This window comes from Dasypus novemcinctus, chromosome 30 (genome assembly GCF_030445035.2).
Source record: "Dasypus novemcinctus isolate mDasNov1 chromosome 30, mDasNov1.1.hap2, whole genome shotgun sequence".
NCBI classification, from domain to species: domain Eukaryota; kingdom Metazoa; phylum Chordata; class Mammalia; order Cingulata; family Dasypodidae; genus Dasypus; species Dasypus novemcinctus.
Genome location: NC_080702.1, coordinates 14,834,501 through 14,978,679, shown reverse-complemented (window position 1 = coordinate 14,978,679; position 144,179 = coordinate 14,834,501). Strand labels below are relative to the sequence as shown.

General features: G+C 42.2%; 1 protein-coding gene, 1 long non-coding RNA gene and 1 other non-coding gene across 3 annotated transcripts; 1 reads left to right on the top strand and 2 right to left on the bottom strand.

The window, feature by feature from the left end:
- Positions 1-61: 61 nt before the first annotated feature.
- On the bottom strand, positions 62-967 carry LOC131276677 (vomeronasal type-1 receptor 4-like). Its single transcript, XM_058290193.1, has one exon. The coding sequence runs from the start codon at positions 962-964 to the stop codon at positions 62-64; it is 903 nt and encodes a 300-aa protein (XP_058146176.1). The 5' UTR covers positions 965-967.
- Positions 968-26,263: 25,296 nt separating this feature from the next.
- On the bottom strand, positions 26,264-94,191 carry LOC131276635 (uncharacterized). The gene is made up of 2 exons (XR_009184089.1): positions 94,112-94,191; positions 26,264-26,907 (listed from the first exon to the last, which is right to left on the bottom strand). It is a non-coding gene; the product is annotated as an uncharacterized lncRNA (long non-coding RNA).
- On the top strand, positions 38,825-38,886 carry LOC131276969 (U7 small nuclear RNA). Its single transcript, XR_009184183.1, has one exon. It is a non-coding gene; the product is annotated as a U7 small nuclear RNA (small nuclear RNA).
- Positions 94,192-144,179: the final 49,988 nt, after the last annotated feature.

Genomic DNA, 144,179 nt, shown 5'->3' with positions numbered 1-144,179 from the left:
TGAACATCTTGCAGAAACGTACATTTACATATTTCTGAAAAGATGGGGAATTCTGTACGCCTTACTTGGCAGAGTGGAACCTGAAAACACTGGGGTCATGACACATGAGAACAAAGGGGCTGAGAGATGGGAAACAGGAATTAAGAAGTGCAGCGGTGTCTACCAGCCACCAACTAGGATTATTTAAAAGAGGAAGACAAATCTGAAATATGGAGGAAAAGGTATAAAAAGTTACAAAAGTGCTCACCAGTAAAAGGATGTTTTGGGCAGCTCTGGACTCAGGGGAGGATCTGGGGGAGACATTGTTCCTATGAATATATTGGACCCTCTGCTTGTGCCTGTACAAGATGCAAACCATGGAGCCACTGGCCCAGAGCATGAGCCCCAGACATAAAGCATCAGGGACTGATAACAACACTGCATAGAGTGAGTCTGAGATTTTGTCATGACGTACAGAAGCACAGTATCCAAAACTTTTAAGGTTTGTGATGTTTTTGGTGTTCTGTCTGCCGGACATATGCACTGGAAAAATAATATTTACTGCAATGTAGATGATCCAGCACAGGAAAAGGGAAAAACCAGTGTACTTTGGGGCTTTAAATTTCAACTCTGTCCACCGGGCATTCCTGGGACTGATCATGATGGCCTGGAAAATACTCAAGAGACAGGTGGTTCCAATGGACACCCCCCTTCCCACTCTGTGAAGATACAAAACAACTTTGCATACAAAATCATTGAACACATCTTTCAAATCAAATGCTGCCGTTGTTTGTGGTATTCCTTTACAGAGAAGGACCAAGGAATTGGCTACTAACAGGTGCTTGACAATCAAATCTGTGGACCTTAATCTGCACCCGGTGAAGGAAAGGAAGATATAATGGCAAAAAAGTGAGAAATTCCCCAGCATTCCAAATACGGTTTGTAATAAGAAGATCATTCCTATTGCCAAATCCTTGGAGGCCATTTTGTCAGTTATCTGTGACTGATTATCTCAAAACCAGAAAATACTGCATTGGGAACATAAATCATGAGCTACATTTATCATCTCAATCAAAATACAAAATTCTCCACTTACTGTTAGATTGTACTTAAAGACATATTAGTTTTTCTTTAATTAAGAGATTTCTAAGCATTGAATATATAAAGAGAAATTACTATGTATGAACTTCTGCTATCAAGTCTGTACATATACTAATTTCTATTTTCTTTGCAAATCCATGATGCACACACTGAAACTTTAATCATAAAGTTGAGGTTAATTTAGGCACAAAGAAGTTAAATGATTTGCAAAATTTACACCCTAGGTAGCTTTAACCACACATGCTATACTAAGGAAGATACCTACCTGTATTATTCAAATAATCTCTCTATATTTGTTCTTACAACCTATCAATTTATTTTAGATTGATGGCATTTTATTTAAAGCTTTCCAAGTAAGTATTGAAGTTATTACATAGCTCAATATCAGTTATGAATAAGGATTTAACGATTACAGTAAAATATGGATGTCCTCTTTGTAGCATATTACTACATAAACCTATGCTATGACAAAATGGATTTAGTAAATGCCTGATAAATTCTGATTTAAGATGGCAAGAGAAAGATTCCTTTGTTTTAATGTCAGGAAAAAAAAGTATAATGACATCTCTCACTGAACTTATTTAACAACATTAGGTCATGCTCTAATATAAGGGACTTGAAACGCTAAAGCATGATAAAATATCATGGAGTTGAAACTATATCCTTACTAATTGTGGATCATATATTTATCTATTACTATCTAAATTGAGTTACCAATAAGATAAATCTGTGAAAGATATCAAAATATAAGATGTATGAAAAATAGCATCTGTAAAGCGTGAAATCTTCTGCACTGTATAAATAAAAATAATAAGATTATGTTTGATAATCTGTTTTTAAAACAGAAAATATTGAAAGATATATTTGAGCCTAACAGACACTGTCTGAAAGACTTGTTAATAAAGTTACATTATCCTTAAATATTCCTTCCCTAACATCAAGGAGCAAAACAGTCTCACCATAATCAAGAGACCACAGATATTTCCAGTAAAGGCACATTTACTGTCTTCATGAAGCAATTCATAACCCCTGACTTAAAGAAAGCATTTCCTTTTTGTCAACTGTGGTTCAGATACACAATTTCTGCACAGGATTGGATGATTCCTGTTGATACGTCCTGTTCATTATTACAAACATGGATGTATTACATGCACACCTATATTAATTCTGAGAATTTTCTATATGATTCCTATTAGGTAGACTGACTAAACAGCAGATTCTTTACAGAATTGCAATCCTTAATCATTCTAAAAATCAGAGATTTCTTGATCACTTGGACTAAACATTAACATTTACCGTCAGTGAGGAATTAACCAAATTACATTAGGAAACACCAGGGAATGGTATTGGATCTAGGACCCACACTTTTCTTTACTAGCTTAGCTCATGCTGCAGGAATTTTTCTTCTCATCTGTGCATTTTTTATTCTGGAGCAGTTTCACACCCTGAAGAATTCCTTTTTAGAATAGTATCACTTATCCTGACACTTGATAGGCCTCCTTCTCTTATGATTCTGCCTTTCCCATTGATTTAGAAAATACTTACCCAAATTCTTCTCACTCTCAATCCTCTGGTCTCAGTGAGGTGGTCATGATTGCAAATATGTGTGTGGTAGAGGGGAAATAAGATCCTGAAATAGGGTTTTGTGATTTTGTGACCTCACCTCCCCATGCAACAATTATAATTTCACTTGTATCATGAGAGTGCAGTCATGGGTTCCTGAGAATATTTCTGAAAAACATTTTTGCAGTCGCTAATTACCAAAAACAATTACAAGTTTCTAATCAGGGTCTCAAAAGAGACCATTGGAGTGTTTGCATGAGGCTCTTTCTTTTCCATAATCCCTGGAGGCAAACAGGGACACATATGAAGAGAAGCAGGAAACGTTCATGTCTGAGCACGCAGTAAGTCACTTTATTCTCTGCTTCCCTTATAAGCTTTTATACCACAAAGTGAGTTCTTTCCTAATCTTCATACTATTTAGGTAAACATCATTTAATTTTTTAAAACTTTTCTTTATTTTTTAAATTTTTTCAAGTATATAATCACACATAAATGCACATAAACAATAAGTGTATAGTAATGTTGTGAACTTACAAAACAAGCATATATAACACCATACAGGACTCTAATATCTCACCCTGCCACATGAGCAGATAGGGAATCAGACAAAATAACTGAGGATTTTCAAAGAGCTATAAGAAAAAGAAAACATGCTTCTAATAACTTATATTAGAAATCACCAGATTGATTTACACAAGTGAATGTCTATCAATATGGAATTTTTTAGGAAAATACATTTTTCTAGTACTGTCCCACACTAGAAATAAATAATTAGAACAATGATAGAAAAAAGAGAAAAGTTTATAAAAGGATTCCTCAGAAATAAAACATCCAGGATCAGGTTTTTAAAAGACAGATCTACCCATTCTTTTAACAGATAAGTCAATGCTACTTACTCAATTGCCATTGTTTTTTGCAAAATTTTGAATTATAAGAATTCATTGATTTTTGTTATTAATGAAGAAGCCTAAAATATAAGTGTACCAACCAATCATTTGTTTTCACCAAAAAACAATTTGATCCTGTCCACTATTCAATCCATCTGCCCGATTTTACATGTCAGGAATTGTAAATTTATAGACTACCCATACTTTACAAACATGCACAAACACAAATTTGCTCTTTTCACACAGATGCAGACACACACGTGCATGATCACTCATAATCCCAAATCACATCTATTCACATAAACATCTTCATATCCACATTCCCACAATCTCAGTCTCACACACTTGCACTCATGCATACACTTACCATGTAAAAACACCCTCTCAATTATGCACGCTCACATAAACTCACACAGTCAAACCCACTCTCATAAATTCACACCCTCACCGTCACCACGTGGATGTGTAATGAAGTAAATTGCTCATGTATGGAAGAGTAGTGATACCTTCAGACCTCTGGAGGCCTAGGTGGTGCTTATTACATATTTGTGATCTTCCCAAGACTCCAATCACCTACAAAAGCCTCATTTTCCATGTTCAGCATTTACAAATGAGTTGTTTTTTAACATTCTATTTTTAAATTTTTATTAAATTGTCTTTTTAAAAAGGATACATAGATCACAAAAAATGTTACATTAAAAAATATGAGGATCCCACATACCCCACCCCCATTCCCCACTCCTCCCACATCAACCTCGTTCATTACTGTGGCACGTTCATTGCATTTGGTGAAGACATCTTGGAACACTGCTGCACTGCATGGATTATAGTTTACATTGTAGTTTACACTCTCCCCCAGTACATTCAGAGGATTATGGCAGGATATATAATGTCCAGCATCTGTCCCTGCAATATCATTTAGGACAACTCCAAGTTCCAAAAATGTCCCCACATCTCATCTCTTTCTCCCTCTTCCTACCCTCAGCAACTACCGTGGCCAAGATCAAGGTTTCATGTTGGGAAAGCTGGAGCGTTTAGGGGAGTGAATTTTCCTATGTGTGTGATAGAGCAGGGTAATAAAAAGTGCACTGGGAAAAGGAACATAGGAATAATACATGGGTGCAGATTCAGGGGCACAGGAGGGTAAAGAATGCAGGGAAAATAGAAAATAAAGAAGGATAAAAGGCATAGAAAAAGGCAGGTATGAATAAGAGGCACAAGAGATTTAATAGCTTTGAGGAGTTAAAGAACATCATTGGGAGAAGAGGAATAACTATTGAGGTATGAAGACCAGGATACTTAGTTTCTCAAGGGAAGGATAGAGGGTGGAAAAAGGAGATGAAGGTTATGAACAACGACAAAGGGATGCAAAATGTGCAAAGGGCAATTAATGGATGTGAGGAAGCTAGTTGGCATCATAGAACTAAATGTCCCCGGAGAAATGAACAGGCTTCATAGTATTGGCATAATTTTGAAGGGGTGTGGATGGCAGACATATGGGACCCAAGCATGCCCTATGGTCATGGGTTTGGGCTCGAGGGCAGCAGAAACCAAAGTCTCAGGAAATAGCCTGAGATCATTGGAACAGGGGAGTTGTTTTAGGGTAGGGGAGAAGGAAGGCATTGTTGTGGGAAACTGGCTTACCTATTAGTTGTTTCTTGTTGTACATGATGGTCGGAGTTGCCTCCTGTTATTGTTTATTACCTATTTGTTTTTTCTTGTTATTGTCAAGATGTTCCAGTACCTTATTGTAGATTTTGCAAGTTGCTTCTTAACTTTCAAGTAAATACAATGGAGAAACTAGGGTTGAGGTTCTCAGTTTCAAAAGCGGTGAAGCCCCCTGATACCATCTTTGTTTCCTCTCTTGTGTCTCTCTTTCTGTCCTTTATTTCTTCATTCTGAATTGCCTTCCCTTTGTGCAGACCTACTGCTGAGCTAGTCTCAGCAAGGCATGGAGGAGGAAGGTTGTGGAGACAATGTAATTTCAGAGGGTTGTGCTAATTCTGGAATATGAACCATGGAGGGATGGAGGTCAAAAGGGATATGGGGTGGATTCAGGGGAGCAATAAAGAAGTTGAGAATAATTGAGTGGAGGTGAGGTGGCAGGTGGATGTTTAAGGAATGCCTACAAATCACAACTATGCAGGGAAAGAAGGCATGAAGGTTGGGGATAAAATTTACAGTGGCGGATGAGTCATTAAATCATTCCACCATTCTTTGATTCACACATTTACAGTCAACTTAGAACATATTCATTGATAGAGTCTAGTTTCAGTATATGAGGTAAAAACTTTTCTTGCACTAAATATGCTTAAAACCTCTCAAGCTGAGCATATAGTAAAGGACTGCACATTGGATTTTGGGGGATCAAATCTCCACAGCCTCTCTGCTCGTGGTATATCAGGTACAGGTGTGACCACAGCTGCCTTGGCAGGAAAGTCTGTTGACTAATATCTGGCCCTCAATATGGGAAAGAGGTGCCAGTCTGTCCTTTTCCCAAGTTCTGCCTATGCTACAAATTGCTTAAATTTCCCAAGACTGGTATGAAATAAAAAACATTTTAAATGTGGTGTTTCTAAAGTAGAACACATGTTTAATTATTAGAAAATAAAATAATACATTGCAAATTTTAATTATGTTTTCCACTTGCTTCTTCCTTGTGAGATACCCTCAAAGATGTAATGAAAGACAATAAAATTGTAGACACAACAAATATATATGTAATTTTATACACAAATATGCATATAAAATTTATATACATAAATTTGACCAAAATTTCAATAGTCTCATAATATCATATGCAGATCTCCATGTTTGTGTTATGTTGCAGCCTAGGCAGACATAATTAATACTGCTAATTATCTGGCCTTAAAACAGGGAGCTTATTCTGGATAAACTTGGCAGGCCTGATGTAATCACATGAATCATTAAAGTAAAATCACAGAAATGTCTCAGCGGAGAAAGTCATACATTTGAAGCACTGGGGGCATTTGATGCTCTTTTATTTTTATTCTACTATAGAGTTATTTTATTGTCTTTTTAAAAAGATACATACATCACAAAAATATTACATTAAAAAGGTTAATGGAAGCAGACTTGGTCCAGTGGTTAGGGTGTCCGTCTACTACATGGGAGGTCCGCAGTTCAAACCCTGGGCCTCCTTGACCCGTGTGGAGCTGACGCATGCGCAGTGCTGATGCACACAAGGAGTGCAGTTCCATGCAGGGGTGACCCCCGAGTAGGGGAGCCCCATGTGCAAGGAGTGTGCCCCGTACAGAGAGCTGCCCAGTGTGAAACAAAGTGCAGCCTGCCTAAGAATGGTGCCCCCCACAGGCAGAACTGACACAACAAGATGATGCAACAAAAAGAAACACAGATTCCTGTGCTGCTGAGAACAACAGAAGCGGACAAGAAGAAGACGCAGCAAATAGACACAGAGAACAGACAATGGGGGGGAGGGGAGAGAAACAAATAAATAAATCTTTAAAAAAAAGGTTTAAGAGGTTCCATATCCACCACACCACACCCCATCCCTCTCTTCTTCCATATCAACAACATCTTTCATCACTGTGGCACATTCATTTGGTGGATACATCTTGGAGCACTGCTGCATTGCATTGATGTTCACTTTATTATTATTATTATTTTTTAATTGTTTCTTTCATTCCTCTATTTATTTTTTAAATATTACATTTAAAAAAATGAGGTCCCCAGATACCTCCACCCCCCTCATCCCACTCCTCCCACACCAAGAAACTCTTTCATAATCGTGGGGCATCCATTGCACTTGGTGAATACATTTTGGAGCACTGCTGTACCACATGGATAATGGTTCACATAGTAGTTTAAACTTTTCCCAGTCAACCCAGTGGGCCACGGCAGGACATACAATGTTTAACATCTGTCCCTGAAGTACCACCCAGGACAATTCCAAGTTCTGAAAATGCCCCCACATCATATCTCTTCTTCCCTCTCTCTATCCTCAGCAGCTACCATAGCCACTTCCTCCACATCTATGCTACAATTTCTTCCATTACTATTCACAATTGTTCCATAGTAGACTATCAGTAAGTCCACACTAATCCATACTCTATTACTCCATCCTGTGGATCCAGGTATGGTTATGTCCACTCCGCCTCTATATCAAGAAGGGATTTTGATTCCACATGGATGATGGATGCAATTCTCCTGCTTGCAGTTGTAGGCACTCTTTTTTCCCTGGTGTGGTGTTTGACCTTCTTCACCTCCTTGTTAGCTGACTGGGGTATGTTCAATAAAGAGGAAGGTAGGAGTTTCAAGTCTGCTGAGGCTCAGGGCCTGGCTGTCACATGGACAGTCCAGAGATTCAGATCTCCTGAGTATACACCAACCCCAGCACCAACCACTGGTCTGGTAAAAGTAACAGAAGTGGCATGTGTAGAAAGTTCACTTCTGAGCCCAATTGCATCACATTCAGGAATACAAACTCCAAAGTAGGGCCAACTGACAAGGCACTGAACTCCAGAGCCATCTGCCATGACCACAGAACCTGTGTGTCTCCCTATCCCTCAGAAGCACCAGTACCTGGGGTTGTATCTCCTTTGGCTGTCTCTGGGACCCTGCTGAGGCATACATAAGCATGACCCTTCTGATGACTTCCTGACTCTTTTTTGGAGACTCATAGCCATATAAACTCATTTGGCTTCCCATTTGTCCCTTTTATTCAAGGTCAAAAAGCAGTTTTTAACACCCGATATTATATGTAGGCTGTGATATTCTGCTGGTGTGTGTTGACCATTTTATTCAAGGGCTCTTTCTAGTTATATCATCAACTGGTGCTTGATAGTAATCCCTCAGCACCAGGGAGGCTCATCCCTGGGAGTCATGTCCCACACTGGGGGGAAGGTAATGCATTTACATGCTGAGTTTGGCTTAGCGAGTGGCCACATTTGAGCAACATGGAGACTCTCAAGAGGTAAGTCTTAGGCACCCTGCAGCTCTAGGCCTAATTCATATTTCAGGCTCTTAGGCTCATAAGCATAGTCATCAGTATCAAGGGCTCATTGTTGTACCATCCTTCTTTATTGGTCTTTGCCATTGCACTTGGGGGATTATTGCTGTTACATTGGGGAATATGACAGAGCTCCCCTGGCTAGGAATTCAACACTGCCTTAGTTGTCATTTTTAACTGTAACCATTATGAAAATATCCAAAAATTTTTTGTACCCTAAATACATGCCTTGGAGAACTCCTTCCCAACTATGTGCCCCCTATCAATAACACCCCACACCAGTGTTCCTCCCCAGCCATAGTTGAAACTCTCTGTGGTCTAAAACATCTTTAAAAATGAAGCCTAATATATTACCAGGTTTCAGTAATAGTAAAATGGCATATTGCAATGGGTTTAAAGGTTAGATATAGAACACATACTAATTTAGAAAAAATTAAATGAAGTAAAAATAAATTGGAGTATCAAAAATGAGAAAAATGAAAAAGGTTTGTTTTTGATATTTTGCCTTTCATCACTGCAATAGTTGTTGCTCTGTATGTACAGTGGCAATGCAATTTCTTCCATTTCTTCCTCAGTGTCTATATCCTTTCTCTTTTCTTTCTAATTTTTAAGTTTGTATTTACAAAAGTTTTAGATCACAGTAATTCATACATACAATATACTTTACTCCCACATATCAAACACCAAACACTTTGCCTCTTCCCCAGCAATAATCTTTGCACATGTTCGTAATTCATTTGCTGAAACTGATGTACAGATATTGTAACAATAGCTTTCAAACATGGTTCAATTTGGGTATACATTATATTCTATACTACACAATTTTCTAAATTTTTAGTTACCTTATGTTTTACCTTATGGTTTACATTTTAGCCTATAGACTTTTATACATTTTTGATATAATTTAACATGTCCTATTCCATCATTGCATGATCTTGTGGAACACTTCCATTGCCCCACAGCTACACTGATTCCATCTGTTCAACACCTCTTTCCCCCTTCCCTCAGGGCCTGCCATGAAAGTCAATCTTAATTACTTGAAGGACCATATTCACAGATACTCACAACAATGTTGAGGGCTTCACATAATCGACTGCCCTAACCCGTTGGGAGCCAGCAATTCTCTTGAGAGATACAATTCCCTCTGTTTGAGAACATCAGTCCTCCGAGGATGTGGGTATACCTTCATTTTCATTGTATGGGTCTCCACCCAATGATATAATGCACTATGACAAAATGAGCACTCACACAGGCCTGGCCTGTGTCAGATGCCCCCCATTAAGCATCTTAAACAGGTTACCTTCCTTATCATATTTTCTAAAGAGTTTTTCAACATTGTAGTTTCAACCACATACCTGACAATCTCCTATGTTCAAATGCTCCCCCCACCCTCCCACAATTTCTTGGGCCATCTGACTCATCCTCCCATCCCTAGTCCCCCTCAAGCCCTCAAAGCCCTACCCAAAGGTACCCATATGTCCCCACTTTATCCCTTCTCTGTACAAATACTTACCTCCAGGTTAGCATAGATTTCACACAGGTAAGTTTTAGCTCACAACCCTCCTCTACCCCCCAACTTCCTTTAAGCCTATCATCCAATCTCTAGCTTTCAGAGACAGCTTGGTTTACTTATTTCATATCAGAGAGGTCATGCAGTATTTATCCTTCAATACCTGGCTTGCTTCACTCAACATAAGGTCCTCAACATTCATCCATGTTATCACATGTGTTTAGTACTGTATTCCTTCTTACAGCTGAGTAGTATTCCATTGTATGTACATTCCACATTATATTTAGCCATTCATCTGCTGATGGGCATTTGGGTAGATTCCAACTTTAGCAATACTGAATAATGCTGCTATGAAAATGGGTGTGCATATATCAGTTTGTGTCCTTATCTTCAGTTCTTCTGGGTATATAGCGAGCAGTGGAATTTCTGGGTCATATGTTAAACCTAATTTTTTGAGAAACCACCAAACTGTCATGCAGAATGACTGAATCCTTTTGCATTCCCACCAGCAGTGGATGAGTGTTCCCATTCCTCCACATCCTCTCCAGCACCTGTAGGCTTCTGTTTTTTGATAGCTGCCAGTCTTATGTGAGTAGACGGTGTTTCATTGTAGTTTTGATTCGCATTTCCCTAATAACTAGTGATTTTGAGCATTTTTTCATGTGCTTTTTAGCCATTTGTATTTCTTCTTTGGAGAAGCATCTGTTCAGATCTTTTTCCTTTTTAAAAATAGATTGTCTTTTTATTTTCAAGATATGAGAGTTCTTTATATATGCAGGATATAATATCCTATCCGATATATGGTTACCAAATACTTTCTCCCATTGTGTAGGCTCTCTTTTCACTTTCTTGGCAAACTCCTTTGAGGTGCAGAAGGCTTTAATTTTGAGGAAGTCCCATTTATCTATTTGTTCTTTGGCTGCTCGTGCTTTGGGTGTGAAGTTCATGAAGCCATTTCCTAGTACAAAGTCCTGTAGATGCTTCCCTACATTGCTTTCCAAGGTCTTTATGGTCTTGACTCTTATATTTAGGTCTTTGATCAATCTTAAATTTATTTTTGTATAAAGTATGAGTTGTTAATCCTTTTTCATTCTTTTACATATAGATATACAGTTCTCCAGGCACTATTTGTTGAAGAGGCTTTTCTCTCCCAGTTGAGTGTGTTTAGTGGCCTTCTCTAATAACATATAACTTTATATGTGAGGATCTCAATTTGGTTCTGTTGGTCAGTGTGTCTATCATTGTGCCCATACCATGCTGTTTTCAATACTGTAGCTTTGTAGTATGTTTGGAAGTCAAGTAGTGTGAGCCCTTCCATTTCATTTTTCTTTTTCAATATGTCTTTGGCAATTCAGAGCCTCTTTCCATTCCAAATAAATTTCATAGTTTTCTATTTCATTAAAGAATGCTGTGTTGATTTTTATTGAGATTGCGTTTAGTCTGTAGATCAATTTTGGTTGGATAGACATCTTAATAATATTTAGTCTTCCTATCCATGGACAGGGAATATTCTTAGATTTATTTAGTCTTCTTTGATTTCCTTTAGCAGTGTTGTGTAATTTTCTGTTTATAAGTCTTTTACATCTATAGTTAAATTTATTCCTAGGTATTTGATTTTTTTATTGACTATTGTAAGTGGTATTTGTTTCTTGATTTCCTATGAGATTGCTCATTATTGATGTACAGAAATGCTACTGATTTTTCCACATTGATCTCATAATCTGCAAATTTACTGAACTCATATATAAGTTCTAGAAGCTTTGTTGTAGACTTCTCAGAGTTTTCTATGTATAAGATCATGTCATCTGCAAATAACGAAATTTTGGCTTCTTCATTTTCCAATTTGGATGACTTTATGTCTGTTTTTTTCTTCAGTGCTCAAGCAAGTACTTCCAAAACAATGTTGAATAGAAGGGGTGATAGTGGGCATCATTGTCTTGCCCCTGATCTTAGAAGAAAGATTTTAGAATTTGACCATTGTAAATGATATGAGGTGTGGGTTTTTTATATACCTTTTATTATATTCAGAAAGTTTCCTTCTAATCTTAGCTTTTGCAGAGTTTTTATCAAGAAAGGATGGTGTATTTCATCAAATGCTTTCCCTGCATCTATAGATATGATCATGTGATTTTTTAAAAAAGATTTATTTGTTTATTTCTCTCCCCTTCCCCCATCCCAGTTGTCTGTTCTCTGGGTCTTTTTGCTGTATGTACTTCTTTGTCCACTTCTGTTAGCAACACAGGAATCTGTGTTTCTTTTTTTTTTTTTTTTTCCTGTCATCTTGTTGTTTTAGCTATCCGTGTGCGTGGCACCATTCCTGGGCAGGCTGAACTTTCTTTCGCACAGGGCCGCTCTCCTTACAGGGTGCACTCCTTGTGCATGGGGCTCCCCTACATGGGGACACTCCTGAGTAGCAGGGCATTCCTTGCATGCCTCAGCACTGTGCATGGACCAGTTCCACACGGGTCAAGGAGGCCCAGGGTTTGAACTGCAGACCTCCCATGTGGTAGACGGATGCCCTAACCACTGGGTCAATCCGATCATGTGTTTCCGATCATGTGGTTTTTTTTCTTTCATCTGTTTATGTGGTGTATGATATTAATTGATTTTCTTATGTTGAACCATCCTTGCATACCAGGAATGAATCCTACTTGGTCATGGTGTATAATTCCTATAATGTATTGTTGAATATGATTTGCAAGTATTTTGTTGAGGCTGTTGATGTCTAGGTTCATTAGAGAGATTGGCCTGTAATTTTCCTTTCTTGCAATGTCTTTCTTTGGCTTTGGTATTAGGGTAATGTTGGCTTCATAAATGAGTTAGGCAATGTCCCTTCTGTTTTGATTCTTTATTGATGTATGAATTTATGGCTAAAAATTTCCCTCTCTGTACAGCTTTTGCTGCATCCCATAAGTTTTGATATGATGTGTTATCATTTTCATTAGTTTCAAGGTAGTTATTGATTTCTTTTGAGATTTCCTCCTTGATCTACTGTTTTTCTAAGAGTGATTTGTTTCACTTCCAAATTTGTTGCCAAATATGTGTCTCTGGTCCTTGCACATTTCCAGCATCATTCCACTGTAGTCAGGAAAATTATTTTGGATGATTTCAATCTTTCTGAATTCAGTGAGACTTTTTCTGTGGCATAGCATGTGGTCTTTCTTGGAGAATGATCAATGTGCACTTGAGAAGAATGTATATCCTTCTGTTTTTGGATGTAATGTTCTGTATATGTCTATTGGGTCCAGCTCCTCTAATATATTATTTAAGGTCTTTGTTTCTTTATTGATTCTCTTTTGTGATGTTCTGTCCAAAATTGATAATGGTGTATTAAAGACACTGTAATTATAGAGTGTCTTCACATAGTTTTCACATAGTTTTTATCACTGTTTGCCTCACATATTTGGAACTGCCATGGTTAGGAGCATAAATGTTTATGATTGTTCTTTCTTCTTGAAAGATTATCCCTTTCACTAATATGTAGTGTCCATCTTTGTCGCTCACAATAGTTTTGCATTTAAAGTCTATTTTGTCTGATATTAATATAGCTACTTCTGCCCTTTTTTGGTTATTGTTTGCTTGTAAGATTGTTTTCCAGCCATTCACTTTCAATTTCCTTGAATCCTTGGCTCTAAAATGTGTTTCTTGTAGACAGCATATGGATGGGTTGTATTTCTTTATCCAGTCTTCCAGTCTGAGTCTCTTGATAGGTGAGTTTAATCCATTGACTTTCAGTGTTATTACTTTCAAGGAATTACTTATATTAGCTATATTTTCTTTGAATTTGTGTTTGTCATATGTTGTTCGTTTTATTATCTCTTTTTTCATTTTAGTTGTTCTTACACTCTCCTCCAACTTGTCTCTCCTGTTTTTTTCTTTCCTCCTGCAAAATTCCCTTTAGTACTTCTTGAAGTGTAGGTTTCTTGTTGGCATACTCTCTTTGTTTCTGTTTATCTGTGACTATTTTGAACTCTTCATCACTTTTGAATGCTAAATTTGCTGGATAGAATATTCTTCGTTGGAAAAACTTTTCATTTAGTACCTTTACTATGTCATACCAGTTCTTTCTTCTCTCTAAGTTTTCAGATGAGAAATAAGCACTTAATCTTATGTAACCTCCTTTGTATGTGATAGTTCTCTTTTCTCTTGTTGCTATTAGTAATTTCTCTTTGTCTTGAGCATGGAATAATTTGACCAGTATATGTGTTGGGGTAGGCCTGTTGGGATTTATGCTGTTTGGAGTGCATTGTGCTTCTTGGACATATACATCTATTTCCCTCAAGTAGGTTTGGGAAGTTTTCCTCCAATACCCCTTCTGTTCCCTCCACTACTCTTCTTCTGGGATGCCTACAATGTATGTTTTTGTGCATTTTGCATTATCATTCATGTCCCTAAGTCCCTGCTGGAGTTTCTCTTTTTATCAATCATTTCTACTATCTATTTGATTTCAGATGTACTGCCATCCACATCACTAATTCTTTCCTCTGCCTCATTGAATCTGCTGTTATTTGCTAGGAGAGTATTTTTGATTTCTTGCACTGTGCTGTTGATCTCCATCATATCTGTTATTTTTTTGGGTGTGATTGCAATTTCTTCTGTATTCTCTCCAAGTGTTTAATCTCTTCCTTCACTTCATCAAATTGGTCCCTAATATATGTTTTGAGAACTTTAATTGTTTGTTTGATATTCTGCTCCTCTACCTGCTGTTTAGTGCATTCATTGGATTGAGCAATGTTTTTCTCATTATTGCGTTGGTTTGTAGTTTTTTGTTGCTGCCTGGTCATCATTTTATCTTGAAAGGTTTACTTAGTTTCTTAGCTTTTTTCCTAGTCTTGGGGTTTGAGTTAGTTGTTTTTGTGTGTGTGTTAAGTCTTCTCTTTATCACTTTGTTCTTCTTATTCTATTTCCTTGTTGTTGGCTAAGTTCACTTGAAGGAAAATATTAGGGTCCAAACAAGCAAAAGGAGTATAAAAAGAAAAAGAGCATGAGTAGTATTGATAGTAAGTGTTACAGAGAACCATGTGAGATATAGAAGAACAGATAATAGAGTCATGTAAGCTTTGTAGAGTTATAACAGTAAGAAAAGTAGAGTACCTATAATGAGACAGTAAACTGAATATGGGGAGGAATATAGTATGAATTAAAAAGCCAGTGTGTTCAGAAAAGAGGGAAAGAGAAAAGAAAGGACAATAATATAAAGAGTGAATAAAAGACAGAAAACAGAAAAAAGGTATTAGAAATAGAGTCACAAAAATTGGGGGCCGGGGGCAAGATGGCGGCTGAGTGAACATCCCTGTTAGAGTCTTCTGCAGGGAATCGGCTGGGCGGCGTTGGAGACTCTTTGGGACCGGATTGTTTCGGGATTTTTGCTGGTCCGGAGGTGTCTGGACATCGATTTGGAGGGAAGGTAACAGAGAGGATTTGTCTGTGAAATATACACGGAGATCCCAGCTACCTGTAGAGGATTCCCTTCTTGGGTAGGCGGAGACGAGGCATCTAGCCCCGCTCGGTGGGGCTGAGCCAGGCCGGGCCGGGCCGCGGTAGCGTTTGGAGCCGGGCGGGGCCGGTGCAGGCCCCGGCTGCGGGCCGCGGTAGCGCTTGGAGCCGGGCGGGGCCGGTGCAGGCCCCGGCTGCGGGCCGCGGTAGCGCTTGGAGCCGGGCGGGGCCGGTGCAGGCCCCGGCTGCGGGCCGCGGTAGCGCTTGGAGCCGGGCGGGGCCGGTGCAGGCCCCGGCTGCGGGCCGCGGTAGCGCTTGGAGCCGGGCGGGGCCGGTTCAGGCCCCGGCTGCGGGCCGCGGTAGCGTTTGGAGCCGGGCGGGCCCGGGTCAGGCCGCGGCGGGTACGGAGCCGGGCAGGGCCGGTCCAGGCCGCGGTGGCGGGAGGTGGATGCCGGAGCCGGCTGGGCCGCTGTAGCGAGCGGAGCTGGGCGGAGCCAGGCCAGGCCAAGGCGGCGTGAGGAGCCGGGCAGAGCCGGTCCAAGCCTCCGCGGCGGGCGGAGCCGGGCCTGCGGAGGGGTTTCTGTTTTTTTTTTTTTTTTTTTTTTTTTGAGCATCTGCAGTACTGGGGAGTTCGTGGGCCCTGGGCGGCCTATTGGGGGTTTGTGGGAAGGGAGGTGCTTGCAGACCCATTTGGGCAGACAGACGGGGGAGTTTTAGGGCAAAGCGGGGGGAAGTTGTTGTTTTAGATAGTGTTGCAATTGTGACACGTGTGTACCTGTATCTCTCTTCTCCCTATCCGTTCCCCACCGTTTGCCCATCCTCTTTTTCTTTCTTCCTTTCTTCTTGCCTTTCTTTTTTCTTTATTATAATTAGTTTGTTTTTTTTTTTTTTTTTTTTCGGTTTTCTCTTTCCCTCTTGTCCCTCATCTTCCACTTATTTTTACTTTAATTCAAGTATACAATAGGCGCTACAGGGAACACCTCACATTTGCTGGGTTTTCCCATCCTCCACTGCCTCATTTCTGTGTGAACTGATTTAGGCTACCTACACTATCCCCCTTCCCCTGCATCTTGATATCCACTATCATCTACTGTCTCTCCTATATTCCACCCCCCACCTCCCGTTCTTTGATCCACAAAGTGTCTAACTCTTAATTTCTAATACCTTTGTTCTGTTTTCTGTCTATTATCCACTCTTGAAACTATTACCTTTCTTTTCTTTTTCCCTCTCTCATGAAAACAATAGCTGTGTAGTTCATACCATATTCCTCCCAAATTCAGTCATCAACTTCATAAAAGGTACTCTACCTACAGCTATAACTCCATACAATCTACATGAATCTAACCTCCATCCTTCCAGATCTCATATTCCTGCTTTATTAACATACATCACCAATACAACTTTACACTTTTCCCTTGCTTACACAATTGCCTTTCCCCAACACTAATACTTTCCTCTAAAGTGAACTTAACCAACAACAAGTAACTAGAATAAGAAGAAAAAAGTGACAAAGAGAAGATATAACACCTGTGCAAAAATAACAACTAATTAACCTCCAAGAGCAGACAAAGAAGCTAAGGAACTGATTAAATTCGTCAAAATAAAGAGATGACCAGAAAGCAACAAAAATCTACGAACCAAACCAATAATCAGGAAAACATGGCTGAATCCAATCAACAAACCAATAATCACGAAGGGGAGCAAAACTTGGCACAAGCAATGAAAGATCTCAGAACATTTATCACCGACAAATTTGATGCAGTAATGAAAGAGGTTAACAACATGAAGACATCACTTGGAGGGGAAATTGCAGACATACGCAAAAACATAACAGATATGATGGGAATGAACACCACAGTTCAAGAAATCAAAAATACACTTGCAGCAAATATCAGCAGACTAGAAGAGACAGAGCAGAGAATTAGTGATGTGGAAGACAGTACATCAGAAATCAAACAGATAGTAGAAGGGGTCAATAAGAAGATAGAAAAAATCCAATTAGGATTTAGGGACCTGAATGACAATGCAAAACGCTCAAACATACGTATTATAGGCATTCCAGAAGGTGAAGAGAAGGGAAAGGGGTCAGAAAGAGTGTTGCAGGAAATAATGGCTGAAAACTTCCCAAATCTACTGAAAGAGACAGATGTACATATCCAAGAAGCACAGCACACTCCACAAGTCATAAACCCCAACAGGCCCACCCCAAGACATATACTTGTCAAATTATCCAATGCTCAAGACAAAGAGAAGATCCTAAAAGCAGCAAGAGAAAAGAAAACCATCACATACAAGGGAAGCTCAATTAGATTAAGTGCTGATTTCTCTTCTGAAACCATGGAGGCAAGAAGACAGTGGTATGATATAGTCAAGGTACTAAAGGAAAAAAATTTCCAACCAAGAATACTCTACCCAGCTAAACTAGCATTCAAACATGATGGAGAGTTCAAAATATTCGCAGACAAACAGAAACTGAAAGAGTATACCAACAAGAAACCTCCCCTTCAAGAAATTCTAAAGGGAGTTCTGCAGGAAGAAAGGAAAAAACAGGAAAGGCAAAGTTGGAGGAGAGTATAAGACCAACAACAACAACAAAAAAGACAAAAAAAAATATACAAACAAAATATGACAAACACAAATCCAATCAAAATATGGCTAACACAAATAATTCCTTGATAGTAATAACACTGAATGTCAATGGATTAAACTCACCTATCAAAAGATTCAGACTGGGACACTGGATAAGGAAATATGACCCATCCGTATGCTGTCTACAAGAGACACATCTTAGACCCAGAGACGCATGGAGATTGAAAGTGAAAGGCTGGAAAACAATCATACAAGCTAACAATAACCAAAAAAAGGCAGGAGTAGCTATATTAATATCAGACAAAACAGACTTTAAATGTGAAACAATTGTGAGAGACAAAGAAGGATACTACATTTTAGTCAAAGGGAAAATCTGTCAAGAAGATCGAACAATCATAAATATCTATGCCCCTAACAAGGGTGCCTCTAAATACGTCAGGCAAACGCTGGAAAAACTAAGTGAAAGAATAGATACATCTACAATTATAGTGGGGGATTTTAATACACCACTATCAACTCTGGACAGAACATCTCAAAAGAGAATCACCAAAGAAACAAAACATCTGAATAATATATTAGAGGAGCTCGATCTAATAGACATATATAGATCGCTACACCCAAACACAGCAGGATATACATTTTTCTCAAGCGCACATGGATCATTCTCCAAGATAGATCATATGCTAGGCCACAAAGAAAGGCTGAACGAATTCAGAAAGATTGAAATCATACAAAACATTATCTCTGACCACAGTGGAGTCAAGCTGGAGATTTGCAAGGGAAAGAAGCCCAGATTTCACACCACGATTTGGAAATTAAACAACACACTCTTAGAAAAACAGTGGGTCAAAGAGGAAATCTCAAAAGAAATCAATGACTACCTTGAAACAAATGATAATGATAACACAACATACCAAAATTTATGGGATGCAGCAAAAGCAGTACTGAGAGGGAAGTTTATAGCCATAAATTCATATATCAAAAAAGAAGAAAGAGCAAAAATTGAAGAACTAACTGCACATTTGAAGGAATTAGAAAAACAACAACAAAGTAACCCAACAGGAAGAAGAAGGAAGGAAATACAAAGATAAGAGCAGAACTAAATGAAATAGAAAATAAGAAAGCACTTGAACAGATAAACAAGACCAAGAGCTGGTTTTTTGAGAAGATTAACAAAATTGACAAACCTTTAGCAACACTAACAAAGAAAAAAAGAGAGAAGATGCAAATACACAAAATAAGAAATGAGAAAGGCGATATCACCACTGACCCCACAGAAATAAAGACTATCATAAGAGGATATTTTGAAAAACTATATTCCAACAAAAATGACAATCTAGAGGAAATGGACAAATTCCTAGAAACACATAAACAGCCCATATTGACAAAAGAAGAAATTGATGATCTTAACAAACCAATCACAAGCAGAGAGATAGAATCAGTTATTAAAAATCTCCCAACTAAGAAGAGCCCAGGGCCAGATGGCTTCACAGGTGAATTCTATAAAACATTCCGGAAAGAACTGACACCAATCCTGCTGAAACTATTCCAAACCATCGAAACAGAAAGAACATTACCCAACTCCTTCTATGATGCCAACATTACCCTAGTACCAAAGCCAAACAAAGACATCACAAGAAAGGAAAATTACAGACCAATTTCTCTAATGAACCTAGACGCAAAAATACTTAACAAAATACTTGCTAATCGTATTCAACAACACATTAAACGAATTATACACCACGACCAAGTGGGATTCATCCCAGGTATGCAAGGATGGTTCAACATAAGAAAATCAATCAACGTAATACACCATATAAACAGATTGAAGGAAAAAAATCACATGATTATATCTATTGATGCAGAAAAAGCATTTGACAAAATACAGCACCCTTTCTTGATAAAAACACTCCAAATGATTGGAATACAAGGAAATTTTTTGAACATGATAAAGAGTATATATGAAAAACCTAAAGCCAATATTGTTTACAATGGAGAAATCCTAGACTCCTTCCCTCTAAACTCAGGAACAAGACAAGGTGGCCCACTGTCGCCGCTCCTATTTAACATTGTCTTAGAAGTACTTGCTCGAGCACTGAGGCAAGAACCAGAAATAAAAGGCATTCAAATTGGAAAGGAAGAAGTCAAAATTTCATTATTTGCAGATGACATGATCCTATACATAGAAAACCCTGAGAGATCTACAACGAAGATTCTAGAACTCATAAATGAGTTTAGTAAAGTCGCAGGTTATAAGATCAATGCGCAAAAATCAGTAGCATTTCTGTACACCAATAATGAGCAAGATCAGGAGGAAATCAAGAAACAAATACCATTCACAAAAGTAAATAAAAAAATCAAATACTTAGGAATAAATTTAACTAAAGAGGTAAAGAACTTATACACTGAGAACTATACAAGATTGTTCAAGGAAATCAAAGAAGACCTAAATAAATGGAAGACTATTCCTTGTTCATGGATAGGAAGACTGAACATTATTAAGATGTCTATCCTACCAAAATTGATCTACACATTCAATGCAATCCCAATAAAAATCAATGCAGCCTTCTTTAAGGAACTAGAAAAACTAACTATGAAATTTATTTGGAAAGGAAAGAGACCCCGAATAGCCAAAGACATACTGAAAAAGAAAAACGAAATTGGAGGAATCACACTACCTGACTTCAAAACATACTATAAAGCTACGGTGGTGAAAACAGCATGGTATTGGCATAAGGAGAGACATATAGACCAATGGAATCGAATTGAAAGCTCTGATATAGAACCTCACATATACAACCACATAATATTCGATAAAGCCACCAAACCCTCTCAACTGGGAGAGAGTGGCCTATTCAACAAATGGTGTCTGGAGAACTGGATAGCCATATGTAGAAGAATGAAAGAGGATTACCATCTCACACCTTATACAAAGATCAACTCAAGATGGATCAAAGACCTAAATATAAGAGCCAAGACCATAAAAACCTTAGAAAGCAGTGTAGGGAAACATCTACAGGACCTTGTAATAGGTAATGGATTTATGAATATCTCACCAAAAGCACGAGCAGCAAAAGAACTAATAGATAAATGGGACTTCCTCAAAATTAAAGCCTTCTGCACCTCAAAGGAGTTTGTCAAGAAAGTAAAAAGGGAGCCCACACAGTGGGAGAAAATATTTGGCAATCATATATCTGATAAGAAACTTATAACTTGCATATATAAAGAACTCCTACATCTTGAAAATAAAAAGATAAACAATCCATTTAAAAAATGGGAAAAAGACTTAAACAGACACTTCTCCGAAGAAGAAATACAAATGGCAAGAAAGCACATGAAAAAATGTTCCAAATCTCTAGCTATCAGGGAAATGCAAATCAAAACCACAATGAGATACCATCTTACACCCATAAGATTGGCAGCTATGAAAAAAACAGAAGAATACAAGTGCTGGAGAGGATGTGAAGGAAGGGGAACACTCATCCACTGCTGGTGGGAATGCAGAAGGATCCAACCATTCTGGAGAACAGTATGGCGGTTTCTCAAAAAACTAGCCATAGATTTGCCATATGACCCAGCAATACCACTGCTGGGAATATACCCAGCAGAACTGAAAACAAGAACACAAACCAATATATGTACACCAATGTTCATAGCAGCATTGTTCACTATTGCCAAAAGTTGGAATCAACCCAAATGCCCATCAACAGACGAGTGGATCAATAAAATGTGGTATATACACACAATGGAATACTACTCGGCTGTAAGAACAAACACACTACAAACACATGTGATAACATGGATGAATCTTGAGAACCTTATGTTGAGTGAAGCAACCCAGACATTGAAGGACAAATACTACATGACCTCAATGATATGAAATAAACAAGCTGCCCTAGATAGCAAGAGACTGAACGATAGGCTTGCAGGAAATCGGAGGGTGGAGGAAGGATATGAGCCGATGTCTGCAGGGGTGGAATTTAAGACGAGATGGTGGTAAGTATGAACACAAAGAAGAGATAAAAGGGGGGCAAGGGGTTGCCTTTGCTTGGGGCTTTGCGGGTTTGAGGGTGGCTGGGGAGGGACGGGTGGGTAACGTTGCCCAAAAGTGGGGGGAGGGAGGGGTAGCATACGAACCAGGAGAGGGTCAGGTGTTGGTGGAGAGTAAAATGCCGAGAAAATCATATCAAAATATAATAAAGAGGGTTACCTGTTTAGAATGCTCGGAGGGGAGGGTCTGATGCAGGACGGGCTCCTGGGGAATGTCTAAATGCTCATTCTGCCAGAGTGGGTGACACCATGGGGTAGAAACCCAAGTAGTGAGAGTGGGGGTGGACCCACATCCTGGGGAGGACTAATGCCATCCAATAGAGGGAACTGTATCCCTCGAGAGAAAGGGTGGTTCCCAGGGCATTGGGGCAGTTGAGCAAGTTAGGCCCTGAACACTATTCCATCTATCTCTGGAAGTGGCTCCTCAGGAAACGGAGGTTGGCTATCACTGAGGGCACCAAGGTGGAAGGGAAAATGGACGTTAAATGTGTGGAACCAAAGTAAATGGGGGGTAAGAGAGGAGTTTCTTGAGAGTACACAAGGATGGATATAAAACATGTAATATTACACCATAACATATAGGAGATGACAGACTGATAATGTAAACCATAATGTAAAACATAGGATCACTAAAAATGTAAAGAACTGTGTATCCTAAAGTATGCACCATAATGTAAACACAGATGTCACCTTGTTAGAAAGCTAATGTCTCAGACTCTGTACATCACTTTAAGTAAATATGATATGAATAGGGCGTAAGAGTATCACTGTGGAAGGGAAAAGGTTTTCTGGTGGATGTGTGGGAGTGCTGTATATTATATATATACATTGCTGTGGTCTAGGACTCCTGTGAAGAAAAGCCGAATAATTAGGGGGGGGGGGGGGGGAAAAAAAAAAAAAGAAAAAAATAGGATGTGGAATTTTTTCAAGTCAACATTCTTTATCTAAGTTCTTTATCTAACTTTATCCAAGTTCTTTATCTATCCTTTAAACTCATCGCTATATGCCATTCCCTAGTAAGGGACCATGACATTATATTGGGCTTCAAATTTCGGGGAGTTCTGGATCACAGAGTGTTTCAACAACGGCAATGGAGGGATACTGGTATGGGATACCAATGACAGGTGATATATGACTGACAGGGAGCTGTACAGAACATATGTCCAGGGTGCATGGTAATGTTTGGATATACTCATAGTGGCAACAATTAAAAACCACAGTAGGGGGGGGTACTGGGTTCCTGGCCAGTGGTGCTCTGTCGTGGTCCCTAGGGGAGCAGCGACAGTCTCCCAGGTACAGTGGTGGGGACCGGGAGGGAGTGAGGGTTCAACAGTGAGCCCCTGATACTAATGACTATGCTTGTGAGCTGATAAACCCAAAATAATAACAAGGCCTAGAGCAACTTTGTGCCTGGGAATTTCCTTCTGTCAGCCTTCATGTTACTCAAATGTGGCCAGTCTCGAAGCCAAACTCAGCATGTAAATGCAATGCCTTCCCCCCAGCGTGGGACATGACACCCGGGGATGAGCCTCCCTGGCAACGAGGGACCACTATCAACTACCAACTGATGATGCAACTGGAAAATGACCTTATACGGAAGGTTCAATGCGGATCAGCAGAATATCCATGTCTACATAAAATACCATGACTTTAAAATGCTGTTTGACCTAAAGTAAGGGGGAAATGGAAAGGAGAAATGAGTTTATATGGCTACGAGTTTCTAAAAAAGAGTCTGGAGGCTGGCAGAAGGTTTGCCCTCATGCACAACTGAGCAGAGTCAGAGAGACAGATAAAGCAGATACAACCCCCAGATATTGGTTCCTTTGAGGGCTAAAGAGACCCATGGGAGTTATGGTCATGGCCGATGGGGTTAACTACCAGGGCGGATGGCCCCTCTTTGGAAATGGTGTTTATGTGTGATGAATCTGGACTCAGATGGGATCTCCCTTCATAAGACTTTCATGCTAATGTGCTGGAGGTGCAGTTAATGTTGGGGTTTAAGATATATTTAGGGGATTTGAATCTCTGGACTGACAATGTGATAGCCAGATCCTGAGCCTCAACAGACTCCAGCACCTACAATCTGATTTATTGGACTTACCACACTCAGCTAAGATGGAGGTGAAGAAGGACAACCACCACACCATGGAGCCTAGAGTGATTCCAACTGAAAATGGGAGGATTGCATCCAGCATCCAGGTGGAATCTGAGCCTCCTCTTGACATAAAGGTGCAATGGACACAACCAATCCAGTGTCCACATAGAAGAGGTGGCATTGGATTGGGAAAAGTGGACATAATGGACAAAGGGTATGGGGAAAGGCAGGAAGAGATGAGAGGTGGAGGCGTCTTCGGGACATGGAGCTGCCCTGGATGGTGCTTCAGAGGTAATCACCGGACATTGTAAATCCTCACAGGGCCTACATGATGGAATAGAGGAGAGTATGGGCCATGATGTGAACCAATGTATATGAGGTGCAGAGGTGCCCAAAGATGTACTTACCAAATCCAATGGATGTGTCATGATGATGGGAACGAGTGTTGTTGGGGGGGGGGGGAGAGGGGGGGTGGGGGGGTGGGGTTGAATGGGACCTCACATATATATTTTTAATGTAATATTATTACAAAGTCAATAAAAAATAAAAAAATAAAAAAAAAAGAATGAAAAGGCAAAAAAAAAAAAAAAAAAATATTACTACCAAAGTATTTTCCAATACTTTTTGTATGTATACATTTTTTGTATGTATATTTTTTATTGAAGTATATCACTCATACACATATACACAATAAGTGTATAGTAAAGATTGCGAACTTAAAAAACAAACACACATAACATCACACAGGGGTCTCATACATCACCCCTCCACAAACTCTCTGCATTGGTGTCAAACATTTATTACAAATTATTCAAAAGCATTGTCAAAATATTATTACCAACTATATTCCTTCTCTTACATTTGATGTATTTTTCCTCCAACCCATACTATTTTTTATATAACATTTATGTAATCTAAGCATCTTCAAAAAATAATAAAAACAATAAACTCACCAATTAAAAGACACATATTGGCAGAATGTATTTTAAAAAAATACTTCAAATGCGGCGCCTTCCTTGGTCGGTGGCGGTGGGGTCTGGCTGCGGATGAGGGGTCGGTCCGGCTTTGGACGAGGGGTTGGTCCGGCTTGGGACGAGGGGTTGGTCCGGTTTGGGACGAGGGGTCGGTCCGGCAGCAGACGAGGGGTCGGTCCGGCAGCAGACGAGGGGTCGGTCTCACAGGGGTTGCGCGGTTCAGCTGACGGGGTCGCCCGGCGAAGCCGGCGACGAAGGGGTCACCCGGCAAAGCCAGCGACGAAGGGGTCGCCCGGAGAAGCAGGCGACGAACTGGGGACAAGGGAGGCCAGGCCCTTGTCGGGGGCTCTCAGGACTGGAGGGCGCACGGCAGAAGAACTACCGCGGAGATGAGGTAAACACGCAGGTCCAACTTTATTGAGGAAGTGGCTACAGTTTTATAGGGACTGGGGAAGGTTGATTGGTCGAAGCTTATGTCATGTTCTGATTGGTTGCCGCAAGCAGTTACTGGGGAGAAAGGTTGGTGGGAGGTACTGGAAGGGGGAGGGGTGGTGATTAGGGATTGGCTGTTGCTGTTGCCAGGGGAAGTGGCAGGGTTTAGGGATTGGTGGCTGCTGTTACTGGGGGAAGTGGCAGGGTTTAGGGATTTGGTGGCTGCTGTTGCTGGGGTGGAGGGCAGACTTGAGTTTCCCGCCTTGTTCCTGGCTGTTGCTGCTGTTGGGCGGGGGGGGGGGGGGGGGGGCAGACTGGAATTTTCCGCCCTGCACCTGCGCAGGGAGAAAGAAGAAGGGTATTGCCTCATAAGGCATCGTGTGGCGCTATCCGGGAGGAGGGGCGGCCGCGGAAGCATGGCTGCCGAGAAGGGGAGACCCGAGGGCACTCTGCGCCCATGCCGAGCTCCCTTCAGGGGTGGCGGTGAGTCCGACCAGCCACCCTATTGTGGGGGCAGCGGCTTGGAATTAGGCCTACCACGGCTGCTCCCCTGACAGGCCAGCAAACCACACTTCAGCCCGAGGGGTGACCGCATTCAAACACCCTGTTATTTTGAAGAGACTCACTTTAGATCCAAAGAAATGAATACTCTGAAAGTTCTGAGATGAATAAAAATATTATGTACAAAGAGTAACAAGAAGGGAGGCTATACTACTATCAGAAAAGAACAGCCGCGAAGTCCAAACTCAGAACAAAAGAAAATAGAGAGCACTATATACTAAGAAAAGGGTCAATCCAACAAGAAGGTGCAACAATCACCAACATATATGCACAGGAGCTGCAAAATACATGAAACAACATTGGCAAAACTGAAAGAATAAATAGTTATACAATAATACTAGGAGACTTCAAAATACCACTTTCAAGAATGAATCAACCATCAAGACAGAGTATTAGAAAGGAAACTGAGGAAGTCAACAATATTATAAATAAACTGCACTTAACAAACATATATAGAATGCCTCCCAACAACAGAAGAATACACATTCTTCTAAACTATCCTTGTATCATTCTCCAGGCTAGACCGTATGTTAAGATATAAGACAATAAAAATTAAAAGACTGAAATTACACAAAGCTTCTCTTCTACCACAATTGATTTATATAAAAATCAGTAACGGGGAAGCGGCTGTGGCTCAATCAGTTGGGCTCCCATCTACCAAATGGGAGGTCCTGGGTTCACGTGCTGGGGCCTCCTTGTGAAGACAGGCTCATCGGCAAGCGCTGCATAATGCCGCAGACCTGCAAGAGCAGAGGAGAACTGACTCAGCAGGGTGAGGCAACAAAAAGGGAGACAAGCAAAATCTACAGAAGAGCCCACAGTGAATGGACACAGAGAGCAGACAATAAGCAAGTCACAAGGGGGGTGTGTATGGAAATAAATTTTAAAAATAAATACAGGCACAGAAGAATGCACAGTGAAAGGACACACAGAGTAGACAGCAAGCAACAATGCTGCAAAGCGGGGGTGGATGGAGAGAAATATTTAAAGAAAAAAATCAATAACAGAAGGAAAACTGCAATTATACAAGTAAGTGAAAAATATATGACCCATTTTTAAATATCCAACAGGATAATTTTCTGAAACCCACCTACAAGAGAAATCAGAAAATTCTTATTAAAAAAAAAAAAAAACATGCAAAAACCTATGGGAAGGAGCAAGGCACTGCCCCTTATAGCTATAAGGGAAACTTATAGCTATAAATTTCTACATTAAGAATGAATGGTATCAAACCACTAACCTAACTTCCTATCTTGAAGAAAGAAGAATAAGTCAAACTTAACATTACTAGGAGGAAGGAAATAATAAAGATTAGAGTAGAGATAAGTGAGATAAAGAACAGAAAAACAATTCAGAGGATCAATGAAACCAAAATTTAGTTCTTTGGAAAGATTAATAAAATTGACAAAGCTTTATCCAAACGAAGAGAAATGAAAGAAGATGCAAATAACTACTTAAGGAGTGAAAGTGGGAATATTATCACTGATCTAGCAGAAATTAAAAGGGTTATAAGAGAATATTATGAACATTCATATTCCAACAAACTAGATAACCTAGAGGACATGAACAAATTCCTAGAAACATAAAAATAACCTGCATTGATTAAAGAAGAAATAAAAGATATTAAGAGACCTATAAAAGCAAAAAGATTGAATAATCAAAAACCTCCCTACAAGGAAAGGTCCAAGACCAGATGGCGTTAGAGAGAATTGTACCAAGCACTCAAACAAGAATTAACACAAATCCTTCACAAAGCCTTCCAAAAGAAACGAAGAGGTCGGGATTCTTCCTAATTCATTCTAGGAGGCTAGTATTACTGTGATACCCAAACCAGATAGAGACATCAAAAGAAAGTAACGGAACAACTTCTCTAATGAAGCAAAATCTCAACAAAACACTAGAAAATCAAATCCAACAACATAAATTAGAAGGATTATACCACATGACCAAGGGTGACTTATCCCAAGAAGGAAAAATCCATATGATCACTTTAATAGCACAGAAAAAGCTTCTGATGATATCTACCATGATTTCATAATATCACTCAGAAAAATAGGAATAAAAGGTAACAACCAAAACATGATAAACACAAAAAACTCACAGCAAACATCATAGTCAATATAAGAAAGAATGAAAACTTACAATGAAAGACTGAAACCTGTGATCAGGAACAAGGCAACGTTACCCACTTTTATCACTTCTATTCAAAATTATACTCAAAGTTCCTGGCAGGGTAAATAGGCAAAAAAAGAAAAAGGCACTGAAATCAGAAATGAAAAAGTAAAACTAACACTTCTCTCTGATGGTATGTCCTTCCATAATGAAAATCCCAAAGGAGTCACAAGAAAACTACTACAGAAAATAAATTTAGTGAAGGTGCAGGGTACAAGATAAACTCTTAAAAAATCAGTTTTGTTTTTTCATACCAGGAAAGAACAATCTGAAATGGGCATTAAAAACTAATTCCATTAGTTGCAACATCTGCTGTCCAGTTCATTGGCCTCACCCTGGACAACAAACAGGGAGGTGAGGATGGACAACCACCACTCAGAGGAACTGAGAGTCTACAACTGCAAGCATCACAGTTCCATCCATCACCCACATGGGACTGAAGCCACCTCTCAATCAGAGATGAAATACATATCATCACCCCAGAACCCTCAGGAATGGGAAATAAAATATGGAACAGAGAGGACTTATTGGTATTCTAGCAGTGGAAGAAATTATATCATTGATGTGGAGGTAGTGGCTACTGGAGGTGCTGAAGGCAGGGAGAAGGAAAAAGAGGTACAATATGGGGGCATTTCTGGGACATGGAGTTGTCCTGAATGACACTGCTATGACAAATACAACCCATTATATACCTTCCACCACCTACAGAATTGAATGTAAACTACAATCTAAACTATAATCCATGCTTAGTGGCAAAGCTCCAAATGTGCTCATCAATTGCAATGAATGTGCCACATTAATGAAAGAAGGTGTTATTGTGGGGAAGGGTGTGAGGTGTGGGGAACGGGGCATTTGGGAATTCCTTATATTTTTTAACATTTTGTGAAACCTAAGTATTTTGAAAAAAAAATTTTTTTTAATTCCATTCACTATAGCATCTAAAAGGAAAAAAAAACCTGAAAATAAATTTAAAGAATGAACTATACAATGAAAACTGCAAAACACTACAGAAAGAAATTAAAGACCTAAATAAATGTCAAGATATAGTGTGTCCACATTTCACATTTAATATTGTTACAATACCATTACTACTTGAAACGATCTACAGATTAAATACAATACCTATCAAAATTTCTGCAGCATTTTTTTGTAGAAATGAAAAAAGTCGATCCTCAAATTCATATGGAATGCCAAGAGGCCACGACTAGTCAAAACAATCGTTCAGAAGTTTGTAACTACATAATAAGCACATGCAACCAGAATATCATCCCAAATTGTATAACATACCATATAAAGAACTAGAAAAACCTCATCTATTCTCCAGGGAAAAAAAACAATCAAGCAGATCAGTCCCAAAAGAACCATAGAAGGAATTATCAGACAAAGCAGTTATTAAATCTCTGCTCAGTGAGAAAGGTAAATACTCTTGGAACGAAAGAAGAGATAGTTCCCAACAAAGAAACAAACAACAAAAAAGATATAAAAGGAAACTTTAGACCTAGGTATAAAATATCTAATATCTAATTCAAGGACAACCAGCAGGATGGCAGCAGAGTAAGCACCAAGAGTCAGCTCCTGCTAAGGGCAGTTAGTAATCACACAACTATCTAAAGCACCTGTTTGGGGCTCCAGGAGATGAGAAGAACATCCTGCAACATCCTTGGAAGGAATGGAGGGAGGAGACTGTCCCTCTGTAGAAAAGATTCTTAAATAGAGCACTCCACGGCACAGAGGCTGGTGCCAATCCTCCACTGGAGGCACAAGCCACCTCCGGAGCTATTCCATGGCTGGTATCAAAAGGTTCACATCCCAAAACTGGGGCTTCGAGGAAGAGACATTGTGCACTAACATCAGCTATTGATGAGTAAACTCAGTGGGCTAAAGTATAATATTAAGAACAGCTAAAGTATCAACCTGCCAAGTCGGACAGAGGTCAGCTGCCTCCATTTTGACTCTGCTCCCGGCATGAGGGGAAACCAGCCTGACTGAAAATCACAGTGAAGGTATGAAATAGTTTCTTTCATTCAGATCAACCTGCAGCCCTAGGCTAGGCTTCACTCCCACCTCTGTCAGGGTGGCAACTGGTGGTACTGCCCTGCCTATCCAGGTAACTGCAGGTACCTTTGGTTGGCACAGAATGAATAATTGGGAATATACTAGGGCAACTGCGGTCATCTTGGGCCTGTAATGCATAGATTGCTGCCCACACATGCAGCTCCACGCCCTCCCCAAGCAGGGGAGAAGGGGGCATGAAGCTTCATCAGGCTCTCTGGGCAACTACAGTCTAGGCCTGCATGACTTGGATTATTTCACACACCCGTGACTCGGTCCCTATCCCTGGCAAAGGACAAAGTTTGAAGATGCTTCATTGGTTCTTGGGGTTAAAAGGGAAACTTGAGCTTCCACAGCTTACATCACCAACTACATTCTTGGTTCCTACTGCACAACCAGCAAGGGAGAAAGGACAGGAAACCCTAATTTAAAGAGAAAAACTGCATGCAGAATACTCTAATAAGCCAGAGGTTTACTCTCATTGCTAGACTTTAAATCATATTACCTAGCTGGGGTGATAAAAACAACATGGTACTGGCCTAAAGACAGACACATAGGCCAATGGAACCAAACTGATGTTTCAGAAACATACCCTCACATGTATGGTCAAGCGATTTTTGACTAGCCTGTCAAACCCAGTCAGCTCTGGCAGAACAGCCCATTCTACAAATGGTACCGAGAGAACTGAGTATCAATAGCCAAAAGAAGGAAAGAGGATCCCTATCTCACACCTGATCCAAAAATTAACTAAATATGATTCAAACACCTAAATATAAAAGCGAAAACCATAAAGCTTCTAGAAGAAAATGAAGGAAAATATCTGCAAGACCTGCTGATAGGAGATTTTGTGTGTGTGTGTATGTATGTGTGTATATATATATACTTGTTATCATTTATTTTATCCCCTCCCTGCCCTTGCATCTTGCTTCCTGTCTGCTCTCTCTGTCCATTCACTGCTTGTCTCCCTTTGTTGCATCATCTTGCTGCGCCAGCTCTCTGTGGGTGCCAGCCATCAGCTCTCCACAGGAGCAGGCCAGCTTGCCTTCAGAAGGAGGCCCCAGGACGTAAACTCAAGGCCTCTCATATGGTAGACAGGAGCCCAATCGACTGAGGTACAGCCGCTTCCCTGTTCCCTATATATATACTTTTTCCTTATTTTTTTTTTTTTTTTTAAATGTTACATTCAGAATATATTCCAATAGCATACTTGGGGTTCCTGGTCAGGTGTGGGTGCTCTCTCTCTGGAAATTAAAGAGACATTGTTTTCTGTGCTGAGCTGGTTCAACGAGGACCCACTTGAATCTCCTACTGGACCTCTCAGGCAGCTGTCCTGCTGCCTTGGGAGAGAGGGAAGTGAGGAAGGGAGAAAGGGGGAATGTCAGATTCCCAAGCATTTTATTTAACTGCAAAGAGGATTCCTTCCTCGAAACTTTGTCTGGTATTTTATTGGTTTGTCTTCTTGTTTTTCCTTCCTCTTTATCCCCCCAAGGCCCTTTTCTCTTTCTTTCTTTTTCCTTACTTGCTCCCTCCATCCCTTTTTTTTTCTTCTTTCTCTTCCTTTAAACTTTTTTTATATTAGGTTCTGCAGGGAGCACTTCACATTTGCTGTATTTCCTCATCCTCCATTTCCTCTTTTCTCTGTGTATTGATCTTGGCCACCAACATTATCCCCTTTCCTCTACATCTTTCTATCCTCCATCATTTATTGTTTCTCTTACATTACACCTCTCTTTGTATGGCCCCCTATTTTTCTGACTTTTTATTTCTAATACCTTTGTTCTGGTTTGTCTTATATTGACTCTTTATGTTATTGTCTTTTCTTTTCTCTTTCCCTCTCTCCTGAACACACTAGCCTTTTAATTCACACTATATATTCCTCCCCAAATTCAGTTTACTGTCTCATTATAGGTACTCTACTTTGCTTACTGTTATAACTCTACAGAGCTTACAGGAGTCTAATATGCATTCTCCTAGATCTCACATGATTCCTCTGGTAATATTTACTATAAATACTAGGTGGTGGTTTCTTAAAGGAGACAAGAGTAGGACTAAGATGGCCTACTGATACTTACTGTATATAGAAGTTTTAATTAGCTTTACTGTAAAACTGTGGAAATGTATAGAGTGGATAATAACACATAGCTAGTAATAGCCAGTTCACAAATGGGGATGTGGCTGAAAACGGTAGTCTACTGTAGGTGGAGCGGCAGAGACATTCAGCCTGGCTGTGTTGCGAGCGACTAGATGAGCACTCTCTCTAGTCCACACGCTTTTGGGCACACCCAAAAGATGGTGCACCAGCACTGAGCCAAATATCTCCAGCCCCGCCTCACCCTCCGCCCGTGAACCCTCCACCTATCAGCTATGCCCCGTAAGCCAAACCACTATATAAACGCTGCAACTTCCTCAATAAAGCAGACGTGCATCATGAACCCATCTCCGAAGAGAGTCTGTCTCCGTCGTCCTTACCCCAACGAGCCCCTCGTTCAACAGTCTACATTTGTAAATGCCTAAAGAATAACCTAGGAACTGAATAGCACAGAAAACCAAGAGGTGGATGAGAATTGTGGTTGATGGTACAGATTCAAGTGTCCTTTGTCAGAAGGAGCAAATGCACATCACTATTTGATCATACACAATACGGTGGGAGAGGACAAACATGGGAAAAGCACAACTGGAGCGGCAGATGGACTGTGATCAGCAGTAATAATGTAGTATTCTTGTATTTATGCCAAGGATGTACTGTGTAGGTAATGGTGCAGTATGGAAAAAATGTGCCGTATGTACACTATGCATATGGTAACAACTGGATGATATCATCATATAATCTGTAACCAATATTCCACCACACTGTGGTATGCTGATAGAGGGATTTGTTTGGGAATTCTGCACATGTGCACAATTATTTCCTAAATTTACAACTTCTGTCATAAAAATACATTAAAAAATAGTAATAGGGTGGGTTGGGGGAAAACCTACCAAATATAAGAAAAGGATTATAATTAGTAGTAAAATTTCCTCGATATTCTTTCATAATCTATAAAAATGTCTCACGATAATGAAAGGTATTGATGGAGGGCCGATATATGGGCTCCCATACATATGTCATGCATGTTTGCTTTAAAGGTTCACAATTTTTATTATACACTTGTTTATGTATGTTTATACATAAATGACATAAAGATAACAAAATAAGGTTGGTTGGGGGGAAAATGCTTTGGTTAGTAGAAATATTTTGATGTTGCCCTTTAATCATTACTGGAAAATGTTTAACAAGAAAGCAAGGTATTGGTGGTAGGGTGAGGTGTAAGAGTCCTGTATGATGTTATATATATGTTTCCTTTGTAAGCTCAAAAGTATTAACATAAACTTATTGTTTACATATGTTTCTCTATGAGTGATATACTTCAATAAATTTTTTTAAATTAAGGAAAAAATCACCATTTCCATTAATTCCAACACCTACTCTCCAGTTCACTGGCCATATAGGATTGAAGTCACCCCTCAATTAGAGGTCGAGTGGTCATCACCCATCCCAGAATCTTCAGGATTGGGGAATAAAATATGGAATTGAGGGGACTTACTGGTATTCTACTACAGACATACTGGTATTCAAGCAATGGGAGAAATTTTATCATTGATGTGGAAACACTGACCACTAGAGGAGCAGAAGGCAGGGACAGGGAAAAGGAGGTGTAAGGGGTCATTGTTGGGACATGAAATAATCCTGAATCACATTGCAACAACACATATAGGACATTAATTCCCTGCCATAACCTACAGAATTGAGTGGGAGAGAGTGTAAACTAAATGTAAACTGTAAACCATGCTTAGTGGCAATGCTCCAAATGTGTTCATCAACTGCAGTGAATTTAACATACTAATGAAAGAAGTTGTTAAATGTGGAGAAGGGTGGGAGGTGTGGAGAGTGGGGCATTTGGGTACCCCTTATATTTCTGTATGAAATTTTGTGTAATCTATCTTTTAAAAAAATAAAAAATATATTTAAAAAAAAACTATTCTATTCACTACAGCACCTAAAAAAATATGTACCTGAGAATAAATTTAAACAAAGAGATGAATGACCTGTACAATGAAAACCACAAAACACTACTGAAAAGAAATTAAAGAAGACCTAATAAATGGCAAGATATTACCTAAAGTGATCTACGGATTAAATGCAATACTTCTCAAAATCTCTATGGTCTTTTTTTTGGAAGAAATGGAAAGAGTTGATCCTCAAATTCATATAGAATAGCAAGAGGTCCCAACTAGCAAAATCAATCTTTCAGAAGTCTCACAACTAAATAACAACCACATGCAACCAGGATATCATGCCATATCATACAACCAAGCCAAGGTCCACAGGAAGGAGGAATACAGTAAGGATTAGAGTGGACTTAATGATATTCTATTCATGAACTATTGTGGTTAATAATCGAGAAAATGTGGCATTGGTGTGGAAAAAGTGGCCATGGTGACTGCTGGGTGCGGGGAATGGGAGGAAGAGATGAGATGTGAAGGGACTTGGAGATGTCCTGAGTGGTGCTGCAGGGACAACTGCCGGACATTGTATGTCCTCCCATGGCCCACTGGATGGAACGTGGGAGAGTGTGGGCTATGGTGTGGACCACAGGCCATGGGGTGCAGTGATGCCCAGAGATGAACTCACCAGATGCAATGGATTTGTCATGATGATGGGGGAGAGTGTTACTGTGGGGGGAGTGGTGGGGTGGGGGTGGTGGGGGGGTGAATGGGGACATCATATTTTTTGAATGTAGTATTTTTTTAAAAAATGAATAAATAAAATTAAATGAAAAAAAAAAAAAAAAAAAAAAAAGAACTAGAAAAATCTGGTCTGTTCTCCAGGGGAAAAAAACAATCAGCAGATACAGCCCCAAAGGAACACAGAAAGAATGATGAGACAAAGCAGTTATTAAGTCTCTGCTCAATGAGAAAGGTAAATACTCTCCTTGGAATGAAAGAAAAGATAGTTCAAAACAAAGAAACAAACAACAAAAAGATGTAAAAGGGAAACTTTAGACCTACATATAAAACATCTAAACTCAGGGACAAACCAGCAAGATGGTGGCCAGAGGAAGGAGTTCCGAGTCAGTTCATGCTACAGGACAGTTAGCAAACACACTGAGCTATCTACTAAAGCACCTGTTTGGGGGCTCCAGGAGACCAGAAAAGCATCCTCCAACATCCCTGAAAGCATGGAAGGAGGACACTGCCCATCTGCAGAGAAGATTTATAAGTAGAACACTCCACACCCCAGAGGCTGGCGCCCATCTTCCAGAGGCAGCACAAGACATCTTGGAGCTATTCCTCAGCTGCAATCAGAAGTTCCACTTCCCAAAACTGGCAGAGGAAGAGAAGACTGGGCACCAGCTTCAGATAATGATTAGTAAAGTAAATTAGGCAGTCTAAAGTATAATGTTTAGAATGGCTAAAATTTGAACCTATCCAAGTCAGAAAGAGGCTGTGTTGTAGGCAGCACATCTCAGCCTAGCAAAATGGCTCAGATTGTACCGAGATGGCCTCCGGCGCTAGCTGGCTCGCCAACCTGAAAGCTGCTTCTTTCCCCAGCAACAAGACAGAGCGAGCAACCTATACACTCCGTCCCCTTTGCCCAGCCAATCAGCGCATGCCACACTCCCCTCAACCCCCACCCTAGCCCTTATAAGCTGTTGCACTTCCCTAACAAATCAGACCTGCGCCACCAGCCTGTGTCTCCAGAGCGGTTACTGTGTGTTATTGGGTTACTGTGTGTTATTGTGCTCTGTTCCTCCTTACCTTGGGAGGCCCCCAGGCCGCTCCTCAGTGCACACTGGCGGCAACAAGGCTGGTAACCACTATTTTAACTCTGCCCCTGGCACAAGGAGAAAATTTCAGTGATGTAAGGACAGCCTTCTTTCCATCCTCATCAGATTGTAGCTCTAGGCTAAGCCCTAGCCCCACCTCCAGCAGGGAGGAGGCTGTGGGGCCCTGCACCAGCCTCTCCAGGAAAATAAAGGTCATGCCTCAGAGGACTACAATCATTCTACTCTGACTGCTTCAGGGGCTATTCTGGAATTGGAAGCTCCGTTTCCCAAAAAACAGGGAAGGAAGGGATGGTTGGCCACCAACTGCAGCTAGTGATTAGTAAATATGGCTGGCTGAAATAGAACCCTAACAACAGGTAAAGTTTGAACCTGTCCAAGTCAGAAAGAGGCCAGTGGACACCATTTTGACTTTGCCCCCAGCATGAGGGGAAGCTGGGCTGGCTGAAAATCATAGTGAACGTAGGGACTGGCTTCTTGTACCGAGATCAGCCTGCAGCCCTAGCCTAGGCATCAGCCCCACCTCTACCAGGGAGGAAGCTGGCGGGCCCTGCACCAGCCTCTCTGGAGAACTGCAGGAACATTCGGCTGGCAGACTGAATACTGGGAAGACTACCAGGGCAACTATGGTCATTTTGCACATGCACAGCATAGCATGTTGCCCACACCTGCAGCTCTATCCCTGCCAATGCAGGGGAGGGGACTTTAAGCTTCCTCAGTCTCTCTAGGTGACTACAGTCTAGGTCTGCGCACCCTGGATCATTCCACACAGCTGTGGCACTATCCATACCCTGCAAAGGAGAAAGAAGGGAGGAGGTTCATCAGTCCTTGGGAAACAAGGGCAGCTTGAGTCTCCACTGCATTCAACACCAGTTATACCCTTGGCTCCCACTACACAACTGGCAAGGGAGAAAGGGCAAAAAAACCCTAAACTAAAGAGAGAAACTGCACCCAGAATAAATACATCTAGTAAGCCAGATGGCAAGATACCAACAAAAACTGCAATCCATACAAAGAAACAGGAAGATATCACCCAGGTAAAGGAACAAGGTAAGCATCCTGATGACATAAAGGAGCTGAGACAACTAATCATAGATGTTCAAACAAATCACCTTAACAAATTCAATGTGATGACTAAAGAGATTAGGTATATTAAGACAATACTGATGCTCCTTGCCTGCAATACTTGAAGCCCCCTATGGTACAAAACTACTTCAAAAATGAAGCCCAATATATCCACTGCCTTGCCAATGGGCCCTACTTTGTAATTTGTGTTCCTGAGTCTAATGGATTGGGACTCAGATGTGACCTTTCTACACATGCCTCTTATGTCACTTTTACTGAACCTGTGGTTGGTTGGGGTTGGTATATACCAAGGAACTTAAATCTCTGGACTGGGCATGTGCCAGCCTAGCCCTGAGCCTCAGCAGAGCTGCAAATCCTACTCTCCGGTTTGTTGAACTTACTACACAGGTCAGCTAGGAGGTAAAGATGGTCAACCACCATGTCAGGGAGCTGAGAGTGCCTATAACTCCAAGCAGGAGAATCGCATCCATCAACCATGTGGGCTCTAGGCTCCTTCTCGATACAGAGGTGGAGTGGACATCACCAAACCAGGGTCCACAGCATGGAGGAATAAAATACAGATTACAGTGAATTTACAGGTATTCTACTATAGAACTACTGTGACTACTAATGGTCGAAACTGGAGCATTGATCTGGAGAAAGTGGCCACGGTAGTTGCTGAGGGTAGGAAGAGGGAAGAGGAGATGAGATGTGGGGACATTTTCGGGACTTGAAATTATCCTAAATGATATTGCAGGGACAGATGCTGGACATTATATATCTTACCATAACCCACTGAATGGCCTGGGGAGAGTGTTAACTACAATGTAAACTATTATCTATGTGGTGCAGCAGTCCTCCAAAATGTATTCACCAAAAGCAATGAATGTGCAACAGTCGATATATGTGGGAACCTCTTATATTTTTTAATGTAACATTTTTTGTGATCTACGTATCTTTTAAAAAGAGAAGACAACTTAATAAAAAATTAAAAAAAGATGGCACTGGAAGAGCACAAATTTCAAAGTACATGCAGAAAAATTGGAGATCTTATGGGAATTAAAGGTGCAATAAATGAAATTTTAAAAATACTGGAGTCATATAACAGATTTGAGGAGGCAGAAAAAAGGACTGGTGAGCTGGAAGAAATAGCTTCTCAAAGCAAAAGTAAAAAAGAACAGTGGAAGAAAGAATGGAAAAAATTGAACAAGGTCTCAGGGAACTAAATGACAACAAAAGATGTGGAAACATATGTGTAAAAGGTGTCCAACAAGGAGAAAAGGGGAAAAGGGTAATAGGAATGTTTTAAGAAATAACGGTAGAAAATTTCACAACCCTATTAAAGGACATGGATATCCATATCTAAGAAGCACAACGCACTCCCTTATGTATAATTTCAAAGAGTACAACCCCAAGACATATTAATTATAATGTCAAATACCAAAGACAGAGAATTCTGAGCAAGAGAGAACCAATGCATAACATATAAGGGACACCCAATAAGATTAACTACAGAGTTCCCATGGAGGCAAGAGAGAGTGGTGAGTGTTACAGGTCTTTTAGAATTTGTTCAGTAGGTCTTCTGGTTCTTGCTGGAAGACCCTTACTTTCCCCATATTTTTTTTTCTTTCCATCCCCTGCCCTGCTGTTATTGCGGTCTGTGTCCATTTGCTGTGTGATCTTGTTTATCAATTTCTCTTTTTTGTCTTCTCTTCTCATCTTTGTCCTTTAAGATTCACCAGGATTCCATCCTGGGGAACTCTAAACTGGAGAGAAGTTCCCTGTCAATTCTACTACCTTAGTTCCTGGTCTCTTGCAGCGCTTCACCTTGACTCTTCCCTTGTCTCTTTTTTTAATGTCATCTTCTTGCTGCATGACTCACACAGGTGCTGACTCACTGTGTGGGCACTCAGCTCAACATGCAGGCACTGGCTCGCCATACGGGCACTCGTGTGGGCATTCAATATGCCACCCAGACACTCACGTGTGTACTTGGCTCACCAAGTGGGGACTCAGTTTGTCATGTGGACACTCAGCTCACCATGAGGACACTCGGCTCACCATATGGGCACTTGGCTTAGTGCAAACATTTGGCTCGTCACGCTGACAATGGCTTGCCATACAGGCACACTTTCTCTTCTTTTTCACCAGGAGACACTAGGGACCAAACCTGGGACTTCCCCTATGGTAGGCAGAGACCCTATCACATGAGTCACATGTGCTTCCCACGTTCCCCATATTTAACAATAAAGTTAAGTTCACCTTAGTAAACTGGGTATTCTTAAAAACCATAAAAAGAAGACAACATTGGTATGATATATTTAAGATACTGTGAAGGAAAAATTTCCAGTTAAGAATCTTATACCCGGTAAGATTGTCTTTCAAAATTGAGGGTGAGTTTAGAATATTCACAGATAAACAGAAATTGAGAGAGTTTATAATCAAGAGACCAGCTTTGCAGGAAATATTAAAGGGTATGTTACAGCCTGAAAAGAAAAATCAGGACAGAGAGTCTAGAAATATAGAGTATGTAAGAAAAAGTAACCGAAAGTGTCAAAAGAGTGGTAAAATAAAAAATGACAGATAAAACACCAATATTTAAGAATCAACCTAACATTGTAAATCACTTGTATTCAGAAAACTACAACTCATTGTTAAAAGAAATTTAAAAAGATGTAAATAATTGGAAGAACACGCCATGCTCACATATTAGAAGACTAAATATCATTAAGATGTAAATTCTACTCAAATTGATATACAGATTCTATGCAACTCTGATAGAAATTCCAACACCATTTTTTAAATAATTGGAAAGCATGATTATCAAATTTATTTGGAAGGTTAAGGGGTCCTGAATACCAGGAACACCTTAAAGAAGAAAACTGAAGTTGGAGGACTCTCACTTCTGGACTTTAAATCGTATTACCAAGATATACTGGTGAAAACACCATGGTACTGAAATAAAGACAGATACATAGACCAACGGAAATGAAGTGACGGTTTCACAAACCATCCGTTTTTATTTTATTAACACATTTCTTTTTATTAAAGTTAACAGATGACACAGAATGTTACATTAAAAAAACATAAGAGGTGCCCATATAACCTAGTCCCCAACTCCCACCTCCATCATTTTTGTAATCTGTATTTTTCTGAAGATAAATACATCACAAAAAAGGTTATATTATAAAAAAAGAGGTTCCCATATACCCCCCATTCCCCCACCCCACTCCTCCCACATAAACAACCTCCCACATCATTGTGGCACACTCACTGCACTTGGCGAACACATTTTGGAGCACTGCTGCACCACGTGGATAATAGTTTACCCTGTAGTTCACACTCTCCCCCAGTATATTCAGTGGGTTATGGCAGGATATATAATGTCCAGCATCTGACCCTGCAATATCACTTAAGAAAATCCCAAGTCCCAAAAATGCCTGCTCATCACATCTATCTTCCCTCTCCCTGCCCGCAGCATCTACTGTGGCCACATTCTTCACGTCAATGATACAATTTCTTCTATTACTAGTCACAATAGTTTCATAGTACAATATCAGTAAGTCCACTCTAATCCATGTTTTATTCCTCCATTCTGTGGACCCTGGGGATGGTGATGTCCACTCTACCTCTATATAAAGAAGAGGCATAGATTCCTCATGACTGATGGATGTAATTCTCCTGCTTGCAGTTGTGGGCAGTCTTCGTTCCCTGGTGTGGTGGTTGACCATCTTCACCTCCCTGTTAGCTGACCTGGGTAAGTCCAATGAAACAGAGAGTAGGGATTGCAACTCTGCTGAGGCTCAGGGCCCAGCTGGTACATGGGCAGTTCAGAGATTCAAGTCCCCTGAGTACACGCCATACATATTTTGAACCACAGGCTCAGAAAAAGTGACAGGAGAGGCATGTGTAGACAGGTCATATCTGAGTCCAGCTCCATCACTCTCAGGAGCACAAATCCCAAAGTAGGGCCTATTGACATGGCAAAGAACTCAAAATCCATCTGCCATGACCATATACTCTGTGGGTCTCCATAGCCTTCAGGAGAACCAGTACCTAGGGTTGTATCTCCTGAAGCTGTTTCTGGGGTCCTGCTGAGGTGTGAGTAAGCACAACCACTCTGATGACCCCCCAACTCATTTTTTAAGACTGTCATCCATATATACTCATTTCTCTTTGCCATTTCCCCCTTTTATACAAGGTAAAACAGCAGTTTTTAACACATCCTATATGTAGGCTGAGATACTCTGTTGGTCTGAGTTGACCTTTTATTCAAGGTCTCTTTCTAGTTGCATCACCAGTTGGTGACTGGTAATAATCCATCAGCACCCAGGAAGCTCACGCCTGGGAGTCATGTCTCACGCTGGGGGGAAAGTATTGCATTTACATGCTGAGTTTAGTTTAGATATTGGCCACATTTAACCAAGTTGGAGGCTCTCAAGAGGTAACTCTTAGGCACCCTGCAACTCTAGGCCTAGTTCATATTTCAGGCACACAGCCTCATAAGCATAGTCATCATTATCAAGGGCTCATCATTGGACCATCCTTCCTTGTTGATCTTTGCTGTTGCACTTGGGGGATTACTGCTGTTCCATCGGGGAATGTTACAGAGCTCTCCTGAGTAGGAGCTCTGTACTCCCTCAGTTGTCGTCTGTAACTGTAACCACTATAAAAATACCCAACATATATCAGAACATTTTTATGGCCCCTATATACATGCCCTGGAGAACACCCTCCCAATCATGCGACCCCATGGATAACAACCCACAACAGTGCTCCTCCCCTCCCCATAGGTGAAACTCTCTGTGGTCCAAAATGTCTTGTACAATGAAGTCTAATATATTGCCAAATGCACTTAATAGGAAAATAAAATAAACTGCTGGGTTTAAAGATTAGAAATACACATACTAATTTAGAAATATTAAGATAAAGAAAAAATAAACTGGTGTATTAATAAAAATAAAAAATATCATAAAGCTTTGTTTTTAACTTTTTGCCTTTCATCACTGTAATAGGTGTTGCCCTGTATGTACAGTGGCAAGGTACTTTCTTTCATTTCTTCTCCTCAGTGTCTACATTCATTCCTCTTTAATTTTTTTTTCTAATTTTTAACTTTGTCTTCAAAAAAGTTTTAGATCACAGTAATTCACATACACAATAGAGGGGACTCCCATATATTCAATATCAAACCCTTTCCCCCTTCCCCAGCAACGATCTTTTTACATGTTCATGTTACATGTGCTGCAGCTGGTGTATAGATTTTGAAACACAGCTTCCAAACCTGGTTCCATTTTGGTTTACATTACGGTTTATATTTCAGACTGTAAAATTTCTAAATTTTTAGTTTCCCTGTGTTTACATTATGGTTTACACTTTAGTTTATAGACTTGTATACATTTTTGGTGTACATTAACATGTCCTATATCCATCCTTACATGATCTTGTGGAGCAGTTTCATTGCCCCCTAGTTACCCTGCTTCCATCTATTCTATATCTCTCCCGTCCTCCCCTCAGGGCCCATAGTGACAATCAATCTTCACTACTTCAGAGACCAGATTTACAGATACATGCAACAATGCTGAGGGCTTGAATACTAGACTTCCCAAACTATTGAGATCGACTGATTCTCTCAAGGAATACAAACAGTTCTTCACATCAAGGGTCAAGAGATTTTTGACAAGCCTCTCAGATGCACCCAGTTCAGGGAGAACAGTCCATTCAACAAATGGTGCTGGAAGAACTGGATATCCATAGCCAGAAGAAAGAAAAAGGACCTCTACCTCACATCTTATACAAAAATTAATTCAAAATAGAACCAAATCCTAAATATAAAAGCAAAAATCATAAAGCTTCTGGGAAAAAATGTAGTAAAGTATCTTGAAGACTCAGTAGTAGGTAGTGGATGCTTCAAGGAGATAAGAGCAGGACTGACATGGACTACTGATATTTAATTTATGTAGACGTTTTAATTAACAGTACTGTAAAACGGTGAAAACATATATAGCTGATGGTAATATATTATAGTGATTAACATCTGTTATATAAATGGGAATGTGACTGAAAAGTGTAGTCTAGGGATATAAAGGCAAATTGACAGCTAGGGAATAATCTAGGAGCTAACACAGTAAACACAGAGGCGGATGAGAATTTCGGTTGATGGTACAGAGGACAGAGTGTCCTTTGTGATCTAGAGGAGATATACATCACTGTTGCAGGGGGGGTGGGAATATGGAGAAGCATGAGAAAAATACAACTGAAATGACCTACGGACCGTGGTTAACAATAATAGCGTAATATTTATGCTTATATACCAAAGATGTACTGTGTTGATAATGTGCGAGTATGGAAAAAATGTGCCAAATGTCAGCTATGAACCTGATAATAACCCAATATTATTTCATAATCTAACAAATGTGCCATCACACAGTGGTATGTTGACAGAGGGGTGTTGTATGGGAATTCTACACATGTGCATGATTGTTTCCTAAGTTTACAACTTCTGTCAAAAAAAAATATTTTAAAAATAATAATAGAGTAGGTTGGAGGAAAAATACACCAAATGTAAGGTAAGGACTATAGTTAGTAGTAAGATTTTGATTACAATCTTTCATATTTTGTTACAAATGTCACGTAACAATGAACACTGTTGGCGGTGGGCTGATGTACTGGACCCCTTTATGATGTTATGCATGTTTGCTTTATTAAGTTCACAACTTCCACTACACACTATTGTTTATGCATATTCACATACAAATCATATAAAAAAATGATAATAGGGTGGGTTTGGGAAAAAATACACCATCATAAGGTATTTTGATTACTAGTAATATTTTGAGGATGCTCTTTAATGACTAAAAATGTTTTGACATTGTAAGGCATTGGTGGTAGGGTGAGGTTGAGAGCCCTGTATGATGCTATGTATGTTCGTTTTCTAAGTTCACAACAACCCACAATTCAGAAGTTCCGTGGGTGGGATAAATAAGAGAATGGAGGTAACAGAGGAAAGAATCAGTGACATGGAACTTACAGCAGTAACGTGATATAACGAAGAACACAGAGCGGGGAAAAAGGTTAAACTAAAGTTAACAGAGCCTCAGAAACCTGTGGGACAGTAAATATTCATGCTAAATGCTGAAGGGAGAAGACACAGAATGGTTCAGAATAAATATGGGCTAAAACAGCCTGAACACTACCAAACCTTGTGATACACAGACCTGAGAAGCTCAGAAAATCACACCCTGACACATCATTTAAAATATCGGCTGACAATCAAAGATGAAAAATTCTGAAAGGACCCTAAGAAAAATGATACATTATAGGAGAAAAACAATTTGAAGGCCTGTCATTTCTCCTCAGACCCAATAGAGGCCAGAAGAGAGTAAAACAGGATCTTTGAAGTGCTGAAATAAAATAACAGCAACCCAGAATACGACATACACCAAAAACTGCCCAAGGATTCAAGGCAAAAAAGAAAACGGAAAGGACAGAGAAATCTAAATTCATCACTAGACAACGTGCTCTATAAAGATGCAAAAGAAACATCTTCAGGAAGAATAAAAATAATTATAAGAGGAAAATTTTGAACTTCAGGAAGAGATAACATTAAATTAATATATGAATGAATATTTAGCAGAAATTAGACCCTTTTGGGAGTAGATGGCCATACCACATGTACAGAGAATGCATATGACAAGTATAACCAAGAGTAGGGGTTTAAATACTCTATATGACTGTGAGGGATCTACATTTTATTTGAATTGTTAAAAAATTAACTGATTAGTATGTGAGAAGTTATCCCCAGAGCAAACACTGAAAACAATTCCAAACAAAGTAAAAAACAGGAGAACCATAATGGCCTTTATCTAGGACATACAATTAAGCAGCTAGAAGAGTGGCACACAGGGATTTTAGGTGAACAAAAATATTCATTTCTCTTGGCTAGAGCAAGACATTGGTTTTGTTTTTTCTTTTTCTACTTTCAGTCACAGAACATATTTTGAAATCACACACTAAGTATTCAGAGGTTAAAGTTTATAAAAAAGAAAAAGAACATAAATAGCTATAGTTGAATATGCGTTGCTATTTCTAGTGGCCTAGAGAGGAATTCTAACCAATGACAAACAAATGATGTCCCTGAACTAGAAACAACTTACAGCGTTTTTGGTTGTGGTCGTCACCGGGGTCTGGGTTTCTTGGAGGAACCTACGTATGACTTTCCATTTCACGGCCCCCTAGTTTGAATTCTCAGGCATTCCTAATCCTAGGGGTGCAGTTCCCTGAGCAAGCTGTGCTCCTAACAAGGCCAAAGACCTATCAGGACAATGAAAGAAGGGTTCCGATGGCTCCGGGACTGCAGAGTCTGTGTTAGGCCTTTGAGGGTCAGGGGAGGCCTGGCCTCCCTCCTGCCCAGACCTGGGCCTTAAGAGAAAACTTCCTGCCAAAGCACAGAAAGCAGCTCCAACCAGAACTCCTGGATCTCTCTGAACCATGCACATAGGAAATGCTGTCAGGAACTCAGAGAGCTCCATTCCAGGTTTGCTGCCCCTGAGAAGAGGAGAGATCCAGCCCTGTCTGTCTCCCAGCTGCTCTACAGATACACAAAGAATGTGAGCAAGGATGGGCATCTTCCTATCTCCTTGGCCTCCATGAAAACCCCGATCAATCCAGATCAAAGCCAGATCAATCAGGCTTTGGTCACCTCAGAGCAGAAAAAAGTTAGGGGATGGCTCACCCATATGCGACAGTCCGGGCACCATTAATGTAAAATTCCTCTGCTGTCACACAGGTGACGGGCCCACCTGAGGCTGCCATCACACTCTCACACACACACAAACACACACACCAGCTAGGGTACTGAGTCACTGCTGAGGATCTAGACCCAGGAAAAGGAAGCAGTGCGCTGGACGAATCAACAGTTCCCCGGGTGGTAAGACTGAAGCACCCCAAAATGTAGCACCTCAGAGCCTTCTAGTACATTCGCTGGCCTGCTCCTGGACTGCTCCTCCACCAGCTGCCTCTGCATCCCCCACAATAATTCACAGCTGAGGAGATGTGGGAAGGACTCCCCAGGCCCAGGGCTCATCCTGGGATCCACTGCAGTGGCCACCTCGGTGGGTCCTTTGCCTCAGAAGAAATGCTGCTCAGCAGACCCATCCTCTCCTCACTGTCCCAGCCCCACCTGACATGCTGGCACACCCTCTCCCCTCAGCCTCTTTCACCTCGCTGAGCCCTGCTGCCACCCATCATCAGATACTAACCAGGCTGGGCTGTGTGCTAGGCCCTCTTCTGCCCTGGATCCCGGCACCACAGAAGGTGGGAACTGTGAAAGAAGCCCAGAGCCTGCTCCTGCAGCTGCTGCATGGACAAGCCAATTTCGGGGAGACCCCCGAGAAGAGTCCCTGTGCATCCCAGAGTCTGTGACAGCTGCAACTGATGCCAGTTCTGAGTTCCGTACAGCTCCCAGCACCTCCTCCCTCTGCAGGTATCCCATCATATTCAGAATGAGCTCAGCGATTCCGGTGTGTGTGGACTCTCCTCACTCCTTCTCATGGACACCCCTCCCACCACTAGGCCTGGGGACCCTCACTCCACGGGCCTTCCAGAGGCTGCTTCTGCAGCCACTTCCAGCCCCTCAACCAGCACACCTGCAGCCTTGACTTCCCACCTTCCTCTGACCGTCGGGTCACCCCGATGAATACCACATCCCTCCCCCCTCCACTGCTCTGTGGGCCTCCTGCTGGCTCCAGGGTCAGCTTCTTCCCATCTGACCAGGCCTTTCAGGCACATCCAGCGGCAGCGCTGCCTCAGCCACAGACACCCCCCAGCCTGCACACACTTGGGTTCTGCAGCCCGACCCCAAAGTGTAAACTCCCCTTTAAACCTGTAGCAGCGCCCCAGTTCCTATTTGGAGTCCCTGGTGGGCAGCTTCCTGGAAACCTTGGCTTTGACCATTCTTTCCAATTTGAAAACCTGGCAACTCCCACCTCAACCTCTGCTGAAGGCCAGGCACCCCTGTGCATCACCACTGCTAGCTTTGGTGGGTTGATACCTAGAGGTTTCACCTTGGGCAGCCACGACAGGCTCCAGCTGGCCTTTGGGTCCACCCCCGCCGTGTTCTCCTCCAGCACAGGCAATGCCTCTGGCTTTGCAGCCACCACCAACACACCCTGTGCTGTGACCAATTTCAACCCCAGCACGAGGCAGTGATGCTCAACATTCAAGAGCACCACCCCAGTCGTCTCCAGGTCAGGTTTCAGCAGCACATAAGAGCTTTGGAAGCCAAGTGGAGGCCACAGATCTGAGCTCCAACATTGATGCACTCAGTATAAGAGGAGAAAGGAGTGGGGCCCCCACATCACATATCATTTTGGGGTAAGCTTAGGCCTAAAGACCTGGGGCCCTGGAGCCAAAGCACCCTATGGCCAACATAGGGGCCAGTACCCCTAAGAGGAACCCTGTGGATGAAGGCACTAATGCCCTACATGCTGCCCAACACCCAGGGGTCTGCCCCGGCAGGGCCCCCTTATTTCCTGTGGAGGACCTGGCACCTCTCAGAGACATATTGGATTTACATTCAAGTCCATCCCAGCCTTTGATTTCATGAACCCACTAGGAGGAGCCTTGCCTTCAGGGTTCTGTCACCACGAGTCAGGGCTTTGCAGGAGACAGAACTGTTTGGGCCCTCAGCCCGTTCACTTCTCTCCAGGTGCGGCTCTACCATGACAAGTTTTAAGAGACAAATGCTGGCCTGAGGCAGCGGAACCTCAAGAAGCAGCCTTGTCCACTTTCCTGGAGGCTGGACCAGGGGTTGTCAACTTTAAAAGTGTTATACAAATCAACACCTGTTCTCTGCACTCCTAGAGCCAAATGGAGCCCCAAAGACTAAGGTTTCCATTTCCTCTCTGTTTCCTGCAGTTTTGTTCCAGAAGTCGGGGGTTGGGGCTGTCATATGGCAGGATCCCAGCAGTCAGATTACTCAGACAGGAGAGGAAGCCTAGGCCTGTCCCCTCCAGACATGGAGCCAGCAGAAGCAGAGCCCACAGCTGTCCACAAGTGCCTCTTGCCCCTCCCATTTTTCTAGTCAGTCTTCCAGACGTTTTAGAAATAAAACCTGGTTCTGGGAAGTGGACTTGGCCTAATGGATAGGGCATCCGCCTTCTACATGGGAGGTCCACAGTTCAAACCCCAGGTCTCCCTGACCCGTGTGGAGCTGGCCCACACGCAGTGCTAATGCGCACAAGGAATGCCCTGCCACACGGGGGTGTCCCTGGCGTAGGGGAGCCCCACGCGCAAGGAGTGTGCCCCATTAAGGAGAGCCATCCAGCGCGTAAGAAAGTGGAGCCTGCCCAAGAATGGCGCTGCACACATGGAGAGCTGACACAGCAAGATGACTCAACAAAAAGCATCACAGATTCCCGGTGCCGCTGATAAGGAGATAAGTGGTCACAGAAGCACACACAGTGAATGGAAACAGAGCAGATTACAGGGGGGGGGGGGGGGGGGGAGGGGAGAGAAATAAATTTTAAAAACCTGGTTCTTTTTCTTTTATATAATTTATCTATTCTCTGTAAATCATGTATAGAGAAGCCACTGATGTGTAGAATTGGAGACAGATGAAGCCAGACTTAACTCTTTAAAGTTTTGATGTCCCAGTTAATATGGTGAGGAAAGCAGCATGACAGATGAAACCTGAGTAGAAACCTGACCCAGAAATATTAAAAATGTGTTTTGACTTTAAGGGATGGGAATTCAAGATTGGGAAGCAATTTAGCTCAACTGATAGAGCGCCCGCCTACCACACGGGAGGTCCAGGGTTCAAACTCAGGGCCTCCTGACCCATGTGGAGGTGGCGCACGCGCAGTGCTGATGATGCAAGGAGTGCCCTGCCACACAGGTTGTCCCCCGTGTAGGGAAGCCCCATGGACAAGGAGTGTGACCCTGCGAGGAGAGCTGCCCCTCATGAAAAAAGTGCAGCCTGCCAAGGAGTGGCACCACACACACGGAGAGCTGACACAGCAAGATGATTCAACACAAAGAGACACAGATTCCTGGTGCTACTGACAAGAATGCAAGCGGACAGAGAAGAACACACAGTGAATGGACACAGAGAGCAGACAACAAGGGTGGGAGGGAAGGGGAGAGAAATAAAATGTAAATCTTAAAAAAAAGGAAAAAAGATATAGTGGATCCAGGGAAAGGACAGATGGGGTGCCCAGGGTAAAAGCGGCCTGGGGGAAGGTACTGGTAGATGGGGAGCCTGGGGTGAAGAGGGTGGGCCCAGGGAAGGGGAGTCTGACAGTGGAACGGGCTGGGTCATAGCTAGTACACACAATAAAACACATCTGATATATCTTGTGTTTTGAAGCTGGTGATTATTTTTGCTTTTAATTAAGGCTTAGACAAATCACAGCTCACCTAGAGAGTGTGGGACTGACATCAAGGCCCTAGGACCAGAGTGAACAAAGGATGAAAAGTCACCTCTGCTCTGTAAATAGTAAAATGCATGTATCTAAGATATGACATATTTCTGGACAATTTATCTTAAAATACGCATAGGACCCACTGAGTCCATGACTCTCCTTTCGGAGGAATAAAGGATGGAAGGAGACTGCTTGAGGAGGCAGGCAAGCTAACGTTAGATTTTAATTATAAAACAACGTCTAAAACTTAGGTATGTTTATTAATCACCATTTTACAGATGAGCGACAGGCACAAAGATCTCAAGTACTCTCCCTGAAGTGACCCAGCAAGTACATGTCAGGATCTAGGTACAGGGAAGTCTAACGTTAGGCTACACCCTGTGAATATGACAGATAAAATAGGGGGCTTCCTGCAAGCTGTAGGCTGGAGACCTAGCCTGGTCCCAGGCTCAGAGTAGAATGAGGATATGATGAAAGGTCTTCCATTAAGGAGTTCTGTCCTTCCATCCACAGTCCCGAGGGATGGATCTGTTCATTTGGGGGTTACACGTTAGGCTGAATGGAGGATTACGAGAATCAATGTGAGAGTCTCTGTGGGGTGACTGTGAGATTGTGTGTGAGCTTGTGGGGGGGTGACTGTATGAATTTCCCCCAGGTGACAGGGACTGCTCAAGCTCTGGTGCTCCAAGGGGAGGGGCCTTAATGTGAACCCAGGCATGTGGCTCCAATGCTCTGCACTACAGACCTGCAGTTATCACTCAGTCATGGGACCAGGAGAAACCACACAAGGAAGCGGATAAGGCTCATTAGACTGATGTCCTGCCTACCTTATGGGAGACCCGTGGTTTGGGGCAGGGGGAATAAATCATTAAAAAAAAACAATACATTAAAGTCACACAATAGCAAACCTGAAATGATAGAAGAATAAGTGATAAGGAAGACATAACAGCTGAAATTGAAGAGAGGAAAAAAAAGGGAAAAAAATGAGCAAGAGCTCAGGGAGCGCAATGACAACACAAAAAGCAACAAAATATATGTCATAAGAGTTTCAGAAGGAGATGAGAAGGGAAAAGGGGGAAAAAAAGAGTATTTGAGCAAATAATAAGTGAAAATGACCCAGTTCTCATGAAATGAACCTACATGACAAGAAGCCCACTGTACCCCAATCAGAATAAATCCAGGGAAGCAGATTTGGCCCAATGGATAGGGCGTCCGCTTACCACACGGGAGGTCCGCGGTTTAAACCCCAGGCCTCCTTGACCCATGTGGAGCTTGTCCATGCGCAGTGCTAATGCGTGCAAGGTGTACCCTGCCACACAGGGGTGTCGCCCGCGTAGGGGAGCCCCACACGCAAGGAGTGCACCCCATAAGGAGAGCCACCCAGCGCGAAAGAAACTGCAGCCTGCCCAGGAATGGCGCCGCACACACGGAGAGCTGATACAATAAGATGACTCAACAAAGAGAAATATAGATTCCCGGTGTTGCTGATAAGGATAGAAGCGGTCACAGAAGAACACACAGCAAATGGACAGAGAGAGCAGACAACTGGGGGGAGGGGGCAGGAAGGGGAGAGAAATAAATAAAATATCTTAAAAAAAAAAAAAAAGAATAAATCCAAATAGACCTATTCCAAGACACATACTACTCAGAAAGTCAAACGTCAGGGATAAAGAGAAAATTCTGAGAGCAGTAAGAGAGACGAGAACCATCACTTAAAAGGGACAACCAGTAAGACGTAGCGCACATTCCTCAAGAGAAACCATGGACGTGAGAAGACAGTAGCATGACACAATTTGGAGATTGAAAGAGAAGAACTGCCAGCCAAGAATTCTGCATCCAGCAAAACTGTCCTTCACATATGAAAGAGGGTAAAAAAATATTCACAAGCAAAGAGAAACTAAGACAGTTCGTAATAAAGAATCCATCTTGAAAGATATATTAGAGGAAACTTTAGAATCTGAAAGAAAAAGACAGGAGAGAGAGGCTTGGAGGAGAGTAGAAAAGAAAGAATAACAGAAAGGATAACCAAAGAGTAATACTGGACAAAACAGACTATAAATCCAAAGAAGTGAGAAGAGATACAGAAGGCCATTAAATATCAATAAAAGGGACAATCAATCAGGAAGATAAAACAGACATAAATATCTATGTACCTAACTAAGATCCTTCAAAATACATGAAACAAATTCGGGGAAAAATGAAGGGAGAACTAGTCATCTCCACAATAATCACTGGAGACTTCAACACACCTATCACATCACTAGACAGAACTAGACAGAAGATCAACGAGTAAACAGGGAACTGAAACAATACGACCAGTAAGTTAGACCTAACAGACATATGCAGAAAGCAGCATCCAAACTCAGCGGGTTATACATTCTTTTCATGTGCCCATGGATCCTTCTCCAGAATAGACCACATGTTAGGGCATAATACAGCTCTTGATAAATATAAAAAGATTGAAATTACACAAAGCATCTTCTCAGATCATAGGGGAATGAAACTGAAAATCATTAACAGACATGAAAAAGGTAAATTGACAAATGTGTGGAGGCTAAACAACACACTCCTAAATAATCAGTGGGTCAAAGAAGACATATGGAAAGTGGTTGTGGCTCAACTGATAGAGGGTCCACCTACCATATAGGAGGTCCAAGGATTCGATGGCCAGGAACTCCTGGCTCATAGGGTGAGCTGGTCCACACATAGTGCTGCTGCGCACAAGGAGTGCTGGCCCACTAAGGGATGCCCCCGTGTAACAATGCCCCCCATCCAAGGAATGGCCACTGGGATAGGAGAGCCACCCCGAGCAAAACTACAGTCCACCCAGGGGTGGTGCCACACACACGGAAAGCTGATGCAGCAAGATGATGCAATAAAAAGAGACACAGACCCCAGTGCAGCCTGATGAGAAAACAAGTGCATACAGAAGAACACACAGTGAATAGACACAGAGGGGGGAGCAGAGAAAGGATACAGAAATAAATCAATCCTTAAAAATTTAAAAAAAAAAAATCCAAGTGTAATCAGTAAATGTATTCAGACAAATAAAACAAGATCACAACTTGTCAAAACTTATGGGATACAGCAAAGGCAGTCTTGAGAGGGACATTTATAGACCTAAAAGCCTATAGTAAAAAAGAAGAAAAAGCTAAACTCCAAAAATTGACTGAACAACAAGAGAAACTAGAAAAAGAACACCAGAGCAATCCTCAAAGCAAACAGAAGAAATAATAAAGATAAGACTAGAAATAAATGAAATTGAAAAGAAAAAAATAGAGAAAATCAAAGCCAAAAGCTGGTTATTTGAGGGAAGCAGCTGTGGCTCAATCAGATGAGCTCACATCTACCATATGGGAGGCCCTCAGATCACGTCCCAGGGCCTCCTTGTGACGGCGGGCTTCCCTGCATGCTGTGGAGAGCCGCTGGGCCCCCAAGTGCTGAGGAGAGCTACCTAGCCCACAGAAAACACGGTGCGCTGCCTGGCACAGAGACGCTGTGGAGTGGAGACTCGGCAAGGTGACACAACAAAAAAAAGAAGGGAGACAAGCAAAAACACAGAAGAGAATGCAGCGAATGGACACAGAGAGCAGACAGCAAGCAAGCAAGGGGGAAGGGGAAATTTTAAAAAATAAAAAAATTTAAAAATTTTAAAAAAGCTATCATTTGAGAAGATCAATAAAATTCACAAACCCCAGCAAGATAAACAAAGAAAAAAAAAAAAAAGAACCTAAAAAATACAATTTGAAACGAAAGGGGGGAAGTTATGACTGACCCCACAGAACTAAAAAGGATCATAAGAGGATATTCTGAGAAACTGTATGCCAACAAACTAAAAAACCTAGATGAAAGGAGCAATTTCCTAGAAATGCACAACCAACCAACATTGACACTACAAGAAATACAACAACTTAACAAACCAATCACATTTAAAGACACTGAATCTGTCTTCAAAAATCTCCCAACAGAGAAAACTCCAGGACCATATGCCTTCAGAGGTGAATTCTACCACAGTTCAAAAAGAATTAACACCAATCCTGTTTAAAATCTTCCAAAAAATTGAAGAGGTGGGAAAATCACCCACACTTTTAAGAAAGCCAACATCACCGTAATACCCGAATCAAATGAAGACTCTGTAAGGAAAAGAAACTTACAGATCAGTTTCTCTAATGAACATTGATGCAAATTTCTCAACAAAATACTTATAAATCAAATCCAGCAGCACATCAAAAGACTTCTACACCACAAGCAAAGGGGATTTACTCCTGGTAGGCAAAGCTGGTTCAACATAAGAAAATCAATTGATGTAATACACCACATTGACAAACTGAAGGAAAAAAGAAACATGATCATCTCAACCAAGACAGAAAAAGCATCTGACCAAATCTAGCTTCATTTCTTATAAAAACATTTCAAAATCAATGAAGAGAAGGAAAATCCCTGAATATGATAAAAGAGGCACACATGAAAAACCTAGAGCTAACATCTTACCCAGTGGGGGAAGGTTGAAAGTTTTCCTTCTAAGACCTGGAACAAGACAAGGATGACCACAAGCACGACTGTTATTCAACCTTTAATAGAAGCTCTAGGTACAGCAATTAGAGAAGAAAAACATTAAAAAACATCCAAGAAAAGAAGAAGTGAAACTCTATTTGTGGATGACATGATCTCATACTTAGAAAATTCTGAAATGTCTACAACAAAGCTACCTGAGCTAATAAATGAGTTCAGCAAAGTGGCAGGCAGCAAGATCACCAGAGAGATCAGTAATGTTTTTGTACAGTAGTGTTGCACAATCTGACGAAGAAATCAGGGGAAAATTCCATTTACAAGAGCAACTAAAAGACTCAAATACCTAGCAACTGATTTAACAAAACAAGTACAGGACTTATATGGTGACTATTACAAAACAATGCCAAAAGAAATTTTAAAAGACCTAAACAATTGGAAAGACATTCCGTGTCATGGACTGGAAGTCTAAATAGCATAAAAATGTGAATCCTACCCAAACTGATTATATTGTAGATTTTTACTGCAATACCAATCTGAACTCGAACATCCTACTTTACAGAAATAGAAAATTACGAAATCATTTGGAAGGGAAAGTGCACATGAACAGCCAAAAGTATTCTAAAAAAAAAAGAGCAACATAGAAGGAATTTCACTGCCAGATCTTGAAACATACTACAAAGCTACAGTGGACAAATCACCATGATACTGCCATAAAGAAAGATGCATCAATCAGTGGAATTGAATAGAGAGTACAGGAATAAACCCTTAGCTCTATGGTCAACTAGTTTTTGACAAGCCTACCAAGTCTGTGTTAATCAGAAAAAAAATAGACTCTTCAACAAACGCTGCTGGAAGAACAGGTTATCTATAACCAAAAGAATTAAGGAGGACTCCTATCTCACTCTCTGTACAAGAATCAACTGAAAATGGATCAAGGACCTAAATTTAAAAGCAAGTACCATAAAACTACTAGAAGAAAATGTAGGGAAACATAAGACCTTGTGGTACATGGTGGTTTCTCGGACTTTACATCCAAAGAAAAAACAACAAATGAAAAATTAGGTAAGTGGGACCTCCTGAAAATTAAACACTTTTTCACCTCCCAGGACTTTGTCAAAAAGGTGAAAAGGTCATCAATTCAACGGGAGAAAATACTTAGAAATCACACGTCAATAAGGGTTTAATATATAAAATATATAGAGAGATGTTACAACTCAACAATAAAAAGACAAACGATCCAGTTATAGAATGGGCAAAAAGCATGAACAGACATTTGTCCAAAGAAATACAAGTGAGGGAAACGGACTTGGCCCAGTGGTTAGGGCGTCCGTCTACCACATGGGAGGTCCGCGGTTCAAACCCCGGGCCTCCTTGACCCGTGTGCAGGTGGCGCATGTGCAGTGCTGATGCGTGCAAGGAGTGCCGTGCCACGCAGGGGTGTCACCCATGTAGGGGAGCCCCACGCGCAAGGAGTGCGCCCATGAGGAGAGCCGCCCCGCGTGAAAGAAAGTGCAGCCTGCCCAGGAATGGCGCCGCCCACACTTCCGGTGCCTCTGACGACAACAGAAGCAGACAAAGAAACAAGACGCAGCAAAGAGACACGGCGAACAGACAACGGGAGGGGGGGGGGGAAATTAAATAAATAAATAAATCTTTAAAAAAAAAATAAATACAAATGAAAAATATATGGAAAAATATTCGACATCATTAATGATCAGAGAAATGCAAATCAAAACGAGATATCATCTCACAGCAATAAGAATGGTCACTATTAAAAAGTCAGAGAACTACAAGTGTTGGAGAGGATGTGGAAAGGTAGGAACACTTATTCACTGTCAGTAGGAATGCAGATTGGTATAGCCACTGTGGAGGACTGTTTGGCAATTCCTAAAGAAGTTGACTATAGATTTGCCATGTGATGCTGCAATACCACTACTGGATAAACACCCAGAAGAACTGAGAGCAGTGACATGAATAAACATCCGCACACCTACATTCATAGTGGTGCTATTCACAATTGCAAAGCTGGAAACAACCCAGGTGTCCATCAGCCAGTAAATGGATAAACAAACGGTGATGTATTCACATGATGGAATCTCATGCAGTGGTAAGAAGAAATAAAGTCATAAACCATTTGACAATGTGAATGAACCTGGGGGACAGTATGGTGAAGAAAGCCAGACACAAAAGAACAAATACAGGAGGCTTTCATTACTATGACCTAAGTATATTGTGTAACATAATGTATGATTCCATTACATAAAATGTAAACATAAATCAATTTATAGAGGAAAAAAGTATTTGTGCAAAAATAGCTAGAAATGGGATCTCTGGACAGCAGAAAAAGCACAGAGAGACCTAGAGGTGATGGATTTTCTTATTTGTTTTATCATTTATTATTTTTGAGATAATAAAAATGCTCTAATGATGACTGAGGGGATCAAAGCATAACTATGTGATTGTGCCTAATACCACTGATTGTGCACTATGGATGAATTGCATGCCTTTAAAAAAAAAAAAAAAGGCAAACCACACTTAAAAATGGGAAAAAAATGTGAATACATACTTACCAAAGAAGAAACAAATGATTCTTTTCATCACTAGAAAAACACATTAAAATCTGCTATATATACTAGAATGGTTAAAATCAAGAGACATAATACCAACTGTTAAAGAAGATGTGGAAAAACTGGAGCCCTCATACATTTCTGGTGAGAATGCAAAATGGTGCTGCCACTTTGGGAAACATTTTGTCAGATACTTAAAAATATAAACTTACCATAATTCTTGCTAACTCCACTCTAAAAATCTATTCAAGACAAACAAAATTGTGTTTGTGCAATGATTCCTATGGCAACTGTATGACAGCCAAAACTAGAAAAAATACGAATGTCTACTAGCTGGTGCATGGATAAGAAAAGGTGGTACATCCATAAATAGATCTGCATCCTTAACTATTTAAGTTCAGGCAACCTCCCTGTTCCCCCACGCCGCCATTAGAAGCAGCCCACCGGGCCTGTCCACAACCAACCTGGAGGGTACACAAGCCTCTACAGGACTAACTTGAGTACTGATTATAGATTCAAAAAGAAGACCAGAAGTGCCATGTGTAGGGAAACCACAACTGAGTCCAATTCTGTCACTCTGGGGAACATAAATTCCAAAGTAGGGACCACCAGCAAGGCACCAAACTCCTGAGCTATCTGCCCTGACTCAAGTGTCTGGATGCCTCCAGAACCCTCAGGAGCCCAGTTGTTTGGGGTAGAATCTACTTTGGCAGTCAAAGAGATCCTGCTGATACATGCATGAACATTACCTCCGGGATGACCTCCGATTCACCTCACTCTGAAATCTCTTAGCCACACAAATTCATTTGTCTTTATCTTTTCCCCATTTAGGCCAAGCTCTTTTTCCAGTTGCATTGCTAGCTGGTGCTTAGTAGTAATCCCTTCGTGCCAGGGAGTCTCATACCCTGGAGTCATGTCCCATACAGGGGGGAAGATAATGGATTTATATGGTGAGTTTGGCTTAGATAGAGGCCACATTTGAGCAACAAGGAGGCTCCCAGGAGGCAATTCTTAGACACCCTATAATACTAGGCTAAGTTTTGATTTCGAGTGTAAAGGTCCATAAGCACAGTCATCAATATCAAGTGTCCATTAGTAGAACATCCTCCTTCACTAGTCATTGCCCCTGTACTTGGGGAATTCTGGCTGATGTCTTAAGAGAATGTGGCAGAGCTCCCTAGATGGCAATTTGATATTCCTTCTGTTACTTTATGAATCTCCATCCACCATGGCAATGCCCCATGAACATAAATTTACATGCCTTATATATATGCCCAGGTGAGCTTCCTGCCATGTTATCCCGTCACTGACATCCCACTCCAGTGATCCTCCCCTGCCACAGAAAGAGAACCACAAGTACTGGAGAGGACGTGCACAGACAGAACACTTATTCACTGTTGGGGGGAATGTAGAATGATACAGCCACTATGGAGGACTGTTTGGTGGTTCCTAAAGAAGTTGAATATAAACTTCCCACATGATGCTACATTATCACTACTGGGTACATACCCAGAAAAACTGTAGCAGGGACACAGACATTTACACACGGATGTTCATAGAAGCATTATTCACGATTGTGAAAAGTTGGGAACATCCCAGGTGTCCATCAACTGATGAAAAGATACACAAATTGAGGTATTCACATGATGCAACATTATGCAGCAGTAAGAAGAAATGAAGTCGGAAAGCATGTGACAACATGGATGAATCTAAAGGACATTATGTTGAGGGAATCAAGCCAGACACAAAAGGACAAATACTATATGACTGGACTGGATTACTATGAACCTAATATATTGTAATGTATGACTGAAAAAAATTTATATGTATCCAATATATTTAATTTAGAAATGTATATCTTCATTCAACAGTATTTTCTTTTTTAAGAAACTATTCCTTACATATTGAATTATTAAATTTACAAAATAAGGTTTAAAATTTAAAAAGTGAGGTTACACTGAAGAGTTGAGAATTGGAGCCTTAACATGTGATCTGTTACTCAAGAAGAGAGGTAACAAAAAAGAGACAAGAGTAACCAAAAAGTTATTTTTCAGCATTGTAAAACCATGTGTGAAATATGAATATGGATAAAACTGCATATACAAGACTCTATTCTTTGAAATTGAACAAATGTATGTTAACACTACAAAAATGTTAATATCACTTATGCTAAGGGAAAGAAACCTGATACAAAGTACTACATATTGCATGATTCCATTTACAGAAAATGTAAATATGTTTATAAAAATAAAGTTAGATTTCCGGTTATGGAGGGCTGGGGAAGGACTGCTAAGGGGCGTGGGGTTTTTCTTTTCAGAGTACTGAAAATGTTCTAAAAAATTTTATGGTGATGAAGGCACAATATTGCGATTATACTAAAAGCCACTGATTATACACTTTGGATAGATGGTATGGTATGTGAATATGTCTCAATAAAACTGCTTAATACATAAATAATTGTACTAGAACAGCCAGAAAAAGAAGTGATTTCTAGCAGGGTAAACAGATACAGGGCTGAAGAACTGTCTTATTATTTTTCTTATTATGGAAATAATGAAAATATTCTAATGATGACTGAGGTAATGAATGCACATCTATGTCATTATATCAAATACCATGCATGGTATACTTTGAAAGAATTGTATGCTTTATTAAAAAGTATCAATAAAACTGATTTGTTAAAAATATACACATATATCATTAAATTATTTTGTTTAAGAAAAAAATTATTTTGTTTAAGGAAAAAAAAGGACTGTTAATCCTCATCCAAAGATTTCATTGCTAAGGTTCTGGTATAAAACCTTCCTGAATTTCCCCACTGATGGTAGCATCATATTCTTCCTCATCATACTTAGGGTCTGCTGAGTGACAGTGCATTGGGAGAACAGTGTGGTCATCTGCATGGAAGTGACAGGGCACCCAGTAGCCCTGCCTGGCTCTCCCCCTTCCAGGGTGGCAACCCTGTGAAAACCACCTTCAGAAGTTCAGAGGGAAGGGCAGGGGACAAAAGAAGTGGTTGGGGGTTGAGAAGGTCCAGACTATCTGTCCTAAGAGCAGCTGCTCCACAGCCCTCAACTGCTCCCCTAGAATGAGAACAACTCTTCTAAGAGGCTGAGAGCAGTAAACATAGAGGCTTCCTCTGCAGCCCGGCTCCTTTAAGCTGGGTGACTGCTCTTGGCAGACAAAGCAGGGCAAGAATGGTGTCCCCAAGTCACCCAGTCACCTCCCTGCCAAGGAGAGGCTCCTGGAGCTCCTGGAAATACTCAGCACACCCCTGGGCTCCCTCAGCAGCCTCGGGCAGGTGGCCTGAAAAGCAGGCGCCCTTCCCCAGTCTGTGCAGAGGGTCCTAGCAGGTACCCAAATCCAGTGGCCCCCACTGGCCAGCTGCCCTCCTCCAGCCCTAGCAAGCTACCACCTTAGCAGGAGTTCATGAACCATTTCCACCCAGCATGACTCCAAGAAATCAAACTTTTAAGAAAAGCTGTAACCACTACCAAAAGGAAAAGAGTGTTCCTGGGACCATGGGGAGCTCTGAGGGAAGCCAAGGCTGAAGCTGTCCCAGGGCTTCTAGTGCAGCCACAGCCAGGAGGGGACACAGTCGGAGCGGGCCCCTAGAACCCAGACCTCACCTGCCCTGTGGAATCTCAGAGAGCAGAAAGGAGTAAAACAGGAAAGACACACAATTAAAGGCTCAAGTGACCCACCAGGGCTTTGACCCAAAGAATGCAAAGTCCCTAAGAGGAGGAGGGGCCCACACCTGCAGACCACTGGGGAAGGATACACACTTTTAGTTGCAAACTGTTGTGATCCCTGCAAAACTCTCAGGCTGGACACAAACCTGCACCCAGAGGCCCCATCCGGGAGGGGTCCCCATTCACTGGGCTCCCTGCAGGCACACACCAGGTGTAAGTCACACTCCCCCTGAGCCTTCCCAGGAGCCCTTCCCCTGGGAGCAATCAATTCCCCTCAGCAGTAACCCCTTTAAGAGCCAGCTGCTGCAGGCCAGGCCCTGAGCCTTAACTTCCCAGGTGCAGAAGAAAGCCAAGCAGCCTCTGCCTGGCTCCAGAGGAAAATTTGAACTGTAGGACTTGCAAAGGGGTCGCTCAAAGGGGAAGGACCCAGGCACCTGGGAGGGTCAGGAGGGCGGAGGGAGGGGCAAAGGGGTGGACCCTGGGGGGACCTTGGGGAACTCAGGGAGGGAAGGGGCACTGTGGAGGGGGAGAAGGGACCATGGAGGGGAGCAGGGACCATGGAGGGGAGGAGGGGTCATGGGGTGGCTAGAAGGGCTGTGGGGGGCAGGAGAGACCAAGGGGAGGCAGGAGGGAATGTGGGGGGACAGACTGGGGGGGAGACCGTGGGTGGGGTAATCAGGGGGAATCATGGAGGAGGGGAACCACAGGAGAGGGAGAGGGACTTTGGAAGGGGAGAGGGGGCACTGGGCAAGAAGAGCGACCATGTAGGGGAGGGACTGTGGGGAGGCAGGAGTGAATGTGAGAGTGGAGAGAGCATGGGGGGCGGGGGGGGGCAGGGGGGGAACATGGTGTGGAGGGGTCATGGGTGGGCAATAGGGGCCGTGGGGTGTAAGAGGGAGCATGAGGGGAGAGGAGGGAGCACCGGGGGGAAGGAGGGAGCATGGAGGTGGAAGGAGGGACCTTGAGGGGGAGGATCCATGGGGAGGCGAGAGGAACTGTGGGAATAAAGGGACTGCAGCAGAGCAGGTGGTACTGGTGGGGAGAAAAGAAGGACTTTGGGGGGGTTGGAGATACTGTGGGGTTGGTGGGGGGGGAGCAGAGACCATGGGGTGGCAGGAGGGACCTTGGTGGGAGGGAATGTCGGCTGGAGGAGGGACTTTGGGGCGAGGAGAGACCATGAGGGGGAGGGAGGGACCTAGGGAGGTGGGAAGAACTGTGGGGGTGGAAGAAGCCTGGCAGAACAGGAAGGATCTTGGGGGGAGCAAGAGGGACTGGCAGGGGACAAAAGGGATGTTGGAGAGGACAGGAGGAACCTTTGGGGAGTGAAGGAACTGTGGTGGGCAGATGGGACAATGGGGGGAGGACCATGAGGGGAAGGAGGGACCATGAGGCAAGAGGAGATATGGTGGAGGAGCAGGAGGGACCCTGGGGAAGCAGGAGGGACTGAGGGGAGGAAAGGTAGGGGTGGAGGAGGAACTTGGAAGGGGCAGGAAAGACCTCGAGGGTTAGGAAAAGACCTTGGTGGGAAGGGACCTTGGGGAAGTGGGAGTGACCATGAGGGTGAAGGGAGCCTGGGAGGAAGGAGGGAAGGGGGGAGGAGGGACCATAGGGGGGCAGGAGGGACCTCTGAGCTACTAGGACCTTAGGGGGGAGGACAAGAGGAACAGTGGGTGTGACAGGAGGAACTGTAGGGATGGAAGTAGCATGGCAGAGCAGGAGGGACCATCCAGGAACAGGAGACACTATGAGGGGAAGAGGAGGGACCTTGGAGGGGACAGGAGAGGCTTTGGGGGTGAGGATGGACCATGGGGAAGGCAGGACGGTCTCAGGGGGGAAGGGACCCTGAAGGGAAGGAGGGACCTTGGGAGAACAGGGACCTTTTCGGAGAGAAAGAACAGTGGGGGGAAGGGTTGTAGGAGGGACCATGGGGAGGACAGGAGGGGGAAGTTAGGAGGGTCCGTGGGGGGGGGGGGGCAGGAAGGAGGGCGGGGGTGGGGCGGGCCACCCTTTCCGTGGGCCGCGGGACCCTTATTCTGACACGGCGCCCCGCACCACAGGCCAGTCAGGCTGGGCTGGGACCCCCGACTGCACCCTGAGCCGCACCCCCGTCCGCGGAAGCAGCGCCCCCACCCGGCGCGGCCCTGCGACCCAACAGGCCCTGAGACCGCGCAGGACCCGGGCGCCTCGCACAACTTTCCACCCCCCGCGCCCCACAGGCGAGCCAGCAGGAACTTGAGGGGGCGCGGCACGGGCGCCCCCTCGACGCAGCAAGGGGAGGCTCGCTCGCCCGCTTTTCCGCGCCTCTGGGGGTCCCCGCCCGCCTGCGCCCCGCCCCGACGCCCAGTCGGGTCCCCAAACTTACCGCTACCGTGGGTGGGAATACAGGCGGGGCCCTTAAGCGCTCCTGCAGCCCCCCACACCGGCTGACAACACGTCCCTCCTGCCCTCGGGGTCCCGGGGGGCACCCCCAGAACACGCCAGCAGGACCTCGTGCGCTCCCCAAACACCGCGAGCTCTTAGAGGAGCCTCACCGTCGTGGACTGGGCGGGACTTAAGGGGCGGAGCTTCTGCGCCTGCGCCTGGGCCAATGAGGCCCCGCCCCGCTCCAGGACTCCACGCCCCTAAGAGAGCGCGGCCCTACCCTTGACGGACAGCGCCAGGCGCTCAGTCATGGTACTGTCGAACCTGCCCCCGAGACAACACCTGTGCAAAAATCACAACAGTTATGGACACCAGTAATGACCAATCTGAGGAGGAAATGAAGAAAAAAAACTATGATTTAAAATAGTAAATTTTAAAAATCGCATATATCGGAATAACTAACTAAAGCTGTAAATGACGTACACAGAAAACTACACAACACTGTTCAAGGAAATCAAAGAAGACGTAAATAAATGGAAGAATATTTCCTGTTCATGGAAAGGAAGAATAGATATCATTAGCATGGCTATCCTACCCAAACTAAACTACAGACAATGCAATCCCAATAAAAATCAAAACGGCATTTACTGAACTGAAAAACCTACCTATGAAATGTGTTCGGAAGGGCAAAAGGCCCAGAACAGTAAAAGACTTATTGAAAAAGGAAAATCAAATCAGAGGACTCACATTACCTGACTTTAAAACATACTATAAAGCAACAGGGGTCAAAAATTGCATGGTATTCTCACAAGGATAGACATACTGACCAATGGAACTGAATTTAGAGTTCTTATACAGATCCTCACATAGAGTCACCTGGTATTCGACAAGGCCACCAAGCCCACTCAGCTGAGAGAGAATGACCTCTTCAAAAATTGGTGGGTGGAAAACTGGATATCCATATGCAAAAGACTGAGAGGACAACACCATTTCAAACCTTACTAAAAAATCAACTCAAGATGGATCAAAGCTCTAAATACAAAAGCCAAGACCATGAACACCTTGGAAGATAATGTAAGGAAACATCTACAGGGACTTGTAACAGGAAATCCGCTCATGAACATCACACTCAAAGCAGGAGCAGAAAAAGAAAAAATAGATAAAAGGGAAGTCCTCAAAATTAAAACCTTTTGCACCTCAAAGGAGTCTGTCAAGAAAGTGAAACGACTGCCTATCCAATAAAAGAAAATATTTGGTAACCATATATCTGATAGGAGCCTAATATCTAACATACATGAAGAAATCTTTTATCTCAAAAATCAGAAAACAAACAATCCATTTTTAAAAAGGACAAGAGATTTGAACAGAACTTCTCCAAAGAAGGAATACAAATGACTAAAGAGTGCATGAAAAGATGCTCAACATCACTAACTATAAGGGATCAAAACTACAATGAGATACCATCTTACACCCAATATACTGATGGCTATTAAAGACCAGGGGACTACAAGTGTTGGAGAGGATGTGGAGGAATGGGAACCCTCATCCACTGACAGTGGGAATGTAGAATGATCCATCCACTGTGGAGGAGAGATTGGCTGTTCCTCAAATAACTAACTACAGATCTGCCACGTGACCCAGCATTCCACTGCTGGGTATATAACCAGAAGAACTGAAAACAAGGATATCAACAGATATATACACACCAATGTTTCATGGGAGCATTATTCACTATTGCCAAAAGTTGGAATCAACCTAAATGCCCCTCAACAAATGAGTGCATAAGCAAAATATGGTATACACATACAAAGCAATGCTTCTTAGCTCTAAGAACGAATACAGTACAGAAACACAGGATAACATGGATTAATCTTGAGAACCTTATGTTGAGTGAAGCAAGGCAAGAATTAAAGGACAAATATTACATGACCTCTCTGATATGACTTAAGCAAATTGAGCCGACTCAGAGAGCTAGAGTCTGGAAGATAGATTGAGAGACCTAAGAGGCTTCAAACTGAGTTGTGAGGTCATCAGAGGGGTCGTGCTTATGCATGTCTCAGCAGGATCTCATAGAGAGCCAAACATGATACTAGACAACCCCAGGTAGTAGTGCTCCTAAGGGCTATGAAGGCACCCTGGTCCTATGGTCATCGCAGCTAGCTCGAGAGATCAGTGCCTTAATGGTGGGCCCTAATTTGGAATTGTACTCCTAAGTGTGATGATGTTGGATTCAAATGTGACTTTCTACACATGCCTCTTCTGAACCTGTGGTTGGTGCTGGGATTGCAGTATGCACAGGAGACTTGGATTTCTGGGCTGCCCACGTGCCAGCTGGGCCCTCAGTCTCTGGTGTTGCAGCACCTACACTCCAGTTCATTGGAATTATCCAGGTCAGTTGAAACAGAGGTGAGGATGGACAACCACCACACCAAGGAACCAAGAGAGCCTACAGCTGCGGTCATGAGAGTCACATCCACCAGCCACGTGGGAAAGAAGCCCCTTCTCAATCAAGAGAGGGACTTGGCATCGCCATCCCAGGGTCCTCAGGATAGAGGAATAAAATATGGACTAGAATGGAACTGATATTCTACTATAGAATTATTGTGACTCTAGCAATGGAAGCAATTATGTCATTGACTGGACTCAGGGGCATTTTTGAGACTTGGAGATGTCCTGAATGATATTGCAGGGACAGATGCAGGACATTATGTATCCTGCCATAACCCACTGGATGGGCTGGAAGAGAGTGTAAACTACTCTAAATAATAGTCCATGCTGTGTGGCAGTGCTTCAAAATGTATCCATCAAATGCAATGCATGTCCCACACTAATGAAAGAATCTCTTTATGTTGGAAAGGTGGGGGGAGTGGGGAGTGGGGCATCTGGGAACTTATTTTGTTTTTTTAGAATAATGTATTTTTTTTAATCTCCACCCCCCGTAGCATTTTGTGTGCTGTCTGCTCTGTGTCCATTCACAGTGTGTACTTCTGTGACGGTATTTAACGTGCGTTTTTTTTTAAATTATTTATTCCCCTTCCCTTGTGGTTTCTTTGCTATCTCCTCTCTGTCCATTCGCTGCAAGTTTTCTGTGTTTTGGTTTTTTGGTTTTTTGCTTGTCTCCCTTTTTCTCGTGTCACCTTGCTAAGGCAGCTCTCTGTGGCGCTTGGGGGCTGGTGGCACTCCATGGCCATGCGGCACGCTGCGGCACCCGGACTGGCAGCACATCCCAGCTTGCCAACAAGCCTGCTTTCACAAGAAGTCCCCGGGATGCTGACTCAGGGCCCCCATATGGTAGACGGGAACCCAACTGTTTTAGCAAGCCACAGCCATTTCCCCCTCCTATATTTTTTAATGTAACGTTTTGTGTGATCTACGTGTCTTTGAAAAGGAAATAAAAAATATTTTTAAAAGTATTATCTAGGCAAAGTATGTTCAACCTGTATTAGTTTTCAAAGAATTGAAAGAAAGTTAAATAAACAAATACAATTACCTCCATAAAAACAATGATAGAATTACGGAAAAAAAATTCTGAAGAGTCATGCAACTAAAAAGACAGTTACTTGTAATATATAATGTTAAAAAATTCCAACACTACATATTCAAGTTCTCCATATTTAGAGACATTATGCATCAAATCTTAGGAATAAATATTTTCCTAGGTAAAAAAAAAAAGTAGAAGCCTATTGCTAACAGCCATGTCCTAAAAGAAATCTTCAAAAATGTGTCAAGGCGAAGGAAAAAGATAAAGCGAGAAAATTTCATCTTCTGAATGAAAGTTGGGGCATCAGTGTTGGAGTAATGACGCTTACATAAAATATTTTTATTTTTCTAAGAACGAAAAATGTTAAAATGGTGACTCAGACTCTGACCATGTGAATCTAAAGGAACTTCACCAGAGAAGGCCAGCACCATGGAGTTCTTCAAAGCTGTGGTGCAAATGCCAAGAGGCCTAAGGCTTAGAGTGGGAACTGCTCTCAGATCCTGGTTCCATCCTGGTGGGACTGCTGGTTCATACGGTAATTCTATACTTAATTTTCTGAGGAACTGTCAGTCTTCCACAGCAACTACAACTTTTTTTTTTTTTTTTTTTACCACCCCCAAAGGATGAATATTCCTATTTATCCACATCCTCTCCAACCCTTGTAACAGTTAGTTTTTTTAGTAGTTGTCTTTTTAATGGGTATGAACTGGTATCAGATTGTAGTTCTGATTTGCATTTCCTTAATAGCTAATGATTTCTAGGATCTTTTCATGTGCTTTTGGGACATTTATATATCTTCGTTGAAGAAATGTCTACCCAAGACTTTTCCCGTTTTTAAATAGGTTGCTTGTCTTTTTATGCCAGAATTGTAGGATTTCTTTCGATAATTTGGATATTAAACTCTTACTAGATAATGTCATTTCCAAGTTTTTTCTTACACTAATAAATTTTCTTTCTTACTTTCATGGTAAGGCCTTTTGATGCACAAAATTTTTAGTTTTTATAAGGTCCCACTGAGCTCTTCCTTCTTTTGTTCCTTGTGCTTTAGGTGTCAAGCCTAAGAAAACATTGCCGAATATAATGATCTGAAGATGCTTCTTTATGTGTTATTTTTCTTCTTGTTTTATAGTCCTGGTTCGTATATTTAGGTTTTTTAAGCATTGTGAGTTAATTTTTTGAATATGGGGTGAGAGACAGGTGTCCCCTTCTTTCTTTTACCTATGAATAGCCAGTTCTTCCAGAACAATTTGTTAAAGACCATTCTTTCCCAATTTATTAAAGACTATTCTTTCCACCATACATCTATAGACAGGAGGCTCTATTTCTGAACTCCAAATTTAGAAATTAGACGGTAGAAATTTAGAAGATTTCTTATTTAGAATATTAGAAATTTACAAGGTAGAAATAGATATCCATGTTTGAAGGCTTTGATTCTACAAACCGCAGATGACCATGACACAAAAATCTCACCTAAGGTTTGTGGAAACAAGGTGATTTTAGCCTAAGAGTATCCATAAATTTCTGAATAAGAAGGAAATATTGGAGAGTTAAGGATGAAGCATGAGTTCTGTGGTGACAGAGGGTGGAGGCAGCATGAAAATCCAGAGACATATCCTCTAAGAAAAAAAGGGGAGAAGACAGGGACCTATCTAGAGAAGCTGCTCTGGATATATATTGAACAGGAAGGTGCCCTGAGTCACGGAGGAAGGTACTAGAATGATAAAGAAAACTGAGCTGCTTACCCCTGTGGCTGGAAACAGCACAAATACCCCACAATCACAGCAAGTAACTGCACGGCCCCTGGTTTGTTGCCGCCAAGGGACAGGGAGGGGGCGTGTCCTGGGAGGAAGAGGGGTCTGGCACAGCCAGGTGGTTTCTTTGTGGTGACTTTGTCTAGCAACGGCACCTTTGAATCTCATAGGGTACCCGGACCTGACTGGGAGAAGGGAGGGGGGTTCCCCTCAGGCCGGCTGTAACACCCAGCCGCCCACCTGGGGTGAGAAAGCAATGACAGTGGAGAGGGGTTGGGCACAGGCACCTCATCAGCAGGACTCTAGCAAGCTACACAAGTCTAAACACACCTGGAAAAGGTGGCAGCTAGCTCTCTAAAGACCAGTTAACCTAAGGAGACAAGGCAGCTCAGTTGAGGAATTCCTGACTTGCATAGAGGAGGCCGCAGGTTTGATTCCCAGGTCAATCAAGAGCATGAGCCACCTGGTTGTCAGGCATCCAGCTTGTACTTTATGACAAGGAACATACAGGTATTCTTTTTTTTTTTAGGCTTTCCTGGATCTGTTATTTCTTTAAAAAACAAAAACAAAACTTCTTTTTTCGATTTTAACTTTTTAAACTGTAATTGCAAAAACCCAGAACATCACCCTCAGAGGGCAGGCTGTAGGATGAATGATGAAAACCAGCAGCCTGAGAAGCTCCTTAGGGGCCCAAATGGAAGGCAGTGTTTCCTCTGTTGTTTCGTTGTTGTTGCTGCTGCTTTCTTTCATTTGTTATGTTTCCCCTTTCTTTGTCCCCCCTTTTTTTACTTTTACTTATTTTTTTCTACCAACAATGTTTCTCTCTTTCCTTCCTTTTTCTATCTTTTGTTTACTTTTGTTTTCATTCATCCCACCACTTTTTGTTTGGGCTCCAATATTTCTAAATTTTTATTTATCTCTTTCTTCTCTGTTTCCATTCCTTATTTTTTTTTACTCTCTTTCTTTCTTTTTTTTTCTATTCTATTTTCTTTTCCTCTCTTTTCATCATCCCAGGCTTTTAATTACTTCTATATATTTTTCTCTATTTTATTTCTCATTTCATTTTTTATATTCCACTTTTTAAACCTTATTCTTCTGTACTTATGATTTTTTACTCATATAAATTATTTTCCTAGGTCTTCTACAGCACCCCTTCTACCTTTTATCATTATTACTACTACTATTTTTCTTTTTCTATTCTTAAATCTTTCCTTTTCTCTGGTCGTATTTTTTATCAAGGAAACAGAATAAAAGGAATGAAGAATCAAAATGAAACCTTACAACGCATAAAAAGAACAAAATATAACTCTAGAGAAGGAAGAAAAACTAACCAACTGAATAAACCCATCAAGATAATTAGATGCCTAGAAAGCAACAAAAATTGTAAGCCATACTAAGAAATAAGATGTGACCCAGTCTAATGACAAACTAAAAAACAGGAGGAGATACAGAATATGGATGAGCAAACAAATATCATGAATCAACTTTATGAAGTGAAAGAAGAGATTAAGGATATTAAGAAAACATTGAGGGAACATACTAAAGAAATTGTAAACATACCTAAAAACATGCCATATACAAGGGTGGCAAATGGCACAATGCAGGAAATCAAAAACATACCAGTAGCACATAACAGCAGATTTGAAAAGGCAGAGAAGAGAGTCAGTACATCTGAAGACAGTACATCTGAAATCAGATAGTAGAACAAATAGATAAAAAGATTTAAAAACTCCAGGAGGGACTTAAGGATTTGAATGACAACACAAAATCCACAACATATGCATTACAGGCATCTCAGAGGGAGAAAAGAAGGGAGACGGGACAAAAGGACTGTTGGAGAAAATATTGGCTGAAAATTTACCAACTCTATTGAGGGACATGGATGGACATGTCCAGGAAGTGCAGCACATGCAAACATATAAATCCTAACATGAGACATGTACTTGTCAAACTGTCTAATGCTCAAGACAAAGAGAGAATACTAAAATCAGAAAGAGAAAAGAGATCCATCACATACAAGGGAAGCTCGATAAGACTAGGTGCTGATTTCTCATCTGACTCAATGCCCTAATCATAACTCAATCATGCCCAGGTACAGATCAGACTACAAACACAATCCAGTATTTCTTTTTGGAATTCATCAATTACATCAAACCGCTACATCATCTGAAGCCATGCAGTCAAGAAGGCAGTGGTATGACATGGTTAAGGCACTAAAAGGAAAAAACTTCCAGCCAAGATTTCTCTATCCAGCACAGGGGCATTCAAAAATGAGGGAGAATTCAACATATTAATAGATAAACAGAAACTAAGAGAGTTTGTCCATAATAAACCTGCCCTTCAAGAAATATGAAAGGGAGTTCTGCAGGATGAAGGGAAAAAACAGGAGAGAAAGAGGGGGAAGACAGTGTAAGAATAACTGAAAAGATAAAAAGAGAAATAAACACATATGTATAGGGAAGTGGATGTAGCTCAGTGGTTGAGTGCCTGCTTCCCACGTATGAGGTCCTGGGTTAAATCACCAATGCCTCCAAAAAATATATATATATTTTTTTATTCCTAAAAACATTTGGCATGCATAACCTATAGAAAATTGGGTTAATATAAATAATTCCTTGGCAGTAAGAACACTGAATGTTAAAGGCTTAAATTCTCCAGTCAAGAGATTGGCAGAATGGATAAGAAAATATCACCCATCCATATGCTGCCTACAAGAATCTCACTAGATCCAGGGACACAAGGAGATGAAAAGTGAATGGATAGAAAACAATTTTACATACAAACAATCAGAAAAGAGCGAAGAGTAGCCATACTAATATCACATAAAATATACTTTAAATTCAAAACTATTGTAAGGGAGAAAAAAGGACACAATATATTAATAAAGGGAGAAATCACTCAAGAAGAAAGAATAATCATAAACATTTACAAACCTAACCAGGGTGCCTCAAAATACATGAGGCGAACACTGGAAAAAACAAGTGGAGAAACTGATGGCTCTACAATTATTGTGGGGGACTTTAATACACCATTAACAACATTAGACAGAACATCTCAACAAAGAATCAATAAATAAAGACCTTGCATAATATATTAGAGGATCTGGACCTGATAGACATATACAGAACATTACACCCAAATACATTGGAATGTACATTCTTCCCAAGTGCACGTGGATCACTCTCTAGGATAGACCACGTGCTAGGCCACAGAACAACTCTCAATGAATTCCAAAAACTGCAATTATACAAAATAATTTATCTGACAACAATGGAATGAAACTGGAAATCAGCGAGGGGCACAGAAGCAGATTAGGCACAAAGATATGGAAGTTAAACAACACACTCTTAGACAATCAGTAGGTGAAGGGCGAAATTCCAAAAGAAATCAGTAACTACCTTGAAACAAAAGAAAATTACAACACAAAGTACCATACCCTATGGTATGCAGCAAAAGCTATACTGAGAAGGAAATTCACAGCCTTAAATGCCTGTATTAAAAGAGAAGTGCTAAAATCAAAGACCTAACTACGCACCTGGAGAAACTAGAAAAGAACAAACTAACCCCAAATGATGTAGAAAGAAGGAAATAACAAAGATTAGTGCAGAAATAAATGAAATAAAAAATAAGAAAACACTAGGAAAAAACACTAGAAACAATAAACAAAAGCAAAGCTGGTTCCTGAAAATCTATAAAATTGACAAACCCTTAGCTACACTAACAAAAAAAAAAGATGCAAGATGCAAACACATAAAATAAGAATGAGGAAGGAGATATCACCACTGATGCCACAGCAATAAAGTGTATCATAGAAGATACTTTGAAAACTTTTATGCCAACCAAAAGGATATTCAGAGGAAATGGGCAAATTCCTAGAAACAGACAGGCAGCTTACACTGATGAAAGAAGAAAGACGAACTGAACAGCCCAAGATGGAAATGACTTCCTCACAGAAAACTACACAACATTGTTAACGGACATCAAAGAAGACTAATATCCAGCATATATAAAGGAATCCTACACCTCCTCAAAAAAAAACCAAGGGAAACGGACTTTGGCCCAGTGGTTAGGGCGTCCGTCTACCATATGGGAGGTCCGCGGTTCAAACCCCGGGCCTCCTTGACCCGTGTGGAGCTGGCCATGCAAAGTGCTGATGCGCGCAAGGAGTGCCGTGCCACGCAAAGGTGACCCCCACGTGGGGGAGCCCCACGCACAAGGAGTGCACCCGTGAGGAGAGCCGCCCAGTGTGAAAAAGAAAGTGCAGCCTGCCCAGGAATGGCGCCGCCCACACTTTCCGTGCCGCTGACGACAACAGAAGCAGACAAAGAAACAAGACGCAGCAAACAGATACCAAGAACAGACAACCAGGGGAGGGGGGGGAATTAAATAAAAAATAATAATAACTTACGTACCTCAGAGGAGTCTGTCAAGAAAGTGAAAAGGCAGCCTATACAATATGAGAAAATATTTGGTAACCATATATCTGACAGAGGCCTAGTATCCAGCATATATAAAGGACTCTTACACCTCAAAAATAAAAAACTTAACAACCCGTTTTAAAAATGGGCAAGTGATTTCAACAGACACATCTCTAAAGAAGAAATACAAATGGCTAAAAAGCACTTGAAGAGATGTTCAACATCACTAACTCTTAAGGAAATGCAAATCAAAAGTACAATGAGATATCATCTACACCCATTAGACGGGCAGTGATTAAAAAAACAGTGGATTACAAATGTTGGAGAGGACATGGAGGAATGGGAACTGTCATCCACTGCTGGTGGGTATGTGGAATGGTGCAGCCATGGTGGAGGACATTTTGGCTGTTCCACAGGAAGCTAACTATACAACAACCATATGATCCAACAATCCCACTGCTGGATATATACCCAGAAGAACTGAAAGCAGAGACACAAACAGATATATGCACACCAATGTTGAGAGTAGCATCATTCACTATAGCCAAATTTGGAAACAACCCCAAGTCCATCAACCAATGAATGGATAAACAAATTGTGATGTATTCATACAATGGAATATTACTCAGCTATAAGAAGGAATGCAGTAAGAACACATGGGATGATATGGGTGAATTTTGAAGACATTATGTTGTGTGAACTAAGCCAGGCACTGAAGGACAATTATTACATGACCTCAATGTAATAAGTGAACTAAATAAATTGAGCAGACTCACAGAGCTAGAATCTGGAAGACAGGTTTACAAGAGACAGGGAGAAGAAAGTTGTGAGTAAATGCCCATATGGGAAAAAAATCTATGATAAGGTAGAAGGTTGTAGGTGTTCAGTGGATGGGCATGTCAGTGGTGAAGTGACACTACAGGGATGGTCTGTGTGTGAGGTAGAGTGAGGAGGGTGGGTTGGACTATTCATGGAATGGGGGGGGACATTTGGGGAGGGACCAGGTAACATGTGGGAATCTGAAGGTACCTGCTTGAAACTACAAAGTTCTGAATGTTGTTTTGGCAGTAAGGTAGGGGAGAGCTACTGGTTTAGGGTGTTCTGGAGAGCATTTGGGAGAATGCACACCTGGGGCAGGCTTCTAGGGAGTAAGTGTTCGCCTTGTCACAGTGTGTTGTGTCATGGGTGGGACTCACATAATGAGCGGGAATGTGATGGAGTCCCATCCTGAGAAGTACTGCTATGTTCTCAAATAGAGGGGTGGGAGACTCTTGAGAGCATAAGCAGTGCCTCATAGTGTAGGACAGGCCAGTATGTCAAGCTCTCAACATTGCTGCAAGTAACTATGAATCTTGTTCTTCAAGGAGTGAAGCTTGGTGGTTGCCATGGGTACCTAGGGGCGGGGAAGGAGGAACAGACTAGATGGAACATGGAGCATTTTGTGGGCAATGGAAGTGTTCTACATGATCTTTTTTCTTTTCCTTTTTATTTTCTCTACATGATCTTGCAATGATGTATACATGCTATGTTAAATTTCATCAAACTTATATAAGTGTATGGTCTACAATGTAAACCATAATAGAAATCATTGACAAATGTTGCAATATTTGTACATCAATTGTAACAAATATACCATACACAAGTAAAATGTTATTAAAAGGGGAAAGGGTAATGGAGAAGAATGTTGGGTATATGGGAATCCATTCTAATCCATTCTATTCTGTACATGACTTCTCTGTAACCTAAAGCTTCTTTGAAGATAAAATGCTCAATTCATACTTGTTAAACAACAGTGATAAACAGAGGCCATTTCTCAACAAGAAAGTTTCCCTGAGTAATTCACGAGCAAAATCACCAAAGTACTAACAGTTATTTTGTGCCCTCTCAGTTCCCGCTGGGGACACACTGGAGAAGCTTCCCACTGCCAGGCAGAAGAGGAAAACCCATCCAATTCTTAGATAAGGATTACTTTTATTGCTTGAAGTACTTATGTGGCTTTCCTGTTTTTTGTTTTCAGTCAAGTTCAGATTTGAAAACATGATGTAGATCATAGAATTTAGGTACCATCCTCTTGTGTGTGTAGTGTGTACATGTGTGTGTGTGTGTGTGAGTGGAATCCCTTACTAGCTGATGTCTGGTTCCAAGGGCATTCAAGGTCGATAGGACCAGAGTGGAAAGCATATGGTATAAGGACTTTTAATTGGTGACATTTATCCTCTTTCAATTAAAAATTTTGTAATTGTCAACCAGATGGACTTGAAATAAAATTCCTCAAGGCCTCTTCTAGACACTTCTTCTAATCTTGCTTTTTTGTTCTCTGACACGACTGCTGCTTTCCACCTGGTTTTCTGGAGCAAGAAAAGAGAGCAAAAAATCCATGGAAACTGAACCCACCAGGAGACAAACCTCACAGCATTTCTTTTCCTTCATTACAGGGGGCCTCAAGTACAGAGGAAATTCTGTTATCTCCTGGTTGTGGAAAGAAATCCAGAGGACTATGATGGGGTTTCCTTGTTGCCTTTAGAGTGGATATCACAGTGATAACGTTTCACTTGTGGAGTGAGGATGATGGATGTGGTGAGAGAAACTGATTTTCAGGAAGAGATCTTTGATCACATTACTACAGTTCCTGGAATCAGCTGGATTCCCATTGGGGGGTCTAGCTTACCATAAATTGGAGTTGCAGTTTGTCAGTGTTGAAGTCTAAGTAGTATAATTGCGCATGTATGTGTGTGTATATGTGCTACTGCGTATTTATCCTAAACATAGGTCTTATTTACACAGGACAACTGCCACTGTCAACTACGACAAGAAAATAATCTTACCACTGCAAAGTTTACATACAGGAACTCATTCAGTCCTCATCAGCCATATGTAGCAGGGTTGTTTATTATACACACAACTCAGAAGAAGAATCCCAGGCATAGAGACAAATGTTCCCAAACTCATGTGACCAGTCTAACATACACCTATCAAGTAACCTCAATGTTGATACAATGAGCCTTTCCTTAAACTGTGAAACGGGAGTATTAGATATTGCACAAGGGAGATCTAGCATCTGTGCATATTGCTGAAATTTCCCAAGCCTGCAGTTTCCAAATACTGCCCCAAATTATAAGGTAAGCTAAGTAGGCACATCACCTATTGCAAATTTCACATGCCTTCATATCGATCTGTTGGGTGTTTTATGTAAAAATAAAATGACAAGATTTTCTTGAACTCTGACTTTAATTCACATGTGTCCACTAGGCAACTTATGAATAAGGGGATCAGAAGTTTCAACTGTAAATAAAGTATTAATAATGTTCCTACCTTTGACTGTAAGTTGTCAACAGCTCTTTCAATCCTGAATGATTTTCCCAGGTTTTTGTCTCAAGGTTAAAAAGAGAAAATTTGTTTCTTAGTTAAAAAACCTACTACCATGACACCCAGTCCATCAGTAGCATGAAAATCACTACCTGCCCAAGAAGAGGGAGACAGAAAGATATCACCGAGGAACTGCCCTACCGATGGTAATATGGAAATGCAATCATGTCAATTCAAGAATAATGGCTGCAGTTTATTCAGTCCCATATATAGGGAAAATCCATAAAATGCCTAAGCCATATTCTTTTTTAACATGTGGACATTTTAATTTACTAATTAAATCAGAAGTGCCACAATCACAGAATTAAGGATACATTTACAACACAAAATTTCTTCACATCTAATAGTGGCCAGTCTTTCAGCCTAAAGTTTGGCCATTAGTTTAATTTTGAACATTACATGAAAAACATCCTTCCTGTGGCAGTTTAATGTTATTTATGAATTCCAAAAAGAGATATTGATCATGGTTGTAAACTGGTCTATTAATGTGGACATGATACCCCTCTGATTATATTAAATTCAAAGGTTTCACTTTCACTTTATTGAATCAAGAACAGACAGATGTTCGCTCAGGGAGAACACAGAATAATTTGCAGAGAAGAATGCAGAGATGAGCCTCAGAGTTTGACGCTGAAGAGAACAGAGCAGCTGAGAAGCCCTGTGAGCTCAGCCTCATGCCAGCCTACAGGTGAGATGGGAGGAAGCTCGGATCATGGAGCCTTAAGGGATGAAGGAAGGCTCAACCCTTGCAGATGTGCCCACCATCTTGTTTCAACGCGTGGTAAATGACTTCAGGTGACCAATTACTTCTTAGAGTACCTTGAGAGGGATCTTTAGGTAGGGCTTTCTGACTAATGCTTCTCCCCCAAATAAATACCTTTTATAAAAGCCAACAGATTCCTGGTACTTTGCATCAGCACCCCTTTGGCTAATACACCTGATATAATGATGCTTCCATATTTTTAAAAAATTAACACCCTTTATTCAGAGCACTTTTAGATTCACAAACAAATGAATACTTTAGATACTTCTAAAGTTCCTGCATCTTCCCCTCCCATCTCTCCCCTCCTTGCTCAGCATACTACAGTAGTCAATTAGTTTGCACACTTCAAGGGCCAGCATCAATTCATTACGATGAAGGCTCAGTATCTGTTGAAAAGTCCTGCAGGTTATGACCAACGCATATTGTCCTGTACTGTAGAAAACAGTGGAGCAATCCCTCAAAAAGTGAAACACAGTAACCATATGACCAGCAAGCCAACAAATCTATATACATACATATATACAAATAGATATATATTTATGTATTGGAAAACAGGACTACAGATACTTGCAAACCACTGTTCATAGAAGCATTATTCACAATAGCCAATGGTCACAACTACACAACTGTCAATCAACAGATGAACGGATACAAAAAGAAAAACTGCTACATCCATAAAACGGAATTCAGCCATAGCAAGCAATGGAAGTTCTGAGACATCCTAATACATGAATGACATCAACATGATTATATACTGAGTGAAATCAGATGACACAAAAGACAAAGAGGGTATGATTCTGCATATGTGAAACATCTACAAAAAGAAAACAGAAAGGAAGGAGATTAAGGATTATCAATAGGAATCAGGGGAAACGGACAATGAGATTAAGAGTTAGAGTATCCGAGGGACCACTATCAACTACCAACTGATGATGCAACTGGAAAATGACCTCATACGGAAGGTTCAACGCGGATCAGTGGAATATCGCTGTCTACATAAAATAACATGACTTTAAAATGCTGTTTGACCTAATGTAAGGGGGAAATGGAAAGGAGAAATGAGTTTACATGGCTACGAGTCTCTAAAAGAGTCTGGAGGCTGTCAGAAGGATTGCCCTTATGCACAACTGAGCAGAGTCTGAGAGACAGATAAAGCAGATACAACCCCCAGATATCGGTTCCTTTGAGGGCTAAAGAGACCCATGGGAGTTATGGTCATGGCCGATGGGGTTAACTACCAGGTCAGATGGCCCCTCTTTGGAACTGGTGTTTATGTGTGATGAATCTGGACTCAGATGGGATCTCTCTTCATAAGACTTTCATGCTAATGTGCTGGAGGTGCAGTTAGTGTCGGGGTTTAAGATATATTTAGGGGATTTGAATCTCTGGACTGACAATGTGATAGCCAGGTCCTGAGCCTCAACAGACTCCAGCACCTACAATCTGACTTATTGGGCTCACCACACTCAGCTAAGATGGAGTTGAAGAAGGACAACCACCACACCATGGAGCCTAGAGTGATTACAACTGAAAGTGGGAGGATTGCATCCAGCATCCAGGTGGAATCTGAACCTCCTCTTGACATAGAGGTGCAATGGACACAACCAATCCAATGTCCACATAGAAAAGGTGGCATTGGATTGATAAAAGTGGACATGATAGCTGATGGGTATGGGGAAAGGCAGGAAGAGATGAGAGGTGGAGGCGTCTTTGGGACATGGAGCTGCCCTGGATGGTGCTTCAGGGGCAATCACCGGACATTGTAAATCCTCACAGGGCCCACTGGATGGAATGGGGGAGAGTAAGGGCCATGATGTGGACCATGGACCATGAGGTGCAGAGGTGCCCAAAGATGTACTTGCCAAATGCAATGGATATGTCATGATGATGGGAAGGAGTGTTGCTGGGGGGGGGGGGGGGAGAGGTGGGGTGGGGGTGGTAGGGTTTAAAGGGATCTCATATATATATATTTTTAATGTAATATTATTAGAAAATCAATGAAAAAATAAAAAATAAATAAATAAAAAAAGGGCATGAAGGAAAAAAAAATAAACCATTTTTCCTTATCAAAATCAAAAAAAAAAAAAAAAGAGTTAGAGTATCTGTCTCACGTCATGAAGAAATTTTGGAGACCAATGGTGATGTTAAAGATTGTTAAGGTAATTAATGTCAATGAGTTAAGTACCAATAAAAATGATTAAAATGGGAATTTTCGTTATCCTCATGTCAATTTATGAAATTTAACAAAATCTTATAAAATACATGGGACTGGCGAATCCCTAATGAACTGGATGTCAAGTAGATACACGAAATTTAGTTGGGTTTCAAAATGGGTAGAAGGGTAGGGGCTCTGTGTTTGAGTCAGTGTGTAATTTAGAACCAATATTAGATGAACTACTTCACATTAATTTAAATTGCCTTTAGCTCCAAAGCCAAGGACTCTACTTCTGGTAATTTTCTTGTTCTCATTAATCTCTCTTTCTTGCACAAAGGAAGTCTGAGTAGCATCACATGTGCTTTCTACCCAACCAGCCCTGATCACTGTAGCCCCTTGTCCTAGTTAAAGTTCCCCAGGTAATGCATGAACTGCACCAGTGTACTGACGGCTACTCTGTGTCCCTCTAGTTCCATGGAAGACCTGATGGAGGGGCTGCTAGTGACAGAGCAGATGAGGAGACTCCCTCTAATGCTGAGGTAAGGCCACCTGTTTTTGTCTAAGACAGAAATGTTTCTTTCTCACATTCCTTTTCACATTGAGTACAGATCTTGCTACGTGTTGTACCTATAGACACACACTGCTGTTTTGCGGAAGGAAGAGCTGAAAGTAAGAATCCTATGAACAGATCCCTGACACAAGAGGGCTTTAAAAATGGCAGCATCTGGTTTTAAACCAAATAGAAAGGTTGTGTTAATTATCTCAGCACCATTTTCCTTCCTTTAACTCAGACTTTTGCAATTGCCTATTTTGGTAAATAGACTTGAGAGTCACTTCCTCCAGGAAGAGCTGGAGCCTTTCCCACAGGTGTCTCCCAAGCTCATTCATGGGGCCTTTGAATTTACCACTGCTTCCCATCTCTTTTTGAAAATCACCAAGACCTGGAAAAACACAACACAACATGATCCTATCATCACTCTATTTTCTTTTCTGCATTGCAGGTGACCTTGAAAGCAAATGAAAATGGTAGGTATTCTGGGCTCATCAAAATATTGTGGGAAAAAGTGAGATGAAATAGGGGGCTTCCTACGAGCTGTAAGCTGTTGACCTAGCCTGATCCCAGCCTCACTGTAAAATGCGGATATGGGATATGATGAAAGGTTTTCTATTAAGGAGTTCTGTCCTTCCTTCCACAGTCCTCAGGGGTGGATCTGTTCATTTGGGGGTTACAGGTTAGGCTGTGTGGAGGCTTAAGGGAAACCATGTGTGGGTCTCTGTGGTGTGACTGTGAGACTGCATGAGCTTGTGGAGATGACTGTGTGCATTTCTTCCAGGTGAGATGGACTGCTCAAGCTCTGGTGCTCCAAGGGGAGGGGCCTTAATATGAACCCAGGGCGTGGCTCATGAGATTGAGCTCCTGCCTACTATATGGGAAGCCCGTGGTTTGGTTCTTCGTGCATCCTAAAGAAGACGGTGAGCCTGCATGATAGGCAGGCATGGCAACCTGACACAACAACATGATGCAACAAGAGACACAAGAGGAAAAACAATGAGAGAAACAACAAAGCAGTGAACAGAGGCAGCTTAGGTGACTAGGCACCTACCTCTCACATCAGAGGTCCCAGGTTCAGTTCCTAGTGCCTCCTAAAGAAACAAAAGAAGATGGATAGATTGGGAAACGGACTTTGGCCCAGTGGTTAGGGCGTCCATCTACCATATGGGAGGTCCGCGGTTCAAACCATGGGCCTCCTTGACCCGTGTGGAGCTGGCCATGCGCAGTGCTGATGCGCGCAAGGAGTGCCGTGCCACGCAAGGGTGTCCCCCGCGTGGGGAAGCCCCACGCGCAAGGAGTGCGCCCGTGAGGAGAGCCGCCCAGCGTGAAAAGAAAGAGCAGCCTGCCCAGGAATGGCGCCACCCATACTTCCCGTGCCGCTGACGACAACAGAAGCGGACAAAGAAACAAGACGCAGCAAATAGACACCAAGAACAGACAACCAGGGGAGGGGGGGAAATTAAATAAATAAATCTTTAAAAAAAAAAAAAAAAGGATGGATAGAGACAGCAAGTGTAAACGACACGGGAGTAGGGAGAAATAAAGAAATGAAAACAAATCTTTACAAAAAAGCAACCAAAGAGATACCAAAAAAACAACTACAACAACAAAAAAAAGAAACTATGCAATGGAGTTACACCATCTGCGCACGTGCTTACAATTGAGTCTACAGAGAAACCAAACTGTTCATCTTTATTAGGTGGCCTCCAGATCACAGGGCCTAGGGAAGCTAACTGTGAGGATAACCTCAGATGCTGGCATCGTTCCTGGTGTCCAAAACTAAAGGAAAGCCCATATGACTCTTCATTAGATCAAAATCGTGAGAGTTGTGAGGCATCACATAGAATGACCTGTCAACTCTCACAATGATGTCATAGCCAGGAGCCTGGACACAGCACACAGGCATTGGGAAGATGAGTTAGTGCACTGCATTATATCGTTACCTTGGACCCTCTAGATGCTCAAATCCTATGAGGGTCTTTGACAAACAAGAACTCAGATTCCACTTGGTTTTTAAACTGATGTCCAAAACCTTGGTTGAAATGCAATTAGAGAGCAACATTGGAGGGAGTCAGCATTGACCCTCTGCGTCCCTCCATAACGACGGTCCCACTGTTAAAGATGGAAGATGGAGAGCCAGTAATTCAATGAATAAACACACCTCGTGGAGAAAAGGAAGACTGATGGAAGAATACAGTATTATTAAATGATCATTTTTAAATGGTAAGATATCGATGGTTTCAAATTTATAATTATTATCTTATACCATAGAGATGAGTGAAGAAACATGACAGAATGCATTGCCTAGAATTGAACTGATTCCACCAAAAAAAGGTTGCCTCTAATCAAGTAGAAATTCCTGTAGTATATTTGGTAAATGCAGTGAGTGTGTATGCAGATCCATGGAGGCTGAATTCATTGGAGATGTCAAAAGACACCTGTGAGGACTTCCAGGAAGATGGCAGACTAGGAAGACATGGGACTCTCTCCTCCGACAGAAAAACAGCTGGAGAACAGACTGAAATGGACTGGAAAAAGACCTTCTAGGGTTTAGGACAGCAGGGTAAGGCTGAACATCACCCAGGACAGAGACGGACAAAGGAGGGGAATCGCGACAGCAAAACTGTGAGTTGAAAGCAGCAGTTCTTGCTGCTGGCACCATCCCCCACATTAAGGACTTTAGAACACGCAGGCCTCTGACCAACTTTAGAAAAAGGGGTCTCCAGGGATCAACTACCCCCAGAAAGGGGAGGGAGAGGGACACAGCCTAAGGCTGACAGCTTGTGACCCACAAATTTAGTCTGCTGTGTACCATGAGCTCTACCAAGCTGGATGGGGTCATGTCATCGTTTCCCTTGGGAGCCAGCAAAGGACTAAAGAGATCATGACCCTCTCGATCTACTTCTCTACTAAGTGGGAATGATTGTTGAAGACACAGAGAGGCGTGGAATCACTTCCTACCCAGGAAAAGGGAGCAGGCTGACAGAAGGCTGAAGAACTGTTTCTGAGAAAGTTTAAATTATGTCTCTTTATCTCTAGGCAAGAACCTCTACCACACAGATGCAGTCTGTCTCACAGCAAAAACACTCCAACCAGGCACTGAACTGAAAGGGCTGCCAAGGAGTGCCATCTGCTAGCAGAACTAGGTTGGTACATATGAGAAAATTAAAAATAAGTAAGTTAGAGAGGCTTTTGCTGGCCTTTATACCCTCCCTCTCAAGGCCCTAAGAAGCAGGTCTGCAAACCATTACTACGTACAGCATTTGGACATTACTGATGAATTCCAAAAAGAAATACTGGATTATGCATGTAAACTGGTCTTTTCCTCTGGGCAATTAGAGTATATAGGATTCATAGATGTGCATGATTAAATAATGATCAAAGGTTTGGCTAGGCCACATTAAGAATGCTGCATCCCTGCCCCTTGGTAGGTGGGAACCACAGAAAAAACGATATGACATAAAACACGGTTGGAGCTTTTGAGCTTGAGCCCAGGAGGTGAACACACAGGAGAACTTCACCAGAGGAAGACAGGCAGCTCCTGAGACACAGGAGAAGCACTGGTAAGAGGACAGAGCTGTTTGCCTAATAGTCTACAAGCTAACCTTGTGGAGAGAGGCAAAGCTTAGAGAGCCTCATAGTCTAGAGCTGACCTTGTGAAAACAGAAGAGCTGATCCTGGAAATGAACCAAGAGACGAGGAACCCAAGAAGCCTGAACCCTTGCAGACACCAGCAGTCATCTTGCTCTAACACATGGTAAGACTTTGGTGAGGGAAGCAACTTATATTTTATGGCCTGATAAATAAGCTTCTACCCCAAATAAATACCCTTTATAAAGGTCAGCAGACTTCTGCTTTTTGCATCAGCAATCCTTTAGTACAAATAGTGGGTCCAGACCCCAGTTTTGAACAACTAAGAGGGACAAGCCTAATGATCCAGGTTGAACCAAGAATCAAATAGCAGCAGTGACACACAGAATCCCACCACCAAATCCCAAGAAAAGGGAAAGAAATTGAACATCTGAGTAACCTGCATCCTAATCAGATGTCTCTTATGAGCAAAAATTTACAAGCCAGACTAAGAAAATGGAAGACATGGCCCAGGAAAAGGAATATATCAAAGCCCCTAAAGAGATACAGGATTTGAGAGAACTGATTAACAAGATGCGTGCAGATTCAGAAATCAAATTAATGAGATGAATAAAATCACAGCTAAATAAATGAACGACACCAAGAAGATACTGAAGAAGCACAAAGGAAATTGGAAATCTGAAATAAAAAAGTAACAGGAAAAAAAAGTAACAGAGAGACACAATAGGTGACATTAAAAAAACACATAAAAGTCATACAACAGCAAACTTGAAATGACAGAAGAATGAGTGATACTGAAGACAGAAGAGCTAAAATTGGAGAGAGAAAAGAATGGAGAAAAATGAGCAGGAGTTCAAGGAGTGGAATGGCAACACAAAAAGCAACAACATACATGTCATAAGAGTTTCAGAAGGTGAAAAGAAGGGAAGGGGGGGACGGGAAGAGTATTTGAGGAAATAATAACTGAAATTTCACAACTCTCATGAAAGAAATGAACCTACATTTCCAAGAAGCCAACCATATCCCAAACGGAATAAACACAAGTAGACCTTTTCCAAGGCACATACTACTCAGAAGGTCAAATATCAGAGATAAAGAGAAAATTCTGAGAACAGTAAGGGAGATGGGAACCATGACTTACAAGGGACACCCAGTAAGACTTAGTACAGATGTCTCATAAGAAACCATGGAGGGAAGCGGACTTAGCCCAGTGGTTAGGGCATCTACCTACCACATGGGAGCTCCGCGGTTCAAACCCCGGGACTCCTTGACCCCTGTGCAGCTGGCCCACACGCAGTGCTGATGTGCGCAAGGAGTGCTGTGCCACACAGGGGTGTACCCACGTAGGGGAGCCCCATGCGCAAGGAGTGCGTCCCTTAAAGAGAGCCGCCCAGAGCGAAAGAAAGTTCAGCCTGCCCAGGAATGGCGCCACACACACAGAGAGCTGACACAACAAGATGACACAACAAAAAGAAACACAGATTCCTGTGCCACTGACAACAACAGAAGCAGACGAAGAAGAACAAGCAGCAATTAGACACAGAGAACAGACAACTGGGGTGGGGGTGGGGAAGGGGAGAGAAATAAAATAAATAAATCTTTTTAAAAATTTAAAAAAAGAAACCATGGCGGTGAGAAGACAGTAGTATGATACAATTGGGATAATGAAAGCGAAAAACTACCAGCCAAGAATTCTGCATCCAGCAAAACTCTCCTTCAAATGTAAAGGTGTGCATAAAATATTCACAAGCAAAGAGAAACTAAGACAGTTCTTAATAAAGAATCCATCTTGAAGGATATATTAAAGGAAGCCTTAGAATCTGAAAGAAAAAGACAGGAGAGAGAGGCTTGGAGGAAAGAATGGAAGAATAGAAGAAAGGATAACCAAGAAAGTAAAAAGACCAAAATCTGACATGGCATATGATGACCAAAGAAGAAAATGGTGGAAATAAACAATGCATTTACAGTAATATCATTGAATGTGAATGGATTAAATTCACCAATCAAAAGATACAGGCTGACAGGATGTATTAAAGAAAAAGCACGAGCCATCCATATGCTGCTTATCAGAGAAACACCTTAGACCCAGGTATACAAACTGTCTCAAAGTAAAAACCTAGAAAAATATACTCCATGTAAAAAGTAACCAAAAAAAAGCAGGGGTAGCTACACTAATACTGGACAAAACATTATAAATGCCAAAAAGTCATAAGAGATACAGAAGGACATTAAATATTAATAAAAGGGACAATCAACCAGGACGATATAGGAGACATAAATATCTATTCACCTAACCAAGGTCCCCCAAAATACATGAAACTAATTCTGGGAAAACTAAAGGGAGAAATAGGCATCTCTACTTTAATCATTAGAGACATCAACACATCTCTCACATAATCAGATAGAATGAGACAAAAGGTTAACAAGGAACTAGAGAACTTAATATAATAAATGAGTTAGACCTAACAGACATATACAGAATGCAGCATGCAAACTCAGTGGGTTATTAATTCTTTTCCCATGCACATTTATCCTTCCCCAGGATAAACCATAGGCTATGGCACAGTACAACTCTCAAGAAATAAAAAGACTGAAATTAGAAAAAGCACCTTCTCAGATCATAAGGGAATGAAACTGAAAATCAAAAACAGACAGGATAAAGGTGAATTCACAAATGTGTGGAGGCTAAACAACACACCCCTAAGTAATCAGGAGGTCGAAGAAATTGCAAGTGAAATCAGTAAATGTATTCAGACGAAAACAAGATTACAACTTATCAAAACTTAAGGGATACAGCAAAGGCAGTCTTGAGAGGGAAATTTATAGACTAAAAAGCCTGTATTAAAAAAGAAGAAAGCTAAACTCAAAGAATTTACCGAACAACAAGAGAAACTAGAAATAGACAGCAAACTAATCCTCAAGGCACGCAGAAAAAAATAATAAAGATTAGAGCAGAAATAAATGAAATTGAGAATTTCAAAAATAGAGAAAATCAAAACCAAAAGCTGGTTTGAGAACATCAATAAAATTCACAAACCCTTAGCAAGATTAAGGGGAAAAAAAGAAGGAAACAAATAAATAAAATTTGAAATTAAAGGGGGGGAAGTTATGAATGACCCCACAGAACTGAAAAGGATCATGACAGGATATTCTGAGAAACTGTATGCCAACAAACAAGACAACATAGATGAAATGGGAAAATTCCTAGAAATGCACAACCAACCTACATTGATACTACGAGAAATACAAGAACAAAAACCAGTTACATTTAAAGACACAGATTCTGTCTTCAAAAATCTTCCAACAAAGAAAACTCCAGGACCATGTGGCTTCACAGGTGAATTCTAACAAACACTTCAAAAGAATTAACATCAATCCTCTTTAAACTCTCATGAAAAGTTGAATAGGAAGGAAAATAACCCAACACTTTTTAATAAGCCAATATCACCATAACACCAAAACCAAATAAGGACACTACAAGGAAAAGAAAATGACAGACCAATCTCTCTAAGGAACATTGATGCAAAAATTCTCAACAAAATATTTAGAAATCGAATCCAGCAGCATATCGAAAGACTTATATATCACAACCAAATGGGCGTTATTCCTGGTAGGCAAGGCTGGTTCAACATAAGAAAATTCATCAAAGCAATACACCACATTAACAAACTGAAGGAAGGAAAAAGAAAAACATATGATCATCCCAATCGAGGCAGCATTTGACAAAATCCAGTATCCTTTCTTATGAAAACATTTCAAAAGAGATGAAAAGAAGGACAATTCCTTACTATGATAAAAGACACATATGAAAAACCCTATATCTAACATCATAACCACTGGGGAAAGGTTGAAAGCTTTCCTTTTAAGACCGGAAAGAAGAGAAGGATGCCCACTAGCACCACTGTTATTTAACACTGTAATGGAAGCTCTAGGTAGAGCAATAAGAAAAGAAAAAGGAATTAAAAGAATTAAGAAATTTTTTTGTGTGGATGACATGATCTTATATTTAGAAAATTCTGAAAGGTCTACAACGAAGCTACTAGAGCTAATAAATGAGTTCAGCAAAGTAGCAGGCAGCAAAATCAACATGTAGAAATCAGTAATGTTTTTATACACTAGTAGTGCACAAATCTGAGGAGGAAATCAGGGGAAAATTCCATTTACAATAGCAACAAAAAAACAAATTCCTAGGAATCAATTTAAAAAAAGAAGTACAGGACCTACATGGAGAAAATTACAAAACAGTGCTAAAAGAAATTTTAAAAGACCTAAACAATTGGAAAGACATCCCATGTTCATGGACTGGAAGACTGAATGTCAGGAAGATGTGAATCCTACCTAAACTGATTTATAGATTCACAGCAATACCAATCAAAATTAAAACAGTCAACTTTACAAAAATAGAAAAGACAATTATGAAATCATTTTGAAGGGCAAGTACACATGAGTAGACAAAAGTATTCTAAAAAAGAAGAGCAACATAGAAGGAATTTCACTGCCTGATGTCAAAACATATTACAAAGCTACAGTGGACAAATAACCATGATACTGCCATAAAGAGAGACACAATGATCAGTGGAATTGAACTGAGTACAGAAATAAACCCTGATCTCTACGGTCAACTAGTTTTTGACAAACGTACCAAGTCTGTGTTAATCAGACAAAAACAGACTCTTCAACAAATGCTGCTGGGAGAACAGGTTATCTATAACCAAAAGAATTAAGGAGGACCAGTATCTCACTCTCTATACAAGAATCAACTCAAAATGGATCAAAGACCTAAATATGAAAGCAAATACCACACAACTATTAGAAGAAAAAGTAGGGAAACATTTTAAAGATCTTGTGGTACATGGTAGTTTCTTGGCCCTTACACCCAAAGCACAAACAACAAATGAAAAATTAGATAAATGGGACCTCCTCTAAATTTAAAACTTTTGCACCTCCCAGGACTTTGTCAAAAGGGTCAAAAGGCAGCTGACTCAATGGGAGAAAATACTTAGAAATCTACCTGTTTGATAAGGGGTTAATATTCAAGTTATAAAGAGAGATATTACAACTCAATAAAAAGACAAATGACCCAATGGAAAAATGGGCAAAATCGAAGAGGCTGTGGCTCAATCAGTTGGGCTCCCATCTACCATATTTGCAGCCCTGGGTTCACGTCCTGGGGCCTCCTTGTGAAAGCAGGCTGGCCCACACGCTGTGCAGAGCCACCGGCCCGGGCGCTGTAGAGTGCCACCCGGCCCGCAATCACTGCGGGCAGTAAATGGACACAGAGGGCAGACAGCAAGCAAGTCACAAGGTGGGACGGAATAAATAAAATAAATACAGGCACAGAAGAAAGCACAGCAAATGGACACAGAGAACAGACAGCATGCAAAAAGCCACAAGGGGAGGGGGGAATAAATTTTAAAAAGGGGCAAAAGACACGAGTAGACATTTATCCAAAGAGGAAACACAAACGGCAAAAAACACATGAAAAAATATTCAACCCCATTAACGATTAGGGAAATGCAAATCGAAACGAGATAGAATTTCACAGCTATCAGAATGGCCACTATTAAAAAGTCAGAGAACTACAAGTGTTGGAGAAGAGGTGGAGAGATAGGAACACTTATTCACTACTGGTAGGGCCATTATGGTACAGCCACTGTGGATAATTGCTTGGCAGTTCCTAAAGAACTTGAGTATAGATTCGCCACGTGACCCTGAAATACCACTATATTGGGTATATACCCAGAAGAACTGAGAGAAGTAACATGAATGGACGTCTGCACAACTACATTCATAATGGCATTACTCACAATTGCCAAAAGCTGGAAACGACCCAAGTGTCCATAAGCCAATGAATGGATAAATAAACTGTGGTGTATTCACACAATAGAAAATCATGCAGCAGTAGAGAAAGAAATGAAGTCATAAAGCATATGACAACATGGATTAACCTAGAGAACAGTATGTTGAGTGAAGCAAGCCAGACACAAAGGGATAAATACAGGAATCTTGCTTTACTATGACCTAAATATAGTGTAACATAATGTATGATTCCACTTATATAAAATGTAAACCATGAATTAATTTTTAGAGGAAATAAAAAGTATTCAGAAATGGAATCTGTTGATGGCAGGGGAAGCATAGAGAGATCAAGAGGGAAGGAATTCTTGTTTTTCATTTCTTATTATTATTACTGAAATAATGAAAATGCTCTAATGATGACTGAGGTGATCAGTGAACAACTATGTGATTGTGCTGAATACCACTGACTGACCACTTTGGATGAATTATATGTTTTGGTTTTGTTTTATTGTTTTTTTTAAAAAAAGACAAACAGTTCCTAAAAATGGGAAAACATGTAAATACACATTTACCAAAGAAGAAACATTTCATTGTTTTCATCACTAGAAAAATACATGTCAAAATCTGCCATAAAGGGCAGCGGCTGTGGTTCAATCAGTTGGGCTCCCGTCTCCCATCTACCATATGGGAGACCCTGGGTTCCCATTCCAGGGCCTCTTTGTGAAGGTGAGCTCGCCCATGCACCACAGAGAGCTGACAGCCGGTGCACCATGGAGAGCTGACACAGAAAAGGTGACGCAACAAAGAGACAAGCAGACAGAAAAGAAAAAAAAAAACGCTCAGTGAACTGACACAGAGGACAGCAAAAAAAAAAAGTCACAAGGTGGGGGGGTAAATAAATAAATAAATCTTGGAAAAAAAAAAAACCCTCTGCTATCCATACTAGAATGGTTAAAACCAAGAGACATAATACCAACTGTTAAAGAAGATGTGGCAAACCTGGGGCCCTAATACATTTCTGGTGAGAATGCAAAATGTTGCCGCCACTTTGGGAAACATTTTGTCAGTTTCTTAAAAATATAAGCTTACCGTAAATCTTCCTATTTCCACTCCAAGAAATAAATACAAGACAAATGAAACTGTGCCCATGCAATGATTCCTAGGGCAACTGCATGGCAGCCAAAACTGGAAAAAAAATATGAATGTCTATTAGCCAAAACTGGAAAAAAAATATGAATGTCACTAAAAGGTGGTACATCCATAAATATACATGTACTTTTAACTACCTAATTTCAGGCACCCTGAGCCTCCCTGGCATGGAGGGATTCTATCACTACCAGCTGCTGATTCAACTAGAGAAAGACCTTGAATAAAAGGGGTAAATGGTAAAGACAAATGAGTTTACATGGCTAAGACACTTTAAAATGAGTCAGGGGTTCATTAGCAGGGTCACGCTTACACACAGCTCAGCAGAATCCCAGAGACAGCCAAAGTAGATACAACCCCAGGTACTGGTGCTTCTGAGGGTTACAGAGACACACAGGTTCTACAGTCATGGCAGCTGGCTGCAGCGTTCACTGTCTTGCCAGCGGGCCTTACTTTGGAATTTGTGCTCCTCAGTGTGATGGAGCTGGACTCAGATGTGACCTCTCTACACATACCTCTTCTGTCACTTTTACTGAACCTGCGGTTGGAGCTGAGCTTGGTGTATGCTCAGGAGACCTGAATCTCGGGGCTGTCCATGTGCCAGCTGGGCCCTGAGCTGCAGCAGAGTTGAAACACCTACTGTCCATTTCGTTGGACTTACCCAGGTCAGCTGACAGGGAAATGAGAATGGTCAACAACCACACCAGGGAACCGAGTGTGTCTACAGCTGCAAGCAGTAGAATCGCATCCATTGGCCATGTGGGATCTAACCCCCTCTCGATTTAGAGGAGGAGTGGACATTGCCATCCCAGGATCCACAGGATGGAGGATTAGAGTGGATTCGCTGGTATTCTACTATATAATTGTTGTGACTCTAGAAATGGAAGAAAATATATCATTGATAGGGAGACGATGGCCATGGGAGTTGCTGATGGCAAGTAGAGAGAGGAAAAGGTGTGATATGGGGCATTCACTGGGTGTATTCACCAAATGCAATGAATGTTTCTTAAGGATGAAAGGGGATGTTGATGCAGGAGAAGTGGGGGTGGGGGATGGGGAGTGGCAATGGGAACCTCTTATGTTTTTGAATGGAACATTTTGTGATCTATTTATCTTTAAAGAAGCGAATAAATTAAATATGGATAAAACTGCATATATGACTCTTTTCTTTGAAATTAGACAAATATATGTTAACACTAAAAAATATTACTATCATAATATCATTTATGTTAAGTAAAAAAAACCTGACACAAAGTACTGCATATTGTATGATTTCATTTACATAAAATGTAAATGTAAATCAGTTTATAAAGATGAAGTTGGATCAGTGGTTATGTAGGGCTGGGGAAGGACTGCTAAGTAGCGTGGGGTTTTTCTCTTTAGAGTACTGAAAATGTCTTCAAATTTTTGTGGTGATGAATGCACAATACTGTGATTATACTAAAAGCCACGGATCATACACTTTGGAGAAATTATATGGTATGTAACCACTATCAAAAGGAAAAGAGTGTCCCTGGGACCACGGGGAGCTCTGAGGGAAGCCAAGGCTGAAGCTGTCCCAGGGCTTCTAGTGCAGCCACAGCCAGGAGGGGACACAGTGGGAGTGGTTCCCCAGAACCCAGACCTCACCTGCCCTGTGTACTCCCAGAAAGCAGAACCCAGTAAAACAGGGGAGGAAGACAGAAAATGAAAGGCTCCAGTGACCCACCAGGGCTTTGACCTAAAGAATGCAAAGTCCCTAAGATGATGAAGGGCCCACACCTGCAGACCTGAAGCAGGATACACACTTTTAGTTGCAAACTGGTGTGGTCCCTAAAAAATTCCTGGGCTGGACACAAACCTGCACCCAGAGGCCCCTCCAGGCAGGGGTCCCCATTCACTGGGCTCCCTGCAGGCACACACCGGGTGTCAGTCACGCTCCCCCTGGGCCTTCCCAGGAGCCCTTCCCCTGGGAGCGATCAATTTCCCTCAGCAATAACCCCTTTAAGAGCCAGCTGCTGCAGGCCAGGCCCTGAGCCTCACCTTTCCAGGTGGGAGTGCAGGGGTTGGGAAGGGGGTGCTGAAAGGGGAAGCAACCTAGGGACCTCAGAGGATCAGGAGGGCAGAGGGCAGGGCAAAGGGGTGGACCATGGGGGGAACCCAGGGGAATGCAGGGAGGGAGGGGGCACTGTGGAGGGGGAGAAGGGACCATGGAGGGGTGCAGGGACCAAAGGGGTGAGGAAGGGGTCATGGGGGGGGGGGAGGCAGAAAGGGCTGTGGTGGGCAGGAGAGACCAAGGGGAGGCAGGAGGGAATGTGGGGGGGCACAGTGGGGCAGAAGGGGACAAGGAGGGACAGGAGAGACCATGGTGGCAAGGAGGGACTGTGAGAAGACAGGAGGGACAGTGGGGGGGAGGAACCCGGGGTGACAGGAGGCACTGCAGGGTGGGTAGAAGAAGGAACATGGGGTAGTAAGGAGGAACTGTGGGGGGGAGGAGCCCTGGGGAGGCGGGAGGAACTGTGGGAGTGGAGGGAGAATGGCAGAGCAGGAAGTGTCCTGTGGGGAACAGGAGGGACCTTGGAGGAACAGGAGGAACCTTGGCAGGGAGAAGGTACTGGGGTGGGGGGGGCGGCAGAAGGGTTTGTGGGGGAGAACAGAGACCATAGGGGGCAGAAAGGGCCATGGGTGAGAGAGCTATGGGGTGAAGAAGGGGCTTTAGTGGTGCAGGAGGAACTGTGGGGGTTGGAGGTAGCATGGCAGAGCAGGAAGGACCTTGGGGGGAGGTACTATGGGGGGGGACAAAAGGGATGTTGGAGAGGACCAGAAGAACCTTGGGAGGAAGGGACTGGGGGAGAGGAGGGACAAGGGGCAGAGTCTGTGGGGGGAGCAGGAGGGACTATGGGGAGGAAGGGGGGACAGTGGGGTGAAGGGACCATGGGGAGGAGGAAGGACCGAGGGGGGGGGGACCCTGGGGAAGCAGGAGGGACTGTGGGGGAAGAGGGAAGGTAAGGGGGAAGGAGGGACTTTGTAAGAGCAGGAGAGACCCTGAGGGTGAGACTTTGGTGGGAGGGACCTTCTGGAGGTGGGAGTGACCATGAGGGTAGGAGGAACAGGGAGCCATGAGGGACTGTGGGGAGTGAGGGACCATGGGGATGGAAGAGGGACTTTGGGGGGACACAAAGGACACTGGGGAGGCGGGAGAAACTGTGGGGGTGGAGGTAGCATGATGGAGCAGGAGGGACCATCCAGGAAGAGGAGTGGGGGGGGCAGGAAGGGCAATGGGGGGGCAGAAGAGATTGTGGGGGTGAGGGATCATGTGGGGGGGGGAGAATGGAGAGGGAAAAGACAGATTTTGGAGACACAGGGACCAAAGGGGGGGCAGAACGGCCTATGGGGGGAGAACCATGGGGCAGTGACAGGGGGAGGGGTGATCATGTGGGGGAGGGACAGTAAGCGAGGAGGAGGAACTTTAGGGGGGGGGGGAAAGGGACCATAAGAGCCTAGGAGGGACCATATGCAGGGAGGGACCTTAGGGAAGGGAGAGGTATTTTGTTGGGGCAGGAAAGGCCCCAAAGTGGCGGGGAGGGGGCAGGGCCCTTGCAGGGGGTGGGACTATGGGGGAGCAGGAGAGACTGTGTGGGCGTAGGAAGGGCCTCGGGGTTGGAAGAACTATGGGGGAGGGACTTTCCAGGGATGGGAGGGACCATGGGGGGAAACCTTCTGCGGGTGGTTGGAGGGACTGTGTGGAGTACAGGAGGATGCTGGGGGCGGGGGGGGGGGGGCAGGAGTACTGTGAAGGGGGGAGGAAGGACCCTGGGGGGGCAGGGGGTACAGTGGGGGGAAATATCGCCATGGTGCGGGAAAGGTGGGACTGTGGGAGGGGCGGCCCACCCTTCCCATGGACCGCGGGACCCTTATTCTGACACGGGGCCCCGCGCGGCAGGCCAGTCGGGCTGGGCTGGGACCCCGGGCTGGGCTGGGACCCCCGACTGGAACGTGCGCCCCCCGCCCCACGCCGCCCGCGGAAGCAGCGCCCCCACCCAGCGCGGCCCTGCCCGGTCCCCAACATGCCCTGAGGGCACGCAGGGCCTGGGCGCCCCGTACAACTTTCTGCCCCCCGCGCCACCCACAGGCGAGTCAGCAGGAACTTTAGGGGCGCGGCATGGGCGCCCCCTCGACGCAGCAAGGGGAGGCTCGCTCGTCCGCTTTTCCGCACCTCTGGGGGTCCCCGCCCGCCTGCGCCCCGCCCCGACGTCAAGTCGGGTCCCCAAACTTACCGTTACGGTGGGGTGGGTCCACAGGCGGGGTCCCTGGACGCAGGGCCGAGCGCTCCCGCAGCCCCCACGCCGGCCTACACATGTCCCTCCGGCCCTCGGGGTCCCCAGCTGCGCCCCCGAAACACGCCAGCAGGTCCTCGTGCGCTCCCCAAACACCGCGAGCTCTTAAAGGAGGGGCCCACGCAGTGCACTGGGCGGGACTTAAGGGGCGGAGCTTCTGCGCCTGCGCCTCGGCCAATGAGGCCCCGCCCCACTCCAGGACTCCACGCCCCCAAGAGGGAGGGGCCCTACCCTTGACGGACAGCGTCAAGCACCCAATCACGTGCTCTCGGACTTGCTAGCGGAACACCACTTGTGCAAAATTCTAACACATGAACCAGTAAAGATCACTGAGAAGAAAATCAAGAAAAAAATACCATTTAGAGTAGGAACTTAAAAAAATCACATAGCTAGGAATGAATTTAATGCCTTAAATGACATACCCAGAAAACTACACAACACTTTCAGGAAGTCAAAGAAGACGTAAATAAATGGAAGAATACTCCTTGTTCATGGAAAGGAAGAATAATATCCTTAAGATGTCTATCCTATCCAAACTAATCTACAGATTTAATGCAATCCCAATCAAAATCGACACAGCACTTTTTACTGAATTGGAAAAACTACCTATGAAATTTATTTGGAAGGGGAAGAGGCCCTGAACACTCAAAGACATATTGAAAAAGGAAAATCAAATCAGAGGAATCACATTACCTGACTTTAAAATATACTACACAAAGCTACAAAACTGCATGGTATTGGCACAAGAATAGACATACTGACCAATGGAACCGAATTCAGAGTTCTGATACAGATCCTCACATATACAGTCACCTGATATTTGACAAGGCCACCAAGCCCACTCAATTGGGAGACAATGGCCTCTTCAACAAATGGTGCTTGGAGAACTGGACATCCATATGCAAAAGAATGAGAGAGGAACACCATTTCAAACCTTATAGAAAAATCAACTCAAGATGAATCGAAGATCTAAATATAAAAGCCAAGACCATAAAGACCTTGGAGGGTAATATAGGGAAGCATCAACAGGACCTTGTAATAGGAAATGGCTTCATGAACTTCACATTAAAAGCGGGAGAAAAAAAAGAAAAAAAACAGATGAAAGGGACCTCTTCAAAATTAAAGCCTTTTGCACCTTAAAGGAGTTTGTCAAGAAAGTGAAAAGACAGCCTACTCAATGAAAGAAAATATTAGGTAACCATGTATCTGATAAGAGCCTAATAGCCAGCATATATAAAGAAAACCTATATCTAAAAAATAAAGAGATGAACAAAACGATTTAAAAAGGGGCAAGAGATTTGAACAAACACTTCTCCAAAGAAGAAATATAAATGACTTAAAAAGCACCTGAAAAGATGCCGAACATCACTATTAGAGAAATGCAACTACAATGAGATGCTATCTTATACCCAATAGACTGGCGGCTATTAAAAAAACAGAGGACTACAAGTGTTGTAGAGGATGTGGAGGAATAGGAACCGTCTTCCACTGCTGGTGGGAATGCAGAATTGTCCAGTCATTGTGGAGGACAGACTGGTGGTTCCTCAAAAAACTAACTATAGATCTGCCATATGACCCAGCAATTTCATTGCTGGGTATATACCCAGAAGAACTGAAAACGAATGGATACATGCACACCAATGTTCATAGCGGTATTATTCACTCCTGCCAAAAGTTGGAGTCAACCCAAATGCCCTTCAACAGACGAATGGACAAACAAAATGTGATATACGCATACAATGGAATGCTATTCAGCTGTAAGAAGGAATACACTACAAACACACGGGATAACATGGATGAATCTTGAGAACCTTATGTCGAGTGATGGAAGCCAGGTATTAAAGGAGAAATATTACATGACCACTCTGATGTGAATTAAGCAAATCCAGCCAACTCAGAGAGCTAGAGTCTGGAAGACAGGCTTACAGGAAATAGAAAGGTAGAAGGTGGTTGTGAGCAAATACCCACACAGGCAAAATCCAGATAAAGAGGAAGTGAGTAGTTGGGCAATGAAGGAATATGAAGGGTGTTGGGATACTATCGGGTTGGGCAATGCAAGCTTGGCAGGGTCTAAGGCAGGGAGGATGGGTCGGAAGTCCATGGAACTGGGGGGAATGTTGGCGGAGGGAACAGGTGAACACAGGAGATTGGCAGGTATGTTCAGAAAACCTTTTAGCAATATGACAATGAAGGGTTACTGGTTTAGGGGTTTGGAAGGGGAACATCTGAAAAAGGATGCACCTGGAGTAGGCTTCTAGGGCGTGTGTGAGTACTCATTTTGTCACAGTGTGTTATATCAATGGATGGAGAGCCACACAATGAGTAGGAAGGTGTTGCACCCCCATCCTGGGGAGGCTGATGATTTCAGAGGGGATGTTCTCTCAAGAACAGGGTGGCTCCTAACGGGGGAGGACAGGCTAGTATGTCAAGCCCTCAGCATTGTCACAAGTATCTATGAATCTTGTTCAAGCACTGAAGCTTGGTTGTCACTGTGCGCCAGAAGGGGAGGGGAAGAGAGGAATAGACTAGATGGAAGAGGGGCAATTGGGGGGCAATGGAAGTGTTCTGCATGATCATTCAACGATGGATAAAGGCCATGTTGAATTTCACTAAAAACTTTTAAAGAGTGTACATTCTAAAATGTAGCCCATAATGTAAACGACTGACCATGGTTAGTAGTTACGTTTCAATATTTATACATCAGCTGTAGCAAATGGAACATCCACATGTAAAAATATCATTGGTGGGGAAGGGAGAGAAGGGGGAGAATGTTGGGTATATGGGAGTCCCTTATATTCTGTATGTGACTTTAATGTAACCTAAAACTTCTTTGAAGACATAATGAAAAAAATATAAAAAAGAGGTACGACACTGAGGAAGAAATGGAAAAGATAGCCTTGCTACTGTACATATAAGACAACACCTATTATTACAGTGATAAAAGGCAAAATGTCAAAAAATACTTTTGCAATATTTTCCGTTTTTTAATACCCCAAATTTTGAGCTTTTTTTAGTTCTAAACTAAATTCCTTTCTAAACTATTTCCTTTCTAATGTTTAAACTAAGAATTACTATTTCATTTTCCTATTAATTGAATTTGGCCATATATTAGGCTTCATTATGAAGAACTTTTGGATCACACAGGGTTCAAGTAGGGCAGGGGAGGAACACTGGTGTTGGGTGTCACTGATGGGGGATGTATGGGAGGGAGCTCACCTTGGCATGGATATACAGGGTATAGATATGTTTGTATGTTCATTGGGTACTGACACAGTGGGTAGAGTTTCATACAAGTGAGGGAGTGCTGGGTTCCCATTGGGAGAGCTCTGACACATTCCCCAATGGAACACCAACAATCCCCACAGGGCAAGGACAATGACCAGTGAAGAAGGATGGTCCACTGATGAGGCCTTGATACTGATGCTTATGCATATGGACCTCTTGTCATTGGAATTTCAACCTGGCCTAGTATTGCAGGGTGCCTAAGACTTACCTTCTGAGAGCTTCCATGTTGCTCCAAAATGGCCACTCTCTGACCTAACAGCATGTAAGTGCATTACTTTCTCCTCAGCATAGGACATGACTCCCAGGATGAGGCTCCCTGGCACCAAGGGATTACAACCAAGTACAGATTGGTGATGTAACTGGAAAAAGACCTTGATTAAGAGGGGGAAATGGTAAAGACAAATGAGTTTATATGGCTAAGAGACTATAAAATGAGTTGAGAGGTCATCAGAGGATCATGCTTATGCATATCTCAGCAGGGTGCTCCTGAGGGCTATGAAGACACCCTGGTCCTATGGTCATGGCAGATAGCTCAAGAGATCAGTGCCTTAACTGTGGGCCCTAAATGGGAACTTGTTCTCCTAAGTGTAATGGAGTTGGACTCAGATGTGACTTTCTACACATGCCTTTTCTGTCCCTTTTATTGAATCTCTGTTTGGGTTGGGAATGCTATATGCCCACGGGACTTGGATCTCTGGGCTGTCCATGTGCCAACTGGGCCCTGAGCCTCAGCGGTGTTGGAGGACCTACACTCCAGTTCATTGGAATTACCAAGGTCAGTTGAAATGGAGGTGAGAATGGACAACCACTACACCCAGGAACCAAGAGAGCATACAGCTGCAGGCATGAGAGTCACATCCACCAGCCATGTGGGAAAGAAGCCCCTTCTCAATCGAGAGGAGTTGGCATCACCATCCCAGGGTCCTCAGGATAGAGGAATAAAATATGGACTACAGTGGACTTAACTGGTATTCTACTATAGAATTATTGTGACTCTAGCAATGGAAGCAATTATCTCACTGATGTGGACTCAGTGGCATCTGGAGTTCCTGACAGCAGGGAAAAGGAAAAGGAGTGTGACATGGGGGCATTTTTGGGACTTGGAGATGTCCTGAATGACACTGCAGGGACAGATGCAGGATGTTATATATCCTGCCACAATCCACTGAACGCACTGGGAGAAAGTGTAAACTACAATGTAAACTATAATCCATGCTATGTAGCAGTGCTCGAAAATGTATTCATCAAATGCAATGAATGTGTTGTTGACATGGGAGGAATGGGGGGGATGGAAAGTGGGGGTATATGGGAACCTCTTATACTTTTTAATGCAACATTTTGTGTGATCTATGTATCTTAAAAAAAAGGGAATAAAAATTTAAAAAAACACACACAACAACAGAAAGAAAAACAACCCAATTAAAAATGGGCAAAGGAATTGAAAAGATAATTCTCCAGAGGATATACCAATGACCAATAAGGACATGAAAAGATATTCAAAGACATTATATATTAGGGAAATGAAAATGAGTTATACTATGATAGCCAATATAAAAAAAAATGAAAGGAAAATAACAAGTGCTAGGATGTGAATAAATAAGAGTCCTCATACATTGCTGGTGGGAATGATAAATTTTACAGCCACTCTGGAAACAGCACAGCGCCTCCTCGAAAACTTAAAAGGATTACCATATGACCTACAACCCTACTAATAGGTATATTAGAATTGAAAATAGAGACCCAAACAATCATTTGTACACCAATATCCCTAGAAGCATTATTCACAACAGCCAAACAGTTGAAGCAACCCAACTGTGTTCTATACATATAATAGAACATTATTCAGTCTTTGAAAATAATCAAGTTCTAATATATGCTAACACATGAATGAACCTGAAAACATTATACTAAGTAAAATAAGATAGACTCAAAAGGACAAATATTGTATGATTCTACTAATAGGAAATTTCTAGAATAAATTCACAAAGACTTCTATTATTGGGTCAGGGGGAATGGAGTGCTATATATGGAGTTTATATACATGTGATGAAAAAGCTTTAGTATTGGACGGTAGTGATGGAAACACAATGTGTAAATGTAATTAATCCCACTGAATTACGTGCATAAAAATTGATGAGGGAAGTGGATGTGGCTCAAGCAATTGGGTTCCTCCTCTACCATACAGGAGGTCCAGGGTTCAAAACCCAGGGCCTCCTGGTGAAGGCAAGCTCACCTATGTGGTAAGCTGGCCCATGTAGAGTGCTGGCCTGAGCAGAGTGCTGGCTTGAGCAGAGTGCTGCCCCATGCAGGAATGCTGGCCCATGCGGAGAGCTGGCACACCAAGATGAAGCAACAAAAAGAGACACAGAGAAGAGACAATAAGAGAAGCAGCAGATCAGGGAGCTGAGGTGGAGCAAGAGAATGATTGCCTCTCTCCCACTCAGGAAGGTCCCAGGAGCCACCTAATGAGAATACAAGCAGATACAGAAGAACATACTGTGAATGGACACAGAGACCAGACAATGCAGGGGAGGGGAATAGAGAAATAAATGAAATAAAATAAATCTAAAAAAGGTGGTTGAAATGGAAATTTTATGTTATTTAAATGTTACCTTAGTAATTTTTTTAAATCCTATATAATATATGAGAAATGCAATGTTGGCAGAAACCGTCTTAGATGGAATAGAAAAGATACTGGCAATTTAGCTCGGTTTCAAAATGAGCAGGAGGAGTAACAGGACTCTGTCATTGAATCATTGTAGCACAGCACCACAGGACTATTTGCTGATTATTTTACACTAATACGAATTGTCTTTAACTACAAAACCAGGAAGTCTATTTCTTATTTCTTTCCTGCTCCTCTCCTTGGTCTCTTTCTTCTATGATGCAATGTTGAGTAGGACGTCAGTCCACGTTTGTTAACATACAGCTTCCATACACTCTAGCCCCTTCCTGGCCCAAGTCAAGTCAAGTTCCCTGAGCAAGGTGACAGTTTCTTTGCCTCCCAGCTCCCTTGGTGGACATATTAGAAGAGCTTCGGGCTAACAGGGTAGATGAGGAGACCATATCTAATGCCAAGATAAAGTCACCTGTTTTTCTCTAAGATAGATATGTTCCTTCCTTGGATTCATTCTTTTTCAATTGAGTATAGATGTACACTACAAATGCTAGCTACCATTTTTAGGGAGGAGAAATTTTGGAGAGGGAACTCCTAATAAAAGAGGCAGCCTTCGCTTATAAACTGTATGGTAAGGAGACTTTTCCTCAGAAGTAATTTTTCTTCCTTGAATAAGACTTTTATAATTACCACCAAATGGATAGAAACAGCTCTACACTTATTCTTCTGGTCTTTGACTTTACCACTATTTCTAAAATCACCAAGATCTGAACAAACACTATACAGAATGAATTCTCACAGCATTTTCTTCTATGTAAATGCAGGATGCCTCAAGAGCAAGCAAAATCAGTACATACTATGGAAACACTCAGTTTTGAGGGGAAAAAACGAGATGATTTCAAATCCAGAGCATTTGTGTTGCCCAGGATTGAATTCAGTCCGCCAAAATGGTAGAACATATGGTAAATGCTTGGTCAGCATATGTGGATACATGGAGATTGAAATGATCTCAAAGACGTCATGAAAACACTGGCAATTTTGGAAATTTAGGTGAGATACAGAACATATGGGAGGCACCAAGGGACATTGTCACTGAATTTTAGTACCATTTGTAAACTGCTTATTACAAGTTACTTTAGGTTGCCATTAACTACAAAACCAAGCACTCTGATTCACAATTCTTTCATCCTACTGTCTTTGCTATTCTTCTTACAGTAAGAAGGATGGTCCAGCAGCAGCTTATACTGTACTTGTTAAACCACACATTCTAAACACTCTACCCTCTTGTCCAAGGCCAGAATACTCCCTGAGTAATTCATGGCTAAAACCCCAATGTGCTTGGGGTCTTCAAATTGACCCCTTTTTTAAAAAGGCATCACAAAAGGCAACAGCAGATTATTAACTACATGGTAAGGATCGTTACCGCAGCATCATTTGTTTCTCCACTGATTAAGAATTTTGCAATTGCAAAGCAAAATGGACTTGAGAGATTTATTTTCAAGCAAAGCATGTGCCCTTCCACAGAAGTCCCTATACTTCCTTACTGGGCCTTTGACTTGACCACCGTTTCCCATCTATTCTTCTAAAGCACCAAGAGAACTAAGTACCTGAACAAACACTACACTGAATGATCTGACATGGAGTTTTCCTTTCTGTAATTTGGTATGACTTAAGAACAAGCAAAAACAGTACATTTTCTGAAATCACTCACTTTTGAGGAAAATTCTGCATAAGAAAATCAGAGCATTCTTGCTGGCTTTGTCTGGAGAATCACTCTGGTTCGATCTCCTGGAAGAAACAATGGTTCCAGTATGGTTAAAGGAAGTCATTTTCCAGTTAAAGAACTACAGTTCTTGTAAGCATCAGTGTTCCCCTAAGATGGCATGGATTCTGTGTGCAGGAACTGGGGAGTCTGTGTAAGTCTGTGTGGTGTGCTGGTGAGTGTGCGGGGCAGGGGAGGGGTGTGACTGTGTGTCCTGGTGCAGGACAGGGGGATGCACATCCTTGAACTCACTTCTAGCCTCCACTCTTCACCCAAATCCAAAATTCCAGGCTTAGGAATAAAACCTGAATTGGCTCCCATTTGAGAGAGATTGCAGTCCTGCTGCCCCCCAGTACTTTCCAAGGCCTGGCAGGGTTTCTGGAGGACTTAGTGAAGGGGCTACTGACTGCCTTGTTTCACACACTGGCTCCACAACACTGCTGACCTGGTCTCCTGGAATCAACTGGGCCCACCACAGCATCTCTGGACCACAGGGCTGAGGGCCCCCTGCTCTCTCAGAACCCACAGCTCCAGTGAGACAGTCTGCCCTGTCCCCCAAACTCTACTCATGCCCCTCCCTGTGAGCTTTCCTCAGGCCACTGGGTGTTTTCCTGCCCTGGGTAACTGGGGCACGCAGAAATGTTTCCTTCCCTCCCTCTCCCAGCTGTCAACACTTTTCCAGAACAAGTGTGATTCTAGAAATTATCCTGTACTAGGTTCAAGAGAAGAGATCTGGGAACTAAAAAGAGTTGAAGAGAAAGAAGAGGAAATGTGGAGCAGGTCAGAAGAGGTGAAGGGAAACAAGTGCATATGGAATCCACTGCTTTTCTAGCTCTCTTTTTGGCACTTCAGGAAATTCAGCAAAACTGAGGGGAACACAAGGGTGGCTGCAATTAATATTTTATGTGAACATGCAAGTGGAGATAAGAACTAGCTGGTAAAAACAGGCACAGGAAGTGAAGGATGTCCTGAGAACTTCTACCTGGGGACAGCAACCCATTCCATGTAAGCCCCTAGGGTGCTTGGTCATCCATCCAAGAGCTCCTCAATATAGAGAAGAGGGCTTATAGGTGTCTGTAGGGTCAACATGTACAGCTTCCTCCTCCATTCATCTCTCTGCCTTTCTAGATTCCAGAACCTGTGTTTGCGTTGCAGGTCCTAGTACTGACAGCTACAAAAACCATGCATGAACTGATGGTCTTTGCTGGAGCCTGAGAGGAGGTGGTGTTTGGAGACTGACAGAAGGCATAAAAGCAAAGAAATGGAGATGTCTCATGACTCAACCCCTTATACCCTTTCTCTAACCAGCCAATTCAGTGAAAGTTTAGTTTTCAGTTTGATAGATTAAAGTGAGTTTTAGAAACAGGCCCTACTAGTTGTTTTTCTTAATATTTATCAATAAAATAAACACAAATACAGATAAGCAACCTAAAGAGAGTTAGAACGTCCTGAATTATCCCGAGTCAGTCTTCCTAGTGGCTTCCGCCAAGGACACTCCCTCTCTCATAGAACCCTCATTTAGTCATAGTTAAAACACTTCCTTTACTGAACTCTGCTGCTCACTCACATGGAAGGGAACATTGGAACAATACTACACATGGCCCACGGTCTGATTATAAAACTTGGAACTTCCATGACTTTCATACTTGCAGGTCAATTTTTTTTGATACAAAACTAATGACTCCATTTTCCTTCGACATGATGCATGGTTTCAAAATCCTTGATGAGATTCTAATGTTCTGTTCATGCCACTTACTTTTTCCTAGATGCACAAAGGATTTCTCTTTTTCTTTAAAGCCCATCAATCTGACTAGAATATATATTGCTCTTATAATCATTCTCTTCCAGTGCTCAGTTTGCACTTTTCCTAAATGGCTTCAACACATTCCTCCCACTTCCAGAAAAAAAAAGGATAACTTTTAAATTTCTTTCGGGTCTCTGCTTTGGTTTTCTCTTTAGATGCACTCCAGTTATTTACATATTGGCTCTTCTGTACCTATCCTTAACTTCTGACACTTTTCCCCAAATCTTTACAATCTTTGTTAATTTCTCTTGAATATTTTTTTCTCATTTCAACTTCTATTTCTTATAAAGCATTATCAGTCACTGTGTTTCTTCTAGTCTTACATTATATTTTGAAGTGATTCTCCTTTTTTTTTCATATGCTTTCCTCATTCCTGTCCCTTCATTCTTTGAGTATTTCTTATCTGATGTCTTTTCACATCTAACTTTGTTTTCTGAACACCTTATACCTTGTTTTTCAAAAGTACAGCATAAAAGTACATCAAAATGATGATTTTTCATTTCTTTGTGGTGCTGTTACTCTGCACTTACTCCATTTTTGCCTTATGCCAACTGACATCAGTATTTTTTCTATTGGTTATTTTATATGATTTTTTTTTCCTTGAATTTGTAGGTAATACTGTGATTCAGAAGAGCGTTCCCAACCTCACAAAGCTGACTCTCCTGTTCTTTCTGTAAAATGCTCAAAAATATGGCCGCTTAGTTCTGGGTATTTCCTGGTTTTGTACCTCTTCCAACCTTAAATATGGGTCTTCATTCACATTACCTCTATTTTACCTGTCCTTTTCTTTTTTCATTCTGTATTTGACTATTAATTTTTACCCCCCTAAGTCCCTGTTATGAAAGGAAAAAAATGCCACCACCTTGACAAAATCTAGTCATTGCCTTTATTTCTTTTTTTTAAAGATTTATTTATTTATTTATTTAATTCCTTCCCCCCACCCCGGTTGTCTGGTCTGTTCTCTGTGTCTGTTTGCTGCGTCTTGTTTCTTTGTCCGCTTCTGTTGTCTTCACGGGAAGTGTGGGCGGCGCCATTCCTGGGCAGGCTGCACTTTCTTTCGCACTAGGCGCCTTCTCTTTACGGGGGGCGCACTCCTTGCACGTGGGGCTCCCCTTCGCGGGGGACTCTCCTGCGTGGCAGGGCACTCCTTGCGCGCATCAGCACTGCGCATGGGCCAGCTCCACACGGGTCAAGGAGGCCCGGGGTTTGAACCGCGGACCTCCCATGTGGTAGACGGACGCCCTAACCATTGGGCCAAGTCCATTTCCCTAGTCATTGCCTTTAAATGCACATGTATTTTCAGAATAAATTAGCTTTAAAGGTACTTTCATTTATATATCTTAAAATGTAATTCATTTCTGGATTAAATTTTGTTTATAACTGTTTTATCTAAGAATTATTAACTTTCAGCTTCTCTTGTTAGTGTTGAAAGTGAAGGTAAGTTTGTGTCAACTCAAGCAAGATTATTATGAATTTCTGATGTTAAATATAAACTACAATATAACCCCACAAAGAAAATATCTAAAAAATATACAAAGAAATAAGAATGGGATCAATCTGTTCTATGACAAAAGATCAACTCTACACAAAAGTAGGCAGCAATGGAGGAAAAGAGGGGTAAAAAGTATAAGATGAACAGGAAATGAATATTAAAATGGTTAAATAAATCCTGATATTCAAAGTAATTGCGTGGAAATAAATATATTAAAGGGGTACATACAAGCACTTAAATATTTGGGCTGTCCATGTGCCAGCTGGGCTTTGAATCTTATCAGAGTTGCGACACCTACTCTATAGTTCATTGGACTCACCCAGGACAAACAACAAGGAGATGATGATGGACAATGCCTATCCCAAGGAACAGTGAGAGTCGGCAAATGCAAACAAGATAGTCCCATCCATCTACTCTATGGGATCAAAGCCCCCTCTTTTTTTTTTTTTTTGATTTATTTTTATTTATTTCTCACCCCTTCCCCCCGCCCCCAGTTGTCTGTTCTCTGTGTCCATGCTGCGTGTTCTTTGTCCGCTTCTGTTGTCAGCGGCACAGGAATCCCTGTTTCTTTTAGTTGCGTCATCTTGTGTCAGCTCTCCTTATGAGCAGCGCCATTCCTGGGCAGGCGGGGCGCACTCCTTGTGCATGGGGCTCCCCTACATGGGTGACACCCCTGCGTGGCAGGGCACTCCTTGCGTGCATCAGCACTGCACATGAGCCCGCTCCACACGGGTCAAGGAGGTCCAGGGTTTGAACCGCGGACCTCCCATGCAGTAGACGGACGCCCTAACCACTGGGCCAAGTCCACTTCCCGAAGTCCCCTCTTAACAAAAGGTGGATTGGGAATCACCATTCCAGAATCCTCAGGATTGGGGAATGAACTATGGATTAAAGTAGACTTACTGGTATTCTACTATAGAATTATTGTGATTCTAGCAATGGAAGAACTTGTGTCATTGATGTTGAGGCAGTGGCCACTGGAGGTTCTGAGGGAAGGGAGAGGGGAAAACAGGTGTAATATGGGGGGGGCATTCTTGGGACATGGAATTGCTCTGAATAACATTCCAGTGACAGATACCGGCCATTATGTATCTTGCCATAACCTACAAAATTGTAGGACAGAGTGTAAACTACAATGTGAACTATATTCCATGCTTAGAGGGAATGCACCAAAGGATGTTCATCAATTGTAACAAATGCACCACACTAATGAAAGATGTTGTTAATGTGGGAAAATGTGCAAGATGTAGAGCAGAGCATATGGCAATCTACTATGTTTTTTATATATCACATAATCTAAATATCTTTTTAAAAATAAATAGATTACACTCACAAATTAAAAGACAGATATTGACAGAATGTATTAAAAAAATTATTTGGAATACCTATGCTATTTTAAAGAGACTCACTTTAGATCCAAAGAAACAAACAGTTTCAAGGTGAATAAAAATATTACATATTAAAAGTAACTAGAAGGGAGCTGGGGTGGTTATACTACTAACAGAAAAAAATAACCTTGAAGTACGAAACTACAAAAAAAGAAAATGGAAGAAATTATATATTAATAAAAGGGTCAATCCACCAAGAAAGTATAACAATCATCAACACATATGCACAGAGCCACAAAATACATGAAACAACACTGGCAAAACTGAAAGAAGAAATACTTGTAAAATAATAGTTGAAGACTTCAAAACACCACTTTCAAGAATGAATCGATTATCAAGACAGAATATCAGGAGGGAAAATAAGGATGTGAACAATAACACAAAAGAAAAAAAAAACGGCACCTAACAAACATACAGAACATCACTCAACAACAGTACAATACACATTCTTCTAAAGTGTCCATGGGTCCTTCTCCAGGCTAGACAATATGTTAGGGAACAAGACAATAAAAATGAAAAAATTGAAATCACACGAAGTTTCCCTCCTACCACAATTAAATGATACAAAAATCAATAACAGAAGGAAAACTGGAATTGTATTATTAAGTGGAAAATATATAACCCATTTTAAATAAACAACAGGATAATTTTCTGAAATCCACCTACAAGGGAAATCAGAAAATTCTTAGAGAAAAAAAAAAAGAAACATGCCAAGAACTATGGGAAGGAGCAAGGCACTGCTCATTGGGAGACTTATAGCTATAAATTCCTACATTAAGAAAGAATGATATCAAATCAATAACCTAACTTCATATCTTGAGGAAAGAAGACTAAGCCAAACTTAACATTACTAGAAATAATAAAGATTAGAGTGGAGATAAGTGAGAAAAAGAACAGAAAAACAATTGAAAGGATCAATGAAACCAAAATTTGGTTCTTTGAAAAGACTGATAAAATTGACAAACTTTTATCCAGACAAAGAGAAAGGAGAGAGAAGCAAATAATTATTTAAGGAATGAAAGTGAGAACACTTTCGTGCATTCTCTCTAAGCATGGAATATAGTTCACATTGTAGTTTACACTCTCTCCTACAATTTTGTAGGTTATGGCACGAACAGATTCCTGGCACTTTGCATCAGCACCCCTTTGACTAAAACACGTCCTGAAATAATGCTTCCATACTTTGAAAAAATTAACAGACTTTATGTAGAGCAGTTTTACATTCACATAAAAATGAAAAGATACTTCTGAGGTTCCTGCATCCTCCCCTCCCATCTTTCCTCTTCTTGCTCAGCATACTACATTCATTGTTTAGTTGGAAGCACAATTCAAGGGCCAGTATCAATACATCCCTATGAAGGTTCAATATCTGTTGAAAAGCTCTGCAGGCTTTGACCAAGGCATACTGTCCTGTACTGTGGAAAACAGTTTTGAGCAATCCCTCAAAAAGTGAAATATAGAGTAACCATATAACCAGCAATTTAACAAATCTATATACATACATATATACACATAGATATATATCTGTGTACTGGAAAACGGGACTACACATACTTGCAATCCGATGTTCACAGCAGCATTATTCACAACAGCCAATGCTCACAACTATGCAAGTGTCCATCAACAGATGAATGGATAAAAAAGAAAAACGGCTACATCCATACAATGGAATTCAGCCATAGCAAGCAATGGAAGTTCCGAGACATCCTACTGTAGGGATGACATCCACATGATTATACTGAGTGAAATTAGATGACACAGAAGACAAAGAGAGCATGATTCTCCATATGTGAAACATCTACAAAAGAAAACAGAAGAAGGAAGGCAATTAAGGATTATTAATAGGAATTTGGGGGAAAGGACAATGAGATTAATATTTAATAGATAAAGAGCTTCTGTTTCAGGTCATGAAGAAATTTTGGAGATTAATGGTGATATTAAAAATAGTTAATGTAATTAAGGTGAATGAGTTAATTGTACCAGTAGAAAATTGTTAAAATGGGAATTTTCATTATGCTTATGTCAACCTATGAAATTTAACAAAATCTTATAAAATACATGGGACAGGCAAATCAGTAATGAACTTGATGTCAAGGAGATACAGGAAATTTAGTTGCACTTCAAAATGGGCAGAAGGATAGGGCTCTGTATTTGACTCAGTGTGTAATTTAGAACCAATATTAGATGAACTATTTCACTAGATTGCCTTTATGCTCCAAAGCCAAGGGCTCTACTTCTAATTTTCCTGTTCTCATTAGTCTCTCTTTCTTGCACAAAGGAAGTCTGAGTAGCATCACATGTGCTTTCTACCCAACCAGCCCTGATCACTGTAGCCCCTTGTCCTAGTTAAAGTTCCCCAGGTAATGCATGAACTGCACCAGTGTACTGACGGCTACTCTGTGTCCCTCTAGTTCCATGGAAGACCTGATGGAGGGCCTGCTAGTGACAGGGCAGATGAGGAGACTCCCTCTAATGCTGAGGTAAGGCCACCTGTTTTTGTCTAAGACAGAAATGTTTCTTTCTCACATTCCTTTTCACATTGAGTAGAGATCTTACTATATGTTGTACCTATAGACATTAGCTGCTGTTTTGGGGAAGGAAGAACTGAAAGTAAGAATCCTATGAACAGACCCTGACACAAGAGGGCTTTAAAAATGGCAGCATCTGGTTATAAACCAAATAGAAAGGTTGTGTTAATTATCAGAGCAACATTTTCCCTTATTTGACTAAGACTTTTGTAATTGCCTATTTTGGTAAATAGACTTGGAAATCGCATCCTCCAGGAAGAGCTTGAGTCTTTCCCACAGGTGTTTCCAAGCTTATTCATGGGGTCTTTGCATTTACCACTGTTTCCCATCTGTTTTTTGAAATCATGAAGACCTGAAAACACACAACACAACATGATCCTATCCTCGCTGTTTTTTCTTTTCTGCCATTGCAGGTGACCTTGAGAGCAAATGAAAATGGTAGGTATTCTGGGCTTATCCAAATAATGTGGGAAAAACTGACATAAAATAGGGGTCTTCCTGCAAGCTAAGCTGTAGACCTAGCCTGATCCCATCCTCACTGTAAAATGGGGATACGGGATATGATGAAAGGTTTTCAATTAAGGACTTCTGTCTTTCCTAACAGTCCCCAGGATTGGATCTGTTCCTTTTGGGAGTTACAGGTTAGGCTGCGTGGAGGCTTAAGGGAATCCATGTGTGGTCCCTATGGTGTGACTGTGAGACTGTGTGACCTTGTGGATCGACTGTGTGCATTTCTCCCAGGTGAGATGGACTGCTCAAGCTCTGGTGCTCCAAGGGGACTGGCCTTAATGTGAACCCAGGAATGTGGCTCCAATGCTCTGCACTACAGACCTGCAGTTATCACTCAGTCACGGGACTATTAGCAAACACCCAGGGAAGTGAAGGTGGCTCAAGGGACTGAGCTCCCACCTATGATATGGGAGGGTCATGGTTTGGTTCCCAGTGCCTCCTAAAAAAGACAGTGAGCTGGCACATTGGGCAGGCATGACAAGCTGACACAACAAGACAATGCAACAAAAGACACAAAAGGGAAAACATAATGAGAGACACAACAATGGCAAGGAATTGATGTGACTTAAGCAATTAGATGCCTCCCAGCCACATTAGAGATCCCAGGTTCAGTTCCCAATACCTACTAAGGAAACAACAGAAGACATATAGAGACAGCAACTGTAAACACTGAGGGGATGGGTAGAAATAAATGAATGAAAACAAATCTTTTTAAAAAATCACCAAAAAGAAACCAAAAAACCATTAAAACAACCACAGCAAAAAAAAAAAGAAACCCTGCAAGGGAGTTCCACCATCTGTGCATGTGCTTACAATTACCTGAGTCTACAGAGAGACCAAACTGTCCATCCATGATCACAGGGCCTAGGGAAGCTAGCTGAGCAGATCACCTCAGACTCGAGCATAGTTCCTGAAGTCCAAAACGAAAAGAAAACTCATAGGACTCTGGGTTAGATCAAAATCCTGACAGTTGTGAAGCATCACACAGAATGACCTGTCAACCCTCACGCTGATGTCACAGCCAGGAGCTCTGCCACAGCATATAGGTATTGGGAAGAAAAGTTAGTGCACTGGATTATATCAGTGCCATGGACCCTCTCGATGTTAAAATGCTATGAGTCACACAGTAGGGTCTGTGACAAATAAGAATTCTGATTCCACTCAGTTCTTTTTTTTTTTTTTTAAGATTTTATTTATTTCTCTCCCCTTCCCCCCCGACTCCAGTTGTCTGTTCTCTGTGTCTATTTGCTGCGCCTTCATTTGTTTGCTTCTGCTGTTGTCAGCGAAATGGGAATTTGTGTTTCTTTTTGTTGCGTCATCTTGTTGTCTCAGCTCTCCGTGTGGGTGGTGCCATTCTTAGGCAGGCTGCACTTTCTTTCACATTGGGCGGCTCTCCTTATGGGGTGCACTCCTTGTGCATGGGGCTCTCCTATGCAGGGGACACCCCTGTGTGGCATGGGACTCCTTGCGCACATCAGCACTGTGCATGGGCCAGCTCCACCGGGTCAAGGAGGCCCGGGGTTTGAACCACAGACCTCCCATGTGGTAGAAGGACGCCCTAACCACTGGGCCAAGTCCGATTCCCTCCACTCAGTTCTTAAGCTAGTGTCTAAAACCTTGTGTGAAATACAACTAAAGAGCAACTTCAGAGGGAGTCAGCATTGACCCTCTGCGTCCCTCCATAATGACTGTCCCACTGTTAATGGCCAGTAATTCAATGAACAAACACACATGGTGGAGGAAAGGAAGACTGGATGGAAAAATACACTATTATTAAGTGACCATTTTTAAATGGTAAGATATATTTTCATACCTGTAATTATTATATTTAATACAAACATTAGTGAATAAATGTGTTAGAATGGATTGCCTAGGATTGAACTGATTCCACCAAAAAAAGGTTGCTTCTAATCAAGTAGAAATTCCTGTAGTATATATGGTAAATGCAGTGTCAGTTTACGCAGATCCATGGAGAATGAATTCACTGGCGATGTCAAGAAGATACTGATAGGAAGCAGATGTGGCTCAAGTGATAGGGCTTCTCCCTATCATACGGTAGAATCTGGGACCAATCCCCGAGGCCTCCTGGTAAAGGAGTGCCGGTGCTTGGAGCCAAGTGCCTGTGCATTAAGCCAGTACCTGCGTGGCAATTCAAGTACCCATGCAGCCAGCCAAGGGCCTGCGTGGTGAGCCAGGGTCAATGCAGCAAGCCAAGGGCCTGAGCAAGTGAGTCACACAGCAAGACGATGATGCAACAAAAGTGAGATGAAGGGGAGAATCAAGGCGAGGCACAAGAGAAACCAGGAATTGAAGTGCCGCAAGTGACAGGGAACCTCTCTCCACATCCGAGGTACCCAGTATTGAATCCTGGTGAAGCCTAGAAGAAAATGAGAAGAGAAGACAAAAACAGAAACAGACACAGAAGATCCCACAGAAAATGGACACAGACAGCAAAAACAGCAGGGTGGGAGCAGAGGAGGGGGAAAAAAAAAGAAGATACTACTGAGGACTTCTGGGAACATGGTGGATTAGAAAGACATGGGACTCTCTCCTCCTCTAGAAAATTAGGTGGAGGACAGAGTGAAATGGACTAGAAAAAGATCTTCCGGGGTATAGACAGCAGGTGAAGGCCAGACACCACCCAGAACATAGAGGGATGAAGGAGGGGCTACTACTGCTGGAACCTCCCCACACTAAAGACACTAGAATACTCAGGCTCTGAGCTGGCCACCCACAAAGGGGTCACCAGGGATCTACCATCCCTGGAAAGGGGAGGGAGAGGGACACAGCCTAGGGCTGACAGCTTCTGACCCACAAATCTGGTCTGCTGTGTCCCACCACCCTTTCCAGGCTGAGTGAGAAAGCCCCGTTGTTTACCTTGGAACCCTAACTGAAATGGAGAAATCTGACACTCAGTCTCCCTCTCTTATGGCCAGGACTGATTGTTGAGGAGGCACCTCTGCAGGAAATGAGAAATGGGGACACAGCATAAGGCTGGCTCAGCTTTTGACCCACAAATTTGGTCTGCACTGTCCCATGAGCCTCACCTGGCTGGAGAAGACATGCCATCATGCCATCATTGGCCTTGGAAGCCAGCAAAGGACTAAAGAGATCTGACCCTCTCGATCTACTTCTCTACTAAACAGGAATGACTGTTGAGGACACAGAGGGGAATGGAATCATTTCCTACCCAGGAAAAGGGAGGGGGCTGCCAGAGAAGGCTGGAGAACTGTTTCTGAGGAAAAATCTCCCGGCAGGAACTTCTATCACATTGATCCAGTCTGTGTTACAGCAAGAACACTCCAACCAAGCACTGAACTGAAAGAGCTGCCAAAGAGTGCCATATGCTAGCAGAACTAGGGAGAACACATGAGAAAGTGAAAAATAAGTATGTTAGGATTTTGCTGGCCTTTATAGCTTCCCTCCCAAAGCCCTAGGAAGCAAGTCTGCAACCCATTACTGGGTGTAGCCCTTGGATACTACTGATGAATTCCAAAAAAATTTATTGGATTATGTTAGTAAACTGGTCTTTTTCTCTGGGCATATTAGATTATATTGGATTCAGAGGATTACATGATTAAATAATGGTCAAGGCTTTGATTGGGCCACATCAGTAGGAAACATCCTACTGTTGCATCCCTGCCCCACTGGCGTGGGGACTCACAGAGAAAATGACATGGCAGAAAAGATGGCTGGAGTTTTTGAGCTGGAGCCCAGGAAATGAACACACAGGAGAACACCACCAAAGGAACAGAGACAGCCCCTTAGACACAGCAGAAGCCCCAAGGAGAGGACAGAGCTATTTGCCTGAGAGCTTACAGCTGACCTTGTGGAGAGAGGCAAAGCCTAGAGAGCCTCAGAGTCTACAGCTGACCTTCTGGTGAAAACAGAGGAGCTGATCCTGGAGAGAAATGAACCGTGGGAAGACAGGATCCCAGGAGGCCTGAACGCTGGCAGACATCAGCAGACATCTTGCTCCAACATGTTGGAAAAGACTTTGAGGAGGAAAGTAGCTTACAGTTTATGGCCTGGTAACTAAGCTTACACCCCAAATAAATATCCTTTATAAAGTCCAATACATCACTGGTATTTTGCATTAGTACCCTTTTGGAAGACTAATACACTGGGTCCACACCCTAGTTTTGACAACTAACATGGACAACCCTAACAATCCAGGTTGAACCAAGAATCAAAGAGAAGGACTAACTCACAGCCTCCTGCCACTAAATCCCAAAACAAGAAAGAAACTGAGCATTTGAGTAAACTGCACCCTAACCAGATGCCTAGACGTTGACAAAAACTTTTCAAGCCAGACTAAGAAAATGGAAGAATGGCCCAGGAAAAGGAATATATCAAAGCCCCAAAAGAGATGCAGAATTTGACATAACTAGTTAACAAGATTGTACAAATTTCTGAAATTAATGACATGAAAGACAATATGGCTAAAGAAATGAATGAGATCAAGAAGATACTGAACAAGCACAGAGAAATATTTGAAATCCAGAGGGAAAAAAGTAACAAGAGCTGATATGGGCGGCAGACTTGGCCCAGTGGTTAGGGCGTCCATCTGCCTCAAGGGAGGTCTGCAGTTCAAACCCCAGGCCTCCTTGACCGTTCTGGTGCTGGTCCATGCGCAGTACTGATGTGCGCAAGGAGTGCCCAGCCATGCAGGGGTGTCCCCTGCATAGGGGAGCACCACACACAAGGAGTGCACTCTGTAGGGAAAGCCACCCAGTGTGAAAGAAAGTGCAGCCTACCCAGGAATGGTGCGGTGCACACAGAGAGCTGACACAACAAGATGACGCAACAAAAAGAAACACAGATTCCCATGCCGCTAACAACAACAGAAGCGGACAAAGAAGATGCAGTAAATAGACACAGAGAACAGACAACCGGGGGGGGGGGGGAAGGGGAGAGAAATAAACATAAATCTTTAAAAAAAAAAAGCTGATGTGAATGAAAGACATAATAGGTGAGATCGAAAACACATTAAAGGCACACGACAACAAACTTGAAATGACAGAAGAAAGAATAAGTGATACTGAAGACAGAACAGCTGAAACTGAAGAAGAGAGAAAACGGGAAAAAATGAGCATGAGATCAGGGAGTAGAATGACAACTCAAAAAGCATGTCATAAGAGTTCAAAAAGGAGAAGAGAAAGGAAAAGGGGGAAAAAGGAGTATTTGAAATAATTGAAAATTTCCCAACTCTCATGAAAGAAATGAACCTACATGTCCAAGAAGCCCATTGTACCCCAATTAGAAGAAATCCAAATAGACCTAGTCTATTCTACTCAGAAGTACACAAATGTCAGAGATAAAAAGAAAATTCTGAGAGCAGTAAGGGAAAAGGGAACCATCACTTACAAGGGACACCCAGTAAAACATCATACAGATTCTTCATGAGAAACCATGGAGGTGAGAAGACAGTAGAATGACACAATTATGAGAATGAAAGAGAAAAACTGGCAACCAAGAATTCTGCATCCAGCAAAACTATCCTTCACATAGGAACGTGGTATAAAATATTCACAAGCAAAGAGAATCTAAGAGAGTTCATAATAAAGACTCCATCTCAAAGGATATATTAAATGAAGCCTTAGAACCTGAAAGAAAAGAGAGGAGGGAGAGGCTTGGAAGAGAGCAGAGAAGAAAGAATAGCAGAAAGGATAACAACAAGAATAAAAAGACAGACTAAAATCTGACATGACACATGAAGAAAATGGTAGAAATAAATAATGCATTTAAAGTAAAATCAGGGAAACGGACTTGGCCCAGTGGATGGGGCATCCGTCTACCACATGGGAGGTCCGCGGTTCAAACCCCAGGCCTCCTTGACCCATGTGGAGCTGGCCCAAGTGCAGTGCTGATGCACACAAGGAGTACGGTGCCACATGGGGGGAGTGCGCCCCATAAGGAGAGCCGCCCAGCGCGAAGGAGTGGCACCGCACAATGGAGAGCTGACACTTACAAGATGATGCAACAAAGAGAAACACAGATTCCCATGCCGCTGACAACAGAAGTGGACAAAGAAGAACACGCAGCAGGTGGACACAGAGAGCAGACAATGGGGGGTTGGGTTGGGAAGGGAAAAGGAGAGAAATAAATAAAAAATAAATCTTTAAAAAAATAAAATAAAATAAAGTAAAATCATTGAATGTAAATGGATTAAACTCACCAATCAAAAGATATAAGCTGACAGGATGTATTAAAAAAAAGGATGTGTCATTCATATGCTGCTTACCAGAGACCAACCTTAGACCCTGGGATACAAACTGGCTGAAAGTGATAGGTTGGAAAAAGATACGCCATCCAAATAGTAACCAAAAAAGAGCAGTGTTACCTATACTAATATTGGACAAAACAGGTTATAAAAGCAAAAATGTCAGAAGAGATACAGAAGAGACCATTAAATATTAATAAAAGGGACAATCAACCAGGAATATGTAACAGACATAAATATCTATGCACCTGGGAAGCGGACTTGGCCCAGTGGTTAGGGCGTCCGTCTACCACATGGGAGGTCCGCGGTTCAAACCCCAGGCCTCCTTGACCCCTGTGGAGCTGGCCCAAATGCAGTGCTGATGCGCGCAAGGAGTGCCCTGCCACGCAGGGGTGTCCCCCATGTAGGGGAGCCCCATGCGCAAGGAGTGCACCCCGAAAGGAGAGCCACCCAGCACGAAAGAAAGTATAGCCTGCCCAGGAATGGTGCCGCACACACGGAGAGCTGACACAAGTTGATGCAACAAAAAGAAACACAGATTCCCATGCCACTGACAACAACAGAAGTGGACAAAGAACATGAAGCGAATGGACACAGAGAACAAAAAAACTGGGGAGGGGAAGGCGAGAAGAAAAAAGAAAAATCTGTGCACCTAACCAAGGTCCCACAAAATACATGAAACACACTCTGGGAAAACTGAAGGGAGAAATAGGTATCCCTATAATAATCATTGGAGACTTCAACATACCTCTCACATCATAAGGTAGAACTAGACAGAAGATCAACAAGGAAATAGAGAACTTAAACAATAGGATAAGTTAAACCTAACAGACATACAGAACACAACATCCAAACTCAGTGGGTTATATGTTCTTTTCACATGCCCATAGATCCTCCTCTAGAATAGACCACATGTCAGGGAACAATACAGCTCTCAATAAATATAAAAAGATTGAAATTATGCAAAGCATCTTCTCCAATCATAAGGGAATGAAACTGAAAACCAATAACAGACAGGAAAAAGTTAAATTGGCAAATGTGTGGAGGCTAAACAACACACTCCTAAATAATCAGTGGTTCAAAGAAGAAATTACAAGTTAAAGCAGTAAATGTATTCAAACAAATGAAAAGGAGATCACAACTTATCAAAACTTATGGGATACAGCAAAGGAACCTGTAGCAGTTTGATATGGTTATTGTTACAGGCTCAGTTTCCCCTGATATGCACTGGGGAAAGGCCAACCCCATCCCCCATAAGCCTACGTGTCTAAGGGCACAGCACTACCCCACAGGATAAACAAAGACACCACATACAGGCGGGAGTAAAGGGAAATGGAAACCTTCCCTACCTGCATATCAGAGGGAGATAAAATCCCTACAGATCAAAGAAACATCTGCTCCTGCAGCATGCCAAGAAACCATAACTCCCTAACCCACTATCTCCTAGTCACTATCAGGGAAAAGTTTCACCTCTAGGGCTTCCCATTAGTCCCTGCACCTCACTCGAACCCTCAACCCCCTCCCATCAACTATCATTTCCCCGCCTAGAAAAGTTCTGTATAAATTCCAGTGTCCCCCCTTCCATGCTGGTGTGGGGACTGAAGTCTGTTCTTCAGACCCCCTCTGTTGGGAGAGCTTCCCGATAAATTCTTTCTCTGCCTATGGTCTTATCAGTCTCCGCATCCCAGTAACCGCCATTTTTCTCCAACATTTGGTGCTGAAAGCCCAGGACTGGGGTCATGTTGAGACCGAATGACTAGTGAGGAATCTCCCCTCTGCCATGGCTGAACGCTCATCCAACACCGGACATCGAATCTCAGCTAGGTGAGTTAAGGATTTGTCCACCGGAGGATCCTGCGATCTCTCTCCTTTTCCACTGTCCAGGACAACCCAGTGGGAAAACCTAGTGCTAGGTCAGGATCCTCACCATTTCCCAAGGGCCACAGCGGGCACTATGCCTCCATCCTCGTGGGAAGAAACCCCTTGGCTCTGGAGAGGTCTGGCTCCAAGCGCCGTTTCCCATTTCCTTGGAGATACCTGACAGATTCAGGGACGCCTGTCTCACTCAGTATCTCCTCTGTTCTAGAGACCCTTAGTCTCGTCCCAGCCACCTAAACTGGGGAATTCAATTTCGGCGCCCCCAAAATCCATGCCTGTGGGCTGTCTCCTTTATAACCTTAAAACTCTGTACCTGGAAGGAGACATCAGACCTAAAAACTCATTTTCTATTCAACCTCTGTGTGGCCACAATACAAATTGGACAATGAAAGTCAATGGCCAAAAAAATGGCACTTTCAATTTCCAAGTTCTCCTAGACTTAGAGAACTTGATCCAGTGCACTAGCAGATGGTCAGATATCCCTTACATTCACTCATTCCTTTTCCTTCTTTTCCTTCTTCTGCCAATACTGTTCTTTCTACCAAATTCTTCTTTTATATCAGAAACCTCCTCAGAAATCTTCCTCATCACTTCCAACCACTAAAACTTCTGAAAACTCCAACTTTGATCCCTTAGATCACACACACCCTGCACCCCTTCTTCCTACCCTCCCTTTGTCGATGCTGCCTTCTCCCCTCCTCTTAGGTGCTTGCAGAGAATACCCCCCTTTATTCTGCATCGCAGCCCTCCACCTCCATCAGCACGCAGGCTCCTAACTCCACACCAGACGCCAGCTCCTCTCTCACCCCTCTGGGACCTGAAAGAATAGGCAGAATACACGATCCTTTCTCACTCTCGGATTTAAGCCCTGATACAGAGCCAGTTAATATCTTTCTCTTGCAACCTCTACATCATTCTTTCCACCTGTGTATCCCCAGAAAAAAGGACGCATTTGATTTGCAGCCCAAACCCTTGCAAATACCCTAAACCAACAAAATGCTGCCAACAGCCCTGACAGAGCCACAGCAATGCCCCCCAAAAAACCTAGCTGTACATCCTCCACCCTCCAGAGTTCCTGACACACACTCCAGTCAAGGCAAGTACCAAAAAACCCACCAAGGCCATGCTTCAAAGGCAAAAAGCCTGGGCACTGAGCCAAGCAGCACCCAAACCACAGCCTCTTCCAAGGCCGTTCCCGCTGTGCAAGCAAGAAATCCACCGAAAGTCTGACTGTCCCCAGGCCTCTCAAGGCAAAAGGGCATCAGTTACCTAGTCAAACCCAACCCCTGGCTTCAACCTCCCAGGCCTTCTGGAACCAGCAACAGATGATTAAAGGTACCCTAGAAACTGTGCAGACCCCCACACCCATCTCCACAGCAGAACTACAGGTAACTCTGGTGGTAGCAGGTAAGCCAATTTCATTTCTTATTAATATGAAAACCACTTACTCTGCCCTTCCCCAAATCCCTAAACCCTTAACTCACTCCTCAGTCTCAATGGTGAAAGTCAATAGTTTCACAACCCATCTTTTATTGAATCCAGTAAAAAGTCACCTGTTCACCCACTCACTCCCTCCTCTGCTCCCCCTTTTTCCATCAAACTGTCAGTCCTAAAATCTAAAATACTAAAGATCCTACCATTGCTGCTCATCACAAACCAGTCACAGTTGAACTAAAAAATCCTACCCACATCCCATTCAAACCCCAATATTCTGTCCCTCGTGATACCCTGCAAAGTATCAAACCTACAATTACCTCTTACAAATAAACCTTTAGATTACTCCTGAACTTTAAATCTAAGTGCCCTCCTAAAAAAGTAATAATCCAAAATACATGTGCTAAATAACTATCTAGGGAAGCGGACTTGGCCTAATGGATAGGGCGTCCACCTAACACATGGGAGGTCCGCAGTTCAAATCGCGGGCCTCCTTGACCCATGTGGAGCTGGCCCACATGCAGTGCTGATGTGTGTAAGGAGTGCTGTGCCACGCAGGGGTGTCCCCCAAGTAGGGGAGCCCCACACGCAAGGACTGCACCCCGTAAGGACAGCCGCCCAGAGCGAAAGAAAGTGCAGACTGCCCAGGAATGGCTCCATACACACGGAGAGCTGACACAACAAGATGACGCAACAACAACAAAAAAAGAAACACAGATTCCCCGTGCCGCTGATAAGGATAGAGGTGGTCACAGAAGAACATACAACAAATAGAGAGAGCAGACAACTGCATTTACTGTGCTCAAATATTCCTAACTGTTGCTGATTACTAAGAAACATGTTTACAAAAACAAGATTGCATATTACAAGCAACACTGATTACAAAAAAATCTTGAAAGCAGTAAAAATAGCCATATCAAAGGAGTAAAAATTATGAGTCAAATTAATGACCATTATGTTTCTGTCTGCATGCCATAACTCTTTTTGTATTTGTCTGTTTGTTCACTGCCAGTATATATTTTAATACCTCTGGATGGTAATGTTAATTCCTAAAAAAACTCTATTCAAATGGCCAAAAATTAAACAAGCACGTATATTCATATCTAGGTCTAAGTAATGAAAATTCTAAGTCTTAACTGATAAAACTGCTACAAATCTCTTCATGAAAAATGGTTCTCACATAAATTAAAAGGAAATTTATTTTTCTTCACAGAATAAAATGTAAGGTATTAAAAGAAGTAAAAAGTTTGTAGGAATGTTGACTGAAATTTAATAAGTTCATTCAAGAAAGTGTGTTTTGTCCTAAGGTAAGATGGCTGGTTTTCATGAAATCAGAATGGAAGTACCTAAGACAAAAGTAGAATGCACAAGGCAAGTTGTAGAAGGTATTGTAGTAGCATTAAGTAAAATAATGTGTTCTGTAAAGGTAGTTTGTCTTGAAATGAAGTAACTATACTCTATGCAGTTATACATAATTATGCAAAGGTTGTAAAAGCATTGCTAAAACTGAAATATTCAAATGGCTAATTGCAAAAATCATTATTAAACAGAAACTAAATTGATGAAAAGCCACCTCAATCTGCATATTACAGTGGTAATAGGGAAAAATAATTTTAATTCCATTAAAAATCTTAAGTTTTCATAAAATAATAAAAGCTTTTTTCTGCACTGCTAAAATATCTGTTAATTAATGTAATCATGATAATTAGATGTTCTAAAAAATTTACTTTAAAACAGTTAACAAAATCATTTACTAACATATAAGTAGGGTGTGTAGAATGTATTTTATTGTTAAGGATCTTCAGAGCCTCTAATAGGCAAATAATTAAACTACAAAGTCCTGACTGTCTACCACATTCTTAAATGGTATTTAGTTAAATAAAACAAAAAAACTGTACCCTCTGTTGTAACTGATGAAGTACAATGTTTTCTCGTATTAAGGTACTGAAAACAATTCATCCTTCATTCAGCTCAGATATTAAAATCATTATATGTGTTAATCAGAAAAAGTTGTGCATGGAAATGAAAGCCCGCCCCTTCCTCAGCAGGCTGCTTTTAAAACAATAACAGAGGCTCAAGCAGCAAGGGGGTGGATCTTAACCTACCCTGTGAACTGGATGGAGCCAGTACCAATATTAGCTTTGGGTAGAGTTTGTGGCAAAGGCAACTTTCTAAACAAATACCACTTGAGTTTTAGTCACAATTACGAGAAGAAAACAAAGCACAAAACAAGAACAATGAACTGTTGTAAACTGCCCTCTGTGGAAAAGAAAAATCTGTGAAAACACATCTGGAACACCTGCCAGCAGTAACAGGCAACTGTCTACCATGTCCCTGTCCCTCCTCTAACATCTCTCGAGACTGTTAAGGCAGATGCCCTCGTGAAAGTCCAGAGCCATACCACTGAAGCCCAAAAGCAGCAGAGTGAATCCACCAAAAAAACAAATATCGTGGATACCAGACCTGGCAGTGCCTAGGGCAGCAGTTCCCATTGCCTGTCAGTTGCCAGCAGCTCATGAACATCACCCATGAGTGTCCATCGTGCTCACTCCAATGACTGTAACAATCACCTCACTGGATGAAACATACTGGCCGAGCACAGACTCCAGCAGCACGACGGCAAGTGGATAACATCCGTCCCCTCCCTCTCTCAGAAGGCGCAAGATATGCTTTCAGTGCTGCAAACACTGCAACAGGACTCTTGTAACCAGATCCTTACAGCAATAAACTAAGTCTAAACTACAAGTTAAAGTGCCAGCTGCTCCAAGCCCAAAAGGGGAAGTAATAATTGCTGTTGCCTATGCTTCAAACTATATAAACTGGGGGAAATGTGGTCATTTTGATCACCATACTGGTTTATGCCGCTCTACTAGTTGGGACTCTTAAATCCATAAAAAATCACTCAAAAATACTGTTATGAAACCACAGTTAATAATCTGAAGTCTTTTATTCCAAATAAAACTCTATATGTATAAGCCCATCAAACCATGTAATTTCACTGTCAACCATTAATGCCAGTAATGTTAACGCGCAATGTATAATCTTATTATCCCTTTTCCTCAGACTCCTGGAGGCAATAATCTCACAGACCACCCAAATTTCCTAATTAATTCCTAACCTTTCCACAATTTTAACTCTCATACTCCTCCTATCAGCAGGTCCATACATCTTCCATGCAATAACTCAGTTTATCCAGACAGCCATCCAAGATGTCACCCATGATCATCTTCTTCTCCAATTCATACCCCGAATCATACAGCCAACAACCCAGGAATACGTAAATGGTATCTTTCTGCTGCATGAACAATATCAACCCCTACGGGACCTGAAACGACAGCCCACTATACAGGATGGAAGGAAACGTCTTTTCTCCACCCCTTGACAGCAGGAAGTAGCCAGATCAAGCCGACGCCCCAAATCCCCTCACCCTCCCATCCTGCCCAGTACCACATACCCCAAAACTGAGGTATCCCTATATATATATTTATATAAAGAATATATATATATATATATATATAAAGAGTTAGAAACATTAGAGGCTTCCAATAATTAGCAAGCTATAGCTCAGTTTCCCCTGATATGCACTGGGGAAAGGCTAACCCCATCCCCCATAAGCTTATGTGTCTAAGGGCATGGCATTTCCCCACAGGTTAAATGAAGAAAGCAGAGACAGGAGTAAAGGGAAATGAAACCTTCCCTACTTGCATATTAGAGGGAGATAAAATCCCTACAGATCAAAGAAACATCTGCTCCTGCAGCATGCCAAGAAACCATAACTCCCTAATCCACTATCTCCTAGTCACTATCAGGGAAAAGTTTCACCTCTAAGGCTTCCTATTGATCCCTGCACTTCACTCCAACCCTCAACCCCCTCCCACCAACTACCATGTCCCCACCTAGGAAAGGTCTGTAAAATTCAAGTCCCCCCCTTCCAGGAGTGGGTTGAAGTCTCTCTTCAGAACTCCACCATGCTGGTGGGGGGCTGAAGTCTGTTCTTCAGACCCCCTCTATTGGGAGAGCTTCCCAGTAAATTCTTTCTCTGCCTATGGGCATATCAGGCTCCATGTCCCAGTAAGTGCTGTTTTCTCCAACAGTTACGGATTCCAAAATAGATATTGGATTATATTTGTAATCTGGTCTGTACCTGGACATGATTAAGTTATGACTAGGGCTTTGATTTGGCCATGTCATTAGGCATGACCCCCACCCAGGGGATGGGAACTCACAGATGAAAGGCATGGAAAAGGACAGAGTTGGGGGTTTTTATTATTCGAGTTTTGATGGTGGAGATTGATGCTGAAGCTGGAGCCCCAGGTACAGAGACAGAGCCATTCATCTGATAGTCTAGAGCTGACCTTGTGGAGAGAGGCAAAGACTAGAGAGCCTCAGAGTCTACAGCTGACCTTGTGGAGAAAACAGAGGACCCCAGGAAACCTAAACCCTTGCAAACATCAGCAGCCATCTTGCTCCAACACGTAAAATAGACTTTGCTGAGGGAAGTTCTTATGCTTTATGGCCTGGTATCTGTAAGCTCCTAACACAAATAAATACTCTTTAGAAAACCAACCAGTTTCAGGTATATTGCATCAGCACCCCTTTGGCTGACTAAAACAGCAATCTTGAGAGGGAAATTTATACTCCTAGAAGCCTATATTAAAATAGAAAGAGCTAAACTCAAAGAATTAAATGAATAAAATGAATAATAAGAGAAACTAGGAAAGAACAGCAAACCAATCCTCAAAGCAAACAGAAGAAATAATAAAGATTAGATTTGAAATAAATGAAATTGAGAAAAATAAAATATAGAAAATCAAAACCAAAACCTGGTTCTTTGAGAAGATCAGTAAAATTCACAAACCCCTAGCAAGATTAACCAAGAAAAAAAAAGAACCTAATAAATACAATTTCCAATGACAGGGGGAAGTTATGACTGACCCCACAGAACTAAAAAGGATCATAAGATGATATTCTGAGAAACTGTATGCCAACAAACTAAACAACTTAGATGAAATGGGCAAATTCCTGGAAATGCACAACCTTCATTGACTACAAGAAGACTACAATGACACTACAAGAAGAAAGACAAGAACTTAACAAACCAATCACATTTAAAGACACTGAAACTGTCTTCAAAAATCTCCCAACAAAGAAAACTCCAGGATCATTTGGCTTCACAGGTGAATTCTACCAAAGTGTTCAAAAAGAATTAACACCGAACTCTTCCCAAAAATTGAAGAAGAGGGAAAATAATCCAACACTTTTTAGGAAGCCAACACCACCGTAATACCGAAGCCAAATATGAACACTGTAGGGAAAATAAAATTACAGACAAATCTCTCTAATGAATACTGATGCAAAAATTCTCAGCAAAATAATTATAAATTAAATCCAGCAGCATATCAAAAGACTTATACTGGCAAAGGACTTGGCCCAGCGGTTAGGGCGTCTGTCTACCATATGGGAGGTCCGCGGTTCAAACCCCGGGCCTCCTTGACCCATGTGGAGCTGGCCCATACACAGTGCTGGTGTGCGCAACGAGTGCCCTGCCATGCAGGGGTGTCCCCCACATAGGGGAGCCCCACACGCAAGGAGTGCTCCCTGTAAGGAGAGCTGCCCAGCGCAAAAGAAAGCACAGTCTGCCCAGGAATGATGCCACACACACGGAGAGCTGACACAACAAGATGACGCAACCAAAAGAAACACAGATTCCCATGCCACTGACAACAACAGAAGCAGACAAAGAAGAAGACGCAGCAAATAGACAGAGAACAGACAACCGGGGTGGAGGGTGGGGGGGTGGGGGGAAGGAGAGAGAAATGAATAAATAAATAAATCTTAAAAAATAAAAAAGACATATCTCACAACTAAGTGGGATTTATTCCTGTTAGAGAAGGCTGGTTCAACATAAGAAAATCAATCAATGTAATACACCATGTTAACAAACTGAGGGGGAAAAAAACATGATCACCTCAATCAAGGCAAAAAAAGCATTTGTCAAAATCCAGCATCCTTTCTTACAAAAACATTTCAAAAGAGATGAACAGAAGGAAAATTCCTGAATATGATTAAAAGGATAGATGAAAAACCCACAGCTAACATCTTACCCAGTGGGGAATGGTTGAAAGCTTTCCCTCTAAGACCGGAGTAAGACAAGGATGCCCACCAGCACCGTTGTTATTCAACATTGTAACAAAAGCTCTAGGTAAAGCAAGTAGAAAACAAAAAATAAATAAAGGCATCCAAATAAGAAAAGAAGTAATAAAACTCTACTTGTGGATAACATGATCTTATATTTAGAAAATTCTGAAATGTCTACAATGAAGCTACTGGAGTGGCAGGCAACAAGATCGACATGAAAACGTCAGTAATATTTTTCTACACTAGTATTGCACAATCTGAGGAGGAAACCAGGAGAAAATTCCATTTACAATAGCAAGAAAAAGACTCAAATACATAGCAATCAATTTAACAAAAGAAGTACAGGACCTATATGGAGAATATTACCAAACAATGCCAAAATAAAGTTAAAATGACGTAAATCATTGGAAAGACATTCCATGTTCATGGACTAGAAAACTAAACATCATAAAGATGTGGATCCTACCCAAACTGATTGATAGATTCACTGCAATATCAATCCAAATTCCAACAGCCTACTTTAAAGAATCAAAAAAGACAATTACAAAATCATTTGGAAGGGAAAGTGCACGTGAACACCCATAAGCAATCTAAAATGAAGAGAGACATAGGAGGAATTTCACTGCCTGGTCTTGAAACATATTACAAAGCTACAGTGGACAAATCGGCATGATACTGCCATACAGAGAGAGACATCAATCAGTGGAAAAGAACTGAGAGTACAGGAATAAACCCTCACACATCTATGGTCAACTAGTTTTTGACGAGCCTACGAAGTCTGTGTTAATAGGAGAAAAACACTCTTCAACAAATGCTGTTGGGAGAACAGGTTGTCTATAATTAAAAGAATTAAAGAGGACCCCTATCTTACTCTCTATACAAGAATCAACTCAAATTGGTTCAAGGACCTAAATATAAAAGCAAAGACCATGAAAGTACTAGAAGAAAATGTAGGGAAGCATCTTAAAGTCTTTGTGGTATGTGAAGTTTCTTAGACCTTCACATCCAAAGCACAAACAACAAAGAAAAATTAGATAAATGGGTCCTCTTCAAAATTAAACATTTTTGCACTTCCCAGGACTTTGTCAAAAGGGTGAAAAGACAGCTAATTCAATGGGAAAAAATACTTAGAAATTACATGTCCTTGGGAGGTCCGCGGTTCAAACCCCGGGCCTCCTTGACCTGTGTGGAGCTGGCCCATGCGCAGTGCTGATGCACGCAAGGAGTGCCCTGCCATGCAGGGTTGTCCCCCGCGTAGGGGAGCCCCACGCGCAAGGAGTGCCCCCCCCCCCGTAGGAAGAGCCGCCCAGCGTGAAAGAAAGTGCAGCCTGCCCAGGAATGGCGGCGCCCACACTCCCCGTGCCGCTGAGGACACGAGAAGCGGACAAAGAAACAAGACGCAGCAAATAGACACAGAGAACAGACAACGGGGGGGGGGGGGTGGATTAAAAATAAATAAATAAATCTTTAAAAAAAAAAAGAAATTACATGTCCAATAAGGGTTTAATATACAGGATATATAGAGAGATGTTGCAACTCAACAATAAAAAAACAAATGATCCAATTATAAAATGGCAAAAGACATGAATAGATATTTGTCCAAAGAAGAAATACAAATGGCAAAAAACACATGAAAAAATATGCAATGTCATTAATGATTAGGGAAATGCAAATCAAAACTAGATATCATTTCACAGCTATCAGAATGGCCACTATTAAAAAGTCAGAGAACTACAAGTGTTGGAGAGAATGTGGAAAAATAGGAACACTTATTCACTGTTGGTAGGAATGCAGAATGGTACAACCATGGTGAAGGACTATTTGGCAGTTCCTAAAGAAGTTGAATATAGATTTGTTACATGACCCTGCAACACCACTACTGGGTATACACCCAGAAATAAGAGAGCAGTGACATAAACGGACATCTGCACACCTACATTCATAGTAGCGTTATTCACAATTGCCAAAAGATGGAAACAACCTACATGTCCATCAGCCAATGAATGGTAAACAAACTATGATGTATTCACATGCTGGAATATTAGGCAGCGGTACGAAGAAATGAAGTCATAAACCATGTGACAACATGGATGATCCTAGAGGACAGTATGGTGAGTGAAGCAAGCCACACCCAAAGGACAAATACAGGAACCTTGCATTACTATGGCCTACATGTATTGTGTAACATAATATAGGATTCCATTTATATGAAATGTAAATATAAATCAATTTATAGAGGAAAAAAAGTATTTGTGCAAAAATAGCTATGAGATCTCTGGACGCGGAAGCATAGAGAGATAGAGAGGTGACGGATTTTCTTTGATATTTCATTTATTATTATTATTATTATTATTGAAATAATGAAAATGCTCGAATGATGACTGAGGTGATCAAAGCACAACTATGTGACAGTGCCGAATACCACTGATTGTGCACTGTGGATGAATTGTATGCTTTAAAAAAAACCAAAAAACAAAAAAAGACAAACAGCACTTAAAAATGGGAAAATATGTGAACACACATTTGCAAAAGAAGAAACGTTCCATTCTTTTAATCACAAGGGAAATACACATTAAAATCTGCTATATTTACTAGAATGGCTAAAATCAAGAGACATAATACCAACTGTTAAAGAAGATGTGGAAAAACTGGAGCCCTCATACATTGCTAGTGAGAATGCAGAATGGTGCTACCACTTTGGGAAACATTTTATCAGTTTCTTAAAAATATAAACACCATAATTCTTGCTACTTCCACTTCAAAAAAATCTATCCAACACAAATGAAATCATATCCATGCAATGATTTCTAGGGCAAGAGCATGGCAGCCAAAACTGGAAAAAAAAAAACAACCCACGAATCTCTATTAGCTTGTGCACGATAACAAAAGGTGGTACATCCATAAATAGATCTGCACCTTCAACTAATTTCAAGCACATACCCCCGCTCCATGCTATCCTTGGAAGTAACCCCAGAGGGCCTGTCCGCACCCTACCTGGAGGGTACGCAGGCCTCTACATGATAACTTTAGTACTGATTACAGACTCAAATAGAAGAACAGAAGAGCCATGTGTAGGGAAACCACAACTGATTCCAATTCTGTCACTCTGGGGACCATAAATTCCAAAGAAGGGACCACTGGCAAGGCACCAAACTCTTGAGGTATCTGCCCTCACTCAAGCATCTGGATGCCTCCAGAACCCTCAGGAGCCCAGCTACTTGGGGTACAATCTACTTTGGCAGTCAAAGAGATCCTGCTGAGACATGCATAAGCATTACTTCTGGGATGACCTCTGGACTCACCTCACTTGGAAGTACCTTAGCCATATAAACTCACTTGTCTTTATCTTTTCCCCATTTTGGTCAAGGTCTTTTTTCCAGTTGCATTGCTGGTTGGTGCTTGGTAGTAATCCCTCGGTGCCAAGGAGTCTCATACCCTGGAGTCATGTCCCACACTGGGGGGGAAGGTACAGTATTTATACTATATGTGGCTTAGAGAGAGGCCACATTTGAACAACAAGGAGGCTACCAGGAGGCAATTCTCAGGCACCCTGTAACACCAGGCTAAATCTCAGTTTCGAGTATAAAGGTTCATAAGCACAGTCATCAATATCAAGTGTCCATCAGTAGGACATCCTCCTTCACTAGTCACTGCTCCTGTACTTGGGAAATTCTTGCTGACCTTAGAAAAAGTGGCAGAGTTCCCCAGGGTGGGAATTTGATATTCCTTCGGTTATTGTATGAATCTCCATCCACCATGGCAATGTTCCATAAACACACACTTATATGCCTTATATGTATGCCCAGGTGAGCTTCCTCCATGTTATCCCATCACTGACACCTGCACCAATGATCCTCCCCAACCACAGACAGAGAACCAAAAGTACTGCAGAGGACGTGGAGAGATAGGAACACTTACTCACTGTTAGTGGGAACGTAGAATGATACAGCCACTGTGGAGGACTGTTTGGCAGTTCCCAAAGAAGTTGAATATAAACTTCCCACATGATGCTGCAATATCACTACTTGCAACATAGTCAGAAAATCTGTAGCAGGGACACAGACATCTGCACACCAATGTTCATAGCAGCATTATTCACGATTGCCAAAAGTTGGGAACCCAGATGTCCATCAACTGATGAATAGATCAACAAACTGTGGTTTACTCACATGATGGAACATTATGCAGCAGTAAGAAGAAATAAATTCAGAAAGCATATGACAACATGGATGAATCTAAAGGACATTATGTTGAGGGAAGCAAGCCAGACACAAAAGGACTATATGACTGCATTACTATGAACCAAATATATCATGTAATATATTTTATGATTGAAAAAAATTTATATGTATCCAATATATGTAATTTAGAAATGTATGTTTTTATTCGTTTTCTTTTTTAAAACTATGATTTATATAGTCAATTATTAAATGTACAAAATAAAGTTAAAAAAAGAAAAAAGTGAGGTTACACTGAAGAGTTGAGAATTGGAGACTTAAAATGTGATTTGTTACTCAAGAAAAAGAGGTAACAAAAGAGATAATCTGTTCTATGAAATTGAACAAATGTATGTTCACACTATAAAATGTTAATATAATATCACTTATGCTACGGGAAAGAAACCTGACACAAAGTACAACATATTGCATGATTCCATTTATAGAAAATGTAAATCAGTTTATAAAGATGAAGTTAGATTTCTGGTTATGTAGGGATGCGGAAGGACTGCTAAGGGGAATGGGGTTTTTCTTGTCAGAGTACTGAAAATGTTCTAAAATACTTTATGGTGATGGATGCGCAACATTGTGATAATACTAAAATCCACTGGTTATACACTTTGGATAGACTGTATGGTATGTGAACATATCTCAATAAAACTGCTTAAAGCATAAATAATTGTGCTAGAAAAGCCAGAAATAGAAGCTATTTCCAGCAGGGAAAACAGATAGAGGAGTAAAGAATTTTATTAGTTTATTTTTCTTATTATTGAAATAATAAAAATATTCCAATGACTGAGGTAATGAATGCACATCTATGTGATTATACAAATGCCATGCACAGGACACTTTGAATGAATTGTATGCTTTATTAACATTTATCAATAAAATTGATTTGTTAAAAAATATAGGTGTATCAATAAAATTAATTTCTTTGAAAATTAAAAAAAAAAAAAAAGACTGTTAATCCTCGTCCAAAAATGTCATTGCTAAGGTTTTGGTATAAAACTTTCTGGGGTTTTTCCACTGAGAATAACGTTATATTCTTCCTGATCATACTTAGGGTCTGCTGAGTGACAGAGCATTAGGAAAGCAGTGTGGTCATCTGCATGGGAGTGACAGGACACCCAGGAGCCCTCCACGGTGGCAACACTGTGAAAAACACCTGCAGAAGTTCAGGGGGAATTGCAGGGGACAAAAGAAGGGGCTGGGGGTTGAGAATGTCCAGCCCATCTGTCCTAAGAGCAGCTGCTCCACAGCCCTCAACTGCTCCCCTAGAATGGGAACAACTCTTCTAAGAGGCTGAGAACAGTAAACACTGAGGCTTCCTCTGCAGCCCGGCTCCTTTAAGGCCAGCTGGGTGACTGCTCTTGGCAGACAAAGCAGGGCAAGAATGGTGTCCCCAAGTCACCCAGTCACCTCCCTGCCAAGGAGAAGCTCCCTGGAGCTCCTGGTAATACTCAGCACACCCCTGGGCTCCCTCAGCAGCCTCGGGGCAGGTGGTCTGACCAGCAGGCGCCCTTCCCCAGTCTGTGCAGAGGGGTCTAGCAGGCACCCAAATCCAGTGGCCCCCACTGGCCAGCGACCCTCCTCCAGCCCTAGCAAGCTACCACCTTAGCAAGAGTTCACGAGCCATTTCCACCCAGCATGACTCCAAGAAATCAAACTTTTAAAAAAATTCTGTAACCACTACCAAAAGGAAAAGAGTGTTTCTGGGACCATGGGGAGCTCTGAGGGAAGCCAAGGCTGAAGCTGTCCCAGGCCTTCTAGTGCAGCCACAGCCAGGAGGGGACACAGAGGGATTGGGTCCCTAGAACCCAGGCCTCACCTGCCCTGTGTAATCTCAGAGAGCAGAAAGGAGTAAAACAGGAAAGACAGATAATTAAAGGCTCAAGTGACTCACCAGGGCTTTGACTCAAAGAATGCAAGTGCCTAAGAGGAGGAGGGCCCCACACCTGCAGACCACTGGGGAAGGATACACACTTTTAGTTGCAAACTGTTGTGATCCCTCCAAAACTCCCAGGCTGGACACAAACCTGCACCCAGAGGCCCCTCCTGGGAGGGGTCCCCATTCACTGGGCTCCCTGCAGGCACACACTGGGTGTCAGTCACGCTCTCCCTGGGCCTTCCCAGGAGCCATTCCCCTGGGAGTGATCAATTCCCCTCAGCAGTAACCCCTTTAAGAGCCAGCTGCTGCAGGCCAGGCCCTGAGCCTGACCTTCCCAGGTGGGAGAAGAAAGCCAAGCAGCCTCTGCCTGGCTCCAGAGGAAAATTTGAAGTGTAGGGCCTGGGAAGAGGCAGCTGAGAGGGGAAGGACCCCAGGCACCTGGGAGGGTCAGGAGGGCGGAGGGAGGGGCTAAGGTGTGGACCATGGGGGGACCCTGGTGAATGCAGGGAGGGAAGGGGCACTGTGGAGGGGGAAAAGGGACCATGGAGGGAAGGAGGGACCACAGGGGTGGAGGGGGATCACGGGGTGGCAGAAAGGGCTGTGGGGGGCAGGAGAGACCAAGGGGAGGCAGTAGGAAAAATGGTGGGGGCAGGAGGAACTGTGGGGATGAGGAAGGACTGTGGGGGGGAGGAGTGAGTGTGGAGGGAGGAGGGACCATGGGGGGAACAGGGGTAGGGGGATCATGAGAGGGAGGGACCAATGCGGAGGAGACAGAGGGCACGGATATCATGGGGGGAGGGACCTTCAAAGAGGAGGAAGGACTTTGGAAGGGCAAGAGGGACCGTAGAGGGACAGGAAGGGATATGGGGGGGAAGAGGGGCCATGGGGGGACTAGAGACAGTGGGGGAGAGGAAAGATGGTGGGGGGGCAGGAGGGACCGTGGGGGAGGAGTGTGGGTGGGAAGGATCATGGGAAGGAGGGACCATAGAGGAGGATGGCCTTTGGGGGGGGGAGGTGGACCATGGGCAAAGGTAATTGTGGAAGGAGGGACCTTAGGAAAGGAGGAGAGACTTTGGGAGGGCAGGAGGGACCCTGGGGAACCCAGGAGGGACTATGGGGGAGGAGGGAAGGAAAGTGTAGAGGAGGGACTTTGAAAGGGCAGGAAAGACCTTGAGGATGAGGAGGGACCCTGGTGAGGAGGGACCTTGGGGAAGTGGGAGTGACCATGAGGCTAAAGGGAGCATGGGTGGCAGGAGGGAACATGGCGGTGGGAGAGGAGGGAGAGTGGGGGGAGAGGAGGGACCTAGGAGGGCAGGAGGGACCACGGGGGGGGGGGGGGACAGAACAGACCATGGGGAGACAAGAGGGGACCTTTGGGGTGAGGAGGGAACTTGGGGGAGGCAGGAGGGTCCGTGGAGGGTAAAGACCATGGGGGCAGGAGGGATCCTGGAGGATAGGAGGAACCTTAGGGGAACAGGAACCGTGGGGGAGAGAAACGGCAGTAAGTGGGGGAGCAGGAGGGGCCATGAAGAGGACAAGAGGGACCGTGGTGAGGGCAGGGGGACCGTGGGGGGGAACGGGGGACAGTGGGGGGAAAGGTGGCCATTGTGGGGGAAAGGAGGGACTGAGGGAGGGAGGGGCGGGTCACCCTTCCCGTGGGCCGCGGGACCCTTATTCTGACACAGGGCCCTGCGCCGCAGGCCAGTCGGGCTGGGCCGGGACCCCCGACTGCACCCTGCGCCCCCCGCCCCGCGCCGCCCGCGGAAGCAGCGCCCCCACCCGGCGCGGCCCTGCCTGGTCCCCTACAGGCCCTGAGGGCGGCAGGACCCGGGAGCCGCGCACAACTTTCCGCCCCCCGCGCCGCGCAGGCGAGCAGTAGGAATTTTAGGGGTCGCGGCGCGGGCGCCCCCTCGACGCAGCAAGGGGAGGCTCGCTCGCCCGCTTTTCCGCCCCTCTGGGGGTCCCCGCCCGCCTGCGCCCCGCCCCGACGCCAAGCTGGGTCCCCAAACTTACCGTTACGGTGGGGTGGGTCCACAGGCGGGGTCCCTGGGCGATAGGCCGAGCGTTCCCACAGTCCCTCGCCGGCCTTAGTGTCTCTCCTACCCGGAACACACCAGCAGGTTATCGCGAGCTCCGCAAACACCGGAGCTCCCCAAACACCGCGAGCTCTTAGAGGGGCCCCCCACGACGTGGACTGGGCGGGACTTGAGGGGCGGAGCTTCTACGCCAGCGCCTGGGCCAATGACGTCCTGCCCGCTCAGGGTCTCCACGCCCCTAAGGGGGAGGGGCCCTACCCTTAACGGACAGCACGAAGCACCCAATCACGTGCTGTCCGACATGCTGGCAAAAATCAAACTCGTATATCAATAATGATCAATCGAAGGAGGAAATGAAGAAAAAATATAACATTTAAAATAGTAACTAAAAAAATCACATACATAGGAATGAATTTAAAGATGTAAATGACTTAGAAACAGAACTACATAACACGGTTAAAGGAAATCAAGACATAAATAAATGGAAGAATATTCCCTGTTCATGGAAAGGAAGAATAAATATCATTAAGATGTCTATCCTATCCAAACAAATCTACAGACTTAATACAATCCCCAAAAAAATCAACACAGCATTTTTTAATAAACTGGAAAAACTACCTATGGGATTTATTTGGAAGGGCAAAAGGCACTGAATAGCCAAAGACATATTGAAAAGAGAAAATCCAATCAGAGGAATCACACTAGTTGACCATAAAACATACTGAAAAGCTACAGTGGTAAAAACTGCATGGTGTTGTCACAAGGATAGGTATACTGACCAACGGAATTGAATTTAGAGTCCTGATACAGATCCTCACATATAAAGTCACCTCATTTTCGACAAGGACACCAAGCCCACTCAACTGGGAGAGAATGGTCTCTTCAACAAATAGGCATCCCAGAAGGAGAAGAAAAGGAAAAGGGGACAGAATGAATGTTGGAGGAAATAATAGCTGAAAATTTCCCAAACTTATTCAGGGAGATGGATGTACATGTCCAGAAAGCACAACACACTCCAAACAGCATAAACCTCAACAGGCCTACCCCAAGATATATACTTGTCAAATTATCCAATGCTCTAGACAAAGAAAAATATGGAAGGAAGCAAGAGAAAAGAGAACCATCACATACAAAGGAGGTTCCATAAGATTAAATGCTGATTTCTCATCTGAAACCATGGAGGCAAGAAGGAAGTGGTATGATATAGTCAAGGTGCTAAGAGAAAAAATTTCCAAACATGAATACTCTATTCAGCAAAGCTGGCATTCAAAAATGATGGAGAGGAAACGGGGCAAGATGGCGTCTGAGTAAGTACACCATCGTCATCTCTCCTACAAGAGACTGGCTGTGTGGTGACAGAGTCCTAGCAGAGCAGGCTGTTTTGGGAACCGACAGGGCGGGAGGTGTATGGACATCAATCTGGACAGACTGCAGCAGAATTGGTGTTTGCTCAAGGTAGAACTGCAGGTTTCTAACACTGAACGCAGAAGCCATGGGAAGGTAAACCCCTCCCTCCTAGGGCTAAGAGCCGTAGGCATTCACTGAGAACTGCCAGTCATGGGGCAGAGTTTCCAAGGCCTGTGTCCCTCAAACACGTGAACCCCAAGCCTGTGTTCCCTGAACCCCCGCGGCCCACACTAAATACCCCGAGTCCACATTCTCCCAGGCCTCTGTTTCCTGAGCCCAGCAATCCTGGAAATCTGGCATTGCCCTACCCCTCTTGGCACGGACTAACTCTGGAAGTGAGAGAGTTTAGGTGGGAGGTGCAGAGGGGCCAAGGAGTGTAGGTTCAGTTTTCTGGAACCCCCCGCCCCTTTTTTTATTGAGTTTGGAGGAGATATTAGCTGACCTGGGGAGAGCCTAGGAATAGAAAAGAGGCAAATCTGGTGAGAGAGCCCAATTTACTTAAACGGTCTGGGATAGGAAACTTTGTCTGGGAGAAGGTGGAGTCAGAAAATTAACCAGCTCCCTTGTAGCACACCTAAGGGAGAGGGACAGTAGGACATGCTTTACAGGCTTCCAATAGTATATTTAGGGTTCCTGGAAAGGGGTGGGTGCTCTCTCAAGAAATTAAGAGTCATTATTTTCTCAGGTGAGTTGGTTCATCAGGGACCCATTTGAATTTCCTACAGGAGCCCTCACGCAGCCTTCCTGCTGCCTTGGGAGAGAAGAAAGTGAGGAAGGGAGAAAGGGGGAAGGTCAGACTCCTAAGCAGTTTATTCAATTGCAAAGAGGATTCTTTTCCTGGGGCCTTTTCTGGTCTTTTCTCTTGGTCTGTTTTCTTGTTTTTTCTTCCTCTTTATCCCCACCACCACCTTTTTTTTTTCTTTTTTCTCCCCTTCTTCTCTGCTTTTTCTTCTTCTCTCTTTCTCCTTTTGTTTTTCCCTTTTTCTTTTTTCATATTAGTGCTACAGGCAACATTTCTTAATTGCTGTGCTTCCTCATCCTCAATTTTACCTTTTCTGTGTGTACTGATTGTGGCTACCTATGCTATCCCTTTTCCTTTACATCATTCTCTTCTCAATCATTTTTTCTTTCTCTTATATTCTACCTCTCTCTGTTTAACCCCCAATATTTCTGACTTTTTATCTGTAATACCTCTAATCTGTTTTCTATCATTTATTCACTCTCTATATTATTGTTTTCTTTTTCCCTTTCTCCTGACAACACTGACCTTTCAATTTGTAGTATATTGCTCCCCATATTCAGTTTAATAACTCATGACAGGTACTCCACTTTTTTACTGTTTTAACTATACACAGCTTCCATGAGTTCTATATACATTCTCCTAGATCTCACATTCTGCTAACAAACACTATCAATACTACTATTATATTTTCCTTTTCTTACTGCTTTTGCTTTCTCTGGACCTAATATTTTCCTTTGAGGGAACTTAGCCAACAACAAGGAAATAGAATAAGAAGAAAAAAGTGACAAAGAGAATACTTAACACACACACGAAAACTCCTAAGTAAACCCCAATGGTAGAACAAGAAGATAATCAACAGAATAAACCCAACAAGATAAAATGAAGACCAGACAGCAACAAAAAACTACAGACCATACCAATAATCAGGAAAACAAGGCCCAATGCAATGAATAAACTAAAAACCAGGAAGAGAAGTGGAACACCGAACAAGTAATTAAAGCTCTCAAAACATGTATCATGGACCAATTCAATGAAGTGAAGGAAGAGATTAAGCATATTAAGAAAACACTTGGAGAGCATACAGAAGAAATTGTGATCATGCACACAAAGATCACAGAGATGATGGGGATCAATAGCACAATCCAAGAAATCAAAAATACACTCTCAGCAAATAATAGCAGAATTGAAGAGGCAGAGGAAAGAATTAGTGATGTGGAAGAGAGTACATCCGAAATCAAATAGATAGTAGAATTAATTGACAAAAAGGTAGAAAAAATCCAGCAGGGATTTAGGGACCTGAATGACAATGCAAAACACACAAACATATGCATTCTAGGCATCCCAGAAGGAGAAGAGAAGGGAAAGGGGACAGAAGGAGTGTTGGAGGAAATAATGGCTGAAAACTTCCCAAATCTATTGAGGGAGATGAATGTCCATGTCCAGGAAGCACAACGCACCCCAAACAGCATAAATCCCAACAGGCCGACCCCAAGACATATACTTGTCAAATTATCCAATGTGCAAGACAAAGAGAAAATCCTAAAAGCAGCAAGAGAAAAGAGAACCATCATGTAAAAGGGAGGCCCCATAAGATTAAGTGCTGATTTCTCATCTGAAACCATGGGGGCAAGAAGGCAGTGGTATGACATAGTCAAGGTACTAAAAGAAAAGAATTTCCAACCAAGAATACTTTATCCAGCAAAGCTAGCATTCAAAAATGATGGAGAGTTCAAAGTATTCACAGATAAAGAGAATCTAAGAGAATAGGCCAACAAGAAACTTGCCCTTCAAGAAATATTAAAGGGAGTTCTGCAGTAGGAAAGAAACAAACAGGAGAGACAGATTTGGAGGAGAGTGTAGGAACAACTAAAAGTACAAAAAGAGAAAAAAAAGTCAAACAACATAAGACAAATCCAAATCCAAAGAAAATATGGCTAATATAAGTAATTCCTTGAAAGTAATACGCTAAATGTCAATGGATTAAACTCACCTGTTAAGAGACACAGATTGGAAGATTGGATAAGGAAATATGACCCATCTATATGTTTTCTACCAGAAACTCATCTTAGACCCAGGGATTCAAAGAAGTTGAAAGTGAATGGCTGGAAAACTACCTTACAAGCAAACAATAACCAAAAAAGGGCAGGAGTAGCTATATTAATAGCAGACAAAATAGACTTTAAAGGCAAAACAATTGTGAAAGAAAAGATGGACACTACATATTAGTGAAAGGGATATTCTTTCAAGAAGAATGAACAATCATAAACATTTATGCTCCTAACAAGGGTACCTCCAAATATGTGAGGCAAACAATGGAAAAACTAAGGGAAAGAATAGATGCCTCTACAATTATAGTGGGGGACTTTAATGCACTACTATCAACTTTGGACAGAACCTCTCAAAAGAGAATCAATAAAGAAACAAAGACTTTGAACAATATATTAGAGAAGCTGGACCTAATAAACATATACAGAACATTACACCCAAATACACCCATGTATATCCTGGATCATTCTCAAAGATCATTCTCAAATATAGGCCATATTCTAGGCCACAAAGAAAGACTCAATGAATTCAGAAAGATAGAAATCATGCAAATAATTTCTCTGACTACAGTGGAGTGAAGCTGGAAATCTGCAAGGGCCAGAGGCCCAGATTTCATAACAAGATGTGGAAATTAAACAGCACACTCTTTTTTTTTTTTTCATTTTTTTTATTGACTTTGTAATAATATTACATTAAAAATATATATATGAGGTCCCATTCAACCCCACCGCCCCCGCCCCCCACTCCCCCCACAGCAACACTCTCTCCCATCATCATGACACATCCTTTGCATTTGGTAAGTACATCTTTGGGCACCTCTGCACCCCATAGTCAATGGTCCACATCATAGCCCATACTCTCCCCCATTCCATCCAGTGGGCCCTGGGGGGATTTACAATGTCCGGTGATTGCCCCTGAAGCACCATCCAGGGCAGCTCCATGTCCCAAAGACGCCTCCACCTCTCATCTCTTCCTGTATTTCCCCATACCCATCAGCCACCATGTCCACTTTTCCCAATCCAATGCCACCTCTTCTATGTGGACATTGGATTGGTTGTGTCCATTGCACACCTATGTCAAGTGAGGGCTTAGATTCCACATGGGTACTGGATGCACTCCTCCTGCTTCTAGTTGTAGACACTCTAGGCTCCATGTTGTGGTGGTTGACCTTCTTCAACTCCATGTTAGCTGAGTGGAGTAAGTCCAATAAATCAAAGTGTAGGAGCTGAAGTCTGTTGAGGCTCTGGGCCTGGGTCTCATATTATCAGTCCAGAGATTCAAATCCCCTACATATATCTTAAACCCAGCACCAACTACAATTCCAACAAAGTAGCATGCAAGTCTTGTGAAAAGAGATCCCCTCTGAGTCCAATTCCATCACGCAGAAACACCAGCTCCAAAGAAGGGCCATCTGTCATGGCAGTGAACCCCTTCTGCCATGACCATAGAACCCGTGGGTCTCTTTATCCCTCAAAAGAACCAATACCTGGGGTTGTATCTACCTTATCTGTCTCTTAGACTCTGTTCAGTTGTACATAGGGATATTCCTTCTGACAACCTCCAGACTCTTTTTTAGAGACTCACAGCCTTATAATCTCATTTCTCCTTTCCATTTCCCCCTTACATTAGGTCAAACCGATTCCCGAAGTCATGTTATTATATGTAGACAGGTATATTCTGCTGTTCCGCATTGAATCTTTAATTCAAAGTCATTTTCTAGTTTCTCCTTCAGCTGGTATGTGGTAGTGATCCCTCGGTGCCAGGGAGGCTCATCCCCAGGTGTCGTAAACAGCACACTCTTAGAAAAACAGTAGGTCAAGGAGGAAATCTCAAAAGAAATTAATAACTACCTTAAAACTAATAAAAATGATAAAACAACATACCAAAACTTATGGGATGCAGCAAAAGCAGTACTGAGAGGGAAATTTATAGCCATAAATTCATACATCAAAAAAGAAGAGCTAAAATTGAAAACTAACTGCACACTTGGAGGAATTAGTAAAAAAACAACAAAGCAACTCCAAAGGAAGAAATATTGAAAGAAAGAAGAGAGAAAGAAAGAAAGAAAGAAAGAAAGAAAGAAAGAAAGAAAGAAAGAAAGAAAGAAAGAAAGAGAAAGAAGAAAGATAAGAGCAGAACTAAATAAAATAGAAAGTAAGAAAGCACTTGAGAAGATAAACAAAACCAAGAGCTGGTTCTTTGAGAAGATCAATAAAATTGACAAACCCTTAGCTAGACTAACAAAGAAAAAAAGAGAGAAGATTCAAATACACAAAATAAGAAATGAGAAAGGAGATATCACCACTGACCCCACAGAAATAAAGACTATCATAAGAGGATACTTTGAAAAACTATATTCCAACAAGGAGGACAATTTAGAGAAAATGGACAAATTCCTAGAAACACATTAGCCACCTACAATGATGAAAGAAGAAATCGATGATCTCAACAAATGAATCAAAATAAAGAGATAGAATCAGTCATTAATACCCTCCCAACTAAGAAGAACCCTGGGCCAGATGGCTTCACCGGTGAATTCTACAAAACATTCCAGAAAGAACTAACACCAATTTTGCTTAAACTCTTCCAAAATATCAAAAGAGCAGGAAAATTGACTAACTCATTCTATGATGCCAACATTACCCTAATACCAAAGCCAAAGATAGGAAAATTACAGACCAATCTCTCTAATGAACCTATGCAAAAATCCTCAACAAAATACTTGCTAATCATATTCAACAACACATTAAACAAATTATACACCATGGCCAAGTGGTATGGAAGGATGGTTCAACATAAGAAAATCAATTAATGTAATACACCACATAAACAGATTGAAGGAAAAAAATCACGTGATCATATCTATAGATGCAGCAAAAGCATTTGACAAAATACAGAACCCTTTCTTGATTAAAAAAACACTGCAAAAGAAAGGAATAGAAGGAAACTTTCTGAACATGATAAAGGTTATATATGAAAAACACACAGCTAACATCATTTACAATGGTGAAATCCTAAAATCTTTCCCTCTAAGATCATGAACAAGACAAGGATGTCCACTATCACCCCTTCTATTTGCCATTGTGATAGAAGTACTTGCTAGAGCACTGAGGCAAGAAGCAGACATTAAAAGGCATCCAAATTGGAAAGGAAGAAGTCAAAATTTCACTATTTGCAGACAACATGATCCTATACATAGAAAACCCTGAGAAGGCTACAAGAAAGCTTCTAGAACTTATAAATTACCTCAGTAAAGTCGCAGGTTACAAGATTAATGTGCAAAAATCAATAGCATTTCTGTACAAAAATAATGACCAATATGTGGGGGAAATCAAGAAACAAATATGATTTACAATAGTAAATTTAAAAAATCAAATACCTAGGAATAAATTTAACTAAAGATGTGAAAGACTTATACACAAAAAACTACACAACACTGTTTAAGGAAATCAAAGAAGACTGAAATACATGGAACAATATTCCCTGTTCATGGATACAAAGACTAAATATTATTAAGACGTCTATCCTACCAAAACTCATCTACACATTCAATGCAATCCCAATAAAAACCAACACAGCATTTTTTAATGAACCAGAAAAACTAACTATGAAATTTAACTGGGAAGGAAAGAGGCCCCGAATAGCCAAAGACATATTGAAAAAGAAAAATGAAATTGGAGGAATAACACTACCTGACTTCAAAACACACTACAAAGCAACAGTACTATAAATGGCATAGTATTGGCACAAGGATAGACACACTGAAAAATGGAACCAAATTGAGAGTTCTGATATACATCCTCACATATACAGTCATATGGTATTTGACAAGGCCATCAAACACACTAGACTGGGAAAGAATGGCCTCGGCAACAAATGGTGCTTGGACAACTGGATATCCATGTGCAAAAGAATGAAAGAGGATTAAGATCTCACACTGTACACAAAAATCAATGCAAGATGGATCACAGACTTAAATATAAAAACCAAGACCATAAAGACCTTGGAAAACAATGTAGGGAAGCATCTACAGGACCTTGTAAAAGGAAATGGCTTCATGAATTTCATACCCAATACACAAGCAGCAAAAAACAGAACACTACTAGCGTTGGAGAGAATGTGGAGAAATGGGAACATTCATCCAGTGCTGGTGGGAATGCAGGAGGATCCAGCCATTCTGAAGGAGAGTTTAGCAGTGTCTCAAAAAACTAACTATAGATTTGCCATATGACCCAGAAATCCCACTGCTGGGATTATTCCAGAAGCACTAGAAACAAAGACACAAACTGATAAATGCACACCAATGTTCATAGCTGTGTTATTCGCAATTGCCAAAAGTTGGAATCCACCCAAATGCCCATCAACTGGTGAATGGATAAATAAAATGTGGTATAGACATACGATGGAATACTACTCAGCTCTAAGAATGAATTCAATACAAACACATGTGATAACATGGATGAATCTTGAGGACCTTATGTTGAGTGAAGCAAGCCAGGCATTGAGGAACAAATACTACATGACCTCGATGATATGAAACAAGCAAACCAAGCTGTCTCAGAGAGCTAAAGACTGGATGATGGGCTTAAAGGAAGCTGGGGGAGAGGAAAGTTGTGAGCTGACGCCTACATGGGTGAAATCTATAAGCTGGTGGTAATTATTTGTACAGGGAAGGGATAAGATGGGGGCATAGGGATATCTTTGGCTGGGGCTTTGCAGGCTTGAGCAGGACTAGGGTTGGGAAGATGGATCAGATGGCTAAAGGAATTGGGCGGAGGGTTGGGGGGAACAGCTGAACATGGCAGATTGTCAGGTATGTAATTGAAACTATAATGTTGAGAAAATTCTTTAGAAAATATAAGGAAGGATTGCCTGTTTAAGGTGCATAAGGGGGGTGCATCTGGCATAGGGTCAGGCAGGAGTGTGTGAGGGCCCCTTTTGTCATATTGTATTATATCATTGGGTGGAGACCCATACAATGAGTGTGAAGGTGTACCCACAACCTGGGGAGGCCAAATGTTCTCAAACAGAGGGACTGTGACTCTCGAGAGAATTGGTGGCTCCCAATGGATTAGGGCAGTTGAGTATGTCAAGCCCTCAGTACTGTTGCACATTTCTGTGAATATGGTCCTTCAATTTTGAACATTGATTGTCACAGTGGGCCCTGAGGTGAGGGGGAGAGAAGTATAGAATAGATGGAATCAGGGTAACTGGGGGGTAATGGAAGTGTTCCACAGGGTCATGCAACGATGAATATAGGACATGTTAAATTACATGAAAAATGTATAAAGTTTATAGGTTAAAATGTAAACCATAATGTAAAACATAATGTAACTAAAAATTTAGAAAATTATACAGTCTAAAATACAAACCATAATGTGAACCAAAACGGAACCATGTTTGAAAGCTATCCCTCAATATCTGTACATCAGCTGCAGCAAATGTAACATGAACATGTAAAAAGATCATTGCTGGGGAAGGGGGAAAGGGTTTGATGCTGGATATATGGGTGTCCCCTATATTGCATATCTGAATTACAGTGATCTAAAATTTCTGTGAGAAGACAAAATGAAAAATCAGAAGGAAAAAGGATGTAGACACTGAGGAAGAAGGAAAAAAATTGTCTTGCCACTGTCCATATAGGGCAACACTATTGCAGTGATGAAAGGCCAAATGCCAAAAACAAAGCTTTATAATATTTTTCATTTTTTAAATACACCAATTTATTCTTACTTTATTTTAGTTTTCCTAAATTAGTATGTTTTCTATTTCTAATCTTTAAACCCATCACTATTTTTCGTTTTCCTAATAGTTGAATTTGGCAATATATTAGGCTTCATTTTTGAAGAAGTTTTGGACCACAGAGAGGTTCAACTATGGCAGGGGAGGAACACTGGTGTGGGCTGTTATGATGGCCGGCACATGGTTGGGAGGATGTCCTCCAGGGCATGTATATAGGGTACATAAAAATATTCAGATATATCTTGGGTATTTTCATAGCAGTTACAGTTACAAATGACAACTGAGGCAGTGCTGAGTTCCCCCAGGGGAGCTCTATCACCTTCCCCAATGCAACAGCAACAATCCTCCAAGTGCAAGAGCAAAGAACAATGAAGAAGGATGGTCCAATGATGAGCCCTTGATACTGATGACCATGCTTATGACCCTGTGTGCCTGATGGAACTAGGCCTAGAGCTGCAGGTGCCTAAGAATTACCTCCTGACCGCCTCCATGTTGCTCAAATGTGGCCACTCTCTAAGCCAAACTCAGCATGTAAATGCATTACCTTCCCCCAGCTTGGGACATGACTCCCGCGGGCAGCCACGACTCCCTCCCGGGCCAGGCCAGGTGGCCTTGGTGGTCGCTGTCCGAGGGCCCCTTTGCTTACACCCCCTCCTGGCCAGGCGCACAGGTGGCTCCTCCGCGGCTCTGAGCCCCCAGGCCCGGCTGGCGCGCAGCTGCCTCTCTCGGCTCCCAGCGGGTTTCCGGCCCCGCCTCTCCCTCCAGCCAGCCTTCCTTTAGGCCCGTGGTGGGGGCGCGGGGCAGGTCCTGCGGTCGGAGGAGACTCGCAGAGGTCACCCCCTTTTCCCCCCACCCACAGCGACCCGGGGAG

Coding starts and splice junctions, on each gene's coding strand:
- LOC131276677 (XM_058290193.1), bottom strand. CDS start 964: ATGGCCTCCAAGGATTTGGCAATAGGAATGATCTTCTTATTACAAACC.